Consider the following 144,179-nt stretch of genomic DNA (forward strand, 5'->3'; position numbering starts at 1 on the left):
ATGCTCTTCAAATTGGCTTAAATGTGCTTGCCTTTTGTGTCTCCCTTTATGAAAGTTGTCATAAAAACACGATAATGAGAACATAAATGTAAGAGATTTCATATTTGCTTACTAATAAATCATTCTCAAGTCAACCCTCTTGGACAATATAGCAAATAATCATAAAAAATAAAAATCACAAGGCATGTCCGCACTAAGCATTTTGAGTAGTACGGGAAATTACAGTGTCAATGAACATTTTATCAGGAAACAGATTGATGCCTAAATTTGTGGCAAACGTTTCTGGTTACTCTTCTGCATTAGGTCAGTTCCATCAGGCTCTGATACCAAATCGCCCTTTGTGACTTAATTTCAGATTCTATTGGCTTGATTTCTGGCTTGTTGACACAACCTCCTTGCAAAGTTTAATCCATCTTTTATCTTCGTTTCTATTTTTCCCCCTCAAAATGATAGTTTCCAAGATATTTAGGTGCAGTCAGCAGGAATAAATACATTTCCATTGTGTCATGAACACCTTCATTTGCTGTAGTATGAGTTGAAGTGGAGGCGACTTGAATATGGTGTAGTTTGGAAGTTTTCTTCACTTAAGCACAAGGGCACCCCCATATTGACTATCATGAGCATTTTATTGACTATCATGACATAATCAATTTTATGAAGACTTCTCTGATTTGAAGTCAGAGTGGGACCTTCTAAGGTCTCAGGTGAACCTAAGACTTTTTCCCCATACCACTGCCTTAGTATCTAAAAAAACCTCTTTGTAGATCCTTAAAGTAACAGGATAGATGACTACTTCATGAGCTATGTGCATGACAATGGTTTGTGAGTTTGTTGGAAAGGAAACAGTGTTATGTAGAAAGCCTGCTTGCATTTCTTAAAAGTTAGTCATGGTAGGTTCATTGCATTTCCTTTTATTGATGATTTACTATACTACCAAATCAAGGAAATAGACTGGGCATAAGTTTATTCTGGTGTGGTATTCACGTGGTTAAGCTGGAGGAATTAGGAGTGGATGGTAGTAACAGTGGACAATTCCTGCCACAGACACTAAAATGTACCCTGTAAGCTCTAGGAGCCAAACGACAATTGGGGAGAGAAATCCAGCCAAAGATTGTTAGGCTGAACTTTATAGCACAAAATCAGCCTTTCTCTTGCCTTATTCAATGTGGTTTAAGCATAGAAGGCATACTTATCAAACTTGCCTGTGACACAAATTTGATAGACTGGAATGATGACTTAAAACCAAAAAGACACGATTATTTAAGGGAAAGAGATCAGATTTTTTTGTTGCTTCCCAATCTCCAAATAATCACTGTTGATTCTCTTTGCAAATATCTCCGTCTTCTTACATTTCACATCTATCCTCTAATAGCTTTACCTGCTTTCTCTGTCCACCCTGGGGACTGACCAGGAGAATTCTTTCTTTCCTCTGGTTTATTTCCTTTTATTCTTTCCCCCAAACACATGTCTTTACATCTCTGAAGCTTAGCTTTCCTTTGATGACATTGTATTCCCAGCTGGATCTTTATTTGGCCAGAGTGGTGGGGGTGAGTGGTGAGAGAGCAGGGGGAGGGAGGGAGGAGTAAGGAACCCTCAGGGTCTCTCATATTTTGCCTACAAGTGGAAGTATGTGTGTGTAGAGGGAGAATTTGAAAGTGGGGGGAAGATGGGTCTGTTCCAATATCCAGTGGACCCTGGATACCCCTTTGTTTATCATTTATATCACCTTTCCCATATCTTTGTCCCAGCCTTCGAGGATCCCCTTCCTTTTTCCAGGTGATTGAGGGGCTGACATATTATTTCTCTCTTGTTTTTACAATGGTCCTCAGTGAGGACACATACCTATGTGCAGGACTCACTGACGTCCTTAACATAAAACTTCCCTAATTCTGTGGATCCGGTCTCATCTCTTAGCTCTTCGTCTGGCCATTCATGATGACATGGCCCTCTTCATTTGTAAGGTCGTGTATTCAAAGGTCTCCTTATCTGGCAATATCTTGCTTTTTATACTATCCCACTTTCTGACCCTTGGGCTCTTCAGCTTCTTTGTCCAAACCAATTCGGTTGGCTCATCTTATGACTGCTGGCTGCCCAGTTATCATGGACTAGGAGGACAGTCACCCCATCAAAACCCAGGTATCCACATTTCTTTAATTTCTGCCAAAGATTCCAAACCAATGCCCGCATTTATATCACTTTGGTTTCAGAATCAATGAAGGATAAGGAGATAACTAACACTTTGATCATTTAATATCTGCCAGGCACCGTGATAAACACTTTATCCACAACCAATTTAATCAGCATGACAGCCCTATAAGATACAGATATTATCACCCCGTATTACAGAAATGAAGCCTGAGAAATATGACATAGCCTGTCCTCAAATACAGTGAGGTGTCAGAGCTAAGATTTAAACTCAGCTTTATCCAAAACCAATGCCATTCTTCTATGCAGTGTAGTTTAGTTTTTAAAGTTTTAATTTTTGTAATCGATGTCACACATGCACGTGGTTTCCGCAAGATTTGTTGTTATGAGAATTTTTTTTCCCCTCTTCTTCTCCCTCCAATTCCTCCTCCCGCTGGCGAGACTTCCAGCTTGTAGCTGATTCTTCCGGCGTTTACTTCCATGAGCCCAGTGCTGTGATGGGCTTGCGCTGCAGACACTTTCGTTTTCAGCTTGAGGCGTTGTCTCCTGACTCCCCATCTTCGAAGGTGGAGATGCCGCTTTCCTCCCTTCAGTTCCCGCTATACACACATACACCCTTCTTTATTGTCCCATTTTCTAATAGAGTTGATATCATGTCAAGTTAGGTCAATGAAATTCTTAGCTGAGAAGTGTCTTAGGCCCTGACTTAAATCGTTTTCCTTTGGGAGCTGATTCTTATCAAGATTTTTCATTGGCTGACTTTATATATGATCATCACCAGTCCAGCCCCACAATCTCTGCCAGACATTTAACTGGGGCTTGTCAACGGGGCTTCACTGTAGGATGATCCGATTGCTCCGTTTTGTTCAGAGCGCTCAGTGTAGTTTTAGCGGTTTCCTCTTTTCCTGGTCAGAGTCTCCCAGCTTTTCCCATTCCCTGGCCAGAGGGTAAACGCCTGGTTCTCAGCCTCCTGCGGATTGAGTCTCAGTATCCAGTGCATGCATTCATTTAATCACTTTTCTTTCAGGACGATGTTGTTCTCAGTGATGTCTGGTGCCCTGCAGTCCTCTGCTGCACCTTCTCCAGGAAGTAAGCTCCATTCATCCACCTGGGGGAGCCAGGGAGTGGCTCGTCTATGTAGAACAGCCTTTACAAAAATAACAGTTTTGTTATCATTCATGTGCCATAAAATTCACTCTTTTAAAGTGTACAATTCATTGAATTTTAATATATTTACAGAGTTGCACAACTATTCCAATATCTAATTTTAGAATATTTTCATCGCCCTCCAAGGAAGCTCTGTACCCATGAGTGGTCATCCCTACTTCCCCGCCCCCTCCAGCCCCTGGCAACCACTTATCTACTTACTTTCTGTCTGTCTGTCTCTCTTCTTCTCTCTCCCTCTTTTTTCTTCTTTTTTTGGTTTCTTTTTGCCTCTTCTAGACATTTCACATAAATGGAATCATACAATATGTGGTCTTTTGTAACTGGCTTCTTTCCCTTAGTATAATGTTTTCAAGGTTCATTTATGTTCCTAGCACCTTTCAGTACTTCTTTCCTTTATACCATTTATGGACACATCATGTTCTGTTTTGTCTTTTCATTAGTTGATATTTGAGTTCTTTCCACTTTGGGTTATTATGAATAATGGCCCTATGAATATGTATATACAAGTTTTTGTGTGAACATACGGTTTCATTTTTCTTAGGTATATACCTAAGAGTGGAGTAGCTGGGTCTAGGTTTAACTTTTTGAGGAACTGCCAAACATTTTTCCAAAGTGACTCTGCCATTTTAACATACACCTAGGAGTAAAATTACGGGGTTGTATGGTAATTTTATTTCTAACATGTTGAAGGACTACCAAAGTTTTCCAAAGTGGCTGTGCTACCAACAGTGTATGAGGTTTCCAATTTTCCCACTTCCTTACAATACTTGTCTTTTTTATTTTAGCCATCCTAGTGTTTTATAAAGTAATATCACTGTGTTTTGATTTGCATTTCTCTAATTAGTGATGTTGAGCATCTTTTCATGTGCTTATATATATTGTTTGGAGAAATGTCTACTAAAATCCTTTGTCCATTTAAAAATTGGTTTATTTTTTTTTTCATTGTTGAGTTGTAAGGGTTCCTTATATTTTCTGGATACTGTCTCCTATGAGACTCATGACTTATAAATATTTTCTCCTATACAGTGGGTTGGTTGTCTTTCCATTTTCTCGATGGTGTCCCTTGAAGCACAAAGTTTCTAATTTTGATGAAATCATATTTATCTATCTTTTCTTTGGTGGCTTATGCTTTTGTTATCATATCTAAGAAAAAAAATTGCCTAATCCAATGCCATGAAGATATACTCCTATGTTTTCTTCTGAGTTTTATAATTTTAGCTCTTAAATTTAGGTCAATGATCCACTTTGAGTTAATGTTTGTGTATGATGTAAGGTAGGGGTCCAATTTCATTGTTGGACTGACAGCTTTGGCCTCATTTCAAGTTTTAAACCCATATGTTCAAATGTTTCCTGGACAGCTTCACTTGGCCATGCAATATGTATAAGATCTAACTTTCAAGAGTTTTTTTTCTTCAGTTGCATTATTTATGTGTGTTCTAGTTCAACAAATGACACTATAATTTACCCAGACCCCCAAGTCAGAGACTTGAGCTATTCTGGCACCTGTTCATCTGCTCCCACACCCAAGTAGTGATGCTGTCCAGTGGATTTCACCCCTTAACATCTCTCGTTCTTTTCATTGTATGCTTAATGCTATTGTCTTAATCCAGGTCATCATCTCCTGACTACAGTATTTCAAGTCCTAAGTGGCTTACGCCTTCAGTCTCAAGGTCCTCCTCCAAGCTGCTCCTTTCCTGAAACACCTGCACGGTTATGCTATTGTCTTGTGTAAAGCCTTCCAACTGACCTCTCACCTGCAGGATAAGGTGATGAAATGAAAAGCCCATTGATTGCCACTCAAGGTTTATCAGCATTTGAACCCTGCTTTCTTCTTTAGCCTTATCTTTCACTGGGCACCCCTACTCCACCACTGCTGAGCAACAACGGTTCTCTCTCTATTTTCTTGTATTGCTCTCTCTACCTGGAATCACCTCCTCACTATCTCCCATCCATTCCAATAACAAACACAAACTCGCTTTTAAATATTCAGCTCAGGCAACACCTCCTGGAGGCCTCCCTTGGCTCCCCTAAGGTAGCGTTGAGCACTCTGTCCCTGTGCTTCTAACGTCTTCTGTAGACAAGTCAGTGTACTTTGTTTACTTATTTATTTGCATGTGTTTCTTTCTGCTGTTCTGTGACTTGCTTGAGGGGAGGCACTGTATCTCATTTATCTTTGCATCCCCAGGTCTCAGTTTCAATGCCTAATGTAAAATGAGGGCTTAACAAATCTTTACTGAATTTACACATCTTCTCAAACCCTGATCTAGCTGAGATAATCGATATATGGTTTTTTGAGCCTACTTTTGTTTCTTTCTTTCTTTTTTTTTTTTAGAATACTCAAGGGGCTGTATAATATAATAGTTGAGAGCATGAATTTTGGAGCCAGACTGCCTAAACTTAAATTCTGTCTCAGCCACTCTTTAATTGTGTAAACCTTTTGCAAACTACCTAAATTCTTTGTGCCTCAGTTTCTCCATAGTTACTGTATTGTAAGTGTTGTTGTGATGATGAATCATGTTTTTACCCAAAAAACTGCTTAGAATAGGAACTGGCAAATACTAAGTACTTGGTGATATTAACTATTATTATTAGCATTACTTCAATCAATGTATTTAAACTTCACTTTCTTATTAGGTTACCAAAGCTGATTTTTAGAGGAAATGCATGCCAAATAATATTTCAAGATTATATCACATAATAATCGTCCCCTCAAAACTCCAGAAACAATTACAGTCTAGTTAATTTTTGCTCATCCATTCCTGCTTTGAAAATTTTTCATCTTGTTTTCTATATAGACAAGCAGCGCCGGCCTTAGGTTTTGTTTAGTTTCGCAGTCAGACAAGTTCATTTGATCAAGAGTCTTCCATCCCTCAGGAGGTTGGAAATATTTTCCTGTAACACAGTAATTTTATGACTTACTAAAATTTATCTAGTAAGTACATTAATTGATCTATGCATTTCAAATGGTTGGACTTGTTCTAGTTTTAAATCATCAAAGGAATGACTGATATATAGGCATTTAGTTTCTTTTTCCTTCCACTAAGTGTGGAAGATTCTAGGGTTAGGGTCTCAACTATGTCTGTAAGTGGCTAAATCACAACCTCACATTTCCTTTGCAATACAGTCTCCTGAACATTATTGCATAGTGGCATCACACGATTGGGAAAGCAGTTCCTTTTATGAACGCCATCACACACAAAAACGCACACACACACACTCATGCACACAGTCACAACACATCAGATCAGCAAAAGCTTATTAACAAAATAAAATGGCTTAGGGGTTCTGCAGTGTTGCTCTTTCTAAAATTATTTCCCTCCTTTTGAAACACATTGAATTCATAGTCACTTAAAGGCCGAGGTTAACTTGCCAGTAGCAGGTTTGAGAGATGAGAGCTAATGTCAGGGGACAGATGTTTTCTTTTGCAAATAACACCCTGTTATGTATTGTTCTCCACCACCCACGCCCAAACCGCTACTCGACCTAGGAAACAAATAGCACGAGGAACACAGATAACCTCAGGCTTCAGGTCTGTAATCTGACCGTGGCCATCGGCAGCCAGAAATGAGTTTCTTTCTAATCAGTCTTCCATCAGTCTCCAGTCACTCATATAAAGGAGCCCGGGGAGGGGAGGTTTCGCATTGCTCCTTCTTCAGCACCAGGGTTCTGGACAGTGCCGCGAGACGCCCGCGGCTCGCACGCCGCGTCTCTGTCTCCTCCGGCGCCGCTGCTGCCGCCCCTCTACTGCCCCCTGCTGCAGAGAAAGAAAACTACATCGGGATCCATGCAGCCGGCAATGATGATGTTTTCCAGTAAATACTGGGCAAGGAGAGGCTTTTCTCTGGATTCAGCAGTGCCCGAAGAGCATCAGCAACTTGGCAGCTTAACAGTGAGTACTGAGTAGCTGGCTCTCTTCAGCGGAGAGTTTTCTAGCGTAGCGATCGCCGTATCCTTGCCAGACGGACACCTGTTGTAAACCCACACACCTCAACTCCTTCCTCTTATCTGTCTGCTCTGCCTCCCTCCTGTCCGCCTTCAGCCTTCCTTCTCTCTCCATAAAGTAAAGCCGGTGTGCTGATCGATACGTGCTGAACTTCCTTCCCTTAAAGTTTATAAGTTGAAAATAAAGAGGTTCCTGAACATTAAGAATGAGAGATTGTGTGAACCAGTCTTACATCTATCCAAAGTGTGTAGAATTTTGAAAGGCCATTTATTATGAGTAGGAACAGGGAGAAGAAATTAAATAGATTTCTATGGTTCCTGCAAGATTATTGTGTCTTCTATACCCGCTTCCATCTACAAAGCCTAGTCTTTAAACACAGGAGTAATATTTTCTATTTTTGTCCATAGGTGCTCATTATTGGAATAAAAAAGATCTGATTCCTTTCAAAAGTTTTCCCGTGTTCCTCATTACTAGGGTTTTTTTTTTTCCAGTTTAATTCATGGGGTAATGAAAGCAGTACATCATTTGTTTCAGCATTTAAGGCAGTTTTTGTATTTAAATAATAACGGAATAAAAAAGTAATATTTTGCAGGACTTTAGATCGTGATTTGGGGTTTGGGGCAATAGTCACGTAGTTTAATAAAAAAAGACAGTGAAAAAAATGTATTCAGATTTCTAGTTATTAAAATATTAAATATTTCATTACTGTACTACCAGAGTTTATCAACCAACTACAATTCAGTCTGTATCATAGAAAAATCTGTTTTAATATTGTAGCTCCAAATATGTGCCAGAGGGTTGTATTGTACTGGTATATTACCACTGGCTAAAAATGTTGAAAAGTAAGCAAGGCAAGTTTTGGAGAACTGTTTAAATCAATTTGCAAAAATGAGTCTAAAAATGTAAATAGATTTCCTAACATTTAAATATCATGAATATTTGAATGAGATAGTACATTAAGGCATTCTGGAGCCATAATGAACTGCCAGAAGGAAAACAAAGAAAACTCAGAGTTATGGTTAATGTCTAATAACCCTTTTGTATTAGAAAATGCTACTTAAATATATGGCAGATGTTGAGAGTACTACGACGTTTGAGCTTTTAATGACTAAACACACTGTCAAATGCCAATGCCTGTATAAACGCCTTCTCTCCCTCAAGTCATAAATTACAAAATTATTTATTTCTATGATATATAAATCTAGTGAGTGAGACAATACTAACATGTGAAAATAAAGCCAGTAGAGAAATCAGAGGAAGATAATGGCAAAGCCCTGTATCAAATGTACATTTCTCTGTTTCCTGAGGAAGAAATAGATCGATGTGACAGCACTACGTCACTGTCTGCCAGGGAGAAGTTTCGATGTTTGCCCAATTCTTCATATGCATGTAAATAACCCCCCAATTACATCTTAGTTTGCACAGTCTGTCAAATAAAAGTTTCCAGTTTTTTTTAAGTTATGTATTTCTGACTATGTGATCCGAGTTTCTGGAATCTGTCATTTTTGTTTTTAGCCAGCAGGGCTAATAGTCACTACTTAGTCATGTATTACAGCATCTGAAACGAGCAATGCCGTGTTCATCTTTTCCAGCGTCTCAGATTCTACTCTTGGCTTCTAATGTTGACTTAGTTCTTCCTTCCTTCCTTCCTTCCTTCCTTCCTTCCTTCCTTCCTTCCTTCCTCTTTCTCTCTCTTTCCCTTGTCTTTTTGTGTGTGTGTGGCTGTATTTTAATAGCCACTTTTCAGACACCAACTGCTGACACAGATGGCCTTAGCTGAGTACATCCCTTTGTGCTGAACGTCTCCAGATAGATTCACATTGACAGCGTGGATCTAATTGCAGAACAGAAGATTATCAATTTTAGTGCATGTCCTGACATATATCAGAATGAAATGAATATTTTGTTTTTAAGATTTAATCAGCACAAAAATTACTCTTGTGAAAAATATATGTTTGGTCTTATTCTTGTTATGTTTGGTAATGAAGATAGCTTCCATACGACTTAACTAGGCTAACAGACCAAATTTCATGCTGTAACATAAATCTAGAAAGAAAGGCAGGAATGATTCACACATGAGACTTTATACTTTATGATGGTGAGGTTTTTGTTGCTATTAAAGTGAAGCAAGTCTGAGTCCCCTTTAATTTCAACCACTGGATAGTATCTTTGAGCATTAGAAAGTAGTGTCCTCGAGTACATTACACCAGTATCATGACTGAAAGTTATCAGTGACTTGAAAACTTCTCCTCGAGTTTATATGATTTCTAGGGCTTCCAGCGTATGAATGGGTTATCTGGGGGGGAAGAAAACGCAGCCATAGAAAACTCTGGAATCCTGACTAATATTTGTGTGTCTGTGTTTCTACCTTCTTGAAGCTAAATAAAGCTAACTCTGGCAAAAGTGATGACAAAAAAGGCGCCAAAGGAAACAGCAAAACTGACACTGCTACAGAGAGCGGCAAGACTGCGGTCATATTCTCCCTGAAAAATGAAGTTGGCGGATTGGTCAACGCGCTGAAACTCTTCCAGGTGAATGTCAAATATCACCTCACTTCAGAAGTGCCTATGTGCTGGGTTGCAAACCTGAATCTATTTCTGGGTAACGTGTTGAAAGGTTCAAAGGCATCAAACAAACTTTGTGAGACTTTACGAGTGGAGTTGGTCTGTCAAACAAGCAACTAAGCCAATTCGTGGGAATCAGGTTTTATTAATTCAGAGTCAGCCTATTAGGGATTCCGCAGACTGTTGCCAGGTGAGGAAGTCAGTAATTAAAAAATGTGAGTTTCCCACCTGGAAATGCAAATACAAACAGAGCCAGAGAGACCTTTAAATATCAAGAGACTGCAGCCTGATTCGATTTGTTGGCATTTGAATCACTCACGTGTCCTAGAGCATGTTTATTGCATAAAATGACACACATGAGGCTGGGCACCTGGTATTCCCCGGAGCCTCACTGTTTCATGAACTTAATGTGTCTTTTGTAAAGATGAGTCACTCTGGTTTACAAGCTAGGGCTAGCTCTCTCTTTATCTTACAGAAGTGCAGTAGCCTTTTCAGAGGCTCTTTGAGAGGGAGGACAGAGAAGCCCAGAAAAACAATTGTCTTCTTGCGGGGGTGCCCCTGATGGCTCCCCTGCCCCTCAGCAAGCCCCTCCTTGCCCAGTGCAGTTTTTCTGGGGGCCCTGATGGTGATGAGAGTTGCAAGACAGGGAGCCGAGCTCTGCCAGTGCCTCGGGCTGCTGCGGGGGGAAGATGGTTGGAACTGCAGTCAGAGGGTGCAGACCTGTGTTCTCCTGGCTTGGCTCATCTCTAGCTGCTTCCTAGGCTCAATTTCTTCATTTGTAAAATAGCGATAATAATTCCTGCCTAACGAGGTTGTTGTGATGAAATAATATGGGTGGAAGTGCTTTGTAAAGGGTCCAGAGAGGAGGCATTACTGTGATGCCTCTTCGATGACTGGAGAGGGGGAATTAGCAGCCTGATTTGGCAAATATCTCCTTGTTCTCTTTTGACCTTGAAGAGAGCTCAGGCAGCATAAACCGTGGTAATGGAAATCTGGGGAAATATTTTACATGTAATTGTATCATCCAGTGCTGTCTCCGTACGGTGCCCACAGGCCAATTCAATTAGACAGCTGGGGGCGGTGGAAAAGTCCCGGAAGAAGGAGTCAGTGGCCCTGAGTCTTCGCTCAACCATCAGCTAGTCATGGGGCCTTAGTTACATCACTGAACCCATGTGGACCTCAGCTTCCTTGTCTGAAAATATCGACTCTGCTTCAACCAAAGGATACTAAAAGCCCAAAGTGACACAACGTGTGTGAAGACTCTTGAATTTTGAACTTTAATATTAGTCTCACCTTTACTATCTGCCAATTTAGAAAATATGGCCTTATTGCGAAAGTTAATCAACACAGAAATAGAGCATTTAGTGTCCTGGTCACAGAATTAGTTTCTTTATACAGAGAAGGATGCTGTCTGATTTTACCTTAGTCTGGCGCCGGACAATACCTTGCCTGTGCTGAAAATTCGGAGGGCATCCAGGATTGCATTATGAGTTGCGCTGATGATCAGAGTCTACCGTGGACTGATAGGGAGGGATCTACTTATATGAGGGTGGGTTAGGGTGGAGAGAAGAACTCAGTCTTCCGTTAACTCAGGCCAAAGGAAGACTATATCGCTGGGGAAATTTAAACCTGAGGATTAAGTATTAAATTGCTGTCCTCGAGTAACTTAGTGTAAGATTTTACTTCTGATACGCATCAGGATAGTTGTAGCAACACATCCCTGGATAAGGCCAGCCTGGAGGTTGCTGAAAGAAACCAGTTACCAAATGGTTCCGTTTAGGGCTTCCCCTCTCTTCCCCATCCCCTCCCCCTCCCTCCCCCTCATCTCCCTCTTCCCTCCTCCTTCTCTTCCTCCTTCTTTTTCTCTGTAGAGATCCCTTCTTGGCTACTTTCCTTGTTTCTTTTTTTTTTCCCCTACAATGTGGACCACACTTTGGCCAGTGTTTCCCAAACTTCAGTCATTTTCGCATCACCTTCCCACTTCTGCCTCATCTGTCCGCTATTTGGATTATTAATTAGTTTCCCAAAGATTATCTTATTTTTAAGCTCTATTTCAAAAAGAAATGTTTTAGAACTATGAAATCAGGGGTTTGAGTTTTAGTTAGATTTTTTGGGGAAAATATATAAAGCAAATAAATAAATCTGGGGATTAGAGGACAACATGATAAACTAACCCCCCCCCCCAAATAATCATGTGCACCACCAGTGGGATGTGGACATCCCCGAGAAGTGACAATGTTCATAATTATCATACATTTTTTGGGTCCTTTACATACCTTAATGTCCCCCTTTTAAAAAATGAGATGGGAAAACCTACATGCAGTCACTATTCTTATTAACAGAGATAATGGTTGGCAAGTATTTCCATGTTTTAGTCAACAGAGAGTGAGATGATTGCCTTTTCCTCTTTGGTGGGCGCGTGGCACCTTTTTGCTCATGAGTTGAACAAGAACGGCCCATGGCGTCCCTTTTACCGTGTCCTGAAGGTGAGTTAGAGCTGTTGCTTCTATTTCCACAGGAAAAACATGTCAACATGGTTCACATCGAGTCCAGGAAATCCCGGCGAAGAAGCTCGGAGGTTGAAATTTTCGTGGACTGTGAGTGCGGCAAAACAGAATTCAGCGAGCTCATTCAGTCACTGAAATTTCAAACCACAATCGTGACGCTGAATCCGCCAGAGAACATTTGGACAGAGGAAGAAGGCAAGGCCAGTTTTTGCTTGTCGGGGGATTTTGCAATAAGGCAAATGTTGCAAAGGGGAAAACACAATCTGTGAGCTAATATTTCTGAACCCACGCTGTGTTTTCAACAGAGCTGGAGGATGTGCCCTGGTTCCCCCGGAAGATCTCTGAGTTAGACAGATGCTCTCAAAGAGTCCTCATGTATGGCTCTGAACTGGATGCCGACCACCCAGTAAGTGTCCCGTAAAATCCATTCCTCGTGGCTCTTCAGCTCCTCCCGTCTGCCAGCCAGGGTACCAGTCTGTGCCGTAATGCTTTCCTGTACAGCAACTTACTATTTATTCCCCCTAACTGAGAGCAAACTTCTAAGTGTTGAAGCTTCCCTGCCCATATGTCTGGCTGGAAGCATTTCTACCTAGCATTTATTTATTATGTTTTTAAAGGATTGGGTAGAGGAGGAGAGTATAAACCTTGGAGAATATTTCCGTGGAATTAGACAGCCTGAAATATACTTGCAGATGGTGACCCTTGGAAAAACGATGAGCTGAAATGGATCACCGCTTTGGGAAACCAAGGGGGACTAGGCATTACAGGGCTCAGTGAGAGACTAAAATCCCCCTTGCCGCTTCCCTTGACTGGAGGTAGTTAGGTGTGGAGTAATGTGCTGGACTCCAGTCTCTGTGGGAAGGCAGAGGGTTGGTTATAGAATAAGGCTGTCGTGGAAGACACATCCTTCCCCCCATCTACTCTGAATCTATTTACTACCATCTCTCCTCCACGCCAATAAAATGACCACATGTAAAGAAATATGATATGTAGTGAGCACTTCCCACTGTTCCCTGTCTCCCCCTTCACATCAGTTTTTATTTAACACAAGAGGCCTGGAACTTCTTTATGGTCGGAGTGAAGTACAGTTAATCATCTGGGAGAAGCAAGCAATGTACTCATTCTTTACAAGCCGTTTTTCCCCCCGGCGCCCTTTGCCTAAAAATGGGCAGGTTAAAGGGTGAAACCCAAGTGGACTAGTCATGCTTATAGGAGCCTTTTCTGGTCTGAGGGTAATGGTTTTCAGATACTCATTTTATTTAAATGGAGGAAATCTGATAGTGAGACTACATGCAGAGGTCCTAAGAGTGGCCCCAGGACCAGCCACATCGGCCTCACCTGGGGGCTGGTTCTAGCAAGCACACACTTCAGTTTGAGAACCACTGTTTTAAAGGAAACTGTGACAACTTCGACAAGAGGGAATTTTTCAATGAAATCAGTCATTTGGCATAATATACAAATTCAAGTCAATTCATAGCATACCAAACAAACCTAATTTAATTGTATGACTTTTAAAAAGCTGAAATTGCTCAAAGACAATGTATTACATTTGCCAATATGACCTAAACTTTCAGTATAATTCATAGTAGTTCACATGGAAGGCTCCTGAACTTTAGAAAAATTCTCAAAATTGCCTTTAATTATCATCTATTTGTTTATCTTCTCTTTCCCTGCCTTGGAGGAATCAGAATTAGCACCGAAGCCTGATTTAAGAGATTAGCAAGTAACAGGATAGCCCAGACACCAGCTGTTAATTGGCAGGGTGACCTTGGGCAAGTCCGTGTATTTTTGCAACTCAAATTTTTTATGTAGGAGGTGGAAATAAAATTCTTATTGACCTCAGAGGGGTGTTTGAAGAGCCTAGTTAATCAAACAACTGGAAAGCATTTTGACAAGGGTGAATGCTTAATTCCAGGAGTGGAAATACTGTTTTAAATCATCCAGATCAACGCCTGGACAGTAAAGGATTTCTTGCTAACTTCCTATTTCCAAATGCTCCCCGTAGTCTAATTTGAAAATTACTCAACCTGGAGAAAGGGGGTCAGACATTTTAACGGAACAACCATAGGAACCACTGACCTTGCTGTTAAAAAACACCCAAAAAACCCAATGCCCCGCATCAATTTTCCTGTGCTTAATTTTGATCCATTCCTCCTAATTATACCCACCTTATGAAATCTTACTTTCTATGCAGCCACTTGAAATAATTACTTAGCAATCTCCTACCTCACTCATTTTTTTTTAACCATGCATATTTCTTCCATAAGCATACCCAATATTCATTATGCGAAATTTGATGTTGGTAAGCTGGGTGTTTTGGCTTTTTTTTTTGGTAAGTTATTGTGTGATGAAGATAGAAGATCCCCTGAGGCAGGGATTGTTGTGTTAGGATGACATTCTAGTGCTAGGAAGGCTCAGAAGGGGCTTGGAATGTGGGTCGGGTTGCTGGGCTCCCTAGAAAGGGTTAAATATGTAGGCCAGTCCATCTTAAACTTTAATGGACAAACGAATCACCTGGAGGATCTTTTCAACATGCAGGGAGGTGGGGCTGAGGTTAGCAAGCTCCCAGCTGAGGCCTACCCTAGAGGTCTGGGGAGCACACTTTGAGCAGCCAGAGTCTAGACAGGGAGAATCTTTCAAAGTGTGATTCAAGTTCCCCCCATAAGTGCTGGTTAAAAATGCAGTACCTTGAGGCTCCCCTGAAGCCTACTGAATCAGAACTTCCAGGGAGGGACCCTGGAATCTTCATTTAAAAGGATTTGCAGGAGCCCCCAATGAGCTCTAAAGTTTGAGAACGGACATCTTAGCCCCCTGATTCACGGCAATAGCTTTCCATTCAAGTAATCTGTGGGGAATTAAAAAATATTTGACTGCCAGGGTCTCAGCTCAGAATGCTTGAATCAGAACTTCTGGGAACGTGTCCAGGTTTGGAGTAGGAGTCAGAGCCCCCTGGATGACCCCAGTATTCCAGTGGGGTTGACCTCTTTGGGACGGCTATGCGTGCCAACGTACACACAGCTGAGCACCTTCCGCTGTGGACCGGGTCTCTGCAACCCTTGATATAAACTGAGAGAGGAAGGGTGGTGCACAGCCAATACTTTCTGAGCGCTAGGGTTGCCAATTTACCAAATAAAAATATAGGATGCCGAATTAAATTTGCATTTTATATAATAAGCAGTTTTTTTTTTTTTTTTTAGTGTAAGTTATGCACCACGTATTGCACCGGTGTCCTGTATTTTATCCAGTAACCTTATCCCTGGCTTCAGTTTAGAGCAGATGGCCAAGGCATGCTGTGTCTCTGTGATGGCTGGTGTAGCTACTAGCATCCCTGTTTTGTTTCATCGGTCTGAGGTCCCATCCAGGAAGCTCTGGATCGCCCATAACACTTGCATGATCACCGCCACACTCAGCTGATGAGGCGTGATGAGTAAATCATTCTCGAGGGTGCCTAGAAAAGATGCAGGTGTTTGCTGAGAAGTGGGTGGAGATGCTTCAGGAAGCCCAGCAGATTACGATGCTGCTTCCACGGTGCCTGGTTTGGCAGGAACCAGGGAACACAGGCTGTGTTCTTCACAAAGCTCTTCCCCTTTATTCACAGCCTGCTCGCTTTCTGAGTGGTAAGGATGCTTGAACCCTTCCGTCTTCCCATCCCAGGTCTCTTGTGGTGACTAGTGAGTGTTGAAACCCATACTTTCCAGTGTGACTGTGTCTATCCTTTATAGCATGAGACCTTTTCTTAGGTCACAGACCCATTTATGAATGTGGTAACTATGGTCACAAAATTTTGTATACACACATTTGAAGGCTTCGCAAGCCTGCCTAGGAGCTCCAGTTTAAAAACTCCCAACTCCTAACGGAAGAAAGAAAGCACTAGCTTTGGGGTGGGGGTGCTTCATTTCCGCAGGGCACTCCCTCCCTCCCTCTGCTCATGACCCTCTTGGCATCCCCGAGAGAAAGGCTGTTGGCAACGGAAGTTCTTCATGTCTGTTCGGTACACAGTCCTGTGAAGGATCTCAAGGCCAGTCCTCCTTCAGCCAGAAGAGGGAACAGAAAGGATTTTCTCCAAGTTCGGGTTTCCTCTTGAACAGGCCCCCTTGCATAAGTGTCTGAGTTGACACTGAGTGAGCAGAGGCCGTGCAGATCTCTGTGGGGCTGTCCCAGCCCTCCTCTCAGGGCCCTCTCATCCCAGCAGCCTGGCCCCTGGCCTGGCCCCACTCCTTAGACCGGCCGCCGCTCCCTGCTTTCCCTCTGGGGTTGCAGGGGTTTGCAGCCGTAAGAAGTTAAATGGCAACAATTCCTGCTGGGTTTGCAGCAGTTGCAAGAAATAACCCTGGAAAGCATTGAGTGTCTGAAAGTACCTGAAGGAAAGGAAAATGGAACACCTGTTGACAAGAGGAGAGGTTCTTGGGTAAACCAGGAGGCCTTTCAGAAGGATTCCACTAGACTGAAGAGTGACAGACAGTATGTTTAAATTCCCAAGTGCATGGTGACGGGTAAAACCTTGAGGCTGGCTGAAGACTGGTCAGAATCATAGAACCCAGCCGGGGAGGGAGCTAACCTGCTATCCTGTGCACAAGTCTCTTGTAATCGATTTGTGTTGTGTGGCTATACTCATAACACACAGCAAAACCTCTCTAATTCATCCCATTTGGGGATTTGATGATTATTCTGAAAGATAGGATTTTAATACATGTACATTTATTGGTCAGTTACACAAAGCAATTAAAGTTAGCTTAACTCACTGAATAGCCATGTTAAAGGGACCTGTTTTAATGAACAAATAAGATTAATTTGTAAGTAAGATCAATTACACGTAAATGATACTGGAAAACCAAAGAATATTATTCACAGTAACAACTGGCTTAACTAAGCCAGTCTGCCTACTTTGTGGAAGGATAAACCTGAGTCTGAATTCCCACACATCCCAAAAGAGGGCAGCCTGAATTTAATGAGGTTTCACAGTAAGCACAATTCGCGTCTGCCTTTGTCACGAAGATGGCCATCCAAGGATAAAATTTACATTTGACTTGGACACTCACTAAACATCATAGTGGTTTTCTTTCTTTTTTTCTCACAGCGATTTTTTTTTTGGATTGGAATACTTAATATTTTTATTACTTTTTTATTGAAGTATTACAATGTTGTGCTAATTCGGGGTGTACAGCATAGTGATTTGTGTATATATTCCTTTTCATATTCTTTCTCATTACAGGCCATTATGAGGTATTGAATATTTCCTCACAGCGATTTTCTTTTAGGCTTTCTGCAGCTAATTTTCTGGCACTCTGTTGAATAACTTAATCTCCTTTCTCTTTAAGGGATTTAAAGACAATGTGTATCGACAGAGAAGAAAGTATTTTGTGGATGTCGCCATGGGTTATAAATAGTAAGTACCTGTGTAAATCTTTCTTGTGACTTGTTGCTGGTGAGTTAGGAAAAAACCCACGCTGTGTTAAACAGACCTGTCTTCTCTTCACTTTGACTTTTGCAGAAAGCAGGCATGAACCATTTTAAACACTCACCAACTCTGCAGGCTTTAAATGCCAACACAGATGTTTGACATCCAGGGAATAATTGTAAGATAATGAGAGCCGCGGGCCACATGCCCAGCGCTCCATTTTCACCGGCGCACTCGTGGCTCAGTTAAGGCAAGGAGCCATTTTTTTTTGTTCACTCTGTGGGGCCCAGAAAATGTTTTAATTTGACTTTCGACTCGACTTTTTAGTAACCCCTTCCATGTCCAGCTTCGCCAGTGAAAGTTGAGGATTCAGCAAGAATGGCGAAAGGGCAGCCGAAATAAAACAGAAATGCTTTTGCTTCACAGGGAAAGGGGAGCTCCCTGTACACTGGAGGGTTTATGGTAGAGTTTCATCCCCAGTCCGGGGTCAGGGTGGGGATGAGACTGGAGACCTCAGGACTGGGCCGAGGACCGTGCTGAGTGTATTGTCACCGGCAGCCACGCAGTGCGGAGACCGCAGGCTGTGTCTAGGAAGATGGCGTGGACGCGAGGCCTCGGTTAATTCTGCTCACGCTAGTGAAACTTACAGACCGTCGCAGGGCTGTCGCTATCTGTCCTTTGGTATGTGATCAGCTACATGAATCTTGTCATCAGAGCAAAATGCAAATCTGCACCTGGTAGGAAAGAGGCTTTCTTACCCTAGTTGAGACTGGTGAGAAGGTTGACTGTCCCGTGGGGCAAGTTTCTTGGTGAGAATTTAGGACATTATGTGTGTTATAGAGGGTACCCGTGTGTTTTTCTTCCTTCCTTCCTTCCTTCCTTCCTTCTTTCCTTCCTTCCTTCCTTCCTTCCTTCCTTCCTTCCTTCTTTCGTCCCTTCCTTCCTCCCTCCCTCCTTTCGTCCCTTCCTTCCTCCCTCCCTCCTTCCCTCCCTCTCTTTCTTTCTTTTTGTTTTTAAGGACTCTGACGCACAGGTGCTTAAAGCAAAGTGAGAGGTTTCCCCATCACACCTCTGATTGACAGTCCTTTGCTCGTTTCTAACTTCCCTTGATGCTTTGGCATTCTTCCCTTCCCTTCCTCCTCCCAGGCCCCAGGCATCCTTCATCCTTTCTCCACCACATTTGTAATCAGGACAACCAGGACTCTTTGGCATTCGCTTTTCCATGTGTGTCTATTCCAGTCCCTCCTCCTCTGTTCCAAGCAGCCTCTCGACCCTCTTTAGACCCCCCCACCCCCTCACATCATCAGTGCTCACGGCTTATCTGGGCTCGGGCCAAACCTCACACTCCTTTTGGACCCTCAGCATGACCGATCACTAGCCCTGTCACCCAGTGTTTCCTAATTAAATGCCAAGCGAGGACTGATGGGCCAAATTCCCTTTTTCACATCAGGCCCTGAGAAGTGGTTATGAGCCTGAAGACTGCCTCCCTCTGGTTTGCGGTCGCTCCCTGTGGAATCAGGTCATGTCGGCTTAGATGGGTCCTTACAAGGCGTGTGGGCAGGATGGGCCTTTGGGGCATGACCTGTCCCGGACATGGTAAAAGCTCAGAGCTTGGCAGAGCCTTTTTCTTGAGCTAAAACAGAGAGAGAGAAATGTATTTAATACATACATGCTGTATGTACTGTATTATATACAAAGGGACAACACATGTTTGTGTGTATATATATGTATAAAGGATTGTGTTAGTACAGTGATCAAGGGATTACCTCAAATATTATTTCTTCATTCTTGAGCCCAGAAACTGGACAGACAGGCTGACAGTGTGGTGACACTGGTAGAACTGGTGTATATATATGAGTGGACCAGTTTCAAGGAGCATTGATAAGGATGAGTCTTACGCTTTTAAAGAAAACCTATTTATATGGAGAAGAGAGGAAAAGAGCATGGAGTTAAAATGACAGTGGGGAGGCTCTCAAAGTGGTAACAAGAGTTTGCATTTGCCATTTTCTCTTAGCTCAAGAGTGAAATGGAGGTGTGGTGTCTAGGGAACACGGGAGGCTGGACACAGTGGAGGTTTTACACACAGGAGGGCTGCACGCAGCTGGAGCAGTCCAGGATCTGGTCCGCGTTTGCAGGGGCCTGACTTTTTGTAACTGAATGCCCAAGAGGCTGAGGGAGGCAGGAAACTGCCGAGTCATCATTACACAGGGAGAAACTCCTGTCCCAGGACTCCTACGACTCTCCCAGTTGTCATGATACCAGAGAGGCTGTATTATGTTATCTGATGGATACAGAGTCAGAGGACAGGGTGTTTAACTAAGAGAGTTTGAAATCCAGGGCATTGTATCCCTCTGCCCTGGACGACGCTGATGACATAGAATAACAAAGTGATTAAAACCTGGGGCTTTGGAGTCAGACGATGTGGGGTTCGAGTCCTGGCTTCACTCTTTCTAGCCACTCTATCAAACCTCACTGTGCCTCTCGGGTTCTTTATCTGGAAGTGGGTCTAACAACGGGACCCACCTCTGGGATGTAGTCAGGATTGTGAAAGAGGATGCAGGTGCTGTGCTGAGCACGGAGATGGTCCAGGATTTGTGATCATCAATGTCAGTTATGGTTATTACATCCTCCTCCTCCCTTTCCTCAGGCTGGCTTCAGTTCTCAGGTGATCCACTGTTTCATTCTTTAGCTAGGTTAATGCCACTGTTAATGTGCCATCTTAGCAAATACTGTAGCTCCCTAGGGTCCCTAGTTTCTCATTTAAAGGCTGCTCATGAACTGACACTTTTTGTGCTGCCCAACCTCCCTCTTTATGGAGAGATCTCGTAGGAAGCAATCCTAGACCCATTTGGGTGTGTGGGGAAGCCTCCAATATACTGATGATAGATCGCCAGTTGGCCTTGGGTGCTTCTTGTAAGTGGACAGTGTGAGCCAAGTGCCTGCCAGGAGTGGTTAACCCTGGAAGACACAAATCTAGGACTAGCAGAACCTAGTAGGGAGAAAAGGATTGCTCCTTAGTGCCCCTCGCACCATCACTGCTGTGGCTTCTCTGAGTGTAAATATGAGGATACATAAGACTTAGCCAGTGTGTATGTGTGTGTGTATGCAAGCTCGTGCAACAGTGCTGGTGGGATGGGGCACAGGTGCTCCCAAATCCCAGGTCGGCCTGGGCCATGGTCTCCAGTTCGCCATGCCGTAAGGAAGATTTCCTTTGGGTTTCACAGAAAATAAAGATGCAATTGCTAATTGACATAGGTGTTTTTCTAGAGCTGATGGCTTTCCGACTGAGCAAAGGAAAAAAATGTCAATACAATAATTGCTTAAAACAAACTCGTGATTCAATCTGATTTTCCAAACCAAAGCTTGGAACCACTGGTCTGTGGAGCAGATTATTTGAAATTGGGGTGGTCCTGAAAAATCCGGCATGTGAGGTCTCTTCAAATATAGTTTGTTAATAATAAAATTAGGGACCACTTGGATACTGGGAGAAGACTTTCATTCCCTGTTGATAATTCATTCAGGCTTTATGAGCACTAAGAAGTCAAATATATGGTCAGAAATGTCGATGAAGATGGAGTGCAGATATTTTGGTGGTGGTGTAGCGATAGGCAGGATGGAGACTGAGGTGTCGATAGGTAAGGGGAAGAAGAAGATGTGAAATCCAGAATAATGGATATCGAAACACTTTAAGGAATTTGTGTTGAATACTGTATTTTTCTGTGATAGTCTTGAAGGGATAAAGCAGGGGGAAAAAATCAACCCAAGCAGAGAAAAATAAAAAAAATTCTACTTGACGATGAAAAACAGCAGGCTCAAAGTCCGTGTTACCATGAAACGGGAAGAGGAGAGGGAGTGGGGCCATGTCACATGCTGAGACCCTTGGTAGGTGTCACTCAGGGGAGATGCTGATTGACAGCGCTGCTGAGAAACAGGATTGATTACCCAGAGGTCCTCCACCCGCAGACCTGCCTGAGCACTGGGGAGGCCTAACTGCCTCACCAGTAACAGTAGAGAAACATTCATCAGTGCAAACATCATTCTCCATGGATGACCCGAGAAGGAAGGCAGTGAACGAGGAGGGCGCTGCTTCCAAAATCATCCTTGAGACAGCATGCGGATCACATCCCCATCTTCCGCCACCCAAATAAAAGAAATCCTAGTATAAACAGAAGAAGAAGCACCCCGTGATTAGATGATGGGCAGTGTGTGTAGACGTGCAGTTAGGAGGAAAAGGAGGTGTGGGGGGGGGCAGATGGCGTGTGGAGGAAGAGAAAATCAGGACTGTGATAGCGTGGCGGTTAGGTCTGGCTGAAACAATCCAGTTTTCCATCATATTTTAACCCTGGCATTAGCTTTGCTGTGTGTCTGTGGGTTAAACAATTGCTGTATGGTTGGGGAAGAAGAATCAGTAATACATTTTTTTCCAATCCACTAGAAAGAAGCACGTTTTTCTTTGGGGGCTATTACAGTGATTATTCCTCAGTAGTAGGCATGCATATTTAATTTAATTATGTTTTTGGTGGGGGTAGCGGTAGTTATTTCGATCCATCTTGCTCTCTTGGAAAGAGGCCCCGAGCCCTGACTTTAATTATGCCGCTCTTGTTTGCCTAAATTGATTCTGAATATTACCGTGATGGTGTGTTATGACTGTACTTTCTCCTGGTTGAAATTCAAGTGGTACATGAATTTCATGGTCTTCTCATGGGGCTGCTTCCTCTTTGATTGATTTATTTTTTTTAGTCCATGTAACAGGGAAATGCAAATATCCATAGGTAAGGTAAATAAGGGAGTTTCAACACGCCAGAATTTGCTTAAAGTTGAAAAATCCCCTAATTTGCCAAGAGAACTTATTTGATTTCAAATTCAGGGGTCCAGGTGATTCCTTAACATCTCTTAGCCTCAGTTTTCTCCTCTGTAAAATGGAGATAATAGTATCTCTTCCTCTTGTCTGCTGGAAGTGCTTTAGGGATTAAGCAAAATCAATGGATTGTTGCTACACAATGTACTGTATTATTAGCTTAATCAAAACAATAATGAAAGAATCTAGACCAAAAGCCTGAGGTTCCTCAGACTCCCGACCCACTTGGAGGGTTGCTTTCTCTAGTTTCTTTTTTGATCTGAGAGGCAGTGTGTGCAGTGGTTAAGAGGGCAGAAATTAGAGCTGCACTGCCCGAGGTGAATTCCAGCTTTACTACTTCCCAGCTGAGAGACCTCTGTGAAATATTTGTCTTCTGGGCCTCAGTTTCCTTATCTGTAAAATGGGGTAACTCTCCTACTGCTTATGGGATTGCTGTAAGGATTAAACGAGCTAGTGTATGAACAGCACTTTGGAACTACAGAGGAACTGCTATATAAGTATTTGCTAATATTGTTAACAGTATTTTTCTTACTTGAACTGATCTTTCCTTTTTGTCTACCCTCATGCACCAAATCTTTCTATTACCTTTTGGGGAACACATTTCTTTATTCCCCTCAGCTAAGACTTTCTTTAAGCCCTGACTTCCACCTGATTTTTACACTGCATTAGTTATTCATTTCTGTGTAACAAATGACCCCCAAACTGGGCAGCTTAAAACAACAATTATTTTCTCACAACATTTCTGAGGGGCAGGAATGAAGGAGCAGCTTAGCTGGGTGATTCTGGATCAGGGTCTCTCATGAAGCTGGAGTCAAAGCGTTGACCAAAGCAGCAGTCATCTGAAGGCTTGACTGTGGCTGGAGGATCTGCTTCCAGTATAGTCACCCACATGGCAGTTGGCAGGAGGCCACAGCTTCTTGCAACCTGAGCCTCTGTGCTTTTTATAACCTAGCTTCTGAAGGGACTTTCCATCACTCCTGATATGTTCTATTGGTTTCATAGCGCAACTCTGACACACTGTGGGAGGGGACTACACATAGCCCTGAATACCAGGAGGTGGGGTTCATTCAGAACTGTCTTGGAGGCTGGCTACTACATGCATCTAACTTGTACTCAATTTTATTTCTTTAAGACCCTCCCTAACTGCTTTCCCACAGTGGGTTCCTGCATTATCTGCCAAACTAATTTTTGTGAAAGCAGAGTTAGCAGAACAGGTGGCAGATGTATAGGCTTTGGAGCGAGACAGAATTGGGCTTGAATTCCTGCTCCATCACTTACAAGCTCTGTGGCCTTGAGCGCTGACCCAGCCTCTCTGGGTCTCAGCGCCCTCGTCTTAAAATGGGCACCATGTCTGCCGCATATTGTTCAGAGGATTATCAGTCATTACAGATACCAGTTGGTACTAACTGGTGTTGAATCTCTGCTAGATACAATTATTATTATCCTGTGTTAAGTACCTGATGGTTCCTTGATTCCAGGTAATCATCTGTTAAGCTCACTTACAATGAACATAGGACCTTAAGGAGTGAATGAATTAAAGAATTCCAGGTTCCACAATGGACTGGGATAAAGGAGCTTTTCAAAAACGTATATGTGTGTGTAGATTACAGTTTCATGTAACTCATGCACACAGCTTGAACTTCAATCTGAAAAACTGACCTTCTCCAATGCCTTCCCAGGCCAGTGAGTCTCCAGTAAGGTTAGAGAGGGCAGGTTGGGGCTGGGCTCTGCTGGACTCATCCCTGAATGGCTGATGGTGGTAGAAATGTTCACGGAAGCTGGACCTCTCGGCTGTCATGATTAGGCAGTTTTAGCTTCTTTTTTGTTAAATTCCTGCCATGAGCTGGACACCATGTTAAACATATCGCTTATGTTCTTTCATGTGAGTCTAATGATTCACAATAGATTAGTCATTGTACTCATTTTGAAGACGAGGAAGCTGAGGTTCAGAGACATTAAGAAACATACTAAAGGTGACACAACAGACTCTCACTGAATAAATACCAGTTATTGATGCTCTAATTTCTCTGAAGTTGGGCAGTAAATTGAAGAGTAGAGTTAAAGCAAATCTCTGAAGTCTAGGTTTACTTCCCAGATGACTGCATAGTTTCTGAGGAAGGTCACTGTCAAATGTGGCTCTCTTAGAGAATCTGCATGTCTTTCTTTGCTCAGGAAGCCACATCTTTCTCTTCTTTTTCTTCTTCTCCTTTTTTTTTTTGGTCTGGAAGTGGCTGTAGCCCTACACTGACATAGGCGGCTCACACACAAGTTGAAAGTAACAGTGACAAGAACGAAGGGACTTGGCATTTTAAAAAGTCGTTCTTCTCTTTACAGAATTCTCAGCATATCTGAAATGCACATAGTTCTTGCACGTACTTAATACATTTAAGACTTTATGGAGCCAAGCCTCAAACCAGCCCTGTCTGACTTCAAGACTGCTGTCTCTCCCAGGGCGCTCGGGACATCTGTCCGTCCCTGCCCCACATGGTGGATTCTGCTCTGCTCTCTCAGGCCTGTGCTTTTCTCCTACCCAAAGCCCGACCCTTGTGGGATATATAACAGCTGGAAATAAACACAGCTGAGCTGAGGCCTGAAAAACAATTACCAGGGATTTGTCCCTCTCTGCTTTTTTCTAGCTGCTAGCCTATTTACTTCTTGATTTTTTGATTTACAAAATTGCACCCTTTGTGATTCATTTGCTCCGAGAGTGTAAGTACACAGCTAAACAGAGACTCTAAAACAAAATAGCCCCAAATGGGGACTAGCAGATTTGAAAAGTGCAATCACCCAGCCCAGCAGGCTCATTCAATTTGAGTGAATTTGTGAATATTTCTACTCAGCGCCATCAGAGAGATAGAGAGAGAGAGAGAGAGAGAGAGTGAGAGTGAGAGAGAGTTCTCTCATTCAGCATGGGGTGGTGGTGATTCTAGGTTCCTCTCCCCATCAAAGCAGAGAAGGGCATTTTTGAGCCACCTTCCTTCCTCCCATCCACAGCCCCAAGTACCACGTGTTGTCAAAATGAAACCCTCTGCGGCTGAGATTCAACAATATGCCTTGCATTCTAAGATGCCAAATAGATCCACAATTATGGAATGGATTTGCTTGTAATAACCATATTAGGCTTGGAAGCCAGCATCTCACTTCTCAGGAGGTCTCCTCGCTTTTTCCCTTTCACTAGATGACTCAGCAGGAGTCAGCCACAGGCTTGCAAAGAACAGAAGGGAGGTGGATGATCAGAGACAAAGGCTCCAGATAGATACAGGGTGGCGCTGTTTGCTGCCCTGCCTCTTTCCTCCGGATGCCCCATCCTGCGCCTACTGGGGTTTCCCTGCTCACAGGTAGCTGTGACGATTTGGCTTATGTCTGGGCTGGAGGATTACTGGTGCTGAGTTTTTCCTAGGAGGGATTCGCAATGACTGCAACTTGCAGAAAAATAACGGGTGGCTCCACCTCTCCACCCTTCCAGAAATTTCACTTGACCGTAGCATTTCTCATTTCATGCGAGAAGAGGCATGATTTATGGATGCCACTTAGTTTCAGAATGCAGCTTAAAGGAGTACATTACTAACAGGAGTCGCAAGTGCCACATTACCTGTTTTTAGATAGGAGAATCTTAACTGGAAATACCACAAGTAGAAGGGGGAGGAAGAATGAGAGGGAAAAATTATGCTTTCTTAACAGGGGAGAAGAAAACTTAACTGGGGGAGGGGTTTGCAAGTTTTAATCCTTAGTAACATTTTCCTCATCAGTTTCATTGGCAGATGGTCACCTTAATGAATTGTGGGCTCTGTTGTGAGGTGGGACCAAGCTTTAATTTTTTTCCCCCTTCTCTGCCTTTTGGAGAAGAGGCACCTGAGAAGGCAAATATGTTTTCTCCCCGCCTGAGCTAATTTTATCCCATTCCATTATCTGCCATTGATTTGCTTTCCCAGGTTTTGAATGAAACTGAGATATATGTGGCTGTTTGGGTACTTTGTGATTCCTGCGTAAACACCAGTTGTTGATACTTTAATTTCTTTGAAATGGAGCGGTAAATTGAAAAGTAGAACAAAACCAAATATTTGTCGTACTGGGATCATTTCCCAGATGACTTGAACAGTTTCTGGGGAAGGTCACATTAGGGATTTCAAGAGCCCTTCTCTTGTAGAATTTAAATACTTTTCTTTGCCCCAAAGGCCACACTCTTTTTTCTTTTTCTTTTCTTTTCTTTTTAAACCTGCATAGCTGCTTCCATTTGACACAGGTGGTCTCATCCACAAGCTGAAAACAAGAGCAACAGAAGTGAAGGACATGGGTTTTTGAAGAGCGATTCTGCTCTGTGCAGAATTCTCAGTATATTTGAAATGCACAGTTCCTGTAAGCATTTAAAAGACATCAACCCTTATGGGCAAATCATCTTCATGCCGAATGTTTCTCTCTACCTGAGGTTCAACTCAATGGCTCAGAGGAAGGGAGCCTGAAGTTCTCAAAGACAGACAGAAAAGGAAAACTGATTTAGCAAGGGTTTCTCTGTTTCATTTTCAGGGCTTGGTGGGTTTTTTTAGATGTGCACCAACGCCTCAGTAAGATGGCGTGTGATAATAGCATGGTTCCCACAGCGGTGGGAGACACTAGCACAGGCTGGCCGGGAGCCCTCACTGCCGAGGACAGAAGTTGCACCGCAGTCTAACTCTTCCACGGGGAATGAGGTACGAGTATTGTCACTCTCCACGAACATGAAGGATTAAAATTACTTCCACAAGTACTGTCGGAGAGGTGAATGGATTTACGAAAGAGGGCAGTTTTTCATCTCCAGACCCATTCCCGACCCTGCAGGGAAGTGATGAAATTGTATTCATTTCTGTCCCCCTGGAGGAAGGGAACAAGGTACGTTGAGGAGGTGTTGGGTGCCAGGCTTTGGCCCCCTGTCACTGGCAGCTGACATTTTGTTTGATCCTCTGTGTTGGGCGGTTGTCTGTCTTCCCTCAGTTTCGATGAGGAAACGGAGACCAAACTCAATGCAAGATACATGTTGGGGACTCAGTGCCTTGCACTGAGGTGTGCTGATTAAGAGTGGGGTCTCCGGAGCTGGCCTTTCTGAATCTGAGCACCTGCGATGCCACTTACTGGCTATTTGATCTTGGACAGACTGCTATGTCTATAAGCATCAGTCTCCTCAACCATAAAATGGGGGTACTCAGAGTCCTCAATCACCACATAAGGTAGCATTATGTGACACAATCCATCTCGTGTGCTATTCTATTATTGTTATGGTCACAGTTAAATGGATGGATGGATGGATGGACACTATCATTAGAGCCATGAACTGCAGGGTAACTGCATTCCCTCACCTGCTGCTGAGAGAGGTCGGGGCCCAGCACTCAGCAACGTTTGGTCCCTGTTGATCAAGATGTAAGATATATGGGATTGAACTTGGAGTTCAGGGAGAGCCTGGCCTCGGTCTTTTCATCCCAGTGGCCTGAGATCACTGGCTGCCGTTGACTTTCAGCTCCTGTCTGGATTGCGTTCTCTGAGTCCCCCTTCCTGGTGTGTGTCGAGCAGGCACGTGTCAGTGGAGGTCGGACCCACTGTTGCTATTGTTGATACTTAATTTCATGGTCGTTTTGGCAGAAGGAAATCACTCCTCTAGAAGGCAATGAGGGCTTTCTGCGACGTGGGGAAATGGTGGGAAGCCCTATCCTGGGGTGCACAAGACAAATAAAAACAAATCATTTCCAAGAGTTAAATCTTCCCTCTCCCTCAGGCTCCCTAGGTGCAGTGGTTTATTTTCATTATGTCTCTTATAAAGGCAGCACCAGCATCAACCATGTGAGCGAAACAAGCTAACATTTTTATGTTTGCTACCGTATCTGAAAGTTCCTTAGGGCCCATAGACTCATTTACGAAAATTCATGTGCGCGAAACTCATTTGCAAAAGCAAATAAAATATGTGATCACGAATGCTCTTTACCTGCCTGGCCTAGGGGACTAGCTGAAAATGAGCTCGGGCCCTTGCAGTTTTCTCTCTGGTGCAGTTCAGTGGTCCCAGGCCACCCGGTCTTCTCATCAAACGAGCTCTCGTTCAGCCACTTAATGTCAGATGACTTGAATGGTTTCAAATCTTGGTATACAACTCAAGACTTGGTTGTTAAGTCATTGGGCTGAGTTTTGAGTTTCCTTTTTGAAAAATAGCATTTCATCATTGTGCCTGGGGCTTCAAAAAGATCGTTGAAGCTTCATTCATTAAGATGTCCAGTCAAGGAAACATCTCTGTGCTTAGCTGTTTGGTCTTTCTGTCCCTTTGGGTTTGTATCTGTTGCTCTCTTTCCTGATGAGAATTTTGTCTACAAGTGTGATGGGTGACAGTGCCTGGGAAACGTGAACTGAGAAAATTAGGAAAAAAAAAAAAAAAAACCCTACATGAATAGTAAGCAGTACCTAGGGAAAATTGGAAGTTACCAGAAAACTTATTAACATCTCCCAATCTTTGGAGTTTTGTTTTCCATAACAATAAAAATACACGAGGTTAAGACAAATATCCATCTGCCAGACTCTCTGACAAACGATTTTACTTTTTCTCAAGCTTTAGATGTGGAGCTTGTTTTGGTACAATTGGTAGATTTACTTACTGAACAAACATTATTTATTGAACGCCTATATGTTCCAGGCTTCCTTCTGGGTGGCAGGGATATAAAAATGAACAAAGCAAACAAAAATCCCTGTCTTCAAGGTGTGTACATTGTGATGGGGAGATAGATTTAGCAGAGTCATATTTTTGGATATTTTTCTTTTTTCTCCTGTGTATTACCGATAGTATTTTATCACAAAGTTATTGAGTGTCCTTTATGGTCTGAATTCTAAAGTGTGGTTCTATCAAATTCGAGCGCCTTAGACTTTTCTCATGGACTCTTAAAAATCAGTAGATAAAAATGGCATTTGCTTTCGGGTTAAACTTTAATGGAATTCATCCACTTTACTAAGGCTGTTTTTTTTTTTTTTCCTGGCTGGTAGCAGTATTTTCCCCAGATTCAAAGACTCCACTTCTAGTGGAACATTTATTAACTATATAGCTCTACTCTGGGGACACTTGGCTGCAGGTGATACTCTTCATGGAGGTGGTACCAACCAGCATAGTCCGAGGTCACTGGCTGTGGGTGGGAGTCAGCCAGTACTGATAGAAATTTCTACACATTGATGTGTGATCTCAGGTGTCAGGCATATCATAAACATTGGGTGATAATTAATAGTAAATTTTGTGAATGATGAATGTTTTAAAATTACATTAGATAAAAATCAAGATTATTCTTAGAATAATGTTAGAATAATGTCAGTCTCACTTTTTCATATTCTTCTGTGCTTTCTTGGATGAGGGGAGGAAAAATTGCAGACAGATGGCTCCCTGGAAGTGATGTAGAATCCAGGGTATGTCCATGGAGGAGTGCAGTACACGTGTCATAATTCGGGGAGGAACAGAGACCTCCTACCGTCGTGTTCCAGAGTAATTTTTCTCCGAAGTCTTTGTCCAAACCCATAGAAGAGCCGCTGATTGCTAATGAGTTGCAAAGTTGATGGAGTTTTTACATACCACCTCTTTTCATTTCCCTTCTATACCCTTAGGTGGAAATGTCAATCAAGAGAAAAATGCCTAGGGTAAGGAAGGAAAGAAAAGATGAGGCAGAGAGTTTATGCCAGGGAGAAAAATAGCTCTTGAATAAGTGAGGTATTTCCTGCCCCGAGGAACATGTAATGAAATAAAACGGAAAATGATTTCATTCCTGTTTCTATCAGATTCACCAGTCCCGTTAACCAGTTCTTCGTTTCCCTTCTGCTCTGCTTAGTCCTTGCCACTGAGGAAATCCAGCTGTTTTCAAAGAACACAGTCTGGGTTGTGTTTCAGCCAGTCTTGCCATCCTGATGTAAATCCCATCAATTGCAGGTCCTCACATCCTCCTCCACTGAGCAGGGGAATTACTTCCCAACACTGGAGTTCCTGTAAAGATAACACAGGCAGAGAAACTGCGTCTCACCTGAGGATTTCTAGCAGCGAGGACTCCAGGAGGTAGCCAGCATGGACCAGGATAATCAAATGCTTTCCAATTCCTCAAATTAAAAAAAATCTATAAGAAAAGGAGCTTGCTGTTGGACCTGCTGGAGGAGAAGATCAAATAGTTAAATAAAACAAACGCATTAGTGCTTATTCATCTGGCCATAGAGAGAACTCCTATAATTTCAACCTCAGCGGGGTACACGTCCCTGGATTTCAGTGTAAGAATGTGTTTGTTAAACAGTGTTGCTCTGGTGGGGAGGGTAAGCTCAGTGGTAGAGTGTGTGCTTAGCATGCATGAGGTCCTGGTTTCAATCCCCAGTACCTCCATTAAAAAATATAAACAAATAAACCTAATTACCTTCCCCCTCTTCCCCCCAAAATAGCCTTGCTCTAATAAGCTCAGAACGTACGTAGAATAACTCTGTCCGAACCTGCCCCTATTAGCTCTGTCTACGCACTTTCTCCTTTCTCCTCTCTGCAGAGAATAGGCAGGTTTTTCAGAATCATTGCCCTGCCTCTAGGAAGAGTGGGATTTAACCTAACAGCCTTCAGTATTTCCGAAGAGAGTTCCTAGTCATTTCTGAGTGACGTTTTGCACCAGAAAGCTTTTCCTAGGGTCTAGCTAAATCCCGGCTGTGAACGTTTTAGTCCTTTCCCTGTTCTGTTCGTTGCTGAGCGATGTTTCCCTATCATGCTTAGAAACTCTTTGTTTGCCCTTCTTTGGCAAGAGGGCAGAATCTGCAATGAGGAGAAACTACTGAAAGTTGCATCTGTTTTTCTCCAGTGAGTTAGGAATCTGTGAATGCCAATTTTGGTGGTTGTTAAGAATTCTGGAATCCCAACGAATTCCACATACGTGGAGGGGACTCCCTGGAGACCTAATTACAATATTCACTTGTAATTAGTTTGTCGAGGCGTCTCCTCTTGTTGGGGTTTATACCAACATAAAATGGTCTTATTTCCCCCACTCCCTGCTCTCAACTGTATTCTGTTGAATCCTACTTTCCTGCGGGGAAGCGAGTTCCGTAGCAACATCTAATTTCCTGTCATTTTCAATTATTCGTATAGTCTCATTGGGGTATTTAAGACCTAGTCTTGCTCATTTAAAAAAAAGATTAATCTCAAACTTGATTCAAAGTGTATTCTCCCTCCTCCTCAGTTCTTTGGAGAGAGAGTGTGAGAGTGAGTGTGTGTGTGTGTGTGTGTGTGTGTGTGTGTGCGTGCGCGCGCGCGCGCGTGCGCGCACACGCGTGCGGGCATCACGCATGCGCTCCCACAAGTGCTCTGGTTCTGAGAAACCTTTCCTTCTCTCTTGTAGGACCTCGCTTCTCTGGAGTTGGGGGCTGAGGGGAAGCAGGCAGGAGGCTGAGGGCTTTTTACAGGACTGTTAGAATGTCTGGGGTGGGCTGGCCTCAGGCCACTCTCACCTTTCTGATGGGGTGGTCTCTGTTGGAATGTTCTCTGCATACTGTTATGTGTAGTTTTCTCCAGGAAGGACCATTTCCTCCACCTTCACCCCTGCAGATAATGCTTCCTGCCTTTCCACGGCCTTGTCAGTGCTCACAGCATCATCCTTTCCTCCAGGTGGGGCACATCAGGCTATGGGCAGCCCTCACGCACCTGCCCTTTAGTGCTTCCTCATCAGGGGCGATAGGAGCCCCTGGACTGTTCTTCTGTCTCCTGAAAACTAACCAGAACTGGACAGGGTGGGGCTTCTCCATCTTCCTACCTGGCACACCATATCATGTCCCTTGGAAATTTCTAGATTTCACTGGGCATCAGGCTCCATGTTCTCATGAACCTCAAGTTCCAGAGGACACCTGTCAAGGGTCCCCTGGGTCCCCCATAGCACGCCATACTCCTGGGCTCCTGGACGCTTTCCCAGGGACCACGTCTCTACTGCTCCACTCCGGTGGCAGCGCCAGGGAGGCAGATGGTCCCGCCGCTCAGCAAGTGTCCAGATGGGAATGGTGATGCCAGACCCTACTTCTCACAGGTGCCTGCAGTCCTTATCAATGATTCTTGTGGCTCAAACTGCTCTCCTCCCTTAGGGAAGGAGGAAGAACCTTCCCTTCCCCTCAAACACTGTCCTCCCCCCAAAACCTGCACATCTGACTCCCAGTTAGACTGCGGGTGAGGTTTGGGAGTAGGGTGGGAAGGGTGGTACTAGATGAGTCTGTTGGTGGTAGAGCCATTTCTGTTGCCTCCTGGCAAGCCCTGCAGGGAGATGCTGGCAGCAACTGCTGGGAGCTTTCTCTGGGGTGCAGAGTACTCACGTGACATCAGGTGTGAGCCAGAGCAGAGTTTTAGGATGCTGGGATGTGATGCCTGCTACATCCGTGTTATGACATGTACCCTTAGATGGACATGTAAAGATATGCGGGTGTATGTCCTGGGCCCTAAAAGGATCAGGACACCCCTCTGCATTCTTCTGTACACCGTTCACAAAAAGCCCATAACCCATTATAAGTACAGCGGAGGGTAACACCTTTCAACTTTTCCCGTGACTGCCGTTTTAATTTTTCCAATTTTTCCAAATGCCACATTTCAAAAAAATAAGTGGGTGCCCCTGCACTGCTGGTGCCCCGCGCACTGCCTCCCAGTCTTCCCGAGAAGGTTAAATGAGAGAACAAATATGAAAAGCACTTTATGTGGTCTACAAATACATGCTAGTATCATGATTCCATGATTGTATATGAGATTTCCTACGTGTAAGTACACACACCTACAAGCCTTCCTTTAATTTGGTATGTGAAATGAAGCTGGTGTCTGGAAGAAATTTTTTACTTCATTGGTGTGTATTAATCATTAAGACTATAGCCAGTCTTGAGCCAGACTGACTGGGTTTCAAGCATGGCACCATGATTTTAGGCAAATAGCTTAATTTCCTTGAGCCTTAATGTTCTCGCCTGTAAAATGGGGATCTACCACCTGGAGCTGTTGTGAGAATCAAATGGGTTAAGTTATATAAAAATACTTAACTTTAAAAAAGTTTCTGGCACACAGTAAGTTCTCAGAGATGAGTGATTACTATATACCTGTATTAACTACATAGAAAAATGGGAAATGTCTTATTTTTTCTGTATTTGGGATATTTTTAATAGAAATTAAATGGATAAAACTAGCCTTTACTAGCCTTTTAAAAATTCAACTGCATTTTTACCTTAAATGGTTACCCAGGTTATGGGGGTCAGAGCAGTGTGAGAAATCTCTGGATGTGATCGGAGTCAGACTTAACGTGTTCAGGGAGCCCCAGTGCACTGCACTGGCCGTTAACTCACAGAGCAGGCTAGTGGGCTGCTCAGGCAGGACAGACAAGTGGGAACAAATGAGTCTACACATGACCATTTGTGATGCTGGAGATTCATTATTAAGTAACAGGTAGTTATGGATGGTCCTCAGCTTAACGATGATTCGACTTCATGATGGTGTGAAAGTGGAATGCATTCTGCAGAAACCGCACTTTGAACTCTAATCTTTTTTTTCAAGCTAGTGTGATAGGCTGTCTCATTTTCTCTCATGACACTGCGCAGGGGCAGGAAGCCGCAGCTCCCAGCCAGCCACCCGATTGCCAGGGACAACCAATGGACCTATGATCATTGTATAGGCATACAGCCGTTCTGTTTTTCACTTTCAGTTCAGCAGTCCATAAATTACATGAGCTACTCAACATTATTACAGAATAGACTTTGTTTTAGATGATTTTTGACCAACTGTGAGTGTGCCGAGCACATTTAAGGTAGGCTAGGCTAAGCCATGATGTTCGGGAGGCTAGGTGTATTAAAGGCATTTTCAACTGACGGTAGGTTTACCGGGAGGTAAGCCCACTGTAAGTGGAGGAAGATTTGTGTAAATCTTTTTCCCACCTGAACGCACGCTTGTCTTTTTTCTGCTGCTTCCTGCTGGCTACGTTTGGCTCCCCTTTGAAATGCTGCACATTTGCAGATTGATATTGAACAGAAAAGTTTGACCTAACGATTCTTTTCAAATGGCTTCTCAATATTTCATGTATTGTTTCAGCCTCATTGCTTTCTACCTTCTGACGGCGCTCAGCCCTTATTAGCTCTATTGGCTTCATCAACTCAATTTGATTTCATTGAATTTTCTGGAACCAGAGGCAGACCGTGTATGTTTTTATTTCCTTGCATCCTTTCTATTTTTAATCTTCCCATTTTCAGCTTTCTCCCAAATTCATCACATATGCTAAGTCTTAGCAGTCTTGATCTACTCAGCAAATATTTGAAAGGGTTGTAATTTTTTGTTATCAACAGTCAAATTTAAACAAGGCTAATCTTGTTCTAATTTGGTTTATCATAAGCCCTAGTCTTGGTACTTAGAGAAAACAAATGTTAATTTCTGGGGTTTTATTTTTCAGTGTATGTTATTTCCTTATGCTTTATGTACTACAATTAATTAAAAAAAAAAAAAACTACAGATAATTTGGGGTAGTAGGAACCACATTTGGACCTGAAGCTTAACCAGAAAGCATTCTGGTAAGAGCACATGGAAGTAAGCAGAGGGTTAGGGGGTGGGGATCCGCTTGTGAGCCTGCTCTTGTTACTGCCTTATTTCCCGCTTTTACTCCCTGGGGGGCATTTCTGAAAGCCCCCCACTTCTGTAGCTGCCACAGCCCCGAGGGGCAGCTGCTGCCTGTGCACCAGCTCCTGGGCTGGCTGAGGTGAAGGATGGATTATGTAGACTGCGGGGCAGAGCACCAGCTTTCTGTGTATGTATCATGTGTCTTTGCTGACTGCAGGGGCAGAACTTGTGGCGAGTGGCCGGGGAGGGCAGTGGGGCAGTGCTACATGTAACTGCCGAGCATGTCATGAGAAGTTTTCTGAAACCCCGATTTCACTTTCAGAATACGTATCTTAATCAGAATCCAAGTTGGGATTCTGGCTCCTTAAGCGATAGCTTGCAAAAGCACATGTCCTTGTTTTGCACTTTCTACTGGCCCCACATGGTATCAGGGGCTCTGGTCCCTGCTCATGGTTGCTGGTTGCTGTTAAAAGCATTTTTAAAAAATTGTTTGTTTGAAGTATAATCAGGTTACAATGTTGTGTCAATTTCTGGTGTACAGCATAATATTTCAATCATACATGTATGTTTTTAAACTCACCTTTCTTTCTGTCAGGAAACCTGCAGATTCTACCTGGCCAGCAAGGCTCAGCTTAAGTTGTGCCTCCTCCAGGAAGCTCTCCCTGATTACCCCAGTCTAGGGTCGCCTCTCAATAGCCTAAACCAGGCGCCAGCTCTCTGCTGCCTGTGGGCCCATGGCCTGTTTTTGCAATCCAAATTTTATTAGAATGTAGCTACGCTCATGCATTTACGTATTGCCTATGGCCGTTTTCAAGATCCAGTGGCAGAAGTGAGCTGTTTTGATAGAGACTGAGCCTAAAATATTTACTTTTTGGCCTTCTAGAGAAAAAGTTCGCTGACCTCTCTCCTAAACTTCGAGGGCTTAATGTGTGCACCTCTCAGCATGATGTGCATTAAATGCTCCTATTTTACAGTTTGCAAAATTTTCACTTTTAAATTTAGCATAGTCTTCCAGCATTTTCCAGACATTTTGCTCAACGAACAAATAATCTGAAAATTCCATTTGGCGATTAGGGTGAGTTCCCCACAAGGGACAAAGAGGGACCCACAGCCTATTTTATTTTCAAGAGACAACATCCATTTATTATTGTTGATTGCAGAAAAGGGTCTCAGAGCACAGCTTTGTATCTAAACCAATTCCGTCCAACTCCGAACTCTCCACTTGTTACTGATCTCATCTTCAGAACATAAATCTTGTCAAATGTCCATAAGGCTATGTGAAGCTGTAACTTACATCATTTACACAAAAGTTTAAAGTGACACACATGCAAAACTAAAAGGTTAGCATTTACCATAAGAAGTAACACTTACCGGGATCATCCTTTTGGACACTCAGGCGTCCCGCTTTCCAGGAATCTGATTTGCATAGGTATGAAGATGAGAAAACACTCAACTCAGCGACCCAAAGCTAGATTCATTCATTTCTCTTCTTTCCTGTCTAGTGGTCAGCCCATCCCCAGGGTGGAGTACACGGAGGAAGAAACGAAAACTTGGGGCGTTGTATTCCGCGAGCTCTCCAAACTCTACCCAACTCACGCTTGCCGGGAGTATTTGAAAAACTTCCCTTTGCTGACTAAATTCTGTGGCTACAGGGAAGACAACGTGCCCCAGCTGGAAGACGTCTCAGCTTTTCTGAAAGGTAAGCTTCCCATGGGCTGTCTCTTTCTAGCCGACATCCTTAGGGGCCTTCCCAGGACACACGGGGCAGTAATTGCTCTTTTTCCAAATAAGGAAGAACTCCCTTTGACTTAAGCAGAGGCGCAGTGCACCATCAGTTACCTGGGCCCCTGCAGGAAGCAGAGGGGAGACAGACCCGGCTGTTTGCCTGGCCGAGGCCTTGGTGAGGTCTTTCTGATAGGCTGTTTTATATGGCGAACCCCAAAGGATATTGGCAAGCCCAACTTCGAGCAGCTTTTTTCTGATGCAGGAACGACTCTGCTGGGCCACCTAGGTATGGAATGACCTCAAAGATGACTTTTTATTTGCTTTGTTAAAAGTTAGGGACTGGATGAAGAAATATCATGGATCATGTTGAACGCTGGTGACTTCCCTCTGGGGGAGTCAGTCAGTTAATCAAATCCCTATTTTTAAGTATAAATTGTGTGCCAGGGACTGTTAGAATGACAAGTCTGAGGAGGCCTGAGAACAGGGCTATTTCCATCCAGGTACCAAAAATCCCAGGATGGACTTGTTTTATATGTTCAATTGGTTTTTGTCTTTAAAAATCATTTCTAACCATTCTGAGGTGCTCCCCTAATGAGCTGAGGTTTTCAGGATGGGAGCCTTTACGATACTGGTGTCAGAGAGAAGAAAAACCCTCCTGTTGTAAATTTTCTGGGCCTTCGTAGGCAGCCCTTAATGGGGTTAGCACTATAGGGGGATTCCATAGATTTTATTGCATTCTGCTTATTTTGGTTTTTCCTCTTTCCACAAACCAATAGAAGATGTACTGCTTTAGTGTACCTCTTCAAATTGCGGTAATTAGTATAATTGTTTTCATAATATCACAGAAAACAACAAGATGAGATGAAGGATTGGATGGTATTGACAATAGCAAGCTTTAGTGTGAACTGATTCTGTAATATGTGGTAGGCATCACTTTATTTATTTATCTATATTTTTAGCAGCATCCTTGAGGTATAGTTTACATAATATAAAATCTACCCACTGCAATTGTACAATTGAGTGATACTAGCAAATTTATAGAGTTGTGTAACCATCACCAAAATCCAGTTTTATGACATTTCCATCACTGCAGAAAGTTTTTTTTTTTTGTCCTCTTTATAATCAACCGTTGCTCCCACCCCTAACCCTGGGCAACCACCAATCTGCTTTCTGTCTATAGATTTTCCTTATCTGAACATTTCATGTACACAGAATCATAAAATATGTGGTCTTTTGCATCTGACATCTTCTTTTTAATTTATTTTTTTATTGATGCAACATTAGTTTAGAACATTATATAAGTTCCATGTGTACAATCTGTATTTCTACTTCTGTGCATACTACAGCAAGCTCACCGCCAAAAATGTAATTAGCATCACTTTGGATTACAATCTTCTGCATATTTGAGCTTTCCTATCCTAATTTGGCTTCTGAATTTAAATCCTTAAAATTTTTTTCACCTTTCTTTCCATTTTAATGAACGTGTCTTGTTCCCCTGGAAACCATCATTCGTGACTGTATATTCGTCATCAGAAGCCACAGACGTGATAGCTGTTAACAGTATATTTCATTCAATTGTCAAGAGTTTTAGGACCTTGGTTACTTTGCCTCTGGGACATCCTTTTACATAACAGGAAGCCCTGCTTGGGCCGTCAAGTCCTATTGGGTTAATATTTAGCTGGCTCTTTCTGTTGCCTCTTTAGAAAGGTCTGGCTTTACAGTGAGGCCGGTGGCTGGATACCTGAGTCCTCGAGACTTTCTGGCAGGACTGGCCTACAGAGTGTTCCACTGTACTCAGTACGTCCGCCATGGCTCGGACCCCCTCTACACCCCGGAACCGTGAGTACCCACACTGGAAACGGGGGCTGGGCAGGGACCACCACCCTGGGAAGCGGTCAGAGCTCACTTTACTTGAAAGTAAATTGGGCCCAGGAACCCTAAACTCCACTGAGGTTATCCCTGCGCTTAGGATGCTGTTTTGCCTGGATAGTCTTGTGAGTAATGGGCTGCCAAGGTCCTCACTGGGGAGCAGAGAGCCCGTGGAGGTTCAGGCAGTTAAAGCAGCTGCTGGCAGCGGAAGTGGGCAGGGATTAGAGCCGAGTCCCTGAAGCCCCCTCCTCTTCCCATGAGGACATGAGGCTCATGGACCAGGTAGGTCCCTGCAGGGTCACTACATTGTTTTTTTCGCTCCTTTCAGCTTCCCGGAGAGTGTTTTCAGGGTAAACAAAGGTTACTTACAGGACTCCAGACATTTGGAAAAGAAATGCTTCTTAAAGTGGAGTGAGTGCTCAGAGGAGCGTTGTCAGAGAGAGAAAGGCAATCTCTAAATCTGGCACAGAGAGTGTACAAATGGCCCTATTTACAAATAGCAGGCACTTTGTTAGTTCCCTTTGAATAACTGGCCCTCCTGAGACCTGCACTAGCATGCCAACAGGTATGCAGAGAGAGAGAGAGGGCAAAGAAATGAGATTTTAGCCACAGAAGTCTATAAAATTTGGGGGATAATGTGTTACATTTTTACCAAAGTACTTTCAGCCAATTCATTCAGCAAACATTTATGTGCAATGCTAGCAGGGAGGTGCAGTGGATTCAGAGATGAATAAAATATAGCAGCTGTCTTTTTTTTTTTTTTTATATAAAGCCATTCACATCCTGGCAGGGGAGATAGGAACATAAATAATTATGAAAGAGCGTGGTTAGGGCTGTCATGGGGGTGTGTACAGAGGGTTAGGGGAGCAAAGGGAGGGAGCAGTCCCCAAAGGCTTTTCAGAGAGTGTATAAAATGAGTGGGGGTCTAGAAGAGTGGATAGGAATTTTTTTTTTTTTTTTTTGGATAAATCAAGGTGGGGAGGGAAGGAAAAGCTTTCAAGTCAAAGAAGTCAAAAAAAAAAAAAAAAAAAAAAACCAGAGTAAAGATGTGAGGCACGAAAGCGGCATAAATGAGCAAGGCTTGTTACATGAGAGTGGCCAGAGCACAGGTATGTGTTAGGGGTGAAATGATTCTTCTGTCCACAGTGTAAATAGTCTTTTGTCAAAACAGGACATTTGGGTGTAATTCTGTGGGGAGCAGGGAGCTATCCAAGGTGCTTAAGCATGATCGGGTAATTATGTCTGAGACAAAGATGATGGGGTGGGGGCTGGGGGCTGGGGAAGTGTGAAGAATGAACTAGCTAGAAAGCCAGCAGGGGCTCCCATTCCAGTGAAGGAGTGTAGTTTATAAGGCATTGAACTGGAAAAGGTTAGTGGGATAGGACAAGAGGTCACCTCTGTGCAAAACATCACCAAGGTGGAATTAACAATATTTGGTGACTATCACAAGGATGGGGAGACCAGAGGGTCTCTGAGGCAATGCTAAGGTTTTTAGACTGAGGGGCCTAAGTGGGTAGCCTTTTCTAATAATAATTGAAAACACTGGAGGGAGACTAGGCTTGGAGGGAAGAGGGAAGTAGAGAGGGAGAAAAGAGGATTTGGGTTGGGAGCGTCTTGTCTTGGAGGTGCCCATGGATGGGACCTCCTGAGGTTGAGAAGCCCTTGGTAGTTAGAAATAAGGGCTGAGAGGTCAGGAGTGAACTACAGTTCCTGCTATAGATTTGAGTGTTTTCTTCTTCTGTGTTCCTCTGACAATACAGACAAGAGGAAGCTACGTCAGAGCGAGTTTCCCAGGAAACTTGGGGTTTGCTAACTTGGGGTTGTTTTTCTAGGCTCTTTTTTGGGTGGGTTTTACATCATTCATTTGTTTTTTAGATTATTGTTGTGCTTTTATGAGTTGGTAATAGAAGTACATGATGCAGCATCCAGAGCTTACAGAAGGGCATACTTTTCCAGCCTCTTCTGTTCCCTCAGCACCTACTACATCCTCCCCAGGGGCCACCACTGCTCCCAGTGTCCACCGTATCCTTCCAGAATACACTGTGCAGAGACAATTTTTTATAAAGATCCTTCTACTGCTTATGTATTGCAAAGTCCTAAGTCCCTTCCCAGCCACACGCTGTAGTTTGAAGCTATGAAACATTAGACCAGGGGTGCTGTTTCCCGCCCGAGCACTTTCACAGGCATTGTCTTTGAAATGCAATTCCATTTCCTCAATTGAGAACCAACCAGAAGGCAGCTTCTCCAATTTGTGAAGTTCACCTTGGCTCCTGTGCTTGGTACTTGTCCTCTGTTTCCACATAACCACCTCCAATTGCTGAACTGTTGTCAGGGAGGCAGGGCTAATGAGACAAAGGTGAGCCCTGAAGACTCAGGTAGAAATGAGAGTGAAAGCAGCAAAAATACATTATCTGAAAAAAGAATTTGATTTCCCTTTTCTGTTTGGGTAGAACATATTTTGCTCTCACAGCTCGCAATACGTGCTGGATTTTAAACCTGACTTGTTTCTACAGTTTATGTTTTAAAACTCTGGCTTCTCTAAACTGGCCAGGTAATGGGACTTGAATTTAAAAAGTAGATTGGGTTGGTTTCCTGGGGAGTTTTCTGGCCTGGAGGACAGTAGGGGAATTCCTGGAGAATCAGTGACTCCTGATTTTCCTGGTGGAAAGAGTTGCTTTTCCGTGTGTTTCTACCTGGATTGAAAGGTCACTGATTCTGCTCTAAGTGAGGCCATATTCCTGCTCTGTCTCCCTCTGCCCGAGCACTGCCCCAGGTAGCCATGCCGCTCTTCCTTGCCCCATAGCTACATACTTTGATTAGCTGTGATCGCAAGCAACTTTGTCGCTAATCGAGTATTGAAGTTTGCAAATGATTTCCTTTAAAAAAATCAGTGGGTCAAACCCAAGGTTATTCCAGTAATAGCATCCCTGTCACTCCGTGGAATGAGAGGGAAAGAAGCAATGCTCCAAATTACGTGGGTGTGTGAGCATCGCCCTGTATGTGGATGGTGGCAGAAAAGCAGTATGAGAGGCCCCACCATCTCCTGCTCTCCTCTTTACTCTCTGAGAAGGCTGGTGTGGCTCCTGCGCCCTCTGGCCACCTCATCTTTTAGAACAGGGTTTCTCAACCTTGCACTATTGATATTTTGAGTCAGATAACTCCTCGTTGTGGGAGGCTCTCCTGTGCACTGTAAGGCGTTTAGCAACAGCCCTGGCCTCTACCCGCTAGATGTCAAGAGGACGCTCCCACCCCTGCCAGATGTGATAACCAAAGATGTCACCAGACGTTGCCAAGTGTCCCCGGGGGGGGGGCCATCTCCCCCAGTGAGAGCCACTGTTTGAGAAGATGAAACTTGACAGGTCACGTTAACATCGCTGCTCTGTCTGCCAGTTATTGTACCCCTTCCTTTTAGAAGCAACCTGTAGACTTGGCTTCCTTTCTGAACCAGTGTAGTGTTCCCCTGTTTAGCTTCTATTGGTTCCCTCTTTCCTATTGGGAAAAATGTCTGATCTCATCAAATCATGGGTTCTGCCTCCCTGCCCGTCCAAAGCCTTCTGCTGAAGCCACACTGGACTTCTCACCACCCCCATGAGCCTGCTGCTTCAGGCCTCCATCCTTCTGCACGGGTGGTTCATTTGGCCCGGACTGACTCTTGTGAAATCATTTTAAGTCTCAGGATTAAAGTCCAGTCCAGGCAGAGCAAGACGTTGCTGTAGCACCTTGCCTTACTTCTATTTTAGCGCTTAGGACACTGTGTGGTTTATTTGTTCATGTGTCAGTCTCCTTCATAGGACTGTGATTAACTCAAGGCCAGCTGGCAAAGGGAAAACAGGAACAGGAATATCCAGACTGAGGTTGGAGTGGATCTCCAAACCTGGCTTAGAAAGTGAAAACTGAGTCCAAAGTGGGCTGAAGCCATGAGCGCCACTGCCTCCGGGAGGTGCCAGGTTTGAGACGTACTTAGAGCCCGAGCCTCAGTCTGAGGTCGGGGGAGTGAGGGAGCACAGGGCAAGTCCTGGCTACCCGCTGTGTGGTGTTAGTGCCTCCTCCTGCAGGGCTGCAGCCCCGTACTGGTGAGTGCCCTCCACTCCCTCCCACAGCTTTACTCCGATTTCAGGAACTGATACTGGACACCCCTCCATAGAAGAGGCATTTTAATTTTTATTATCTTTTTTATTGAAGTATCGTTGGTGTATAATTTTATGTCAATTTCTGGTATACAGCATAATGTTTTAGTCCTATATATATGTGGAAATATTCCTTTTCATCTTCTTTTTCATTATAGGTTACTACAAGATACTGAATATAGTTCCCTGTGCTCTACAGTAGAAACTTGTTTATCTATTTCATATACAGTAGTGTGTGTCTGCAAATCTTGAACTCCCAACTTATCCCTCCTCTTTCCCCTATTGGTAACCATATGTTTGTTTTCTATGTCTGAGTCTGTTTCTGTTTTGAAAATAAGTCCATTTGCGTCATTTTTTAAAGATTCCACATGTGAATGACATCATTGGTATTTTTCTTTCTTTCTGGCTTACTTAGTTTAGTCTGACAGTTTCTAGGTCCATCCATGTTGCTGCAAGTGGCATTATTTTATTCTTTTTTATGGCTGAGTAGTATTCCATTGTATATACATTCCACAACTTCTTTTTTTAATTAAAATTTTTTTTTTAAGAATTTTTTTGGGGGGTTAATTAGGTTTATTTATTTTTTTATTTTTAATGGAGGTAGTGGGAATTGAACCCAGGACCTTGTGCATGCTAAGCATGCACTCTACTGCTTGAGCTATACTCTGCTCCCACAACTTCTTTGTAATAAACAATTTTTATATATTTAATGTCTTCAGGCAAAATCATTAACCATTAATGGTGGAATTTTCAGACATGAGCTAAAACCCTGAGGACGGGTCAGTTGGACCAGAATAGTCTTCTCTTCACATCACACCCAGGAGGGGCAACCTATTCTGTTCATCTGTTTTGCTTTGGGGATGAAGATCATTTCAAAAAAAAAAAAAAAAAAAAGGGATTGTTCACTGTGGACCTGAAAGAGAGGAGGGAAAGGAAATGTGAAAGTTGTCCGCACCTCCTCCTTATTAAAATGAGAGAAAGAGAAGGAGAGAGTGAGGGACAGAAAGAAAAAGAGAGAGACCCAAGAGCACTTCACTTGGGGCTGAAAAAACATTTCCCCCTGCTTTGGGTAATAAACCCCGAATATTGTCTTACTCTAAAGGCAGGAAAGCCCATTGCCCTCTCTTAAAAGCAATGTCAGTCTGTGATGTGTTCTAAGTTATACCTGAGCTACTGAAATATGACGTTAAGAAGATACATCTTGCTGAGTATACTTCAATTAAAAAAAGAGACAAAGATACACCACGAGCTTGGAAAGTACAGGTGGAGGTCCTTGCAGACTGTCCTGAAGTGAGTGGGTCCTCCTCCCCGAGGGAGGAGAGTAGATCAGAGACGCAGGAACATCTCTGGATTTGTCTCTAGAAGATTCTTGCTGCAGAGGCGCGGTGGAGATCCAGTTTAGGAAGGAAACCCCTGGCACACTGGGAAGATAAGCGAGTTGGAGGAGCTATCTCTCCCTCACTCTCTAGTCTCGATTGGCCTGGTCTGATCTCTGACGTCAGCCTTCCGGTTTTCCGAAGGTGCTTTGGATTTTCAGCTGTCGTATTTCTCATATTTATCCCACTCCCCCTAGTTTTGCTTTAGTTGGTTTGGCTTTTCTTCTCTGGGCATTTCCTTCTAGGGGATCTGTTGTGTCTATTCTTTGTATTTCCCACAGACCTGTTGAGTGTGTTTTGTGCAAGGTGCATGTTGAATACTTGCTAACTGAATTTGCATGTGCGCGTGTACCCGTGTATACGATTTTCCATTTTATCTGCAGTCCCGAAGGCCAGTGGTAGCTTATAAAGGCAGAGCTCTTTAACAAGAAATACAGTTTAATAAAACCAGATTCTCCTGGGGCCAAATCGCATGCTTTTTCTTCAGAAGCTGTGTGCACAGACTGAAGTCTTGGAAATGAAGGAGGGTAAGGCCAGGAAAACCTATTTTCTAAGGTATTATAATCCAGTCTTGTTCTCTCCAGAACAGGCCGCCACCACCGCCCCTCCCCACTTCCCCCGCCCCAGCTAGATTTCTGGATGGAGAGCAGAGGTGGCCAGACCCCTCATGGTTCTGTACCTTTGGAACATAAAACATCACCCGGGGCAGTGTTGAAATACTTATCAGTAGCACAACCCTCTTACCCACTGTGCGTTGCTCAGGGAGACAAAACCAGGAATTTTCAATATAAACATACAGCCTTCAACATCATTTCTTGGACGTCAAGCCAGTGCAGTATCTGTCTTTCCAGAAGAGCTGTTGCCAAAGTAATAGTGTAGTTGTGCACCAGAAATCCCTTTTGAAAAATGTTTTAATAAGAATGTTTAAAAATATTCTTTCTACTTTATTTTTCCGATGTTACGCTTGATAATGCTAGTAACAAAAATGTCCTTGGTGCAACATAGTATAAGCTTAATCAGTCAGGGAGTTCCAGATTCAGGGCTGCATTGGGATGGTTGATGATTCAGCACGTATGGTTGTGGATCTGTCTTCTGCTCTTTCCTGCTGTGTCACTTTTCAAACCAAAGAGCAAACTTTCACCATTAGGAAATAATTCATGGCACCACTGACTCATCTTGCAGCATTTATTGCCATAATACAACTGAATGCATTTGCGTGAAGGAAAATCTTTCTTGTCACAATTGAACAGTTTAAGGGCAATTAATGTTATTTTAAAATATAACTGTTTTAAAGTTTAAAAAAAGGTTTTTGCAGTCAGGTGATTTTTTCCTTAGAGTTGCTGCTGTGATTCAATTTTACAAGAAAAATCAAAGTGAATTATTTCTGATGTTATTTTTCATGTTTTGAAGTTAAGTAACTGAATTTTATGCTTAACCTTTGCTTGTTAGGACAGAACCCTCTCAAAAACTGGCGATGACATTTATTTCCTTTTCTTGTGGCTCTGACATTCATCCTCATTTGTTAAGTAATCCATATCAGCAGGTGAAGACACAGGCTTTTAAATTTATAAGAAAAGTTGGCTGCCCCCTCTCTCGAACAGATGCCTTTCTCTCGATCTGTAATGAGACGGAAGATAGGCCATTTCTTTCCCAACTTTCCCTCCTTGCTGCCATCTGAGAGATTCTGGGTCTGGAAATTTGTCTGATGTAAGTAAGCCCTGACAGTCATTGGGCTTTACTGAAGTCAAGTCTGAGCAGGGTCTTACTGCAGAGCAGGGGAGATAAGCCAGAACTTTATAGAGTTGAACCTCATTCCTATGAGCTCTTGTGTAGCTTAAAATTACTCTTTCCCACAGATCACCCTGATCCCTGCCAAGCATGGTGCCAAGCTTCCTGCCTGGCCAACTGGCTTCCTCCGCAGGGCTGCCATCATTTTTGCTGTTCCGGACAGCAGAGCAGCATCATACCGGCGATTCTCAGAAAATGGCATGTTCTCAGAAAGCCGATCCCATCTGGCCTCCCTTTCCTGAGCTTTAACCCGGAATTCACACTCCAAGCTTAGCAGCCATCTTCTCCCTCAGAAAATTGGGTTTGACACCCAGGGTCAGTTCAGACGTTAGAGGCTCTAAGACCTGAGAGTATTTTCATCCCTTCCGTCTGCAACATAGGTAATTTCAACAACAATAACAATAGCAGAAGCAATACTACTTTTTTTTTTTTTTTTTTACGTATTAATAGCAATCGTGTAGTTCAGCTTTTGCATGCCGGGTACTACTTTAAGTGTTGTATGTGGATGAATTCACTTAATACTCATAACCCTCAGAGTTGTGAGTTACTATTATTATTCTGGATTTGTGGGTGAGGACATTGAGGCACAGAAATGTTAAGTTAGTTGCTCAAGGTCACACAGCTGGTAAGTGGGGGAGTCAGGATTTGAACTCAGGGAGCTGTGCCAGCGTCTGTGCAGTCATCCACTCTTCTATAGGTAACAGTAACGCTAAACAGGAAAACTCAAAACTTGTATGTGTGCTGAAGTTGAATTGCTTCTTTCTTGGTTTTCTAATTACCAGTTTTGTATAAGATAGTTGAGAGTGACACTTTCTTACTTTAATTTGATGGCCCTGCTTTGCCAGAACCCCAAGGACTGGGTGTGCCTGTTAGATGGTCTGGCTCTGTGCTGTCTCATCCCATGTTTGGTCCAATTACCAGGCCTGGTCAGAGGCCCGCTTTCTTCTTTGATCTTCCCAGGGCCGCGGTTAGCCTGCCCCATTTATCAAGAGGAGGCATCTTTTATTTCAGTGGGAAAAAGAAGGGGCAAGCGCCTCACTGTAGAGCAGTGACGCAGATGGGAGGCTGCTGTCTCCGTGTCCTCGGGCAGAAGGCCCTGAGGACCGTGGGCCCGATGTCCAGGCCCCACTCTCAGCTCTCAGTGTGACTGTTGGCAAACCACTTAACCTCCCTGTGTGAGGGGTGATGAAATACGCTTTGATCTTTGCAGAGGAGAAGTTTTATATAAATACCAAATAGGCTGATACGCCTCGGCACGTCCCAGCGCATCCTCAGTTACAAGGCCACGTTCCCAGACCTGGTCTCCCAGGTGTCCAATCACAATATTGTATCTGGTTTTGTGAGATGCCTCAAAGCAAAAATAATCCCAAAGACTGTAAACTGAGCTTTTTGTCTCAAAAGCTTTGAGCGCTCTTAACAATAGACATCCTATAGAAAAAACCCTACACACAACCCTATACAGTATTTAAAACCTGTGCATTTTGAAACCAAATATGTACCTAAGTGCCTGCTAGAGCCCTGTTGTTCTCTTAGGCTGTTAACAGGAATGACTCAAGATAATGCTTTCAGCTGGGTGAATGTGTACATGTGTATGTGTGTGTGTATACACACACACACACATACACACATATACATATATTTTAACAAATTCAAAGCACAATTCCTTTTTTCCCACTGACTCACTCCCACAAGCGTTGCCTTCCCTGTGCGGTGCCTGTAATCCAGCATCGGCATTCATAAGCACCCACCCCCGAATCACAGTTTGTATCCCCTGGGTGCTGCGTTGTCAGGGAGAAGCTCATGTAGATACCTTCAGGTGTGAAAAATGGAGATGACCGGGAAAAAAATTTTTTTAAGGAATATTTGCCTTTTAAATGACAAGTTCAGAAGAAGTTCAGAGTGACTGAATTTTAGGCAAGGAAGAAGTCACCAATGGTTGTGCGTCTTCACTGCTGTGTAGAGAATGACATTGGTTGACAGGTACAGATGCCACCACGAGAGAGGAGGGAAAAGGCTCTGACGTTCCCCACGCCTGGTCTGTCTGTCTGGTGTCATTCCGTCATGTCTGTGAGGTCAGCAGGTTTTTTTTTTTTTTTTTTTTTTTTTAACCAATGGCAATCCTAGAGTTCAAAGAAGTCAGGGCATTTCCCAATGGTCATACAACTAGAAGACAGCAAAACCAAGATCTAGTCCAGAGCCCTGATGCTACACTGGAAATTAGGAAAACCACGCTTGGGATTCACTTGGGTTTACCTCTGTCTGGTGCAAGAGGGCCCCACCACCTCTGCTTTATTCTGTTGAGTTCACAAAGCAGTTATTAAACATCTGTTGTGTGTCAGGATTGTCTAAGCACCAGGAACCCAAAGAGGAACATGGCATGGCCTCCGTTCTAGAGAAACTTACTGCTGCTTGTTTAAGTGATAAAATATCTTCCAAAAGGGCAACGCTTCATGAAGTCCAATAGACTTAGTGTCAGTATGATTTACTGTGTGATGATATATTACTTGTTTGGAACTTGTATTTCCAATGCATGATCTTATGATGTTGTTTAAGAACTCCATGAGATAGTGTAATTGAAAAATTGTGCTCTACACTGGAGTTTGACACAACATTGTAAAATGACTATAACTCAATTAAAAAAATGTTTAAAAAAAGAAAAAAGAACTCCTGTACCAAGTGGCTACCACGTTGGACGACGCAGATACAAAATATGTCCATCACTGCAGGAAGCCCTGTTGCACGGCACTGCTCTAAGTGCCTTGATTACACAGGAACGTGGGACACGGACTTAGGTCTGACTCCAGACTACATACTTAGAACCATTATGTTACATTGCTTCCTCAAGATCTAGTGAGAATTTAGTGGTTGTGGGGCAGACAGGGAAAGAGCTAAAAATCTCCTGTTTCTTTAAGAAATAAGAACTGTCTGAGATGATGAGGAACTAGGGACCCGAGGACAGTTTCCCATGTAGCCCTTTACTGATACTTGTGAGAACTGGAAACCGTTTCTTTCCCTGGATCAGGAAAGTTAGTACTTGCTGTTTGCCCTCTGATGGAACCATGAGGTGACTTTTGCTAAGAGTTATTCTAGGATTATGTCTTACTTGCTTTTAAGCCTCAGGTCCTAACATAGCACTTGTACTTAATGGGTACACAATCAGTGCTTCTTAAACTAAATTTCAAAAAAAATAACGGTCATGTCTTCTGCTGGTCTCAAAAGAATTGCAGCGAGGAAGAGTAACACTGGTGGCCTTCCTTATGATCCCCAGGGGGAAAAAGGGAAGGTTTCCACCAGGGTAGGGTCCAGGTGCACGGCTTCATAAAAAGAGGGCCACACAGGTATTTCTCTATACTCTTACAGGGACATAAGAGGGAGTGATCATAAGAGCTGCCTACAGTCTTACCTGGGCCAGATTTTACAGTATGCTATTTTCAATCTAAAGAAACTCTGTATATGGCTCCAAAGCGAGCACTCAAAAAAAAAAAAAAAACCCAAAACTTCCCTCAATACCAAATTAATTCCCATTATTGCATCCTTAGTGCAGTGAGAACAAACCAAGTCACCCCCTTTTCAATGTGTCCTGATGTGTCATCCCAGATAACTTGCACTTACCCATAAAATGTTGCATAAAAGCTGGAAACCTACCCCCCTACACACAAAAAAACCCCAAACCCTATTTTGGCTCCCAGCTCACCCTCCTGCTTCTTTTCATCAATGCAAACTCCCCACCCCGCCCCCGCCCCACCTTCCTTGCCTTCTCTTCTTGGTTTAGCTGAAGTGTTGGCTTCTGTGTCACGCAGAACAAACAAAATCCATGGAAATCGGGCTTCAAAGACCGATGTGCTGATTTGGGATGGGAGGCAAACGTTGAGTTCACACTCATTGCTTCTCAAAAGCTTTAATTTACAGCAAAAATAAAAAAGTTGTTCAACACGAAGCACGAGGCATCAGCTTTGAAGACTGATAAAGGGGGAAGAATGCCAGACTCATTCTGAATTTGAACTTAACCACTGGCACCCTTCTTTCCCAGCAGCAAAGTGATCACCACATTCTCAGAATGATTTAAGAATTCTCTGGAGGCATTTTGCCCAGGTCCCTTTGTAAGCTTTAGAATCCTCCTAAACAGGGCTTATCAGAGAAGATTCCAATTTAGAGCAGCCAAAGTGTAGTGTCTGATACCAGCTCTAGCTTTTCTATTTTTTTCTTCTTCTTCTTCTTTTTTTTTTTTTCAGAAGGAGACATGATGTTTTGCAGTGCTAACCGTTTTGAAAGGTCCTACATTTCCAGCGAACAGAGCGCTTTTGTGAAAAGGGCTCTGAAAAGCACTATTCAGGCGAAAATGCATCAAAGGGATGAGTTAAAAAGAGAAAAAGTTTGCCGATGTGGAGATTGGAGGCTGCATGTGCTGACAGGTGCAATTATGGCTAAATAATTGAATCTTTTAAGAGAGATCTGGTGAGATAAGGCGATGGTTGTGAACTCACACTGGAAACCTGTTCATAATTAGATGCTCAGGGGTCCAGCTGTGGATGACACAGCCTGCGTGCGGATCGCGAGCTTCTTTACATGCAGGACTTAATGGCTATTGCACTTTGTGAAACAGTGTGAAATAGCGTGATTCCAGCCCAACAGAATTTAATTGGTAACAAAGTTTGAAGAGAAGGCTCAGCCTTCTCCCTCAGACTCCCGATAGCCTGAAACCTCTTTCAGCCCCCGAGTCATTGTCAGCCCAGCCTTTAAGTCCTCCCGTCTCATAGAAACTAAAGATAATGTCAACTTTTCAGAATTAATTCATCACTTTAATTAGCAACATGAAACATCTTTCTTTGCTGTTTGAAGAGTGTCCAGGGACTTCGGTTTCCTTTGTCTACACCATATGCCTTAGCCAGAGACACTGGGATGAGAACAATCCGGCGTTTATTTCTGAGAATGTTCCACAAAAGTTAATAATCTTGTTTCTGGACCTGAAATACAGGTGCTCAGAGCCTAGGCTCAGTGAGACGTGGGGTTACTGTGCATACTGCATCTCCACTCGCTCAGGGATCTGAACAGTGGGTCCTTCTCAGCGTCTCTGCCAGGTGACCGAGCAGCGAAGAGGGTGCAAACCAGCGAAGTACAGCGTGATCACTTCCACTTAGAAATCCCTGACGTCCCATTAGGAATTCTGTTAGACTTCTTGCTTCAGGCTTTCACTCTTAATGAGACAATATAACTTATTCTGCTATATTGTATGATTTTTTTCTTTCAAATTTATAATTTCTTCTCTCCTGTGTATGGTCAGATTACCTTGTCGTTGTAATGCTAATAAAGGTTTTATGTTGGTAAGTTGCAGGTTTCTGATAATGACACTTTAACTTAAAACCCAGGCGATAGTTCCTTTTCTACCACAAAGAATTGATTCCTTAATGTTTTTGGATCTCTGGTATTTTCCTTCTTCTTTCCTTTTTAACTGACAACTTTTTACTTTCTTGTCTACCTATAAGCATTTGGACTCCACTAAAAGCTAGGGAGGTAGAACACTGTCTCCTTCAAGTATTTAACAAGCTCAAAAGTAAATCCAGTTTTGCACCAAGAATCCAACACCACAGTAGCCATGACACATCTCATTCTCACTTTATAAAGCACCCAGCACAGTGCCTGGCCCATAGCATTCAAGACGATGTGTTGGCCACTAGAGTTGTTATTTTAGTTTCTGCTTACTTTGTTTATTCGTACTATGAGCTAAGACTCACCATCTTTCGTATTTCCCTGGAGTTTGACACCTAGTCTGATTTTGGAATTATTGTTGTCATGTTTTCTGTCTGGATCCGTAGAGGTGCTTTAGTATGTAGGCTGCAGTGGGGATGTTCCGATTTATCCATGATGGGCCCCTCGAGTCCAATATCAGTGCCGACTGCATGAGCTTTAAAAAAAAACTGGTCGCAGAAGAGTCTACAGGGTCCATTCTCAGCAGAGAAGTATCAGACCTTGAATGGAACTGGATGCATGTGGCGGAGTCATGAAAGTTCACCCACCGTTCATTATTCCTCAGTACATGGATGTCCGTCTGATGTAGTTTTAGTGGCATTAAACACGGGCAGCTCAAAATTCCATCATCGCATTTAGCTTTAGTTGTAAGTACTAGTTGCTTGAAGCCTGCTAGGAGAGCTCGAGCATCCTCCGATACGACAGTGGGTCTCCACCCCGGCTGTGTCTTACGATTTCTCTGGGAGCTTCTAAAACAATACAGATGCTCAGGTCCATCGTCGACAGTCCTGATTGGTTGTCTGTAGCACCCAGTCACTGACATTTTTTAAAAGGCTCCTCAGGTAATCTGGAGGGTTAAGGACTGAGTGGTGGGAAAGGAGACTTGGGACGCACTGACTACACTTTCACTTGTGCTAAGCAGCTTGGTTAAACTCTCTCCCCACAACTGAGGCTGTGCGCCACACACCCCCTTCTCATTTACTCCACCAGCAGAGTGAAAAACACATAGCTTTGAGTCAGAGGAATTTGATCTCAAATCTTGTCTCTGTCTCTTTTGGTGGTGGCGGGGGTGTAATTGGGTTTGTCTATTTATTTACTTACTTATTAATGGAGGCACTGGGGATTGAACCCAGGACCTCATGCATGCTAAGCACACACTCTACCACTGAGCTATACCCCCACCCGTCTCTGTGTCTTACTAACAGTGTGTCCTTGGAAAAGATGCTTAAATGTACTGAACTTTAGTTTCCCCATTTATCAAGTGGGGATAATAAAGAGTTCTTGTAAGCAAAGATGAAATTACTAAAAGGGATTTGAAAACATTTAGCACAGTGCCCAGCACACAATAGGAGCTTGGTGACTGTTAGCTTTCTTTTTTTTCTCCTTCTGTATTTAATTTCTCCAGAGGTGAAATGAGAGGCTCTGGTAACTTTTAAATTCCCCTTATGCCCTAAAATCCAATGGGTCTGATTCTCCACCTTAAGCAATGTGATTGGAGAGTAACCATTACGTAATCTTTCCCACAAATTCAGTTTCAGCGGAAAAGAGGAGGCTATTGGCCCACAGTTGATGGGGAATGAACTTGGAGTTTCTTTTAGTATCATGTCCACACATTCTCTTTTGGTCACCTTTTCAATGTGATGTATCTGTGAAGTGGCTGTCCAGGGTTGGCCATGTGGTGTGAGTTGTGGAAACAAGATTTTTTGACTGAGCAACACCCTCTGTTTTGTGTTGGCGTCCACTTTCTACCCTTGCTTCAACTATATGACCATGCAGCTTACTTTATACTTGTCCTAACGGTGGCAGTACCTGGCTTTTATGTTACTGCATCTCTTTGATATGCTTCAGAGGAGCCCAGGTGAAACCAGGAAACATCTTTCAATTACCACCTGGCTAATTAGTTGTCAAGAAGATAAAATATTCCTGCCTCTTGACCCATTCCCAGAGAGTGATAGGGGAACTCATTCCAACATAGCCCGGTATCAGGAAATAGTTTGTGATTCACGGCAGTGATTCAGGAGGGCGTCTGCCTTGCTTCATTGTGACACATACCTGCCTTTGCCTGGTCATCTGGCTCCAAGAGGAAACTCAGGCAAATGAGAGAATATAAACTTCTGTTCTTACCTAGTTCGGGCTAGTCAAAGCAGAGGACTGGGAGGGTCTTCCAGTGTGCAGGCTCCAGGGGACTGCTGGTGTCATGGGCAGAAACATTGTGTTATGGACAGAAACATTGTCTATGGGAAGAGCTAGTTCGTGATGGAGCTAGTTATGTGACTCTCTGATGTTTCCCAGGGCCTGCAAAGTGTAACATGAGATGCAGTGTAATTTAAGAATTGAGAACAAGAGGTTAGAAATCATGATAAACTGGATTCAAATTTTGGCTTTTATCACTGTCTATAGCAAGAGTCAGCAAACATTTTCAGTGAAGGGCCAGCTAGTAAATATTTTAGGCTTTGCAAGCCATGTGGTCTCAGTCATAGCTACTCAACTCTGCCGTTTTAGCCAAAAGGAGCTGTAGACAACACATCGGTGAATGTGCATGGCTGTGTTCCGATAAAACTTTATTTGCAGACACGGGCAGGAGGCCGGATGTGGCCTGCAGCTGTGGTTTGCCCACCCCTGATCTGTAGAATGTTGCACTAATAAGTTATTTTAATTCTCTAAGTTTCTCTTGAGTATGAAAAGAGGTAATGTGGGTAGTAAAACACTTACCACATGCTTGGCATATAAGCCCTTGAAAACAGCAGTCGCTATTCTTTTGTTAAAAATAATGTATATCATATGATTCAAGGTGCCATTGAGTGTAAGATGCCTCTGGATTTCAGAGATGCTAACATGTGATTAAAAAGTCAGCATTGGTGAAATTTGGTAGCAGTAATTAATTATAGTAACCAGGTTATATTTCGAATTTTAAGTCTCGTTCTGCGGGTCATAGTTGCACGCGTGTGACATTTCTCTGTGATGTTTTTCTTGTCAGGGACACATGTCATGAACTCCTGGGACACGTGCCACTACTTGCAGATCCTAAATTTGCTCAGTTTTCACAAGAAATAGGCCTGGCGTCTCTGGGAGCATCAGATGAAGATGTTCAGAAACTAGCCACGGTGAGTTCCTTTTCAACCTAAAAAACCGTTCTCTTTCGGTCCACTTGTAAGGTGAGGAACGCATTCGAGTCAGTGAGTGTAACTGAGAAGGCAGACATTCTGGAGGCGACTTGACTTTTCTCACATTGTGTTCCTTTGAAGCACCATGTGTTCTTGGCTTATTAACTGTCACAATCTTTGTATTTTATCCTTCTTGTTCAGGGATTGGCTGGATAGTAAATCTTTTAGGCTTGCAGGTCGTGAGGGTTCTGTCATAACTACTTAGCTCAGCCAGCGTGGTGCAGAAGCAGCGACAGACAATACATCATTAAGCGTGGCCGTGTTCCAATAAAACTTTATTTATAAAAGCTGGCGGTGGGCTGGATTTGGTCTGTATGCTGCAATTTGCTGACTCTTGTTCTGGTTCGATGTTTATTTCCTAGAAACATTAGTACTAGTAAGAGTGTGTATTTATGGTAAAGTAGGGGTTGTATTTGGGATTATCTTTGACTAGTCAACATGGATGTGGTCAGACATAATTTGAATAGCAAGGATCTTCTCAAATTAAGTGGTATGAAAGGAAATGCGTAATGTTGGTGGCTGCCTTTAATCTACTGAAGAACTATATCTAGTCAGCTCAAATGCCTTATCTTAGTCCCATTTCAAAGAACCCAGAGTAAGTAAGAGCAAGTTTAGCAAACTCACCTACAGGGGCCAGTCTGTGAGCCTTAATGAGCAAAGCTATTAGCAGAAGAAAAAAGAGACTCTTAAATTGTGTGTGTTTGACCCAGATGCACACCGATGGCGTATTAGTCATGCGGGAATATTCTTTCTTCCCACCAAGAAATAAGTTTTCTCTGAGATTTCTTAAGACACAAAACCCTTTCAGTATATCTTCTGTTTTCTACTTTTGACAGAAATACAGGAATTGAGAAATATTTTTCTACTAAAAGAGAAATAGCGGTGTAAAAGCCATGCTGTTGTCGTCAGTAAGGTGATGTGTAGGGGTCAGTGGGGACCACGGTGAACACAGGCAAGCATCCTCACACCTCCTCTACAGCAGACAGTGGCAGGATGGGAATGTAGGCCTTTGTGTTGCTGGGTCTCCAAAATTTTGAGACAGCCTGGAAATCTAGTTGTTTTTTTTTTTTTTTTAATAAAATTTAATGATTTGAAAATTTCAGCTCATAAAAAAATCTACTTATGAGCTGAGGAAAATATATTTGTAGGATCGTAACTTCCAATTTGTCACCAGCGCCCTAGGGGTGGTGTCTCATGTAGACTGGCCGTCTATTACTGTGTAACAAATAACTCTAAAATTTAGTGGCTTAGAACAACGCACATTTATTAGCTCACGGTTTCTGTGTTTGGAGATTCAGAAGCAGCTTAGCTGAGTGGTTCTGGCTCAGGGGCTGTCTTGAGGTTGCCATTAAGATGTGGGCGGGGCCTGTAAGATGTCTGCAAATTTGGAATCTTCTCTGACTTTCTCCAGAGTGAGCAGAGAGAGAGATACTGAGGGGAGGAAGTTGTAATGCCTTTTGTGACCTGATGATACTCTCTGATCACGTCCGCTGTATTCTCGTCATTAGAAAGGACTCACTCCAGCCCACACTCAAGGGAAGGAGAATTAGTCTCCACCACTGGGAGAAAGCAGCGTCAAAGTGTTTGTAGACGTATTTTAAAACCACCACACGAGAAGTTCTGTTATTTGATTCTCACATCTTAGCCTTGGCTTTAAACTCCATGTTTTGGAACTTTTCTGTGCCTTTCAAGTTTCCTTTGAAATTTTCTGGTTTCAGCCTTTGACCCCTGACAGCTTGTACTCTTTTTTTTTTTAATTTATTTTTTACTTGAAGTACAGTCAATTACAGTGTATCAATTTCTGGTGTACAGCACAATGTCCCAGTCATGTAGATATGTACATATATTTGTTTTCATTTTTTTTTTCACTAAAGGTTATTACAAGATATTGAACATAGTTCCCTGTGTTCTACAGAAGAAACTTTTTTAAAATCTGTAGTGGCTTTTGTAAATTTGTAAATCTCAAACTCCCAAATTTATCCTTTCCCACCTACTTTCCCGGTAACCCTAAGATTGTTTATTATGTCTGAGAGTTTGTTTCTGTTTTGTAGATGAGTTCATAGTGTTCTTTTTGTTTGTTTGTTTAGATTCCATATATGAGTGATATCATATGGTATTTCTCTTTCTCTTTCTGGCTTACTTCTCTTAGAATGATGGATCTCTAGTTCCATCCATGTTGCTGCAAATGACATTATTTTATTCTTTTTTATGACTGAGTAGTATTCCATTGTATAAATATACCACAACTTCTTTGTTCAGTCATCTGACAGCTTATATTCTTGATCAGAGATGAATATATTACTTAGTTGTCATACTCTGAACAGCTACAGACTGGGATTCAACTCTGCCAGGCTGTGTGAGTGTGTGAGTGTGTGACTGTGTGACTGTGTGACTGTGTGTGTCCCAAGAGAGGAGGAGAAGGAATAAGGTAGGACTTCATGGATGTGAATGTAGGTGGGTCCCAGTGAGTGATCTTTATTTCTTTCTGAAAAGCAATGACAAGAAAGCAGTTTCATTGTCCCTTATTTTTACACACCATTAATGATGATTAATTAATTCATCACTCACACTAACATTTACAAAGAATATGACAGGGGGTCCTCACTTTTCAGAAATTCATAGCTTATATAGATAAAACTAAGATTTGTCAGAAGAGAGAAACTTGGTGCTGAGTCTAGAAAGATGAGAACTCGGCCAGGTGGTGGGGCTGTGGGAGAGGGTTGGGAGAGGGGCAGGTTCAGCCCAGGGCAGGAGATCTCTCTGGTTTGGGGGCTGCACAGGGAGGGCCTGCTCGTTAGTTCAGAGGGACCTGTGGAGCCAAGGGTGGCCTTTTGTGTTCACGTTCTGTTGTTCCCATAAACAAATTAAGCATGGCTTAAAACAATGCAGATTTGTTGTCTTATAGTTTCATCAAGTCAGACATCTGGCACAGTTCTCACTGGGCTAAACTTAAGGTGTCAGCAGGGGTGTGTTCCTCTCTGGGGCTCTGGGGAAGAATCCCTTCCCTTGCTTTTCCAGCTGCTCAAGGCTGCCTGTGTTCCTTGTCTTGTGGTCCCCTTCCTCCGTCTTCAGAGCCAGCAACATTGCATCCCTCTGACCTTCCTTCTGTTGTCATGTCTCTCTCTCACTGATAATAGCTGGGAAAGGTCTCTTGCTTTTAAGGACTTGGGTGATTAGATTGGGTCCCCCTGGATAATTCACAATACTCTCCCCACCTCAAGGGCCATACCCTTAGTCATATCTACCAAAATAACATATTCAAAAGTTCTGGAGATTAGGGCGAGGGCATCTTTAGGGCGCCATTATTCTTTGTTCCTATTTTTGCACTTGCAAGAAAAAATTAGTACTTGACCTTGAGACCTGTTTTACTAGGGCCAATAAATTTCCTAGGATGTAAGTTTCCTTTTGGAACTTACACTCTTTAGCATGATTCCAACATCCTTGGCCATGGATTGCCCTAGCTCCAGCATCCAAAACCATTTCCATCTCTGAGAGATCATTAGATCATCAGTCATATTTCTCTCTCTCTCTTCCTCTTCTTTCATTGTTCTTTCCCTAGAATGTACCTGCTTGTCTGCAAAAGCCAATTTAAGTCAACAGATACTCTTTAAGTGGCTAAAGAATCTTAGTACCATGAAGTAGGAATAGGGAAAAGACAGGGAGGCAGTACTTGCTTCAAGGGACTCATGATCTAGTACATAAAAATTTGGAAAACTCAGGGTCAGTGTTAGTTTTTATTCATATACACAAGCAGATACTTAGAGGTGAATTTAAGGGGAGTCTTCTAAGTGTGTGTGGGTTCTGAGTCCAGTGTCAGAGACTGTGACTCAGAATGGAGCAGGGGCCAGCAGAGAGGCTCTTCTCTGACTGGAAATAACTGGTGACAGGTTGGGGAGCATCACGTGCCTCCCGAGGGAGCCCACACATCTGGAACCTCGCAGTGGCTTTGACAGTTACAAAAACCAGAGTGTAAACTTGCAAATGACTGTAACGCAAAAGACTTGGGGCCTCTTCTCAATGCGATGGACAGTTTGGGCAGCTTCCTCACCATGGTTTTCCCTGGTCTGCTCATTTCTTTCCTGATATGGCATGAGCCCCCACCTCAACTCTCTTTGTTTTTCTGTCTCTCACAAACCTTGTAGTTCTAATTCTTTCCAGTTTTAGGGACTGCCCACTTACTTTGAAAGAAGAAATTTGGGAAGCTTTTTCCGTGTGATGTGGAGAATATAGAGGAAGGTAGACTCGAGGTGTGGGAGGCTAGGGAGATATTTTTTTCTCTGAAATGATGCTCTAACTGCCATTGACTTCTAGAACCACATCCCATCCCGCAGTTAAAAACAGAGTGAATGGAAAACTGCTGGAAGATAGTCTTGAGAGAAAACACAGATTCCAGTCAGGCAATTTCAAAGTAAACCTGGGAATAAGTGACCTACGGGATGACATGCATATGAATGACCCTCAAGCCATGTACTTGTTACAACAACCTGAATCCTGGTGAGATACCAAGCGACACTCGGAGGGTTGGAGAACTCAGGTTAATTACACCAGCGGGGCCAGAGGAGTTAATGCTTTAAGCTCTGGACCCTGTCTGTAGGTTTACACAGGCTTTTATATAGTTTTAGGTTTTCATTTTTTCCCCCCACAATATGCAAATTAGGTGTTAGAAATGGACCAATCAGGAGCGAGCTAGGTTTGCACATATGCAAATGAGGTGTTAGAAATGGACCAATAGAATCTTAGGGGTAAGTTTCATTTTCCTAGAAGCAAGCCATTTTACAGAAGCACAAAAGTGAGATAATGTCACCAGGCCAGGGAACCGGATGGCGCCGGTGGGAAAGTAGTGGCCCTGCCTGTGGGTCCTGCTGGTCTTTTCATGGGGCTCCCCACCTTAATGACCCAGTTACAAGGACTAAGAGATTGAAGTAAGGCCTGGCTGGGAGGCGTAGAAAGCCCAGTGGTGGGGAGAGAGTGGGGTTGGTTGAGGCCTCAGCTGTCCTGATGAAAAATGGAGGCATTATTAGCTGATTTCCTCTACGTTGTTCCCATTAAGTCCCCTGAAAAAGTACTAGAATAAAATGAGATGAGATGTACCAAAGGAGAAAAATCCATAGAGAGGACAGATGGAAAACCACAGAAAGCACTATTTATACAGAACAATGAGACAGCCCGTATCATTCTTTTACTCTAGGTGAGATTTATATTATTAATGACTCTGTTTATATAGTGCCTGGTTTTCCTGGTTTAGTGAATTTAAGCACTTACGAAGAAGAGAGTCGTGCCTTGGGAAAGTAGACACTTAATAACTTTCTGTGATGTGCTGCAGACAAATCCATCTAAGGGAGAAAACAGCCTCCCCTAGACGTGCTGGGTGCCGCCAAACTCTTGTTTTGTCCAAAGCTGCTTTTGAACTTGTGGCTCTGATGTTGGAGGCACTAGTCTCTTGCCTATAGCTGCTGCCTCTTCTTGCTGCATTTCTGCATGGTATTTATTTTGACATTTTAATAATGCTCATTTTTTGAGAATGGAGCTATCTTCGCTGTTTTATGTGGGCAATGGTTTCTACTCCCTGAGACCCATTTAAACGGAACTCTTTTGTATCTGAAGGAATTGATGATGGTGCTTGGCGAATGTATTTGAAGTGCATTGTTTTCCACGTAAATAATTTGCCCTCTGGTGGATAATGAATAAGGCGACTGGATTTGGCAGCCACACGCTTTTCATCCTCATCATAGCTGTCCGGGGTCTGTGCATGATAGATATGCAAAAATAATCCCAGTGAGGGCTGCTTAGCATGTGCTGTAATTGTCAGACCAGCCACTTACCCCTGTCATGCTGGCTTTGGTGGGTTTGGTAGATTAGTGTCCTCTTTAAGGACAGTAAACTTAAATGCCGTCAGGGACTAGACAGGTAGCAGACATGTGCAAAAGAGCCTGATGGAGGATAATAAGGAAAATTTGAGCCTGTGGAGAACTGGAGAATATGCATTGTATCTAAAGGCCTTCAAATTCAAAAATTAAAACAAAACAAAATGTTCTTTGGCTACAAATCATGTCTGCACGTTGAAACAGAACCACAGGCTCTTAGTTGTCAACCCTCGTATTTAAAGTTGGATTGTACATTAGACCAGGTAGCATGTTGAGGGACCAGGCCGTTGCTAGATTTATCTTTACATCATATTGGACGTTCTCAGTTACTGCTTGCTGGACACTGACTATTTTTCCCAAGAAAAGACAGCGATTACTGTGTTCACTTGAAATATCTTACTGCTATTGAGAGGTGACTGGTTTTGAATTAGAACTTTAAACAGTTATGAGCATGACTGTCATACATGTGTGCTGAGTATGTGTCAGAGATTTATTTAACTCCTTCATGAGGGGAAAGCAGGATGGTAAATCTAGCTCAGAGGAGGATTCGAGAGACCGAGAAGATACAGTCACTGAAAGAAAGAATCCTGGAACAAGGTGCACAAGACTTTATGTTCTACAAGGCAAACCCTGTGACCTTAACGTTATCTTTTCTACCTGGCAGAAATCATTTGCATGTCGCCTGGACAAAGATGACTTGCAGCTCATCAGTCTTCACAGAATTAACACCTAACTTCACAGCATCTGAGCCTCAATCAATAGTAAATAGGAAGTCAGACAAAGGATCTATTCCCTAGATCAGTGCTTTTCCAATGGTAATGTGTATAAAATAACGTAGGCATCCTGTTATAAGGCAGATTCTGTTCAGGTAGGTCTGGAAGGAAGCCTTGACATTACTGACAAGATCCCAGGTCATGCTGATGCTTCTTGTCCAAGAGAAGCAGGTGACCTGTTAGACAGGTTGGCCTTTCAGACAGTGCTTGAGTCTGTCTTTCAAAAGACACCAGGTGATCCCTTAGCCTTATTTACATATTCAATACTTTTTCTAAGAATTTGGTTAACAGGGTATTGCCAGATCAATGTGGTGTGCTGTGACACTGTTACCGAGTCCAAACTCCTACTGCTCGCTGCACGATAAGCCAGTAAATCGGGAGACAAGGTGCTGGGGCAAGGAATAATGACTTTATCGGAAAGCCGACAGACCAAGAGGATGGCAGACTAATACCCTGGAGAACCATCTTCCCCAAGTCAGAATTCAGGCTCCTTTTATACTAAAAAGGGGAGACGGTGGTGTAGTTGGCTGTTGCAAAGTTCCTGGTGTCGGAATCCTTTGTTCTCACAGCTGTCCACATGGGTCAGGCCACGATGTCCCTGTAAACCTCCACCAAGGCAAATGTTATTTTCTGTTCTGCAACTTTTTATCTTCCTAGGAATGGGAAAATGTTATACCCTTGAAGGTCAGAACGTTGAGAATGGGCTGTCCTGTCTATTTCAGGCTGTAGGCAGCATTCTTTTACAAAAGGTGCAGAACCATTAGGACTAAGTCCAGGAAACAGAGCACAGGGTTAGAGCCAAAGGACAGGTCTAATATGGAGTCAGATTTGTTCTTCCCTATTACAACGTGAGTTTATTTAGCACTTATTTGGGGCCTGAAAATGGACCCTTGCGTCTTTGAGCGCCAGGTCATTTGCTGTTTTGACGCCTCTCCCCAAACAGTGCAACGCCTCCTGCGATGCAGGTGGCGTCAGTTTGGTCCATTCATTTCTTACATCATAAAGGCATTTGAAACAGACAAAGCTGTGCATCACTTGTTGGATAAAGCAGTCAGCAGGAACACACCACAGATGTTTCCCAAGCAGAATAAATCGGCCTCTGGCCCAGTTGGAATTTTCGCTCTACAGAGAGTTTTAGTTAGGTCCTGTATTCAGTTCAACCAGGAAACATGTTTACCTTCACGTCCTGATGAAGGGCTTCTGTCACTGGGTCTTGGTAAAGCTGATGAGAGAAGAGTCTTGGCCAAGGGGGATAAAGGGCCAGTCTTTCCCAGGATGTGTTCCCAGGACGTTGAGGCTCATGAAATGTTACTATGGGGTCTCTGATAGAATGGAATATTCTCTCCTAGAATATTTGGGAAACACTGGGTTACATAAACAGCTTCGTTTTTAAAGACTTTTCCAGGCCTTTACTAAGACAATGTGCAGAGCGTATCTCCACAAGTGGTAAAAAAAATAATTTTTCCAAACTGACCGTGTTTCTTCCATTTCAGATGCCGTCGGTTGTAGAAAATACCCTTAATTTAGTGGCTTTTATTTTTCAGGGGGGAAAAGACGGCAAAAATTTTGACGTTGGCTGTAGGAAGCTCCATTTTAGAAATGTTAAAATGTGAAAAAGGGAACTTGAAAATTAAGAAAGTACGTTATATGGTTGCAAAAGTCTCTTTTTATGGGACACATATTAGCATCCCAAGCTATTAATATTCCAAGGAGCACAGTGTGGGAGATACAAATCTAGAATGTTTTTGAAAAGGTGAAATTCACTGTAAGCAGAGACCTGATCACCAGCTAATTTCTTTTTTTTTTTTTTTTTTGGTAGGAAAGGGTTGTCAAAAATTAATATTATAGGGTTCTGTTTGTAGTTTATCAAAACAAATAATTTATTTGTCCCAAATAAAAAGTTTGCATTGTTTGGGGCTTTGGATGGCCATAAATCAAGTGTGTTTGAATTTCCAGGTATAAGCAGGACTTTCTCATGCTGTGAGCAGTAATGAACTGTACAGTCAGCCTTAAACTAATAATTGACTATAATTCACATTAGAAGTGTAATTGTAAGACTAACCTTAGTTGGCTACATTTGCTAATTAATTTTTTCCTGCTTGTGGAAGAATTAGCTTGTTTCCCTGGTCTCTCATGACTTTGCTTACCTGTCTGGGGTGGGGAACTTACCGGCTTTTAAAAGACATGCCCAGCTCTACTTCTTTCTGCAGAGGGATGACATTAAAAATGACCATTTTAGTATCTCTACAGAAAGCTGGAAATAAGCCCCAGGCTTATTTATTCCATGTAGAGTCTTTGAACTAGTGGGGCTGTTTGGATCATTTGATACAAAGCTGACAAAAGGCTGGAAGGAATTCCGTCTTACGCATTTTTAATTGAGATGTTTGGATGGATGATTAGTTTGTGTGTTATTTCTAAGAGTAACTTAATTAAAAGTTAATAATATCTATTCCAACTCATTACTTTCCCTTTTATGTCTTCTGCGAATATAGGACAGTTGTCTCGCCTTGCATGGAGCACTATATTTCTTTAACCAGCCCCATAGGCTTCAGTCCTGTCCTCTGTCATTGTTTTCATCAGCCCCTCCTTAGGTTTTTTTCTGCCTGGATGCTCCAAGGCCACACTCCCTTCTGACTATACTCTCTTCTGAGAACTTTGATACTGGAGCTCAGATTACTTGGCTCTGTCTGTATATGTTTCATTTACAAATTCATTGTTGCCGTGGTAGGTGTTTGTCATCTGTTTATCTTATGATGAGACCACTGCTGCTATCTGAAATTTAAAAAATTAGCTGTATGTTGCTCACTCTGTTTAGACACAAATCTATTTGCAGTCTGGAATACTTGTGCATTTTTGCAACTCAAATCTTCATCATTTGTAACTATTTCCTAGGGTCCTCAGGGAACCATCATACAATTGCAGATGAGGAAAAAAAAAAACCTCAATAACCTATCTTAGATATTGGGAAATGCAAAAAAATAGAGCTGCTTTGGTACCCATTCATTCTCTGTTCTTGTGCTAAGCTCTGTACCGACTTAATTTTACTGCACAGTAGCACCACAAGTCCGCAGCTGGAGTCTCTCAGCACTTGATAAAGATGGAATTCGGGATGTGTGGATGGGCAGTAGGTGGTGTGGTGTGATGTGGGGTGAAGGGTCTGAACCTGAAGTGGGTTTGAGTGCCCGCTTTGCTTTTTCTAGCTTTATTGAGATATAATTGACTTACGACACTGGTGAGTTTAAGGTGTACAGTGTGTTGATTTGATACACTTATCTGTTGCAGAATGATCACCACCATAGTTTTAGCTAACACCTGCATCACTTCACATAATTACCATTTCTCTTTTGTGATGAGAACAGTTAAGATCTACTCTCTTAGCAACTTTCAAGTATATTATACAATATTATTAACTATAACCATCATGCTGTACATTAGCTCCCCAGAACATATTCGTCTTATAACTGGAGGTTTCCATCCTTTGACCAACATTTCCCCTCATCCCCATCTTCAGGTAACCACCATTCTAATTTGTGTTTCTATGAATTCAGCTTTTTTTAGATTCCACATAAAGTGATATAATAGTATTTGTCTGTCTGACAGTTGTTAACTCAGTATAATATTCTCAAGGTCCATCCATTGTAGCAAATGGCAGGACTTCTTTCTTTCTCATAGCTGAATACTATTCTGTTTTATATAGTTATATATATATATATATACACACACACACACACACACACAAACATACCACATTTTTATCCATCCATCCATTGACGGACACTTAGGTTGTTTTCTTATTTTGGCTATTTTGAATAAAGCTGCAATAAACCTGGGAGTGCAGATATCTCTTGGAAATCTTATTTTCATTCCTTTGTTTCTATAACCAGAAGTGGAACTGCTGGATCACAGGGTAGCTCTATATTTAATTTTTTGTGGAACCTCCATCCTGTTTTCCACAGTGGCTGCACCAGTTTACAGTCCTACCAACAGTGCACGAGGGTTCTTTTCTCTCCACATCCTTTCCAACACCTGTGATCTCTGGTCTTTTTGAGGACACGAGTGCCGGCTTTGTTACTTCTTAACCTTCTACTCAGGGACAAATTGCATTCCCTATTTGTGCCTCAAATATCTTCTCTGAAGTGGAGATGTTCGTCTACCCCTTGATGCTGGATGAGGAGCAAATGGAATGAAATATTGTGATGTAGGCTGTGCAGTTACCTACATCATCCCCATGTTTGACACCACTTGATCTCATCCTTACCCCCCCAAACCCTAACTGCACCAGAGGAGTTAGTCATATTATTGACTAATTTCACGCCCCTAAATTCTCGAGTTCTTCATCCAGAGCTAACGCCTCCCTGTGATTCAGAAGCCCTGACATTGAGTCCTACTTACTTTCTCTTCTCAAAGTAAGCTAGAATGCATTCTTCAAGCACAGAAGATTTGTGCAGTCATTTTAATTTCCATAAAGAAGGAATTTTCTGGTTTAACTACAATAAAGTCAGCTTTCAAAATCTTAGACTTGTATTAACAGAAATATTTGTGTTGTAATTCCATGTCTAGCAAAAGCAGAGAGAAGATGGTTGGGATTTTTTTTTTTTTATGAGCTAGAATAGTGGAGATAATGTTATATCGAACTATAGGAATTTAATTACCTCATTCTACAAATGTAGTTTTCAAATAAAGGAGTCAAAAGGATTTCCAAAGCTATTCTTCTGAACTGTGATATAAAAACCCAGAACACATTTAGTAGATGTAAAATGTATTACTGTACATTACGAGCCACAATGAATGGGAGCATAATGAGAAACACGACATGGGATGGAACACACAGCGATTAAAAATCTCTTTGCTCCCTTTGTAGATGTACTGCAGTTTGCTTCGAGTTTTATATGCTTGTCACGGTCAGGATGGGCATTTCTGGACTGTTTCTGATGGGTGGATTTCATACTGGGAAGAGGTTTCCCAGAAAATGGAAATGCTGTCATGGGAGGGCTTTGGTCTAGAGAAGGTGTAAGGAAGAAATGCTGAGAGGACTGGGAGGACTGAATCGCCTGGGGGGCCACATCAGTCTGAAAGCCTGTCCTTTCTAGCGTCCACACAAAATCCTGAAAATTGTGAAGAGAGTAAATCCTAAGAGTTCTCATCACAGAAACACTTTTTTCTCCCGCTTTTTCTATACGAGATAATAGATGCTCACTAAACTCCTTGCGGTAACCATTCCTCAGTGTACGTACATCAAACCATTATGCTGTGCACCTTAAATTCATGCAGTCAGGGGTGTCGATTATATCTCAGTAAAACCGGGAAAAAGTCCCCATTCCCTCGGCAGTGGAGGGAAGGCAGGGTGATTTAGGGCTTCCGTTACGAGAAGTCTTTGCAAAAACCTTCGTTTCTCTTCCTTATTACAAAAGTGACATACATTCATTGTAGAAAAAAATTTTTTAAAATGAATAAGCAAGGAAAAGAATGTAAAGATCATTTGTAACAACACAGCCGTGATAACCAGCGTTAGCATTTTGGTGTATAGCCTCCTAGTTTTTCTGAAAAGTCATTTTACCACGTCAAATAAAAACATAGTAAAAGGGAGTCCTGGCTCTGGAAGAAGGAGCAGTAGGAATGTTCATCCATTTATCGGACACTTGTGCCGTCAGGAGAGACTATCTTTTACATCAACAGAAGGAAGAAGAAATTGGAAGCACTCTAGACTTACGGACTTACAACTTTTCACTCAGGTTAAGTTGCAAAGTGTTTTAGGAAACATCAGATGTAGCTAATGAGTTTCGTTTGCTTTTCCTTTTTTTTTTGGAGAAAAAAATGAGCGGATAGCACTTTTTAAAATTGAAAAAAACTTGGTTTTCCTATGTATTTCCATCTTTGGTCTTCAAATTTTGCATTGTTCTTGTCCCCATTAGTGAGTGCTGCTTTAATCAATGTTCACCCCTCCTGCTGTTCTTTTTTTGAGTAAGATCATAAACGCCCTTTCCCACAGCACTTGATCTCAGGTAATCATACCAGTAGGGAGGAAAAGGGAAAGCTGGGATGAAATATAGTGAACCCTACTATATATACGACACCATGTGGTTTTCCTTAAGCCTGTGCACTTTAGGGACCGACTAGCAAGGCAGTATGTCTTGGGTGTCCAGAGTGCAGGCTTTAGGGTCAGATTACCTGGATTCGCAGCCGGGTCCATCACTTACCGGCTGGGCAGCCTTGGATAAGTTAGTTAACCTCTCAGTGCCCTAGTTTCTTCATCTTTAAAATGAGAAGGATAATGCTATCCAGCCTTGTAGAACTGTTGAGGATTCATGAGATAATACATTGTAATTCTGCTCAGCCCAGTGCTAAGTGTTCAGTAAAAACCGGCTAGTGTGTTTGACATGACCTCATTCTTAAGTATCTAGGTGACCATGCTGGTAAGACTCAACTGCAGGAGAGGCCCCTGGAGAGAATTTCTGCTCTTAGTGTGCCCTTGGTTAATTCTCTGACTTTCAACAACTCAGGTTTTCCTTTCAGAAATGCAGACTGTGCAGTTTCTATTACAAAGGGGTTTTCGCTGGAGACAGCAGGCTGCTTTGCAACATGAAGTGTTTTAACCATAAATGATCAAGGTAAGGCCTCCCCTAAATGATGTCAAACTTCTCCCTGGAGGGGGAGGAGGCCTCCCCTGAGTGAACGTGGAGTGAGGCAAGTTGCAGGAAGCAGGTGGGGAAAACAAATGTACAGATACTGTCTGTGCTTTTCAAGCAGGTGAGGAGTAATGCTGTTCGTTGGTACAGGCAACACTCCCTTAGGAACCCCAGAAAGCCGTAAATTTGGGGTTTCAAATCTTGGCTGCTCCTCCTTCTGAGAATTTAAGCCAGGTATTCACAGTTTGGCTGTAAAATGGTTGCATTAACATAAAAGTATGCAAAGAAACTACTGGAAGAATTCCCAAAGATGTTGCTTGCTCAAGTTCTGAGGCATTTTGGATGTGTCTCCATGTATATACGCAGACGTCCTATGAACTAGCAAGGCTTAAAAGTTCTCTGAAATAAAACAAGGGGAGATACTTTAATATGACATACTTTAGAAACATGTAAATGTATAGCTCTCACAAAACTTTTTTGGGGCTGTTCACCTTTTTGTCTCTCAGATATAATTAAGAAGAGTTCTTCCAAGGTAAAAGTCAAGGTTATCGTCAGCTTGAAAAGAGCCATTGGATTCTGCTTCTTTGCAAAGAAGTTTAGCAAAGGCATGACCTTGTTGGATTCCTACTACCGATCTTTTCCAGAGCTCTGAAAGCGTTCAGTGAATATTTACTGAGCATCCACTATGTGGGAGGCATCGGGAATTCAACTGTGAGACAGGTGGACATGGTTCCGCTTCTTGGGGACTTACAGTCTAGTGAAGGCTGCAGATAAGCAGTTAAGTATAACTTGAGTGCAGAGATAGGGAAAGGAGGGTGTTTAGGTCAGTTTCGGGGAGAGGAATCAAAGGTGGTTCCTAGGGCAAGACTTTCTCAGCAGTCAAATTGGTAATTTTTAATTTGCTATCATATATATGCTTGCTGAGAGAATAGATGCAAATACTTCAGGAAACCTTTGTATCCCAATGGGCTGTCTTCATGTTGCAAAGCTCTTCCCGCTGGGATTCAGGAACTGCTGACCTGTGATGAAGCCCACGCCTCTCAGGAAGGGGAGTCTGTAGAATCAGAGCCGTCTTGCATTGATTTAGCATTTGGCATGTATGTATTCATTAGAGTCCCGCAGTGGCCCTGGAGGATGGGCAGGACTCATTACCCCCAAGCACACTCCCTGCTATCCGCATGGTGCTATATACACAATTGGTGCCCAGTAAACACTTGGCAAGGAAAGGAATCCCCATTTTAGAGATGCATAAAGGGAGGCTCAGACAAGTGAAATGACTTGTCTGAGGTCGTACAGTAAAATAAGGGCAGAGGCTGGGCATCTGGGTTTTCTGTGTCCTGATCTGGTGCACCAGACCACTTCTCAGGAGTTCAGGATGTCAGGGCAAGGTGTAAAAGCAGGCGAGGCAGCAGAGACAGACACTTGGGGAGTCCCGGAGGCAAGTTATTGCTACAAAGCTAGATTTAGGGTTTTTAAATCATGTTGTCCTGGGGGTTCCGGCTAATGTCTGTGGAAGAAAAAAAAATTATATATTTAGCTCATGTCTTGCTTAAATGTAAAGAATGGCCAGCACATCCACATCAGAGGTTCTCATGTAAAGGCCCAGACTCCCAGTTTCTCCTGAAAAGACCAGCCTCTCTAACAGTCTGCCTTTACCTGAGACGCACTTGGCCAGAGCTGAGTTGCTGTTCCCATTAGATGGGACATATGATACTGAATTGGGAAGTGAAATTTCATCTTCAGATATCTGCCTTTCCCCCTTTACTGACTAGGAGACTCTGCTGGTGAGGAGAAGGGAGACGGAACAGAGAGGCTGGCATTCCAGGCAGCAGCAAACACCCAGTTTCTCTTGGTAGCCAGAGCCGGAACCAGTTTGGCAAAATAGCTTGTCATGAAGCACCAAAATATTTCAGATCGTACCATTCTTTACTGTCTCACAAATTCTTGCTGTCCTTTACCAGGTCTATTTTATGCCTGTCAGATAATGCATCTGTATCCAATGTAGGCAGATTGCTGTAGTTTAAAGCAATACAACGCAGTATTTAGTTTTGTGCTTTTTAATATGACTTTTTAACATAAACAGGATGTGTTTCATTTCCAACCCAGTTTATCGATCCCAGTCTCAGCTCTCCTGAGCTGGGCTAGTGGCAGTGCTGTTTTTCACTGGCAAGACTCGGAAGACTTGGCTTCCTGTCATGGCTAGTTTCTAGTGTGACAGACCTGTGATGTGCCATGTGACTGGTCCAGGGGCCACAAGGGAGACTGAAGGCATCTCCCCCAGGGCAAGCCAGGGAAGGATGACTGTAGGCAAGCTAGACAGGCCCCCATCTCTCCCAGCACACACCCAGCTCAATTATCAAGAAAGTGGCATAAATATCAAGTCCTAGGTCCTGCAGCGCTCAGTCACCGAGAACAGAGGTGGGCAGTGTGATCCGGTACAAAAACAGGGATGTTGGGGGTCAGGCACAATTGGTTCCAATCCAACACTTTCGCCCCTAAACTTTCCTAAGTTATTTGATCTAAGTCACAGTTTCCCCATCTGTAAAATGGGGTGTGTGTGTGTGCGCGTAGCACTGACATGTAGGAAGAATTCAGTAAATGTTAGTTATTCATTTTATTTTCTCCATCTTACAGACAAGGAACCTGAGACTCAGAAAGGCTAACTTTCCTAAGGTCAAAAAAGAGGCGAACCTGCCCTTGAACCTTGGCCTTTCGCTCCAAGGCCGATGCTCTAATCCACCATGTTACGTTACCTTCACAGTTTCTGCCTCTGGCGGCTGTTGTGATCACGCTGTGAGGGGTTTCGCTCGGTGGCAGAGTGGAGGCTTCAGGCACTGGCAGTGATTATTAGTAAAGCCAGGGCAGCTCAACTGAGCTGAAATTCCATCTAGAGTTTCAATTACCTACAGGCCCCCATTGTGACAGGGACCCCAATTCATAGGGAAATCTTTTCAACCTCATTTGCACGTACAGATGGTGAGTGTCGGCTCTGGGTGTGAGAGATGATGATGGTACTGGTGATGGTTAGTGACTGGAAAAGAAACATGACTTCATGAACAAAAACCTAATACAGAGGACAGCTCAGTGCAATGGAGCGGCGAGAGTGGCTCGCCCTACTAAATGCACCTTTCTCTCCAGTTTTCAGACGTATAATCATTTCCCAAGAGTTTTGGTCTTGCCTGGAAAGAAATAGCCGAGAAAGTGCCGGCTTTTTAGTCCTGATGTCTGGGAGGGTGTTGCTTTCCGTAGTGCAGGAATAAAAATAAAACGGCCCTCTAAAGGCGGTGGTGACTACCCGCGGCTCACTTGGGAGTCGGTAAAAACCTCGTTTTTCATACGCGCCTTGGAGAGCTGACCTTTAAAATCACCACATCTGGGGAGAATGTGTGATTTGATGCAGAACGTTTTAGGGCAGGCCACGCGATGAACGGCTGAGAGAGTCCTCATCAGTTTTCTTCTCCTTCAAGGTGCTCAGCATTGCTTAGGTTATAAAAGTCAGTTCTTGGGCACTGCCAAACCTACAGCATTTGCTTAAGTAGCTCTTCTGTGCAAAGCAGATGAAACTTCTATATAAATGGAACGCTGATCCATGCACCTGGTACGAAAATGATGGGTGTGTGTGTGTGTGTGTGTGTGAGTCCTCAGAGTGAAGTTTAGCCATTTCAAGGTAGCTAGTTGTAAAGTAAGTTCAGCAAAGGGTCGTTTGTAAATAGATGGGATTTCTGTAAAAGAAGAGCCACACTTGTGAATCGCTTGGTCAGGGCGTCGGTGCGCTGAGACTCATGCACAACATCTAGGGTCCTGGGAAAAAAACTGAATATAAAACAAGCCTTTGATTTGTGAAACCCAAATACCGGCAGGTTCAGGAGGCATTAGAAAGTAGCCTGTTTGTGCTCCTAGTATCCTTTTGAAAGAGCCACAGACTTTTGTGGCAAACAGAATCGGACGGCTGGTCATCGCATAAGTTCATCTCCAGGAGGCAGCAGCATCTCTCACGTGCTGTGGTCTGATGCAGGAAGGTCCAGGCAGGGCTGCTCATTCTGAACCATCTGGGCTGTGGGGCACTTCAGGGGCTGCATGGATCACAGCCCCACTCCTCCCACCCTGGCCAAGCGCAGTGGGCATTTTTCTTGGATGGTGCAATCTTCAGAAACGGCAAACTGAAAACCATCCCCCTCCCCCGACACGATCGGATGAGGATCCAGATGTCAGAATCCCTGGGTGTTCAGGGTTGCTAATGGAGGCCAGGAGCCACGAAACCACAAGATTGCTGAGCCTCTGCCCGAGAGACCTGCCCATCAGACGTCATCCCGGCTCCCGAGGGCCCGCAGGGAGGCTGGCTCGTCCCTTCCTCGCGGGCTCCGAGGCCCACGGGCTGGTGTCACGTGGGACATAGACAGAGGTCAAGGGACCAGTCTGCCTCTGAAGCTGAAAGTAAAACATGATTTGATGGCCACAGTGGAGGGATTTTCATCTTTTCAAAAAGTCTATAATATTGGAAGCTGTGCTGAGGGTAGGAGTTACTGATCTGGAAGATTGGCATGGAATCTTCCAGATGGGCCCACTGGGAAATCCTTTCTTGCTTAGCCATTTCTCCCCTTCCTTCCATATCTGCAGAGTCCCTGCTCCCTGTCATGTAGGGTGTCAGAGACCAGCCTTGAAGCAACAGCATCAAGTCAGACCCTGTCCTGGACCTCAGGGTATGGTGGAGGGAACAGGCAAGAAGACTGGAAGTTTCTGTCTGGATCCGTACGTGCTACACTGAGGGTAGAGGAGGACCCCCTGACCTGGCGGGCTGGCAGGCTGGCAGGAATTAGGCCGAGGGGCTGAGCTGTGACCGGAGCATCCTGGGCAGGGGACAGCCGTGTGCAAAGGCTGGACGGGAAACTGGAGAGCCCGCTGGTCTGCAGCACGCAGAGTCCCTTGAGGGGTGGGCAATCGGGACGAAAGGGCTGAAAGATGAGGCTGGAGGAGGCAGGGGTGAGGTCCCGGCGGGTCTTTTCTGCCATGTGAAGATGTCTGGACCTGCACTCTGGGATGGTGGGGTCTGTGAAAGCCTGTAACTAGGCCACCACATGGCCGTTGTGACCTGACGTCGAGCCCTGGGGACGGAGTGTCTTGGAGTGGGTTTTGTTGGCGTTTTCGGGCTGGACCAACAGCTTGGGCAGCACTGATGTTTAGTGGAGGCTTGTCGTTCCTGTTAGTCCATGAGCAGGAGGCAGAGGGTGAGATGCTTCTTTTTTATTTTTCTAATTAAAAAGTACCATTCAAGCCTGGTATAAAAACTAGTAAGTGTTAAATGATAATAAGTCAGGTGGCCTCCTTCGAAGTTGGAAAGGCTCTCAGATATGCTGAAGAAGGGGCAGTAAAACTGAAATGGCCAGAGGTCACGTAGACAAATCATCCATTTGTACTTGAAAGCCGCCAAAAAGATACAGGAAAGGGTAGTTAAGAAACACACAGGAAAGCCCCGACTGAAACAGTGCTGCTAAAAATCGCCTGTGTCAATGGATTCTTCAAAAACGTTTTCTGCTGATGCTTTTTTTTTTCCCTACGGATGTGCCTCTTACATTTAATGATTAATTTTCCACAAGGTTTACCATAATGTTTCCTCAGAGCTTAGGTTTTTACATTTTAATTCATTCCAGGGCTGTTCTTAACCTAGGACAATGTATTGCTGTTTTCACAATTCAGGGTCATTGGTTTTTTCCTGGCTGACAAGACGTTACTCAGATCCCAACTGTCTTCTTTTTCTCGACTTGTTTTTGTCTGTCTTGGTGGGAGGAGAACCACTGGTGAACTAGGCGGTCTCTGCCGGGGCAAGTGGAGCCTGTGGTCTGGTACATTCCATAATCTGACTTACCTCTATCTTCCTATGATTCGCATTTTGGGCTCCCATCAATCACCCCACTCCCCCAGCCCCTCAGCGGTACCCTTCCCAGTAATGGCCTCTCTTCCCGGGACTCGTCTAAGATCCCATTTATCCTTCAAAGTCTGACACAAGCTTCAGATCCCTGTCTTCGGAGACAGGCAAGCACACTGCAATTTTAAGACAGAAGTTTGTGGTGGGATAAAATGATAGCATTATTATTATATTCGTCCTGTCTCCCCATGCGTATTGTCTCTTTCTCAAGCATAGGGACCATATCTTCAGCTACTTTTATAATCTCAACTAGAGCTCAGAGCGGTAGGATTTAACAAATATAAATTTTAAAAAAATGTATTAAGTTGTGATCTGCCGAGAGCTACAGTGATTTTCATTTAGAGGCTCATAGTAAAATAGGAGTGTGCGGATAGCTAAGTGTAGCTGCGCCTGCAAGGCATCTGGACAGCGATACCTAGGATCTAGGCGGTGACTGGCCCCCAGTTCTGTGAGCACATGGCAGGTGGCTTCCTTTTGCCAAGGGGTGGCTTTGAGACATGGTGTGAACAGCCGGTGGTAACGGAGCGGCTGAAGCCCCCAGACTGCAGGAGACCAATGTCTTCCAGCTCTAAGTTTCCAGCATTTCTTACACTTGTATTTTACACGGGACTAGCCCTGGGTAAACCAATGAAGCAGGAGGAATCCCCCTCTGCTATCTTTTGAGGCCCAGCCCCAGAGAGTGTGTCCCTAGTCAGGAACCCTCGCTCTGCAAACAAAGTCTGGGGGTAATCACTGCAAATTTGGTTTTATGTGCGACTCTTGGGAGTGCTGGCAGTTTAAATGGTCAAAGAAACAATGAGCAAATTGCTGTCTGGTGGGAAGTCTCCTACCTTGTGACAATTAAGTGGTGATTGGGAGGCTTTTTGGGGGCAGTGAGACCTCCGTGGCTTAAGCAAGGCAGCCTCCGTTGTCACTGTTGTCTCCGGATGTGGATTGTTTCTATCCCAAAGCTTCCTGCTTAGCTCTCAAGCCTCATTCCTGTTCCAGTCCTGTTATCATTTGCAGTTTCAAGGTTAAGGGAATTTTGGCCAAAGGTGAGAAGGTACTTGCTGCCTGTAAACTGAAATTTGATGCAGCTAAAACTCAGCTGGGGCTGAGTGATAGAGGGGTGAGTGGGTGGGAACCTTGGACCCACTTCACGTTCTCAACATTTTTTCAGTTGTATTCTTTGACATGCTAGTTGTTCGATAGAAAGATGTAAGAGAAAGCAAGGCTGTGAGACCCAGGGCCCTTTCTCTGTGTTGTTGTCTGCATTTTTATCTGCATCTATGGGAGGTGCAGACCCTTGGTGTCGGGACATCTTTGCGTGGCATTCTTCCTTTCTGGGACTGAGCCTTTCGTTGTGACATGGGTACCAAACAGAGGAGACGTTCATTACACTTGTGTGGGGCAGGGTCCTGAAGGCCCCAGCTTCATAAGTATTGGGAGTTTATTTTCTAGATCATGACGAAGTGGTGGTGAGGGGCGGGGGGTGGGTATAGCTCAGTGGTACAGCGTGTGCTTAGCATGCACGAGGTCCTGGGTTGAATCCCCAGTACCTCCATTAAAAATAAATAAGTAAATGAACGTAGTTACCTCCACCCCCTCAAACAAAAAGTTGAAAAGAGATTGAAAAACGTGTACATCTCTTTAGTTGGAGTACGTGACTTAGCAAGAGCTTCAGGCACCTAACACCAGACATAAGAAGGATGTCTAGCCTGTCCTTTATAACTCAGCAGGGACCAGGTGGATTTTGTTGGTGTGCTCAGTGGCCCTGGACTGAGTTCCTTCCTGCACGCACTTGCTGCGCGTTTGGCTAGACCAGAACCGGCGCAGAGTGGTGTACTATCAGCAGTGACCTGAAGATGGCAGCATTGGGCGACCTATCTCATTTTCCTACGCGCCCACCTGCTAGCTCATCCTGGCTCTGCCCCACCGCCCTGTTTGGATTTCGCATTGTCACTCAGACCTTCTTCTGCTTAATGACTGTTTGTATGTAAATGACTCTGCTTTCCTCTCAGAAAAGAGGTCCGATCTATCATTTCCTGTTTTGGTTTTCAGTGAATGATTACATGTAATTATATTCAAATAAAATATTTATAAATAATTACATATAATTAGTGGTATGTAAAACTTGGAATTCATGAGCTCAGCTTTGATGAAAGGTACCCTTCAATTTGAGAGGTGTTAGTCTTTGGATTATTGTCCGTTTCTGTTTAAAAGACCTTAGTGGCCCAAGACTGCTGTTTTCTTTTACGGGAGTTCTTAAAAGGTTTAGGGTTTTTTTTTGTTTTGTTTTTTGGGTTTTTTTTTTTTTTTTTTTTGGATAATAGGTAAGATATTTATTTGGTAAATCTGTAGGGAGTATATTACAGATTCACATCTGGAGAGTGCTATGAGGAAAACAAATTTTATTTTCTTAAAATTTCAAGGAGCAATTAGTTACCCTTGAATTCTGCAGGGTCTCCAAGGGGTCATTCAGTCCAGCTTTAAGCAGGCTTTGCATTTATTTATTTGTGGCTTGGACAGTGTTTTACTAAAGCAGAGTGCACATGTGCACAATCACTGAGAACTTTACCCTCAGTTAAATGGCAAGGTTTACAGCTTCTACACTATTATCTTTTTTACTTAATTTAACATTATTTTGTTTGATTTTATTTGTAGGCTTTGGATTTAAAACCAGACAGAAGTCACGTGCAGTTGCCCCCTGCCCCCCACTAATGATCACACCCAGGATCTTTTTGCATTTTGAGTTCTCCACTGGCATTAAAAACAGAATGAGAAAAATTATCCCGAGCAAGTCCATAATTCAAATTTTGCCAACACCTGAGGTTCGGGAACATTTTACCATTTCTCTCTAACTGTGAGCCACACCTGGAGCTGCAAATGGAAAGCTGTCTGGAGGCAAAAGGTCTAATTTTCTGGGAAGAGGCGGCTGTAGAAACATCCTCTAGGCTCATTCCTCAGTTGAGGACAGCGGGGAACCAGAGGGAAAGGCAGACAGGCAAAGAGCAGATGGAGCTGTGTAGGGTCAGAGTCTCTGGAAGGATTCCCAGGTGAGGGATGGGGCCAGAGAGCGTTCTAAGCAACGGGAAGGAAGCACCCGGTGGCTCTCTCCTCTGAGGTTGCTCTGATTCTAGAAGCACAAGGACCAAGGATACACTGATGGATTTAGCTTGGAATCTTTAGTTGAGTTGACGCAGACCTTTACATTCCTGCCTCAAACCAGGACAGGATGCCAGATCTACGTGAAGACCGCATGTGTGGTTCCCAGATTTTTTCAGGGGCTCTCTCAGCTGGCTTTGATTTGTATCATAACCAGAGCCATGCATTATGTATTAATTACGCACATCATAGGCTGACCTACATGCTCCTGTAGCTGGCTCCATATCTGCACTATTCTGGAGGCTTTTGAACATGACAGCACGTTTTTTTTTTCACAAACTCTTCTATATTCAACATTAAGGCTGCAAGGATTCCACATCCTGTGCTATATAAATGCAATACAAATGAAAGAAATCAGCCGGAGACACACTAAGAAGATGCCACGAGATTCTAGTTTTCCTGACTTAGACTATAATTTCCCCATTTTTTGGTGGCAAGGGAAATTGTGCATCAGTTAGTCTTTTACCTGGAAACCTTAAAAAGTGACAGATGTTGAGCTCCTAAAACGCTGATCTCTAGATCTCTTAAGTGTCACCATCTAGACTGGTCCCGGGTAAATCACTTCCTCTCCTTAAACCTGCGTTTTCATTTTGGTAAAATAAGAGACTGAGCTTCCAGGCCGCTTGTTGTATGACTGTATGATCACCTCGTTCCATCGTGCCCACAATTGTGCAAAATTTTTTGGAGGACAGGCTTGAGGGCTGTATTTTAACTCTTCTTTCTTTTCTGTAACTGAAGTATATGTGACTTATAATATGATGTTAGTTTCCGGCGTAGCACGTAGTGATTCGATGTTTCTGTGCATTACAAAATGATCACCATGATAAGTCTGGTTATGGTCTGTCTGCATACAGACTTGTTACAATGCTATTGACCGTATTCCCTGTGCTGCACATTACATCCTCTTAAACACACATTCACGTCCCTTATTTTGGTTCTTCTCCTGAGGCCTCTGTGATCCTGATTTCTCCCAACCCCCTGCTACCCCAGCCCAAGTCACAGTCTAAGTCGCTCACTACCCTTGTCTCTTGGCTACCACCACCTTCGAATGGGTCTGTCTGCTCCCACTCTTCATCCCCTACAGTCTGCTCGTTACCCAGCACCAGTGTGATCTTTCGAAAATAAAGTCAGAACCCATCTCCCTCCTGCCCAAAACCTTCCAATGGCTCCCCATTGCCCTAGGAAATACAAGTCTGTCCCTGCCCCTGGGCCTTTGCATTTGCTTTTTCCTTTGCTGGGAACACTCTTTGCTCTAGAACTTGACACAAGTGGCTTTTCTATTTCTTTAACAAAAGACTGATTTTCAAGCAGGTTGCAGCTTAAATATCACTCTGACAGAGAGACCTTCCCCAACCCCTCCATCTAAAACAGCCATTTTGTCTGCTTGATAGCTAACATGTCACACGATTTTCTTATGTGTACAGCAGATTTCACCTGGAATTATCCTATATTGCTGATTTTTGCTGTTGTTATTGTTGTTGGCTGTCCCATCCCAGTAGCATGCTGGGTGGGACGGGAACTTCATTGCCTTGTTCTCTGTTAGGGCAGGGTCAGGTGTATAGTAGGTTTGTAGGAGTGTTTGTAGAAAAAGTGAATGAATGAATGAATGTCGTAGGCCAGAAAACTAAGCCCAGAGAGGTTGTGGTCACATAGTTAATTGGAAGCAGGGATGAGACTGGAACTCAGCCTCAGTGTGTTTCTATCCTCCAAGTCCTGTAGCCACACAACAAACCTAACTTAGAAGTAATTCATTTGCTATTTATCTATTCACCAAATATTTATTGAGTTCTTACGATGTTTCTGACACTATCCTTTATCAGTTGTTCTCAGCCAGGAGTGATGTCGCCCCTCTGGGGACATTTTTCAATGTCTGGAGACATTATTGGCGGTTAAAACTGGGGTGGGGGTTGCTCCTGGCATCTAGTGGACCGAGGCCAGGGATACTGCTAAACATCCTGTAATGTACAGGACACCCCCACCCCAGCCAGGAGTTATCCAGCCTAACGTGTCGGTACTGCTGAGACTGGGAAACTGTTCCAGATGGACAGACAGGGATACTGCCCTCATGGAGATGACAGTCTAGTCGGGGGGGACAGATGACAAATAGCACATGCCACACATAAAGTAGAGACTATGTCAAAACAGTGGTGTGATGGGAAAGACAGACAAGTCAGAACAGAGTAAAGAGGAGTGCTGGCGGGGGCTCTGGATGGTGACGACAGTGGGAAGGGCTGTAATTTTAGCCTCTTTGGGACATGAATTGGGAAAGGAAATTTGGCCTCTGGAGGTTCAGCTCCGTGACCTGAAATGGCCAGTCCTTTGGGTCCAGACCACTGTAGATCACTGACCACTTAACTTCAGAGAGCATCCTCACATTTAAAAAAGCATAAAACCCTCCAGAACCAGGCAACATCTGAGCCTCCAAATAAAAATAGAGCAAACTGCCACAGGCTAGAAATAATTCTTCTTTTCTGTCCCCTTTCAGGGGTGTTTAAATTCTCTTCTTTCTCAACACCTTCATTGCTACATCATCAGTAATGCAGGACAGTGTTAATTTGATGTAATTTTTTTTTCAAATTGAACCCATGCCCTTGTGCATGCTAGGCATGTGCCCTACTACTGAACTGTACCCTCCTCCAATTTGGTGTCATTTTTATTGCTTATTGTCAGTTTCTCATTTTCCTCTCAGAGCACAGATAGTATGCTTTCAGCCCCTCTCAAAAGCATGGTGAGTTTTTTGGTTGTACAGAGATTTCTCTCTGTCTAGGCTGATTTCCTAGGAACCCAATAGAAGCAATTGTAGATTTTAATATCTTGGGGAAGCTGGTAAAACTCAGGCAAATGAAATGGTCTTACTATATGTATTTATATCTGCATGTAATTATATATATATGTAGGTGCATACAGAGATATACATTCAAAATTTTGCTAAGGAAATGGTAATTTGGTAGGCATATACTTGCTTTCTTGATCTCTCTTTCTTTCTTCAGCACACATTGGCACATAGTAGGAACTCAACAAATGTTTGTTGAGTGAATAAACAAACGGCAAAAAATCCGTTTGGTATTACTGAATTCCAAGCCATTTTCCCACATTTACATGGACTTATTTATGTTACTGAACCACGGCTTAGTAAATATAGTAGCATATTCTTATGGTGTTATCACTGTGACATATTCATTTGTTTCTAAATCTGTGCTTTTTAAAAATTTTGAAAATCATTGCAGGGGATAAGATTTGATGCATAGGGTTTCAGAATCCAGGAAGCATCAGACTCTTAGTAGTTAATACTTTTCCCATATACCTGTAACCTAGGGAGGGATTATTAAGCAAAAGAATAATGACAGTAAATGTTCTTGATTCAAATGTATTTAAACTGACAGTGCTGAAGAAATTATGCACGGTGCACCATTTTATTTCAAGTGTCACTTTATCCTACAGAAGAACTTGTTGCCCAGTTCACTGGATGTGTGTCCTTTTTTTTTTTCTTTTGTTCTCAGTGCTATTTCTTCACGATTGAGTTTGGCCTTTGCAAGCAAGAAGGGCAGCTGCGGGCATACGGAGCCGGCCTGCTCTCCTCCATTGGAGAATTGAAGGTATGATGCTGTGAACGAAAATATCCTTCCCGGGCAGACTGGTTCAAGGTCATGGAAAGTATTGATTTGTCTGTCAGAGCCTTTCTACTCGCAGAGGCCCCATAAATATTTAGTGCAGAGGATCTGGCACCTCCTGTGTGAGTGCTGACCTGACTTTTTGCACTTCCGAAAATGGGTCCTGCCTTTGCTGGGTGTGGGGTGTGACTCAGACGGATGAGCAGCCGTGTGCACAGATCAGCAGGGATGACGAATGTATGCTCCAGTGCTGGGGGACAAATGACTGGCCTACATGTAGCACCGAGGAGCGGGCACTGAGCTCGCCCTGAGCTACTGATGGAAATTCCCTCGTGAGGGTGGCTTGGCTACTCTCTTTTCTGTCACCCTCATGGCACCCTTGGGTTCCCCAGCGTCTCCTTCCCAAAGGGGAATTTGAGGTTATTTTAGCTTCTTCAAAAATTAATGTAAATTAAAACATTTATGGGCATATGCAATTAAAAAAAAACCCACCTAAAGAAACATGTGGTCAGACACGTATCTAATACATGTAGCGATGCCTAAGCGATGATAATTTTTTTTGCCTTAAAATACAGTAAAATGATCATTTTTTTCAGAAATATTGGTATCAGGGGCATTCTGATCATTTAAATATTCTGGTTACTTAAGAATGACTATCTATACCATTGGGGGATGGCAAATTCTGATGAATTTAGAATGCATTGTGATGTATGATCTGGAAATGGTCCTGAAAATAATTTAACCTTTCTTTGACTATTCAGACTAAGATCGAGATTATAGACTATCCTAGGTTTTTATTTTGAGGATTGATTATCCTTACGTAAGATAACTGGATATATATGATTATTGGATGTTTGGATGTTTGTACTTTTGAAGGGTGCGGTTGAACTGTAGTTGCATTGAGTCCACTCACTTTATGGCATCATTCCTTCATTCATTCATTCTGCAGACGTTTGGCTGAGCACCTACTACGTGCATGTACTGTGCCAGGCAGTGAGGGTACAAAGACAAATAATAATGGTGAAGAACAAGAATACAAAGAAGATAACAGGGAGGGAGGGTGTAGCTCAGTGGTAGAGCACATGTTTAGCATGCGTGAGGTCCTGGGTTCAATCCCCAGTACCTCCATTATATAAATAAATAAACAAACAAACAAACCTAATTATCCCGCCTCCCCCCAAAATAGAACAGTTGCTAAATAAACATTAAACAAGAAAAAAAAGAAGATAACTTCCTCAAGGGATACTTAAATAGACCTTAGTGTTTTCAGTGCTTTAAACATAGTCACCCACTTAATTCTCGTAACAACCCAACGGGATAAGTAACATCATTCTCACAGATGAGAAAACTGAGGCATAAAGACATTAAGGATCTTGTTCCAGGTCACACAGCTGATGAGTGTCGGAGGTGGTCCCAAGTCCAGGCTCCAGGATCTGAGCCTGGACCATTAGAGTATTGCCTGGGGTCCCTGTTTTCAAGGTGCTTACACTCTAGTGCAGGAGGTAAACCAGCAAGATGATACATAATCACAGTGTGAGTTGTGCCTGGGACGTTTTGGACCACACCTGGGAAGGCTTCCTGACGAGGGTCCTGCCGTGCACGCTGATTTTGGGGGAGTGGGAAGGATGGATAAGGGGAGGGTGAGGTGTGGAATCAGTCCGCAGACAGCAGTGTGCGCCCGCCACTCAAAGCCTGGCCTATTATGGGAGCTGTCCGAGGTCCTGCCTGCCTTGGAATAGATGATAATGTTTGATATAACAAAAACCCAATGTAATGTGGTACAGTTTTTTTTCTTCCCCCAGTAAGTTCTACACAACAAAAAAGTTCATTTGGGATTCATCTCAGTGCCCTGGCCAAAGCCCACAGCAATAGCATGATGTAAGACTCATGCCTTCTGGAGAGTGTTTCTTGATTTCCCTGAAAAAAGAATTAGGCAGAAAATTCTCCTGAGCTACATCTATTTACATTCTCCTCAGAGGGCTTATAAACTACACCAGAAACAAAAGAAGCAAAATCTCTCTCATGGTCCCAACTTCCGACAGGGTCCTCTGGTCTGGCTAATGAGGCATGTGTAGGCAGCAGTGGGGTGAATCTGTTGTTTTTGTTCCTGTTGGTGCGGACCGAGTCATCTGGAAATGGAAATCAGCCAGAAACGTGGACACTGAAGGGCATTGTCTGCCGTGAGTCTTCTCGTTCTGGTCCATCAACTCTGGTCATTAGCATTCTTCCATTCCCAAATTTCAACACTCCAGCATCCCCACGATTGCTCCTTTGGACCATTTTTACAACTCAGAAATTATTTCTATAAGAAATGTCTTCTGATTGTTCACAGAGAATACAGAACATGAGACCTTTCCTTAGCAGCCCTCCCCTCAGCCCATCCCTGCCCCACTCGGTGTGAGCGTCCAGAACCCTCTCACTGTGCTCATGAAGACGTCTGTCCGACATTTATTTGAATGAACAAAGGCTAGTCCTGGGCCCAGGTGGGATGACATTATTAACAGCATTATAATAATTCCTGTGCAGACGCACTTACAGTTTTGAACGCAGTCACCTTTTGCGGTAAAACATTTCTGCTGTTCCAGCTGCAGCCCATACGCTAGGTCCCTGGTAAGTTGTTGGAGGTTTTGATGTAGTCTTTATAACTTTTACATAACTATCCACAATTCCTCCACTTTCCTTGAATGGAACACGTTTTAAAATGTGTGCTTTAAGAGGCTAAATTTTCCAGGATGTAAATGTCACACTTCACAGCTGGCCAGGTACTTCCGAGTGGTGTATCTGTAGTTCGGAGGATAACTTTCATTTTTCCCTCTAGTTTTTTGGGACAGTAATGGCTTATTTTTGGACAATGCTTTTTTTTTTTTTAATCTTTGAAGACAGAAATGAAATAAATATAGAAATGATTGTAAAAGCTAATGTAAATCTGATGACTATAAAAACTTTTCTTAATCTCAGCAATGATTGCTCTCTCATTCGAATTATTTGTTCTGTGATGTACTTTCAGGAATCCCCAAAGTGTATTTGGGAAGGGCCTTTTCATATCTTCATCACTGTGGGAAGCGGTTAATAATGAGTTAGATCACCTGGAAAACTGCCTTTTAGAAAAGGTTGAAAATAGGATAATTGCTTGCTGTTCACCCATGCTCTGGCATGTGTTTCCTTTTGCATCTTTTCTATCTCAGAGTTGCCCTAAATATATAAGTTTCTCATTTAAAAAATTAGTATTCACTCATTCACTTATTTTATTCAGCGAACTCAAAATTGAGTCTCAGATTTCAAGGAACTTGAAGTCTCTGGAAGAGAAGAGCTAAGAAAGTGATGATTATAGGTCTTGTTGAATCTCATTCTCTCTGAGAAGCAACAGTGAAGTTGGTTCACATTAGGTGGTAAGGAACTGATTGCCAATTGATGAATGGGCTGAGTCTTATCTCAAAAAGTTAATCCATCTCAAAAGCAAAAGGCAATTTCCCCTTCTTTTTCATGGGTAAGAGTGAAGTCTAGTTCTTTGTTTCCTTAAGGGCAGAGATTAGATTTTTTTCTGTAAATGGCTTTAGCACCTACCCCACAGGAGTCAACGGAATATTGCATACGAACACATCAGTTCTGCTTTTCAGTTTTGACGAAGCTGATGGTTTTAAACATTTTAACTGCTATTATTATTTTGGTTTTAGTTTTAGGATACCCTTGCACAGTGAACTTATTGCATTGCTTTTATATAGCTGTTCATCAGCATTCATAGGACAGCTTTATATTTATTGCAGTTGTTCATATTGACTACCACTTGCCGCAACTCTGCGAGGAGGTCAGAATCACTGCCGGGTGGCAGAGAAGAGGCCCGAGGCGTCCGTGGGTTCCCTGAGGTCGTCCAGTAGGTCAGCGGGGTGGCCGGAGCTGGGACTCAGAGAGCATCTGAACTCTCATGCCTTTACCATGTATACGGGTGGCTCGCCCCTCCCTTCCTCTGTCCTTTGCTTTCCTGAAGCAGCGCTGTTAGTCACGACCAAGCAAGTACAGGACTCCAGGAACTGGAGAGGGTCTTTGGTTTCTATGGAGGGGTTACTTGAAGAGGGAGTTTGTTCCCTCCCCTCTGCGGCTGATTCAAACTGCTGAAGCTTTCAACATCACTGATAAAATAAAATGCAGTGCCATCCTCAGCCGGTTTGGCAAGAGGGACGTCGCTACCCCGCTGTGTTTGGTTAGCAGGGAGAGCATTTGAGGGAGGTTCAAAAATGTTACATACCTACGTACATATACAAATCTGTATGTTTGTTGTTCGAAAGTGGGAAGAGATGATTGTAGTGTGAGTGGTGAGGTGTTTGCCAATTTTTACTCAGAGTCTAGGGTCCAGACTACCTAGACTTCACACTTAAGCTTTTTTCCCAACTGTAACCAGTCCTAATATAGAGGGTGAGGATCACAAGTTTATATCTAGAAGAGTTGAGATCATAACTCTGTGTTATTGCAAAGGCAGGTGGCTGGGAGGAAGGAAGATTTTAAACTGATGAGCTCAGGGTGGGTGCTGTTGCGGTCCAGGACCCAGCAGCCCCAGAGCTAGGACCACGTTCCTTTCTCTGTGGGCTCCGAGGAGCTGCACTGATGTCGGAAGGTACAGGTGCCTCTGTACCCCAAGCGTCATCTGGAGGCTGAAGTGGCAATGACAGCGAGATTTATGGAGCACTTCCCACCGGCCAGGCACTTTGAATGAGTTAACCCCGTTTAATTCTTCCCACCTTCCTAAGTTATAGATACTGTACGTATCCCCATTTTCCAGATGCACACTGGAATAGGCTTACAGAGATGAAATAACTTGCCCCCAGTCATGTAGGAACTAATTGGGTTCTGGCAAATTGCTGATGTTGAAAAGACTTTTTTTTTATATAAAAGGCTGGACTGGTAAGTAAGTTGTAATTTGTGCACTAAAGCTTATTAATTGGTAACGGCTGTCTCGGTTGGAAAGAGTGGGAAGGGCTGCTCTGGTCAGTTGGTGCTGGCTGGGCTGGAGGTGGGGGATGGTGGTGAGAGGGCTGTGTATTTGCAGGCCCTGTGATAGCTGTATGGCAAGAGGAGCTTTAGAATTCTTGTGGATAAGATCTTTTCAGTTGATCAAAGAGGAAACTGCATCCTAATGTGGGGAATTTTCACTCTTTTGGTCAGCTACCTTAAGAATCCAGGTCTCCCGGCTCCAGGTCCCATGTTCTTGTCTTTCACACTATGGGTAAATCCAAAACAGCCCTCTTAGAGGGCATTTAGATTGGAGGAGGTGATTCTCAAATGTTCCTGCACTTTTAAAATGGCTTGAGAGTAAAAGACTGTCAGCCAGATTCTCTGAGCATTAAGAAGCCTCTCTCTGCGGGAAATTGGATGAATTCTTGCAGACTTCAGGATATCAGGCCGTTCACACTTTGGGAAGGATTCCACAGAGTTCCCTGGAGGCATCAGGCAGTTTGACTCTATGTTTACAGAGAATCAACTCTGGACGTAGAAGAGAGGGCATCGCAGCTGCTTCCTGAAACCAAAGTGGCTTAGAGAGATGTGGATCGGACTTGAGAAGCAAACTGGGCAGCTCTACTGCGCAGTGGGCTTTGGAATCAATGGAGACACGAATGTTATTTTATAGCCCTTGTGCCACGCCTTAGTGTTCAGAAACAGGGGACCTTAGGGGCTGCCTGGATGCTCCTGGTAGTCATCACACAGGAGAGCTCCCCCGCAGTAAATGAGAGCACTTACAGGTATGATCGCTACCTCATTTGTTGGCCTCACTCAGTGGCTGCTCCCCCGACTCTGGGCTCTTTGCATTCTCCGGGCGAATCTTTGGGTACCATTATCATCCTCATATTTGTAACAACCAAGGAACAGAACTGGTCCCATACTCCATGGATGGAGGGGACCCCAGCAGGTAACCAGCATGTTGGACACATCAGGATCCTGAAGATAGACTGCACTGTTGAAAGCTTAGAAAATCAGCTTCCAGTTTTCCCTTTGATTATTACATTAGGCAAGTGTGAGATTACACTGCCTAATGGTCTTTGCCTCAAATTATATGCTGTGAATCCACTGACTTTTCTTGAAGTCTGGGGCAGAGCACCTTGCCCTCTGGGAGTTTCCTTGGTCTGCTGTCTCCCCCTTTACCTGTTAAAATGACAAAATGAGCTCATCCTAGTATTTAGTACATTTTTCTAAAACAATACTGATTTCAGCCTCCGTTACTGGGTGCACACCTTCCAGAGACATCCTCTACCCATGGTGACTGCTGAGGCTGCTAATGTCTTATCACAGCGTTGCAGACCAAAGTGGATATGTTTCATCCTCTTCTGTGCTTGTCCTTGACCCAGTGAAGTCTTTGGTGCAGCAGGGAAGCCCTGAGGGACCCATGGCTTAAATATGCATATAGCCCGTTCCACTACCCCTCTGCCCAGGGCCCTGAATGCGGGGATGAGAGCGTGCAAACCTCAAGGACGCTGAGTCAGCCACTGTCCTCCTTTTCACGGGTCCTGATGGATAAAGGGGCAGTTAGAGCCCCGTACTAAATAAAACGCACCAAGAGCACATGGCTGCAAAGAAAGCCACTTGTAATTCTAAAAAGCGTGGCGAGCCAATAGGAGCCTGATTCTTTGCGGGGGAGGCGACGGCTCTCATCAAAATGCATTTTGTTTCTTGAAACTGTGAAGTTGTTTTAAGAATGTGGACAGAATTATTAGTCACATGGAACCCCAAGTCCCCTGCACTGCATTGAATCTAGCACAAATGCATCTGCTGGTGTTGTGATATTCTGCTTATAATGAAGTTGTTCTGTGGGCCAAAAAAAAAAGTTCACTCTGAGAAGCCCTCTGCATTCCCTTACTCACACGTGCTTTGATCTGGACAACGGAACTTTGCAGGAAATCAACTCACCCACGGGACAGGACCCTGTGCTCTCCTCTCTCGCCCGTCAGTCCTTGGGTTCACAGCTGTATTTTCAGACTTAGGAAACCACCACCTCCTTCGTGGAGACTGCAGATCATTCCACGCATTCTGAAACTGTTGGGGGAATGCACAAAGAATACTGAATAGGAAAGGTTTTTCAGTGTTTCTCCAGGAAACCTTAGCAGTCAGAGATGTGAAGAGTGCTTTGGGTGGAATCCAGAGGCTGGAAGAGAGTGTCTTCCGAAGTCACCTGGCCCAAACCTCTCATTTACACTTGAGGAAACAGAGGCCCAAGGAGGTGAAATCATTTGCCAAGGTTATCCAGTTATCAGAACACCTGGACCGGACCCCGAGTTTTCTAACTCAGTTGAAGGCCGTTTCTGCTACCCCTTCCTCTCTCTGCCTCGCTCTCCCAACGGATTTACTCTTTAAATGAAGAAAGAGAGACTCTAGTTCACAGCTGCCTGAGTCTGAGTCACTTTGGACGCCTTTAACCTGCAGAGTTTGGGGATTCATCCAGATTTACCAAATAAAATTGAGGTCTGACTGTCTGCATGTTTCACAAACTCCTCAGTGATTCTTAGGCATATTCTGTGTGCACACCACCATCCAGGGGCTATAAATAGGCAGGTGGCACGTGGCAGGAACGAGCGCTAATTTTTAGCATCACTGAGTTTATCTGGAGGGAACAGTCATCCACGGTTCCTTGCTGTTTGCAGTGCCAGTCATGGAGTGATCTGAACAGGGCTAATGATAGTTCAAAGAGTAATTACATTAGTTTTCCTGTTTCCCTAATACCTGCTCCGGGCATAACTATAACTATTAATATTAGCTCTTTTTTTCCCACCTGGCAATATTTATCTGCTGTATATTGCTCTACTGTGCTTGGTGAAAGGTAAATGAACGCTTTGCAGGTACCCTCTTATGCAGGCCCACTCCAGCCTCTGTTGATACACAGTACCTGGCCTCAAAATGTCTCGTAGTGAGTTCACAAATAGTTCGGTCAGAGTCCCAATTACCTCTCCACGCAGGTAATTATTACTTCTGCCGTTTGAGGGAAATTTCAGTCCGTTGCTCATATTTAGGACCCTATTTATGCTTTCCTGCTTCTATTCGTAGCGGAGATTTAAAATTCCATTTCTGTGGGGATACAGCTGTGAAGTGTCCTTCAGCATGAATTTGGCTGATAATAAATAACATAATACTGTAATCTCATTTTTTCCTCCTCTGCAGCTAACAGACTTAAAAACAAACAAACAAACAAACAAACAAACAAAACCCCTTAACAGTCAATTTACCCTGCATACGGGAGAGTTCCTTATTTCATGGTAGATTAGTAACCGAGCAGTTCCATCAAACGACGGAGCTGTGTTGTAGCCGTGTGACATCGTGACACACTGGAAGCCTCATTGTGGGGTTTAACGGGTTTTGCGGTGTGTTTTGCAGCATGCGCTTTCTGACCAGGCGTGTGTGAAAGCCTTTGACCCAAAGACCACTTGCTTACAGGAATGCCTTATCACCACCTTCCAGGAAGCCTACTTTGTTTCAGAAAGTTTTGAAGAAGCCAAAGAAAAGATGAGGTAACTGTATTTTCCTTCCATCCAGAGAAAATAACTTTAAACATTTTTTTTTTTTTCTGGCTCTGTTCCTTCCTTCTCTCCAGCTCTTGAACCAAAATGGCTTGATTGCATATCTTTCTGGTAATTTTGCAGGGACTTTGCAAAGTCAATTACCCGTCCCTTCTCAGTCTACTTCAATCCCTACACCCAGAGCATTGAAATTCTGAAAGACACCAGGAGTATTGAAAACGTGGTGCAGGACCTCCGCAGCGATTTGAACACAGTGTGTGATGCCTTGAACAAAATGAACCAGTATCTGGGGATCTGATGCCTGGGACCAGTGTCGTTGCCAGTGTGATCTTCTGGGGGCTTAGCAGCATTTCAGTCAATGTCATTTAATGCCAATAGCTTTCTGTGTCATGGCTGGGGTAGTAAGCGTGCAATTCTGTATATTTCTACCTACTTGTAACTTACTGTGTCAGTGTGTGAAAAGACACCATAAAAAACTTGATGACAGATAACTACTCATTGTATGAAAGATCGTAATACATTTAAATGTCTTAAGTAGATTTGACATTCTTGCTCAGTGTCCTCAACCAAACCGCAGCTATTTAAAATTGGTAACAAATAGCCCTCTTATGATTCTAGCGTGTGACCTTTTCTTTTTCAGAGCTGAGCCTTTCTTCTGTGTTCATTAGATAAAATGAAAATAGCAGTGAAACTGTTTCTATTTTCGCTCGTATCAGTGTTCTCACAGCATTATTTGAGATAAACCCAGAATTGTATGAAACTTCCCATCACATTAACAAAAGATTCAGTATTCTGTTTCAAAAATTGGAAGTAGTGAACACTTTAGGGGGAATGGCTTTTAGGTTGATTATTTATACAATGTGAAAAAAAAAAAAGCTTTTAGAAGTAGAATATGTAAGTTGTACTGGCTTTATAGAAACTGAGTTGTGGCATGCTTCCCAAAGTATTTTGGAAGAAAACACTTACAGAAAGGACATTAAGAACGACTGAACAGTGGGGAATAAATCTTGGGACTATGAATTTTATGCTGGAATAAAGTGAATTATCATGCTGAGGTGTTTAACCCATTTCTCCTGGAGAACAATAATATCATAGAGCTTTCAGTGATTTCAGTGATACAGAAATTGAGGCTCAGAGAGGTTAAGTAATTTGTCCAAAGTAGCACAGTTTGTCGTGCGCCAACATTGACAGCCCATTGCATCTCATTTTTGGATTGCTAAGACGTTCAGTGTGGTGTATGCATGCATTTATGTGTAGTCAGAGAAGGGAAACTAATGCTTTTCAAACCTAACCACAAAACTATCACTAAATAGGACTTGATGTTTCCTCTCACAGCCCCAGACCAAGCTGGCTCTCTGGGAGTCTTGTCTACTTGCCCAAAGTTTGAGCAAGTTTAGGCAAACAGTAGTGATACACCACGAATTTCTGGTCATCTCTGCCCTAAGAGGCAGAGTGATTTAATCAGGTGATTAAGTGAACAAATAAAAAATTGCAGAATGAGTGAATGAATTTTAGCATCTTCTGATTCCCTCAACAAATGCAACCACTGTTCTTCTAACTCTGCTTTGGCAGCACAGAATACTGGGGTGGAGGAAGGAGTGGGCAAGAAAAAGCAGAGAAGGATAAGATGACGAAATGACTTTTAAGTGAGCAATTCTAAAATATTTCCTTGAGCAATTTCCAAGGGTGTTCTTTAAATAAGAAATTACATATCATTTCGAACTAATTCATACTCTTGTATGGCCAGTTTGACTTGTACTCTTGTACGAGTCAAAAATTTTAGACTAAATATATTCAGGAAGAACATGAGACGGAGTTAAAATATTCATCAGAGAGAGGTAAAATTACAACGAATAATCAGAGGTTTGAATGTTAGTCATCTTAACTACTGAGGATCTTTCATTTCTGAAGGATTCTCAGGATGAGTTTTTGAGAAGGGATTTGGTGGACAGAATGAGAGTCATGTACTTTAAATGCTATTTTAGGTGAAAGATTTAGTGCCTTGGAAAATTATTGGTGGTTGAGAAATGATGAGCGAGCTGAACCCGATAAAAGGATCTAGAATGATCAATTAGTTGTAAATGTCAATTGTTTTATAAATCTATATATCCATCGTTTCTTATATCTGGCTTTGCTCGATGTAGATGACCCCAAGTAATTGGTTACTTACAAATACTAACTAATCTAGAATAATAACCCAGAACAACGAATCCAGAAATTTCCAATAAATAACAAGAGACTAAGAACAATAATTTAGAAATTGCCAGACCTAGTTGCTGAATTTTCTCAAAGGAGAAAATTGGCTAAGAACCTCTTAACATCTGCTTTCTGTGTTGTTCCCATGATTTGGTGTTGCTTTAGACATGACTAAAAAAACCTGTAAGTAGCCATCAAACTTTTCCCTTCTAGCCTTGATAGAAGGGGAGCGTCTTAGCTAAATGTACTGAAGGAAAAACTATATTTAATTGTAGACAGATTCCCTCAACAAAATTAATGTTTGAGCGATCTTCGGATTGGTTACAGCGGCATCTTCACTTTTCTTACATGTGCAAAAATCTATGTTGTTTCAAAAATAGAAGAGTTGCAAAGTGAATAGGCTTTTCTGCAGAGCTTATTTAGAGATCATACAAGGAGGAGGAATTACTTGATTCTTTTTAGATTTATTCTCCATTTGGAATAGCAGTAAGCATGGTTTTCACCATGTGAAACAATGGAATCATGGTTTTCGTTTGTTGTGAATGTTTAACATGCAAATGCCATTACGACGAATAGTGGGGAAAGTCCTGTAAAATTTAATAGCCAGCATAGGAAGAAGTGTTGGCAGATGGAAACGGAAGTAGCGCAACAAAATAGTCACAGCCAGCTTCTCGTCATATCCGATACCTGCTCAGTGTAACCATTTGTCTCAATTATGCCTCCTGACTTAAAGCTAAATTAAATAGATCCAAGGGCAATTATAAATTTAAAGACACTTGCTCACTGTCATCATGCTGTGAATCACTACTTTATTTTGGCTTTGCTGCTGTCTTCTGTAATCAGCTAATCAGAAATCAACCCCAGGTTCCTAGCAAGACCAGGTTTCTTACGGATCATACTTTGCAAAAAAAAAAAACAGCCACATTAGTCCAGTTTTTTTTTTTTTTCTTGAAGCATTTTTTTGTCTGTTTTGAGTTAGGGTCAGGCGTCCAGTGTATTCAGTTTATTTGGCATAATAAATTGTTTATAAATTGCATCTTTTAAGAGTAGGGAACTCTGTCCCAAGGTGATTAAACGATTTTTTTTTTTTTTTTACATTAGTGGTAAGGGTTGTGAAACTTGGGTGTCTGGCTTAGTCTCATTTATTTACTGTGTAATTTAGAAATGATGCTTTATGGGGATGATGTATCTGTCTTGCTTGCACATGGTAAATGGGCCTGAGCCTAATGAATGTAATGTATTGCAACATTTACCCACACGAAAAGTTCTAAAATGAAAAACAGTGTGCTTTAACGTGGAAGCAAATGGAAATACAAAGTTTCATTTTCAAATGGAGTCATGGCTCACATCATCTCATTTTCTTCATTTGAGGAAGAAAACATTAACACAAGATGTAGTTGTCCTCCAATTCATTTGATCTAATTTTCAACTTCTAGAAAATCAAGCTGCTGATGCTCACTCTCATGAACCTTGTCGTACTTATAATGAAAAAGAAAGCAGCCCATGGTTTTCTTGTGTATCTGAGGTTTGTTTGTTTGTTTGCTTTTTCCTCCCTTCAATTTCCAAAGACATTCTCTTATTTGGGGAGATGATTCTTATGCAGATTGCCATGTTCTGGGAAGAGGCAAAGGAATTAATAGTGACATACTGCTTCTTCTAGTATTTGCATGTTTTCAAAATAAACCAGTTCTGAAATATGGAATGGTGATTCTTTATGATATGACTTGAGGTCTCAAAACATTCATTCAATGGCTTAAATCATATCTGGGGCTGTATCAGGCACGGTTCTAGGCACTGAGGACATAGTGGTGAATAAGGCAGAGGAGGTTGATGCCCACTTCGAACTTACATTCTAGTAGAGATGCTATCAAGTCCAAACTCATTCTGCTCACTTCACGACAGGCCAATAAATCGGGAAATGAGGTTTTGGGGCAAGAAATAATGACTTTATTCGGAAAGCCAGCAGACCAAGAAGATGGCAGACTAACGTCCTGGAGAACCGTCTTCCCCAAGTCAGAATTCAGGCTCCTTTTATACTAAAATGGGGGTGTGGGTAGTGGTTGGTTGATTGCAGACTTCTTAGTGTCTGAATCCTTTGTTCTTGCAGCTGTCCACGTAGGTCAGGTCATGGTGTCCCTGTAAACCTTCAACAAGACAAATGTTATTTTCTATTCTGCAACTTTTTGTTTTTATATGAATAGGAAAGAGTTAGTACCCTTGAAGGTCAGAGCCTTGAGAATAGGCTGTCCTGTCTGTTTCAGGCTGTAGGCAACATTCTTTTACAAAAGATGCAGAACCGGCAGGACTAAGCCCAGGAAACAGAGCACAGGGTTAGAGCCAAAGGAACAGGTCTAATGTGGAGTCAGATTTGTTCTTTTCTATTACAGAGAGAGACACAGGCAAAGAACCAGATCGTGTGAGATTGTAGCAAATTTTATGAAGAAAATAGTTGGGAGAATATGATTAAGAGCAGTGGAGAGGAGGGTGTAAGGTTGTCAGGAAAAGCCTGTCTGAACAGATGGCATTTGATGGAGAACCATGGGATGAGAAGAAGCCAGGCATGAAGAGGGCAATGGAAAGGATGTTTCTGGAAAAGGGTGGCAGCAAGACCAAAGGGTCTGCGGCAGAAATCGATGTGTTTGAGTAAGACAGATTGCCAGTGGACTGGAGTAGAAAGATAAGATGGCAGCATGCGAGGCAACAGTGAGATACTACAAGGTTCCACAGGGGTCAAGTGCACTCTAAATGCAGCGGAGTCACTGGGGGACTGTAGACAAGACCTGATTTACATTCTTAAGAGGTTACCCAAGCTGCTGTGTGGAAACGAGTTGTAGGGCGATTGGAGGGTGGGGTGAAACCAATTAGGAGACCATTGCAATACTGGGGATCTACAGAGTCAATATCTTACTGGATCATGGTGGACATTATTATTATTTATAAAATTTTTTTGAAGAGTGATTAATTTTTTTTGGAGAGGGGAGGTAATTTGGCTTATTTACTTATTTATTTTTAATGGATGTACTGGGGATTGAACCCAGGACCTCCTGCATGCTAAACATGCACTCTACCACTTGAGCTAAACACCCCCCGCTCCCGCCATGGTGGACATTATTAAATACAGTTTTAATTAGACTCACAGACATAGAGAACAAACTTATGGTTACTGGGGGTAAAAAGGGTGGGAAGGGATAAATTGGGAATTTGGAATTTGCACCTCTTGTGGAGTGATGGGAATGTTAGCTATCTTGATTGTGGTGGTGGTTTCAGGGTGTATCCATCTGTCAAAATTCATTAAATTGTACATCTGAAATACGTGTAGTTTACTGTACAGGAACCATACCACAATAAAGGTGTTAAAAAATACACATGTTAGTTTTAGCAGTGAAAAATGTTCTCCTTATATGGTTTGAAACATTCAGAAAAGGCAAGAATCTTGTCAGCATTTTAATTCCGTTCATATGATCATTCACTGTCTTTCACTCCCTATGTTTTTTTCAGCTTTATTGAGGTATAATTGACAAATAAAACTGTAAGATTTTTAAACTGTAAAAAAAAAAGTTGTAATTAAATAGTTAAGAAGGTGAGTTAGAACTGCCAGAGGAAACACCGGGGGAAGCTGGAATAAGCAGTATCTGAATTGATTACCATTTGGCTGGAGAAGCAGACAGCCAGTGATACTGTGTTAAACTTGCCCTGGACAGCTTTTAAGGATAAAAAGCCAGGCCAGAAAGCAAATGCAAAAATTTTTCTTGTGATTCACAGATACTCACTGCATAAGCAAAATGGAGTGTGGAGAGTGGGGCATTATTGGTGAATGTTGGTGGTGCTGACATGCAGGGTAATTGAGGACAAAAAAGCTCCCTTATCTCCAAGCAAACTGAATAGTTGGGTTCACTGTCCCTCTGGCCATGTCTGTAGGATTCAGCCATAAAAATGGAAGTGAATCAGTGAAGTCTATTTCCTCTCTTCTTGCTGCCGTCCATCTCCCCAGATGTATATTTTAGGTACCCCAGAAAGGTTCATTTGCTATGATTTCTTCCTCCCTCCAAGAAGGATGGGTCTGGTGCAGCAGCTGGAAGTGTTTGTCCTTCTTTGAGAGGATCATAGTGAAGCTGATGTTCAACCCAAGGGCATCTGTTGTTATGGTGCCTGCAAACGGCATTCTCATAATCCAGTCTGGGTACAGTTTTTATAATTGAACAACAGAAATATCTGACAGATGTGGGCATGGTAATTTGAAAGCTAGTGGCACAAAGAAATCAAGTTCATTTTCTGTTAAAATCAGATCTTATAAAAGATGCAAAGCCAGCCCTCCTTTAATAGGCTGAGCTAGAGAATATTAATCATAGGAAGGTGGTAGGAATTTCCTGGTGTCTCCTTCACTCCAGATCCCTTGCAGTCTTCTGACTTTTTAGCTTGCAAATTTTCGTGAAACTAGCAAGATGCTGATTCAGTAGGTCTATTATCCCCAAAGGTTTGCAAACCACTGAACACATCTAATGTACAGCTTGCCCAGTTTTAGCGAGCAGCTAACTTTACAGACGTTAATGAGGCCGATTATTGGCAAGTGAATTTGAAGTGAAGAGCATGTGAGGTTTGCCACTATAGTAGTTATTTGTTTATCGGGGTTGATTAAGGCAAACTTCCTTTTGATCGTTACATTGGATTGATCACCGCACGTGGCATTATGAAAGAATGAGGTCCCCCCAATCAGACAGTTACTTGGAAGGAAAAAATCTCTGCCTTGCAAGGGCGGAACACGTTCCCCTATTCATTTCAGTGTGGAAGCCTAGCCATTAAGTTGGAATAGGTCCTAATTAGCCTCCTTACAAACCTCTAAAACTTTTTGGTCTTTCCTGTTGAACAGAACTTAAAAGAAGCCTAAATCCCTCCCTTGCCCGCATATCGTCAGTATCAAAGAAAATAACTTGCAAGGTAATACTTACTGCTGAAGATGAGTGCAGACAGAGCAATCCTGATTTGAAGTGGCATTGGAAAGTATAATTTGATTCACCCAGCCAAGTGATTACTGCAAGTACAGATCATCAGCACGGCCCACTCCTGCACATTTGAATTGGTGATCAGCTGACAGCTAATTGCCAGGCTGAGTCGGCCTCTTGAGCTCCTGCCTGGGAACAGAGGGAAAAGTCACCATGACTCCTACCTAGCGTGGACGGAGGTAGCTGTTGGATGTTGGAACTATGCCTTGGAGGGTGGTTGTCACTCCGCTCACGCTGCCAGCTCTTGTTGGCCCAGCATCCATACATTTTTTTTTGTCCAGTAGCTGCACCCCCTCTTTTCTTTTGTGAACACTCTCCTACTCTCAGTCCATGTCCGGGCTGTGGCTGACGCCACCTCCTAGTTCCAGGGCTTGGGCTTCTGACCAAGGCTTCAGTGAGCTATTTTATCCCCCTCCTGCCAAAACTCGGCCTCTGTACCCCACTTACCAAATTGAGACTCAAGGACAGAGTTTTGGATGAAGTAGAAAAGGCAGATTTATTTTTTTGCCAGGCAGAGGAGGTCACCGGTGGCTTAATGCCTCTAAGAGTGTGAGCCTCCTGGGGAGAGAAGGTAGGGAGGTTTCATAGTAAGAGTTCAAGGGGTGACACTGATTTCCATAGAGATCACATACAGGGTAACAACTTGTTACAAAGTTGTCCTTGTTTTTTTAGATACAATGGCCTTGTTTCTTCTGCTGAGTATATGATGTTCCCTCTGGCTTGGGGACTCTTCTAATATCCTTGTGCCTAGAACAAAGGTGCTTAGGAAAGGGGCCTGGGGAAAAGTGCTCTAGAGAAAAACTTGTGCAGTTTAAAGTTAGACTCCTGGGCATATATCCAGAGGGAACTCTAATTTGAAAAGATACATGGACCCCAATGTTCATAGCAGTTTACAATAGCCAAGACATGGAAAGAACCTAAATTTCGATTGACAGATGACTGGATAAAGAAGTTGTGGTATTTTTATACACTAGAATACTACTCAGCCATAAAAAATATTAAAATGATGCCATTTGCAGCAACATGGACGGACCTGGAGATCATCATTCTAAGTGAAATAAGTAGAAAGAGAAAGAAAAATACCATATGCTATCACTCATGTAGAATATAAAAAAGAGACAGAAATGAACTTATTTACAAAACAGAAACAGACTCACAAGACATAGAAAACAAACTTATGGCTACCAGGGGAGAAATGGGGTGGGAAGGGATAAATTGGGAGTTCGAGATTTGCAGATTCTAACTACTATATATAAAATAAGTAAGTGTCTTCTATATAGCATAGGGAACCATCTTCAATATCTTGTAGTAACTTATGGTGAAAAAGAATATGAAAATTAATATACGTACGTACATGTATGACTGAAACATGATGCTGTACACCAGAAATTGACACAACATTGTAAATTGCCTTTACTTCAATTTAAAAAAAAAGTCAGATTGATATATAAAATGCTTCTGGCACTTTAGGCAGGCTGAGGCCTGAGACCTCTTGCTGTGGTATTTGTACAGGCTGGGACAACAGACTACAAAGAAACCATAAGGGGTTAACAATAATTGCAGACACGCGCAGTTGGGGTGAGTCATGAACAGTAAGATGCACGAACACCCACCTGCTGTCTCTGAGGTGTTGTGAGCACAACGAGGGGGACGGGCAGGTCACCTGAGCTCCCCCCTCTTTCTAGCACAATCATGGTCAGCAAAAGCATGAGAAAAGCCATTTGAACTATTACACAGTTAAGCAGTTAACAAATACCATACGGTCACTGATGACAAGAGGGTCCTGCTCGCTTACACCCCTGCCCTAAACGACTGATGTAGGGCTGGGCCATGCTCTGAGATGGGTCAATGGAGGTCAAACCCTGGACTTCCCTGGAGCTACTGGGAAAGGGGTGGGCTGCTCTCTTCTGTGACTGGAAAGTGGTGGCATGTGAATCTAGAACTTCCGGGGGCGGCCGTGTAGGGAACGGAGGGCCAAGAGTAAGAGATGGGACAATGATCTTAATTGTCGTCAAACTCGTGGATTGAGCTGTACCTGAAGCTGAGTGTATCTTTGGACTTTTATTGGCCCCTCCTCCCCTGCTGATACTTTTCCTCCACTGTCACTGGCACCAAAAAAGTGCTGATACCCAGGACAAAAGCACAAGGGGAGAGGCAGGGGATTTTGTATTTGCGTTGTTCACATTTTTCCTCCTGGTGTTGGAAGTTGCACCTTCCTGAAGAAGCACTGTTCATGTCCTTTGAGCTTGGTCTGTGCCACAGAGATGGGGGGCGCCTGGACTCTCCATCCTCCGCTAGTGCTGGTGACGGTGTGACTTCTTCCCCTGAGCTGTGCCCAGCAACACTGCTGGGCAGAAGTGTTCCTGTGGGTTCCAGGTGACGACCTGAAATTCAGTCTCTGGGCCACCCATTGGTCCGTGGGAAAAGAATACCGAGACAGATTAAACTTAAGGCAACCAGATAAAACTTTTTCTGGTCCAGCTTTTTACTGTAACTAGCATTAGGAGGATATGGGTTTCAGTAGAATTGGGCACTTTTAAACTACAAGTCTCTCTCAGAGTACAGAAAAGAGAATGTGGGCTTTGAAATTAGGTAAACAATTTTACAAATTCTTTTTTTCTGCCGACAAACTGGATGATCTCTATAGACTTACTGACATTTTCAGGGCTTTCGTTTTATTTTCTGTAAAATGGGATTGAACACACCTCATTTACATAATTATCATGAAACTTAAATTTTATACATATGCCTAACCATAAAAATTACTTACCAAATGGTAATTTTTTTCTCTTCTTGTTTTTTAAATCTAAATGCCCTTAAATGTCTCCCACTTTCCCCACCCTTTTAAATGATAAAATCATCGTACTTTAATGGCCCAGAGAAGTGCTTTACCAGTGTTATGGGCCATTGTTCTTATTTCTGTGACTTTTCATACTTTTATTTGACCAGATTTTAGTAGAACTGACTGAATCTCATTGAGATGTGAATCTGTAGGCTTATGGTCATTTGCATGATGGCCTTAAATCATTACCTGGAAAGTCAAAAGCAATGGATACTAACCGATTCAGTAACCTCAGAGATGTTTTGCATTTCTCTCTGGACATCAAAATTTATATCTATGAAATGGGAATAAAAAATATAAAAACCTGTTCAAATTAATGAAACAGTATAAAGGCTGGAACTTTCTGGAAGAACGACACTGAGCAAATTGAACTATTATTCATAGTTCACTGAGTTGTGGCAAGTTGACTCAGAGCCATTCCACAACTGTCCATCTCAGAAAAGCTGAAGTGGAAGGCAAAGTGGTTGGTGGGTCTATGTTCCAGGCACCAGTCCAGCTACTAAAAGGCAAGCCCCACCAACCCACTCCACGTAAGAGGTTCGGCATCCCCGAGACTCCATTTCAGAGAGCAGTTGAGCTTAAGGTTGTCTCTGATGAAAATAAAATCCTGGTCAAAGGGAACAAATTACATCCATCATATAAATGCATTTTATTTGCAGAGCAGGAAAAGGAAATGCTAAGTGAAAATAGGAAATTGGAATATTATGTGTTGGGCGAGCAGTTCCTTTCATCCCTGCGGCTAATGGACTGAACAGAAAGTGAACAATTTGTTTCATGTGATAATTCACTAACTAACTGACAGGGTTTCCATTTCTGAGCCCCGTTCCACATTCAGCTGCTTGTTTTGTAGTGTACTCGTACAATCGTCTGCCTATCTATTGCATCCCATAAACAGGATGGCTGAAATGTATGTGAGGAATAGCCATAACTGCTTAAATCCTTCCTGTTAAAGGAAGGAGTGAGGGGAAGGCAATGTGGAGTGTCTCTTACTTGCCTTAAAATGACCATCTGTTTTCTTTGTGACGTCCTCTTCTCTGGAGAATTCGCTTTTGTAGAGAGATTCTAATATGGGGAGGGGAACAGTAGCTGGATTCAGTTTCACTTTGAGCTTCATTCTTGCCTCCTTTTTGGTCTTTGTTGTAAATTAAACAGCTCTGAATGGAGTGCTGGTTCTAACGACCAGCCTAGGCACGGAGCTGCTACCCTCGTGTCCTGCCTCTGCATGAAGCTCTAGGTTAGGTGTGAGGAGAACTCACATGTGACAACCACTCTCATTTCAGTAAGGAAAATAGTCAAAGGGCGATCAACTATTAGCTTTATTTTCCATCTGTAAACATTACTTTGTTGACTTTTATTTTTGTATTGTTTGTATAATTTGGGTTCACTTGGGAGCTTCATTCCAAAGGTCTCATGGAACCCAAGGCAGAGATGTAGCAGACTTTCCAAAGAGACTAGGGCTGGTGACTGGAAAGACCTCCGAAGTTTCTGCCTTCACCTCTGCACGTCTGTTTCATTCCACTCTCTGGGACTCTGTTTTATTCTTCCTTTTTCTCTGCAGGTGGGATTTTTCTACTTACCCATCTGCGTGGTGGAATATGGTGACTCTAAAACTTTTCAGTTTTACATGTGATGGTTTTAGCCAAAGACCGACTCACTGCCTCTGAACTCGGATTTCAAATTCTTGGGAAAGAGTGTCTGATGGATCCAGTGTGGGTCAGCTGTTTGCTCCTGGTCAGTCGACTGTGGTCAGAGAGGAAGAGTAGGGTGGTTTAAATGTGGCTGCAGATACCCTGTTCTGTCGGTGAGAGGCAGTTCTGGGAGGAAACAGGCCAGGCAGGAATCCGAATGGTAGTCCGGATGACAACTGTTGAGCCATCTAGAACATCACTGTGCCTGATGGAGCTTGTCCTTGGATCCTAAATGGCCAGACTTGGGGTGGGCCCCCACCCACTCTGTTTCATTTTTATCACTCTTACTTGGACTTGTCTGCCCATCTGAACATCCCAGTTTGTGGAGTGCATGAAGTGCACTCATGCTAGTGGTAAACATCACTTTTGGTCAGTCCATTCTCCCCATCTCTCTGCTCCGGAACTGACATCATCTCACACACAGGCTGGAGAGGCCCTTGGGGGTCTCGTACAGGGAAGTGGTGGGCAGAGAGGAGGAGAGGCAGCGGGAACAGAGGCAGAGCGTCAAGGGAGAAAGAAGGATCAGGAATGTGTGGTTTCAGGGGCGAAAGAAGAAGAGCTTTAAAGGTTGAGGAGCTGTGGACTCCAAAGGGCTGAGCTTCCAGCCCCGTCCACCCCCCAGTCCTCCAGGCATGGATGGAGCTCTTGTGCCCTAGACTTAATCACGGGTAAAGCCAGACAGGTTCCACGCACATGGACCGTATGTTGCTACTGGTATCCCTGCCTCATTCTGAGAGTGGTCTTTCTCTTTCTTTGGTAAGTTTCTTTCTTTGATAAAAGCGAAGTAAATTTTATTGTGGCCCAGTTTCTGCCAAGATACCATCTGAAGGGCCGGCTGACACAGTGCATCGAATGCCCTTTGACTACTGAGATGACACATGTGTGAGAGGTTGTGATACCTACGATGGGAAAATTTGGATCTGCTCCCTTTTTTCTGTCTCAAACTTTTCCAGGATTTCTTTTTATCTTGGCATATTGTGACCTGTGATGATTTGTGGTAAAACTCAGAAAAATAAGGGCAGAGGGTCAAGAACCTAAGAGGTCTATGCAGTGTCAAATGCCTCCTTCAGTAGTAGAAAGAAGCTGACAGCTTCACTAATGCGTCAAAGTGTAAGCCTTTATTTTCACTAAAAATGTTGTCTTTGAATGAACGCACTCGATTTTGAACGATACAGCTTCCCTCTCTTTCTTTTGAGATGTGTAATGTATTTTTAATATGAAATAGCGTTTCACCAGCTACTCATAGTTTATCACTTAGAATTACCTATCTCACTCCAGGGAAAATTAGATAACTGCACATGATTATTAATTAGCTTGTTTTGTCGGGATTAATTTAATATCCATTATTTTTTAGTACAATTACTGTACCTAAAATGAAATCAAAGAGAACATAATGGTGGATTCGTCTGAACATGACATTACCACTCCCTATTTTTCAAAGGCACACGTGCAAAAAAAATTAAAAGTGTCTCTCTTTTATTTTATAGACTAATTCTCCTGGTTCTTCTTCCTGAGTCAGGTTGAAAGCTTAAAAAACAGTCAGTATTCTTCAAATGCAGATAGATCTAGCAGACTTAGAGATTTTCTCTCCTTTATGTAATGACTTATGTTTGTTGAATGTATTCACTTAACATATTTATTGTAGTAGTTATTGAAATATTTCCATACATATGGAAAACAGTCTGAGTTTCCTCAAAAAATTAGAAATAGAACTACCATATGATCTAGCAGTCCTGCTTCTGGGACTTTTATAGTCAAAAGAATTGAAATCAGGATATCAAAGGGATATTTGCACCCCTATGTTCGTTGCAGCATTATTCACAATAGCCAAGGTATGGAAACAAACTAAATGTCCACTGATGGATGAGTGGATAAAGCAAATGTGGCGTATGCATGCAATGGAGTATTCTTCAGCATTAAAAAAGGAAGGAGATCTTGCCATATGCAACAATAGGGTTGAACCTGGAGGACTATGGTAAGTGAAACCATTGGCAGAAAGACAAATACTACATGATTGCACTTATATGAGGTATCTAAAATAATCAAAGTTACAGAAGCAGAGAGCAGAATGACAGTTGCCAGGGGCTGGAGGGGGAGGGGGAAATAGGAAGTAGGTCAGTGGGTTTAAGGTTTCAGTTATGTGAAGTGAACAACTTCTAAAAATCTGCTGTATAACACACTGCCTGTATTTAACAACATTGTATTGTGCACTTAAAAATTTAAGAGAGTAGATCTCAAATTAAGTGTTCTTACCAGAAAGAAAAAAACCCCAAACAAAGGGGCATGAGGAAGCTTTTGGAGGTGACAGGTATCTTTATTACCATGATTGTGGTGATGGTTTCATAGGTATTTGCCTGTGTACAAGCTCATCAAATTGTATAGATGACTGGATAAAGAAGAGGTGGTATATTTATACAATGGAGTACTATTCAGCCATAAAAACCGACAACATAACGCCATTTGCAGCAACATGGATGCTCCTGGAGAATGTCATTCTAAGTGAATTAAGCCAGAAAGAGAAAGAAAAATACCATATGAGATTGCTCATATGTGGAATCTAAAAAAAAAAAAAAAAGAAACAAAACATAAATACAAAACAGAAACAGACTCATAGACATAGAATATAAACTTGTGGTTGCCAAGGTGGCAGGGGGTGGGAAGGGACAGACTGGGATTTCAAAATGTAGAACAGATAAACAAGATTATACTGTATAGCACAGGGAAATATATATAAGATCTTATGTTAGCTCACAGAGAAAAAAATGTGACAATGAATATATATGTATGTTCATGTATAACTAAAAAATTGTGCTCTACATTGGAATTTGACACAACATTGTAAAATGATGATAACTCAATAAAAAATGTTTAAAAAATTATATATATTAAGTACGTGCAGGTTTTTTTGTATCTCGATTATACCTCCATGAAGTTGTTAAAAAATAAAAATAAATAGGAAAAAAGATGGATTGGATTATATGATTTGTAATACTACTTCCAGTTACAAAATTCATTTAACATATGACTCTGTGATATGGACCAAGATCTATAGGGCAGATTTCCCCCAGATTTTACAAAACCTATCTACCCCTCTCTCATGTGGTTACTCAAGGTCTTCAGAACTGATTAATCTGCCAGAACGTGTATCGAACACTTCTCAGGGTCCTGCCACTGTATCATATCAGTCCTTTCCCTTCTGCATCTCAGTCACTAGGTGCAGCTCCCTCTAATCACTGTCAGGAGACCCTTCCGCAGCCCGGTTTGAGCCTCAGAGGCAGACAGGTGTTCTTTCATCTCAGTCTCTTTTAAAGTTTTGCTTTCTTATCTACCCGAGTCCACAAGCAGCTCTCTCATGTTAATAGCACATTCTTTTTCTATCGCTGCTATAACCTACCATCACAAGCTCAGTGGCTAAAACACCACAATCTTCTTGTCTTCGGTCCTCTGGGTTGGAAGTCTGACAGCACTCTCGCTGAGCTAAAAGCGAGGTGCCCACAGGGCTGCGTCCTGTCTGGGCTCTAGGGGAGCACCTCCTCCTGTGCTTTCTCCAGCTTCCAGAGACGGCGGCATTTGTGGCTTGTTGCCCCTTCGTCTCTCTTCAGAGCCAACAACAGCAGGTTGAAGCCTTACATGACGTCACTCTGACCACGCTTCTGTGATCACACCTGCCTCTCTGACCCTCCCACTGTTAATGGCCATCGTGAACATGTTCGGTCCACCTGGATAATCCAGGTTAATCTCCATATTCTGAGGCCAGCTGGTTATCAGCCTTCATTCCATCTGCAGCCTTAGTTCTCTGTTATGGAACCTAAAATATTCGCATATTCTGCAAATTAAAACAAGGGCATATTTTGGAGGGCACTGTTAATTTTTATGAAGAATTTTAATTAATAATTAACTTATTTTGGGGGTAATTAGGTTAATTAATTAATTAACTCATTTATTTTAATGGTGGTACTGGGGATGGAACTCAGGACCTCATGCATGCTAAGCACGTGCTCTACCATCGAGCTTATCTTTGAAGTAGGAGACAAACTAGAAGTTGCATGACTTACTTTGACTCATATAACCAAAGTATCATCGTAGGTAAAAACTTTAAATGATGGTAGTAAGACTAGAATTTCAGTTCATCCTCACTGAGGAATGAGGACAAACTTTAGCTAAATATGGCCAAGAGGAATGCTTTTGGCTCCAGTTTCCTCTCCTGTGCCATCCAAATATTGCAAGTCCTTTTCTGTGTGTCTCCTGATGTTCTTGTCCCACATTAAAAGGCTGCTTCCTTTGAACAGGACATTTCTTACTATTTGCAGCAAATTTTCAGTTTCCTTCTGCTTCTTAGAACAAAGAGTTCATCTTCGTCTTCAAAAGAGACTGCTTCCCGCTTCTACCATGCCGACTACTTCTCATCTGGTCCCGACTCCCTGAGCAATGGTCGCCCTGTTTTTAGGGTCCTCGGCAAAGTCTCTCTCTGTTTGGTGAATTGCCTGGTTATGACAGTTTCATCTCACATTCTGGATTCAGGCAGAAATTCTGGGTCAACCTCTACAGCAGCATAATCACTGTTCTCTGTCCTCTGTCAGATGGTTATAGATCCTTCTGGACCACAGCAGGTCAGTTTAATTATTTACCTGCTTCATAACCACATTCATGCAGCCTACCCTAGTGAATGATGAATGCAAAGTTACAACATAATTTATTACATCAAAACTCTTATTCTGATATGTAGGGAATCAAAGGGAAACTTCAATGCAAAGAGTCTCATTTATTCAGGAATTCAGGAACAGCCTGCCTTAAAGGCAAGCATGTGGCCTCAATGCTTTTGTAACATTGTTCCCATTTTAATAATGATAAGAGTGCAAAAATAACGAAAATCAGTCACTGCCCAGTTCAACCAGGCCGTTTTTTTTTTCTGCGTTTATAAAAGGCTTACTTTAGGAATGAATCATTTGATCTCTCTGGTTTGATTGTCTAAATTACAGTCTAGTTTAAAGTAACATCAGAAGCCCTTTAATCTAATGACGTCAAGGCTGTAGTTAAAATGGGTAATTGAAGAAGTTGGTTGAAGCAGGGAATTATTTTGAAAAGACCTGCCTTAGAGATTTTACTTACCTTAAGAACAGATAAATTGAGACTCATTCACCAATACTTTGGTGTAGACCCACTGTCTTCATTTTGAGTACAGGTGGCCGGGTTGGAGTCCTGCATCGTCTTCCTTACACCAGCCACACTTGTAATTCATGGTGAGTTCTGGTTCGACTTCTTTAAGTGGAGCAGTAACTTAGGACGTGGGCACAGCCACCCGGGTGCTGGCATCCTCTACGTTTTTACGGCTTTTCAAAAATCATATGTTTTAGTGACTCACCTTTATAAAATCTTTCTCAAGCATTCACCATGGTTTTCGAAGAAGCCGCGACTCTCTTTTTGCATTCACATATCACTGCCTTCCATGATAGTTCATTAAATCAGGCAATTATGCAGTTACAAAAACAAGTTTAAGAAACATAAACAGGGTTGGGAACAAACAACTGAGTCTTGGCAAGCATCCAGCTCAACTGACGGGAGTAGAACTGAGTGAGTGGATTTCCTGAGTGGTCTCTGCTCTGGGTTTCAACAGAAAAAGCTTTATAGGGAGATGGGGAGGGGGGCTGCGGGGAATCTGGTAAATTGGTTCAGTGCAGGTGAGTGAGGCGAGTTCTACGTCCTTCTGAGACCCCTGTGAAATGTCTTGGAGCGAAATTTAAATGCTACTCACTATGCGTTCGGTTAAGGTATGAAATAAATATTTTGCAGAAACCCAAAACCTTTTAATTTGAGTTTCTGGAAGATTTTACCTTGTCTAAAACACTCATCTTTTTGTTTTTTAATTTCTTTTTATAGTTGATTTCTAACACTCATCTTGACATAATTCTTCGCAGTTTTGGAGCCCAGATAAGTGTCTGGTCTTCCACCTGCCTGCAGCTCTTCTTTCTCAAATCACATCCCAACTTTGTGGTTGTCAATAACCGCAACGTCGCAATCAGCTCTGTTGGAAACAGCCACATCCTGTCACCACCACTAGTGCTTTGCAGCTTCCTTCAGTAACCTCAACCCTACAAGTCCTTCAGCCCAGTTTGCCTACCTTCCCTGAGCTGCTTCTTGTACACATCTCTTCTTCTGCAGCTTAAATTCCACGGGCAATCATTATCACTCCCTTGCATACACCCTCAACTCCCCTGATGCACTCTCTTTGTTTGGGAACACCCCAACCCTGGATAAAGCTAGGTCTCATCCTACTCTGTATCTACACCCATGTAACAGAGCGTGGTTGCAGACAGACACACAGCTGCGTGACTGGTCTCCCTGTAAATGTGTGATCGCCCCCCTCAAGTGGGCGTTATGCAGCCAGGTCTTACGTAGTCCACTTACGTTCCCGCTCTCCCAGCTGGTTCTTTCACACTTCCCCCTCTCTCTTTAAACTCTCGTACCTCCTACTCCATCTTCTCTCTTAGCCAACCTTGCTTCCTATTCCACTGAGAAAATACAAGCAATTAAAAGAGACTTGCCATAAGCTCCCACCCAGAACTGCCCCTCTTCTAGCTAGTGTTAGTTCCTACATGTGCTGTCTTCACCAAGTTTTCCTCTTCTGCTGATGCCTGTCATCAGTATGTGCAAAAAAAAAAAAAAAAAAAAAGCCATTTCCCCTCCTATTAAAAAAAAGCTCCTCTTTGAATCTCATTTCTCTCACCATACTTCCCATTTATTTCTCTGCTTCTCTACGTAGCAAATCAGTCTATACCTACTAAGCCTCTCCTTTCCTCCCACTCTCTTGACCTCATTCCAGTCAAGCTTTTCCCCCAGCATGCCACCAAAATCTAGCAAAGTCACCAGAACTTCACACAGCAGGACCTAATGATAATGTTTCCGTCTTCATCTTACTTCACTGATCAGTCCAGCATTGGGTGCAAAGATCGCTTCCTCTGCATCTGGATCACTTTATTCCCCAGCCTTCCAGGCACCCTCCTCTTCTGGGCTATCTCCTATTCCACTGATGGCCCCGACTCGGTCTCCTTTGTTGGGTCTTCCTTATTTCTTCAACCCCTTCACACTGAAGTATTCCAAGGCTTAGATTTCATCTCTTCTTTACCTACACTCACTTCCTTGGAGACCTTAACTAATTTAATGGCTTTAAATACTATCTCGACACCTATGGCTCTTACATTTCTATTTTAGCCTAAAGCTCTTCCCCAGTATGTACAACTTCTATTCAATTTCCAGTTTAAAGTCGAATGAGAAACTCAAACTTCATATGCCGAAGACTAAGATCTTGATTTTCTTCCCCAAACTTGCTTCTCCCGCAGATGTCCTTATTTTAGTAAATATAACTCTATCCATTAAGTGGTTCAGTGTATCAGTTAGCTATTGCTTCATAACAAACCATCCTACTCTCAAAGACTTAAAACAAGAATCCTTTGTCATTATTCATCTGTCTAAAAGTTGATTTGTAGTTAGCTGATCTAGACCGGCCATGCCAGGCACCTCTGCTTTGGGCTTCAGAGCTAAGGCAGCTCTGCTTCCCTCTGCAGTTCTGTTGGTCACCTGAGAAGCTCTGCTCCACTTCTTCCTTATCTTCCTGGAACAAGCAGGATAGGCAGCAAATATTCTTCTCATGCTGATGGCAGAGGTGTAAGTGGGCAGGAAGCAATGTGTAAGGTGTCTTAAGGCCTAGGCTCAGAGCCAGCAGCAGTCACTTCCACCCTCATGTCTCTGGCCAAAGTTAAGTCTGTGATTGAGCCCTTTGGTCAAGTCGTGGGAAAATAGACACTGCCCACAATGAGATCTTGAGAAGGACAGGGTTGAATGAAGAATTAGGGTCAGTAATTCAACATTCAGCCAAAATCCTCTGTGTCATCCTTGACTCCTCATCCTCACACTAGCTCCCACCATCTAATCCGTAAATCCTGTTGACTCTGCCTTGAAAATACATGCCAAGTCTGATTACTTCTCATCACCATCACTGCTACCACTCAGGTCCCAACCACCATCGTGTCTTATTCGGGGAACCACATCTCCTTCTATCCTGTCTCCCTGATGCTGGCCCTTTCTCTTAATGGTCCTCTTCAACATAAAAACCGGAGTGATCTTTTAAAAAATATGTCAGATCTTGTCATTCTTTTCAAATCCTTCCAAATGCTTCCCAACTCTGAGAAAAAGCCTGAGTGCTTATGATGGTCTAAAAGAATGTACACAATTTTGCTCCTGTCCTCTTACCTCTGTGATATCATCTTGACTTCCTCCTGCCTCAGGTAGCTCCAGAAATAATGCACTCCTTGATGTTTCTTGAAAATATCAACTGCACCTCTGCCTCAGGGCCTTTGCACTTGCTGTTCCCGCTGTCTGAAACGCTTTTGCTCTAGATATCAACACTCTAGACATCAACATGAATTGCACTCTTACATCGTACAGGTCTTTGTACAAATTCTCCCTTCTCAGAAAAGCCTTAATTATTCAGTTTTCTCCAACCCCCTAACCTCTCCCCAAATCTTGCCACCCCCAGTACTTTCCCATCATCCTTTCCTGCCTTGTTTCTCCGTAGTCCTTATCACCCTCAAACATACGTATAATTTATTTATTTATTGTCTTTACTGGAATGAAAGCTCTATTCTTAAAGCCTTCTAGCTAAAGTTCTTCCCCGTCTTGTTCACTGTTGTACCTTCAATGCCTAGAAGAATACTTGGTGCATAGTAAAGCTTCAATAAATATTTTTGTTTGGAATGAAGGAATAATTGAATGAATTTTACTATTTCATCAATATTTAGTTCATAACTGGTGGAAAGATCATTCCTTTGTTTAATTGTGAATAATTACCGGTAAATATCTCAGGGATGTTTAACTTTCAAAATACTGTTGATTATTTATAGTTTCCTGAAGTCAGCTATGGATTTAGAAATTATTTTGTCAAAAAAAATTTATAATTTGGATGTTGACTAATTATTATTAAAGTACATAGGAGAGAAAGTGTTCATTGAAATGATTTCTTTCAACTGAGCTCCATTTCCATCTTTCTTCTTCTTCTTCTTTAATCCATAGTGTTTACTCTGGACAGCACAAAATCTTTATTATTTGCGCTTTTTCTTTTGCAAAATGACTAGTTTTGCAATTTCAGCAAAAATGGCCTCAGTTGGGGAAATAAATAAGTTGAATTCTCCTTTAGGTTTTGAGATGATTAAAACCGAGAATAGGTAGGAAGTTTCTTTCATATGTTATTTCTTCAGCTTTATAATTTTACGTTCAAGCTAGTTTATTTTTCTAAGTCCTCCCTTTTCTTTTCCCTCCTCTGAGGGCAAAGTAAATCGCTTCACCTTGCAGAAATGAGCCAGCAGCATCCTGTAAAATCTTAGAGGAAGCTTATCCATTGTCATTAATTTCGGAAGATTCATGGATCCCTGTAAAAGATATAAATGTCAGTGCTTGGAAGCTGATGATGATGATTTTTTACTTTTCTTCCCTTTCCTATGCAAGGGGTAGGTGGGCATATTTCCTTAGTATTAATGATAGAGACACACGATCAGAGGTAGTCATTCTTCCCCGGCTCTAATGGGAGGGAGTGACTGCTCAGCCAAAAAATAGAGCCTGGTCTGCAGTAAGAATTATGTGTGTCTGGATGAAAGGAATTGGTTTGGGTCTCCTGGCATATATCAATAAGTTTAGTTTCCTTTGTATATCTTACAAAGTTCCTTTCATTTCTTTTACTTTATGAAAGGTGATTGAAGTAGAGGTTTAAAGGAACTAAATATATGGCTGCAATTCCCTGCAACTATGATGTTTCCTTCCATATGTCAGGCTGAAGACAATTATCAATAAAACGTATAGAATTATTATTTGGCACTGACACTTACCACTTATCACACACATTTATAAAGGCACAGGGGAAGCTGGGTTAGGTTTTCCAACTCTTTACAAATAGCTCTCTTGATCTTTGATTGTTTTAATTCATTTAAAAACGGTTTTTAAACTCGTATTTTTTAAACTTCAATTTTGTATAGAGAAAAAAATCTCTATCCTATTTCTTCATATTTCACATTCCTGTGGAAGTTTGTTTTTTTTTTTTTTTTTGAGGTGGGGTAGGGATGGATAATCTTATTTTTCTCCCTGAAATAATCAAATGACAGTTTTTCTGAATATTTTAAAATATTTATTATTTAATTATTTTATTTTGATGGGGTGGAGGGCAGGTAATTAGGTTTATTTATTTTTAGAGGAAATACTGGGGATTGAACCCGGGACCTTGAACCACATGAACTATATCCTACCCTGCCCCCGCCTCCTACCCCTGGTTGTTTTACTGTGCGTGAGAAAATGGAACTTAAATGTTTCAACTGAATTGCTGAACCATTTTTACCTGCTGGTATACATTAAGAAAAATACTTCTCATTCATTATTTGCTCTCTTTCCTGAAATCAAAAGCATTAGATCAGTGAGTCTGTGAGAAAGACTAGTTGCTTTAGCACTCTCCTATGGAAACCTTTTCCATGGACTCCTAGTATCTTGGGGTGTTTTCTTCGGGGCCCGAGGGATCCTTTACCCCACGTCTCTTCCAGAGAGGAAGTAGGAGACTCTACCTTAAAGAAACAAATAGGAAGGAAAAAAAAAAATGAATGGACATATCGCCCTAGACATACTTTGCAGACATTTCCCAAGTTAATTTCTCCTGGAGGAAGGGCAGTAATTAGGCATTCACTTTGGAAGGTCAGAGTCTTATTTTTAGGCATTTAAAATGGGAATGTTAATAAGAACACAATTAGAGTAAACAGTCTACAACTCATGTGAGAATCATCAAAGCTATGAACGAGAGGAGGCATTTAAATGATAAACATACTTGCTGAAATTGTGTTGGAAAGGGAGAAAAAAGAGATTAGACTGAGAATATGCTGTGGGATTTTAATCAGATCTTTGCTCTTTTTTATACATGCCCCTCAACCTGCCTCCCCAAGTATCAGGCAAGCTGGGGTCTTCTCGGGTCTAGAGTGGTGGGAGCGTGACACTTCAGAGACAGGGTAGGGAACACACTTGCCCTCTCAGTTCCCACCATGTGACAGTCTACTGGCCCAGTTGACCTCTTGCTGGAGCCACACGCCACATGTACTGATGCACCAGGAGGGAAAGAAAGCATGAGAAGGGTGGTTTGGGGGGGTTGGGGGGGACATGGGTAGGAGGTGGGGGCTTTGGGTAGAGAGGTGCTGGTAAGACTCTCTATTTCTCTGGAAATCTACAAAAAGGGACTGGTTGGACTTCAGGACACTGTTCTTAAAACTTAAAAGGACTAGAATTGGCTTTACTGTTAGAAAAAGACTTTTAAGTTTCTGCATTTGGAGCTTGTCAAGGAAAACATTCAGTTCATCAACAGCTATTCACTGAGGCGTATTTTGTTTTAATGTTCAGAGTTTTCACATCTGCGATCATGTGGCTACACCAGGACGTGGAGGGCACATGGAACTTCTTGTTCTGCACAATTTAAACTGCTTATGTCTGAAGGGGAGGCGGGGGGACCCAGCCTGAAGAGCCAGATAGCACCTGGCTGATGGAGACTGTGGCCTCTGTAGTCAGATTGCTTGCCTTTAAGCCCCAGTTCTCTTGCTCACAAGCTTAGTAAGTTATCTAACCACTCTGTACCTCAGTTTCCTCATCTGTGATATGGGGACAATGATGGTATCTTCCTCACAGAGTTGCAGTCAAGTGTGGAGGCTGAGAATAAGAATGAGACTACTTTGCATTTAATGTGAGATGTGACTGAACGGTACAAGATTAAAGTGACTCATTAAAAAGTGCTACAACAGCAATGAATTTTATTCTCCCCCTAGATTTAGGTGTAAGAAATTTCTCTTGCTTCTCTAAATCTAATGTAATCTGATCTGAGTCTATTATCTCATTCTGTTGGCTGAGCTGAAAATAATGGCTCACTAGTTACTGGAGTTTTCTCTGTCTTTAGATTGGGCAAAGGTGCTGGTGAGGCTGGGATAGGTGGAAGGTGAATCCTACAGAGAGAATATTCGGGGATGATTCTCGTCTTTGGTTCAAATAGATCTGCCCAAGCGCACATCACTCCTTGATGGGAAGAGGTTCTATTGATTTTTATCCCCAGATTTACTGAGGTAAAATGGACAAATAAAACTGTACATATTTGAAGTGTATAACATGATGCTTTGATATATTTAGTGAAATGATTATCACTCTCAAGTAAATTAACACAGCCATCACCTCACATAGTTACCTTTTGTTTTTTAGGTTTTTTTGGTGGTATGAAGCTGTAAGTTCTAATCTCTTTGAAATTTCAGGTATACAATACAGCATTTTTACAAAAAGGAGATGTAATTGATACATATTATTATATTAGGTTCAGGCATACAACATAATGACTCAATATTACATATGTATTGTGAAATGATCACCACAATAATTCAAGTTAACATCCAACACTACACATAGTTACAATTTTTTTCCTTGTGATGAGAACTTTTAAGATCTACTCTCTAAGCAACTTTCAAATATACATGACAGTATTATTGACTGTAGTCACCGTACTGGATGTTAGATCTTCAGAACTTACTTATCTTAGAACTGAAAGTTTGTACCCTTTGATCTACATCTCATTTCCCCACCTCCAGCCCCTGGGAATTTCCATTCTATTCTCTGTTTCTAAGAGTTCTAGTTTTGTTTTTTTTTTTTTGAAGAGTTCACATATCAGTGATACCGCTCAGTATTTGTCTTTCTCTGCTGCTTTTGTTACAAGCTGGAGCCTGGGTCTTTGTGAGCCTGGGTGCCTGGGCACCAACTGTCCAGTCTCCCTACATACACCAAGCCCTCATGCCTTTCAGGGGTCCTGACACCTCCTCATTTTGTGGAACCTTGCTGTAGAACCCACAGATCTCAGTTCCTTTCCTAGTATTGGGAGACGCTCTCCCTCCAAGTATTCACCTTATTTCCTTTTCTTGCCTTGCAGATGTAGTATAACTTCCTACATGAGTTTAGACTTTTAGGGACCAAGAAAAAAAAAAAGACATCCAGGAAGATGCATAATCTTTGGGTACCTTCTGCTTGGGTCTTGCAACAGGAGCTCCGCTAAGGAGAAAACATCAAGACCTGGTGGTCATCTTGTAACAGGGAGGGAAAATTATAGGAAAAGGAAAACACATGAATCTCACCATCCCAGTTTCAACATTGTTTCCAGAGCGTGGAACCTGGGAGTTTCGTTTCTCTGGAGTTCCTCATAGAGTTCTTTCACACTCGTAAGAATCCTCTTCTCAGTCGGTCACTGAAATCCAAAAGTCACGTTAAATGACAGTCACTGCAGTTTTAGTCATTTCAGACCTATTTTATGGCCCGTGAATTATCTTTCATCCGCAAATACGGCATGATTCTGCCCGCAACAGAGTTCTCAGTGGGTGGAAGTGCAATGCACATCCCAGGGACCCAGACACCCCACGGTAACATCAATCAATATTTGGTCCGAGTGTAAAATAGATGTTTGTTTCCTAATGTTGGGGGAGGTCACAGAGAGGACGTGACTGCTGTTTGACCGCTGTCTGGACCGGGGCAGTTGGAGGCTCCTGAGCCTCACCCTTTCCTTGGAATTGACACTCTGCCCAACAGTCCACGGCCGGAGCTGTTCCAAGGGTGCAGCCCTGAGCGAGTCCGGTGATGTTGGGATCATCTGAACTCAACACGTGACTGAACCCAGTCAAAGCGTCTATATAAACTTTTAGAATTCTGGCGGGCCGGTGTGGAGATTCCCAAGACAAGCCTCGTAAGTAAGTTTTCTTGCTTATTAAGCCTTATAAGTAAGTTCTCTTGCTTAGAAAACCTGCCACTTACCAGTCCGGAGTGGTCTCTTTCTTCGGTCTCTCCTTGCCCTCCGTGTACAGGGGCACATTTACAAGCCAATACACAGAACTGAAATGAGCCAATTACCTTTACTTCTGTAAAATACTGTGTACCAGGTTTTAAAAAACAACAACAACAACAACAACAAAAAACAAAATGAAGTAAAATGGTGAGCCAGGATTTGGCCATCCATGGCCCTGGGATAGTGATGTGACCTTGAAGGAACACCTGGCAACGTGCCACCTGCCACCACAGGCTCACCGATCACTTCCTCTGTTTTCCTTACTATCCGCCTCCCGCAACCCCCTCTCAGTCTGTTCTTTTCCTTATTATTTACTCTTTCTATCTCTCCATTTTCTCTGCCTCTTTTCTCTGTACTTTCCCCAATTTCCTGTTATAGAATTGTTAGTCCCCAGATCCACTGGAGACAATCAGGACCAAAGAGATTGTTAATTTTTACATGGAGACATTTTCTTGCCTTTCATCTGATGAACAGCTTTATTTTCTTGTTAAGAGAATATCGCATATGTATCATATGATGTCCTTTTTTTTTTTCCTATCCCAGATATCTAAACTGTAATTTAGGGAACCAACATAATCTCAGTAAACACCTTTCCTCGAGTTCTCAGCGGAGAAATTAAGGTCAGTTTTCTCTACATCATAACAAGGGTTTAGGTTTCTAAACAGATACTCCCTCGGATCTTTTTTAAGACCAAGGAGTTGTACTGCGGTCAGGACTTTAATTGTGAAAGTCCAAAGATTTTTGTTTCCATTAGGAAGCCACCCCCCAAAAATGCTGTTACTATTTCTGCAATAGCATTTTTTTCTGGAGGTGGTTATTGTCAGTTACTTTCGAGGGAATGAAAAATAATGTATCAGTGAAGATCAGAGTCCAAATAGTTCAACTCAACAAACTACAAAGAAGGAAAAGTCGTTTCTGTCCTCCAGAACAAGATTCAGCGAACTCTGGCCTGTGGGCCCAGCTTGGCTCACTGCCTGTAAATAAAGTTTTATTGGGACACAGCCATGTTCATTTTTTTCCCATATTGGCTGTGGCTGCTTTTGTGCTACAGTGGCAGCGTGGAATGGTTGTGGCAGAGGTGGCAGGGGTCAAAAAGCCTCAAATGTTTGCTATCTGGCCCTTTACAGAAAATGTTTACCGACCCCGCTCTCAAAGCTAACATTTAGTGTGGGGACTGGTGTGGAGAGTGGCCAAGGAGACAGACTCGTTTTTGCTGACCTTTCTTATATGTTCTGCTGGATGAAGTGGCAAAGTCTGCTGTGTTTCCATTGTATCCAGTATATCCTTCTTTTGTAGCCCTTGTCACTGTGGAATTGCAGTTACTTTTAAATAGCTGTCTTCCTTACTGTTAGACTGTGTTTTATTCAGCACACACTCATTGAGGTTCTACTTTGTGCCAGGCATTGTTCTAGGCATGGAAGGTATGGCAAGAAGTAACAACAATGACAAAATATTGTCTGTCTGTCTGTCTGTCTCTCTCCATGGAGTTCACAGTCTCGATCTGGGGTTGCAAATCCAAATGACTTCAGAGACCAGGCGGGTAATGTGAGTGACGTAGCTCAGGTGTCTTCACCCACTTGGGCTGCTGTAATAAAACACCATAGACTTGGTGGCTTGTGAATAAGAAACATTTATTTCTCACAGTTCTGGAGGCTGGGAGGTCCAAGATCAAGGTGCTGGCAGATTTGGTGTCCAGTGGGAGCCAGCACCTCATTGACAGCTGTCTTCTTATTGTAACCTCACTTGGCTGAAGGGGCAGGCAAGCTCTCTGGAACCCCTTTTAAGGGCGCTAAAAATCCCATTCATGAGGGACACACCCTCATGACCTAGTCCCAAATGTCCCAACTCCTAGTATTTTCCTTGGGGCTTAGGATTTCAACATACAAATCTTAGAGGGACACAAACATTAAGACCATAGCACCAGGTATGAGACACGGATTCACTTTCTTTGATGTTTCTTTAAATGTTTAGAAATAGTTTTCACTGCTGCAGTTTGTGCTGTTTCCTGATTTTCTTGAAACATGAGCTCCTCTTGGCTCATCCTTCCCTTTCCCAATTTTGATAGAGACACATTTGAGATCTATTTCTCTCCTATGAGAAAGACAACCATATATACTGATAAACGGAGACGAACAGTTGTCTTCAGCATCAAGGAGGCAATAGGAAGTGAGGGGGACTGTGGCACCACGGAGGGAAATACCTCTTCAAAGGAGAGACCAGCTTCTCAACTCCAGGGCATTACACCTCCTCCTGCACCTTCTGTTCCTCTTCTTTTTAAGAATGAGAGATAAGCTGATCTGGATTTTATGTGAACTCCTAATCTTTAAATGTTGGCACCATTAAAGAAATATCATACCAACTCAATATATGTGCCAGTTAAATTTGTTTACAGTCCCCCGTCACTTTGTATTGTTTGTGAAAGAACTGTGGAAGGTCCTTGGGAATAAGTAGCTTGTTTTATAATCATAACAATATACTCAATGATCCCTTAATTGTTATCATCATTTCAATTTTTACAGATAAAAATGAGGTTCATTGACACAACATTGTAAGATGATTATAAATCAATAAAAAGTTAAAAAAAAGAAAAAACTTTCCTAAAAAAAAATGAGGTTCAGATAAAAGTAACTTGTTTGAGATTCTGAAAATGTCTTCCTCTTCCCCCAAGAAAATAATACTGCAAAACACAAGACTTTTGTGAAAATGTAAGGAGGTAACATTGGCAAAAGTTTTTTGTAAGCTGTAATACGTTGCATAGATGTTCATTTATAAAGCGATAACTTGATTTAAAAAAAAAGTCCATATTCTCTGTACGTGTCGGGGAAAGAGAGTCACTTGTTTTCTTGGAGATGGACTCTGATGGGGCCCTTCCCAGAAGGCTGGGACTTTTGTGACTTGGAGAAAGAAGGTGTTTCAGGCAGAGGGGTCTGCCTGGATCAAGGCCAGAGTGTTCTTTCCTCAGCTGTTTCTGGGAAGCCCACAGGAGCGTTGGTTTTTGAGAAATGCTGGCCTAGATACATATGTAGTGTTGGAGTCCATTTAGGGAACTGAGTGTAATTATGTGATTGAAACATGGTTTGGTGTACTGGGCACATGTTTGAAGAGAGGGGAAATTGCCAAACTGGAGAGGATCTGAGGGCCAGGCTGGATATTTTGAACTTTTCTCTGCCAAACATAGGATCATCGGAGGTTTGGGGCAGTCAAGAGATATGCTCGTATCTGAGATAAAGGAGGAATAAACTTTGTGAGTAGCAGGCCTGGTGGGTAGCTATGGGGAACTGACCAGAGTCTTGGGAGCAAGCTCGTCCATCTAGGAATTCATTCAACAGGTACAAATGAAGGTGAAGATGGGGAAAAGTGCTCTGTAATCTCTCGTCTGTGATAAAGGTGGATTTGTTTACGCTGCGTGCGCTTTCGAGGAAAATAGTCAGGAGGTGTTTGGATCTAGGCTGAAGATTGCTTCTGCAGATCCCGAAGGAGTCTTCTATTCCTGAATTTGATCCTTTTGTTACCAGACATTTACAGGAGAAAAGCGAAAGCTCTGGGCAGGGTGGTAAATGTTAGTTTTGGTTTAGAAAAATTGATCTATGTGAAGACAAGTCCACCCCGATGGTGCCACTCGATGTTCTGATGTTCTTGAAATCCGGAGCAGTAGGTTTGTGTGCTGGGGCTGCGCGGGGTGCTAGCCTCAGCTGTTGGTGGGAAATTCTTAAACTCCTCTCCCAGATACCTTTTTAAAGTAATTCATCTTTGCTTGGTTCACTTGCTTCAGAATATTACCCAGTTTAGCAATTTACACGGACTTACTTTCTTGCCATCATTTCTGCGTTGTTTGGATTGTTTCAGTTGTGGATGTTTTTCATGTGTCCTTTCCCCTGTAGGATTCTTTAAGCTAACAGATCATAACTCATCTGCTTCTGTGGAAAGTTGGTTTTCCAGGCCTGCGAGAGACAGGGTCTTGGATACAAAACATTCAAGAGACTGTCTCCATGATGTGTCATTCCAACGTTTAGATCAGCATTCTGCATCCAGAGATGTTTAAAATGGAGATGTCTGGTAACTCTTTGCAAGGCTCTGATTCCTGCTTTAGTTTGTAAATAGCCATTTCAGGAGAAAACCAGGGGGAAAAATATCCTGAGTGGAAGGCGTTTATGCAAACAGATTCAGATAAGCCTTATTCATTAGCCTCGGCGGTTTGTGCTAGTCAATGATCGCTAGCACACTGCACTTTGGGAGGTTACTTATTAAGTGGTATAAATGTCCCTTCAAAGACATTTTTGCGATTTCATTTAAAAGGCAGTGAATTAGCTCTGGACATCTGCCATCTATAACCTCTATCTAGTGGAACTGCCCTTCTATGTAACATATTTGATTTTAGTGCTGGGAAAATTTCCCCATCAAATAACATCTTGTTTCTCTAGCAGAGGGGAAAGACTGAAGACAAAAACAATGTCAGGAGTGATAATACAATTTACCTATTATTTTTGGACACACATTGTTCTAAATTTATTTTGAAAGAATCAAGTAAATACATATTTAGATCAGGATATATATAATATATATACACAGTGACACATTATTTTAAAACAACTCAAACTTTATGGGATGGAGGATGAGAGTTCAAATTCTAGAGACAGAGAGAGAGACCTGGGTTCTGTCCGATCTCAGTGACCTGTTAGGTGTGACTTGGGTAAATGACTCAACCTCTATGAGCCTTAATTTCCTTAGTGCAAAAGGAAGATCATAGCAGTGATTCTATATGGTGTTTTTGATGGTTAAATATATGATCCTTGGAGAGCACTTTGTAGAGTATATGACATAGAATAAGTCCTTAATAAATGATAGGTATAATCATTATTGAATCAAATTCTTCTAGGAATTAATCTAGTCCTTGTTTTTAAGTTTGGTGTATAATTTTAGAATACATCCTTTTAGACAGTACTTTGTGGGGTTTGAAATGAGAATGATCAGTTTAGCATTCAGGTTTTATCATTTACTTAACTGTGTGATTATGGACAGGTCATTCCTGCATTCATCTATTTGTGCATTTATCCAGGGTAATTTAGTGCTATTATATGCCGGGTTTTAGGTACTGGGGGATAAAGAGGTGAAGAAGAAAGGCAAGGCCTTTATCCATATGATGCTTACATTTTAATAAGACATGATAGACAAACAAAAATATAACAAAATAATAAAATGGAATACTTTGTGATGGTGTTGTAAAGAAAGTAAAAACTGGCCATTTTGTTGGCAGGTAATTGGAAGAGTCAGGTCTGAAAAGATGTATTTCATTTAAGACTTAAATCCCAAAGCCTCCAAACATGCAGGGATTTGTGCGAAGAACATTATAGAGAGAACTGATAAGGAGGGCCTTGTACGCCATGGTAGAGTTTGGATATAATTTTAAGAATTATATGAAGTCATTGGAAACTTTTAATTAGGAGAAACGCATGTTGTGATTTTTATTATTTAATCTATGGGGGGCTCTTTTTCTTACGTGTAAAAAGTGGCCAGTCCTGGTAGATACCTGACAGGATGCCAGAGGATTAAAAGAATAGGGCAAAGAAAGCATTAAGCGCTGGCATATATAAACCATAAAATAAAGGTTTGCCATTGTTATTTTTGTGTAATTGATGCTTTTATTACACCTGCTTCGGACTGAATTGTGTCCTCTCCCAAATTCACATGTTGAAGTGTTAGCCCCTCAGCGTGACTGTGTTTTGAGATGGGGGTTTAGGGGGTAATTGAGGTTAAATGAGGTCATAAGGGTGGGGCCCTTATCTGATAGGGCTGGTCCTCTTATAAGACTAGGAAGAGAGACAGACGTTTATTGGTGATGAGTTAGGATGGAGTAAACTCCACTCTTACTTGCTTTTTCATGTGAGAATTAGCAAGCATTTGGGGAGACACACTGGCCAGGGATAGCGGTATTGTCCATGGACATGAAAGAGGAACAACGTTTACTTTAGCTAATAGTCCGAGCACATGAACTAAGCAGTCACGATTTCTAGGTTCCTTAGCTCTGCAGCAATGTGTTACAAGTCTGGCTGCATATGTGACAATGACTGGGAGAATTTTTAAAATCGCAGATTCTTGGATTCTACCTCCAGAGATTTTGATTTAGTAGTGCAGGGCTGGAGCCCTGTAATATGTATTTTTGGCACAATATCTTGAATGCTCTGCCAACTATGAAAAGTACTGATTTTAGACTATTTCCTAGTGACCTAACATGATGTCATAAAATCAAACACATCAGACTTTTCTCTATGGAACACCAGGCCCTAGGAGATTCTGATTCTTTAAACTTAGAGTTTATGTTTTTTAAAAAGTTTATTTATTTTATTTATTTATTTTTTAATGAAGCTCTGATGTATGAAACATGCTTTTAAGTAAGAAGCTGCGCAGTATAATGGTTTTGTACATGTCCTCTAGAGACAGAATTTATAGGCAGAAATCCCAGTGACACCACTTACTGGCTATGCAATTTTGGATAAATTATCTTCCTCATTTTATTCATCTGTAAATGGGATGATGATGATAATGCCCCTAATCCTAGAACAAATCTTATTAAAACCAACATAGCAAGAAATATAAAATCTGCATAATCTCATTAACTATGAAATAAGTTGAATCAGTAATTAAAAACTCTCCCACAAATTAAACTCCAGCTTGGGTGACTTTACTAGTTTATTCCAGAAAATAATAAGAAATACTGTCACTCTTACCCAAACTCTTTCAAATAAAAGAAAAGGAGAGAATACTTTCCATTTGTTTTATGAAGTGAGTGAAACCATAATAGATCCTGAAAAGCATATTCCAAACAAAAAAAAAAAAAAGAGAGAGAGATATTATTGGTTACTCTCAGTCATTGTACAAAAGAGTTAACGTAGCAGACCTGAGATGCTGTCCTTAGAAAGGCCGGCTTGCAAGGTTGGCTCTTGGCTGGCATCTGGATTTCCAGAGTATTTCCACCCTTTCCCAAGCTGATGGGTGACTCACAGGCCCTGTACTGTTTGTACAAACAACGTGGTTTATGTTTTCCTTCTCGAAATCTGGAATTTTAGTATGTGCTAGGCAGAGAGTACCTATAAAAACCCAGATAGAAACCCTGGGCACTGAATCTCCAAGGAGCTTCCCTGGTGGACAACACTTTCACATGGTCACAGTTAGTGCTGGAGGAGTTAAGCACGTCTTGTCTGACGCCGCTGGGAAAGGACTCTTGGAAACTTGCTCCTGGTTTCCTCCACACTTAGCTCTTTGCACTTTCTTCCTTTGTTGAATTTTCGCTGTAACCTTTTGCTGTAATAATTCAATGTGACTAAATGCTGGAAACTGTGAGTCCTTCTGATGAGTCATAAAACCTGCAGGTACCCTTGGAGACCCCCCTACAGATTCATGCATTATAGATACTAACCAATTCAATAAGTTATGGAAAAGTAATAAGGGATATAAGAATTATTTGCATATGATCAAGTGTGTAGAATTAAAAAAAATAAGTTTAGCGAGGTTGCGAGGTGTATCATCAAAATTTTTCAAATTGACCACGTTTCTATATAACAGTAACAGAGTATAGGAAAATCCAGTGGCATCAAATAGAATTAAGGAACCTAGAGTAAATCTCATAGATGTGTAAAACTCTTTACAGAAAAAGATAAAATATTATTGAGAGAAATTAAAGAAGACCTAAATATTTTGATGAGTCTGCAATATTCATGGATTGGAAGACTCAGTATAATAAATATGAAAACTCTTTTCAAATCGATTTATAGAGTCAATGGAATATCAATTATAATTAAAATTCTTTTTTAGTAGGACGTAATAAGATGATTTTAAAATTTATATGGAAATGCCAAGGACCAAAAATAGCCAAGACGTCTTTGAAAGACAAGATGACTCATTTTATTCAATACTTGTCACAAATAAAGACTAAAGCTATGTAAAAATATTTTAATGTAAATATATTTTTGCATACATGTATGTATATATACGTATATATTTTTATTTGTGACAACAATTTCATTACAGTGCTAGTAATGATAGTCTTCTCAGTTAACAGGCTGAGTCAGTTGTTTATCCCTCTGGAAAACAATATCCTGGATCTCACAGGAATCCTTCCAGTTGAGTTATAGGCATGAATATGAGAAAGTAAAACAATGAACAATAAAACTTCTAGAAGAGGTCTATTCAATGGCAGTTTCTAGGGGGGAGGGTATAGCTCAAGTGACAGAGCTGCATGCTTAGCATGCGCCAGGTCCTAGGTTCAATCCCCAGTACCTCCTCTAAAAATAAATAAATAAACCTAACTACTTCCCTTCCCCCCAATAAAGGTAGGAAAAAAAAAAGCAAAATTCTAAAACAAAAGGACCTCCTGTGATGACAGAAATATTCTACGACTGTGCTGTCCGTTATAGTAGCCACTAGACACGTGTGCCCTTTGAACCATTGAAATGTTGCTAGTGTTCATGAGAAACTGAAGTCTTATTTCTTAAAAAATTTAGTTGATATAAATGTAAATGCCACATGTAGCAAGTGTCTACGGTAATGCACAGTACAGTTCTTGAGTATATGATGGGAGATTGTCTTTTTTTATAACTTTGAGATAAGGAAAGATTTCTTAAACAGGACAGCAAAATGAGCAACTACACTTGATCTTAGCCAAAAGGCCAAGAAGCGATATAAAATTCGCAACTAAAAAGGGAAATATCATAAATTGGACTACATTAAATTAATAATTTTTGTTCATCAAAAGACACTAGCGAGATGATGGAAAGTGAAAGCACAGAGAGGGAGAAGGTATTTTCACTATGGAAAACCGTCTGTCTTGTTCAGAGAACGTAAAGGATTCCTATAAAGAAGAGAAAGAGAACAAACAGGGAGGTAATGTTAGAAGTATTTGCAGGAGACTTGCTCAGGTACATTGAAAGGAGGGCATGTGAATGAGCAGTGAACATGTAGAAAGGTGCTTAACGCGATTAATAATCAGAGAAATACAAATTCAACCAGGAGAGAATGGTACTCATATTAAAATTCAAAGCACTTAAAAAAAAATCAAGGGTCGGTGATGACATGGAGCGACAGGAATCCTCACACGCTGCTGGTAGGCGTGCACATTAGTTCAGCCACTTTGAAAAACAGTTTGGTATTTGTCAGCTAAAGTTGAAGATCTGAATACCCTATAAATGAGCATCGTCCCAACAGCAACCCAAGCAAGCCCATGTGCTGTAAATGACATGCCTGTAAATGACATGCCAAAGGAGCTTCAAAGTCGTATTGTTAATTACAGCTCAAGCCAGGAAAAACCCCCAAATAACCATTAGGAGTAGAATGAATATATGAAATACAGTAGGTTCGTACCTACTGCACAATGGAATTTTTAATAAAAATAAAAATGAATGAACCACAGTCACACAGATAAACATGGATTAATTTTAGAAAGTTGAGCAAAAGAAGGCGGACTCAGGAGACTATGCAGTGTCTTATTCTGCTTATATGAAATTCAGAAACAGGCAAAACTGACCTGTGGGTTACAAGTTGGGATAGTAGTTGTCCTGGTTGAGGAGTGAAGAGCAGCGATGGGAACGGGGCGTGAGGGAGACTTCTGGAGGGCTGGTGTTTTATTTCACGACCTGGTAGTTGGTTATGTGGGCACGTGTGCTTTGTGATAATACATTGAGCTATGCACGTGTGTTTTGTGCACTTTTCTGAATATATGTCTTACCTCCATAAAAATGCAAATTAATGAACACATTAGATAATAAAAAGGAGGTTACAAATTATACTAAAGATAGAGATTGAGATCGCTTATCTCACATGTCTAAAGAACATGCCTTCTTTTCCAAAATAATAAGTAATACTATATCCTTGTGTTAATATCCGTGTCCATGTCTGTGTCCGTGTTTGGTCCAGGTTTTGGCTGACAGTGCAGGACCCACAGGTGGGCTAGCTCAGCTGCGCAGGGGAGAACAGGCCTGGCTTTCACACAGCGAGCACTGTGAGCAGGTCGGCAGGTGGGGAGCTGGTATCTGGGAGGCCTGGCAGTGGTCTGCGGACAGATGTCCTGGCTGGTGGCTCAGGGCTCTCAAACTGGCAGCAGGCAGGCAGTCAGTGTCCAAGCAGGCAGGTGGTCAACGCGGGAGGACTTCTAGCAGGTAGCACTGAGCATGCCGTGGTAATAGGGCTCGGGGGTGGCCTCTCTGTCACGAGAGGGATGGGAGGGAAAAGATGCAATTAAAGTCCCAGAGGAATATGGTACAAGGCAGGAAATCAGGAGGCGATCCAGTTCTGAAAAAGAGGATTCAACGTGGAGGTTCGATCCTAAGTCTCAGAGCCTGGAGCTATTTCAAGGCTAGGAGAGAGAACTTGGCTGATACACAATTTATAAGTACCTAGGAAAAAAAATAATAGAAACATCAAATGTTAGCACCAGAAGGGATCTTACAGCTCACCAAGTTCAACTCCTTCATTTCATAGGAAAGGCGACTAGTATTATTGAACACCACCCGTTAATTTCTTTTTATGAACGAATCCCTCTGATCCTCGTAACCACCCTGTGAATTAAATAGTATTACTTTTATTTCACACATGGGTCAGAGAAGTTAAGTAACTTCTGTGTCCGACAGCACCATCAGTGCTATTTCCACTTCATCACACAGCGAGTTACGGCAGAGTGGGGTCTAAAATTCAGCCCTCTTGACTTGTAGGCTTCTCCGATTTCCAATATGGCAGAAATGACTATAATTTTGTTTCCATTGATTGATTGAAAAGCAGAGAATTTAAATTTCAATACCTCTCCTATCTCACTTGAGCTGAAAACATGGGTTGATTGATAATTTACACTGGAAGCACTGGTTTCCTGTATTTGAGGATTGTTGAAAATTGGACTTGTGCCCCAGATGGCATCAAATACAGAGGGATGCTTCAGTGGAACAAATTGTATCTTCGGGTTCTGGTTGGATTTTCCATGTTCAGCCTTAGGACAGGAAAAGCAGAGCAGGTAAAGAAAAAAGAAAAAAAAAAAAAGGACAAAATTAAATTGGGAACTTCTAGCCAACTGTTCTGAAGCTCTTTTTGGATGAGAGGTGAGCTGATGGACTGGGGAGAGGCTAATGACACCCTTGCAGCCAACGATTACAGACCTATTAGCCCTGCGGCAGAAGTGGGGGAGACAATGGAAGCGCTCTGCTGGGACAGAGGAGGAGAAATCTCCAAAGCCACCTGAAAAGCGAAATAATTACAGAGAGTCACCTGAAATTTAGCCAGAAACATAGCATGGACGAGTCGCTTAATACCTTTATTCATTCTGTCTGAATCACAGATAAAAGCTTTTTGTCTACCTACCTTGTGGAGACAAAAGAGTACGTGTAATTTTTGTTGCAAGATTCTTTCCACTCTTTCACATAGAATCCTTATCTAAAGACAATGTACTATTATTCCCATTTCTTTCTGCTTTGTGTCTAGGGAGACTTTGAAAGATGCCACAAAAGGATCGGGTGGGTCAGGGATACAATGTACCCCATCCTTCAAGAGCTTGAAATCTGTAGGTCACAGACCATTTTCTCCCACAGTGGCTACATTTAGGAATGGAAATGAATGCACATCAGTATGTATATAATATCTAGAGATGTCACTGCATTGTTATATTGTGTTAAGCACCCTTGCATTAGTCCTGAGTTTTCTTGTTCTCTATGTCATGCTGTATCCTTTCTCCCCCTTCCTGCCTATGCACCTCCTTTCCTTCCTTCCTTCCTTCCTTCCTTCCTTCCTTCCTTCCTTCCTTCCTTCCTTCCTTTCTTCCTTCCTTCCTTCCTTCTTCCCTTCCTCCCTTCCTTCCTTCCTTCCTTCCTTCCTTCCTTCCTTCCTTCCTTCCTTCCTTCGTCTTAGGCATTTATTGGCTGAGCTGAGAAGTAAAAATTTTTATCACAGAGGTTTTCTTTTTCTATGTGGTGTCAAATATCCGAATGGTCTTAAACATCTGGGGACTTGGAAGAGTCCAATTGGTGTATGATTGAAAAACATGCAGACATTCCATTTCAATCCAGTTTTGAAGCAGGTGTCATAAACAAACAAAATGCCCCAGGGATAAGAAACAGGTGGTTCTCTCAGTCCACATTTCATTTTCTCTTGTGGTGAAATATACATACATAGAGAAAACTATTCATGACTATTACGTGACGAAGAGACTGTGCATGCTTGATGATGAACTACTGGTACCCAGACTCGGGACTGGGGACATGATGGGGTGGTGGGAACTGGAGTTGTTACTCACCATGTGGAAACCTGGGTCCAGTTTAGACATATTTTTCAAAATTTCAAGAAAATTCAGAAATTCTCACTTTTAATGTGCAACATCCTCTTTTTCAAATAATATAATGAATTAAAAAATGTTTGGAAGCACTCTTTAGGGCAGACAAAACATGTCTGTGCATCAAATTCTGTTCACGGATTTCCGCCTATGGTGTTTGAGGTAAGATCTTGGTGAGAAATTTGGACTTTGATAGCGTGCAATGGAACATTATTGAATAGTTTTTAAAAATTTTTATTGAAGTAGAGTTGATTTACAATGTTGTGTTAGTGGCTGGTGTACAGCACAGTAATTCAGTTATAAATGTGTGTGTATGTATATATATATATAATAGGTTTAATAACAGTGATATAATCTAATTTACTTTTCTAAAGAGCCTCCTGGCCACTGTGTGGAGTGGCTTCTAGGTGGGCAGGAGTAAAAGAAGGTCATGGCTTTTGTCCAAGTGAGAGATGGTGGGTCTTGCTATGTGGAGGTAGCAATGGAAGTAGAAGAATTTGAATTACAAGCAGCAAGGAAAAAGCAGAACTGAGGATGCCACATAGATTTGGGGCTGAAGCAGGGTCGATGGTAGTGCCACCCACTGAGATGGTGAAGGGGGTGGGGATTAAGTTCCAGGTAGAATCAGAACTCTATTTTGGATAAGCTCTTTCTCTAATTTCTTACATTGAATGCTTAGTTTTCTTATTATTTCTTTTCCCATTGATAGCATCTCTACTTGACCCTGTGAAGATGGACATTCTTATTTTTTGGTGGTTTTCCTTCAATGATCTATCATATTTTTTATTTGCTTTCTGATCCAAACTTGTTCAGGAGAATATTTTAAAATATGTAAGTGGTTTTGGCTTTGTTGTCAACTTCTTTTATTGCACTGTGGTTAGAAAAGGGAGTCTGTTCAAAACCTGCTTTTATAAACTGAGATTTTCCTTAAAATGTCCTATAAAATTGGTTCTTTTGGAAAAAAAAGTACATATTTTATCTCAATTTTATTTAACTAAGGCTTCAACATCTCAGAAGGCCAATTAGAGTTTCTTCCCCAGATCTACTTCAAGAACAAATTATTGTTCTATTTAAACTAATGGTTGATTTGCTCTGTCAGTGAAAACGCCTAATATGAAATTAATCTCATGAGGTTAGGACATACCATTTTTCACATAGGAGTTTTCAGTGCAGTGAACATTTGCTACAGAGCCATTTACCGCAGACCTGACTTTGACCAAGGGGGTTTCGTTTTGGACCTTGTCCAAAGAGGTTTGACCTCTCCTAAGGGCTGAAGAGTTAGTCTCCAGGACACGCTCCCAGCCCAGGACTCCGTTCCCAGCCCTGCTCAGTCTGCTGGTTCCAGGACGTGCTGCTCCTTCCGACACAGATGCTTCTAAGTGTGCGCTTGTTTTGATTCCCTCAGATGCTCGCATCTCCTCTTGCTTTCACAGACCCTCATTTCTGCGAGTTTTTTAATAGCATCCCCAAAGTATTGAATCTCCTGCTCATACACTCCTTGGAACGTCCCTTTCTAGAGAAATATTTTGCAGCTGCTCTGCAATAGAGAAGCCTTATTTCTGCCACTTTTAATCGGCTCCTTTGGCCTCTTTTCTCTTCTTTTCAGTAAGCAGATGAGCAGAGAAAACTCTGGCCAAGCTCCTGTTTCTCATTGTGTTCACCTGTTTTTTTTTTTTTTTTTTTTCAGTTTTCTTTTCTCCTAGTTTCCTATATGAAACTACTTGGGAAAGTCTAAGGTGTTTATTTCATAAGCACAGGTGATATTTTTATACTCATTGTAATAAGATAGTCAACAAGAAGCCTGTTTGTTTTTTTTTCTTATACTCTTTTGGATTTCAGCTTACACGTTTGTCTATTCTCTTTGTGAATAGTTGAACCCAATTTTCAATAGAAAGAAAATACTGAGAAGCGTCTAATGAAATGCATTCTAGCCACAAGCTCATGTAGGAAGAGATTCTGTCTTATGCAGTTTCTGAAATATCACCCAAGTGAAGCTTGTGCTAAAGGTGAGGCAAGGTAGCGAATTCAATTCAAATCCTTTCCCAAATGGTAGCCAGTATTTCTAGCGTATACTGAAAATAAAGTAGTCTACCACTTACTAAGTAGGCTTGAGTATATTATTATCAGAAAAAAAATTATATGGGATTTAAATGCCAGCTCAGGAAGAGAGCTAGCTTTCTGGGCTAGCTTTCTTGCCTCCTCTGGTCCCCATTTAAGTTGCAGCTTGCTTCTGAAAGAAGCAATCAGCAGTGGTTTACGATGCTAGACATTTCTATGATGCACACTCACTGAAAATCATTGATGTTTCTGCTTTAACTAGATTTAGCTACTTTGAGTTGAAAGCAGTGCGCTGCCTGAAATCCCATTTTACTAAACCCGCCAGTGAGTAAAACCACAGAGTCCTTCAGGAAAATTCTACTGCACAGTTAGAGGAAGCTGTTAATTACAGCTACAATCAGCTCTGAAGCTCTACCTTAAAGGTACAGGGCCTCCGCCTGCTCCAGCTGGTCTTTATAGCCAGCCCATGTGGTGCCATTCGTGTCTTATCTGTGGCTTAGCCTCTTCTGATGTATTTCCTGGGATCCCAGGATTTTTGTGTCCCTGCAAAAGCACTTTGCGACCAAGGCCACGAATCTCTCAGATCATCTTTTTTTTTTTTTTTTTCCATTTGTGGGATTCTAAGCTTTTCCCATTTGCCCTCCCCTTTAGCAAAACTGCTAATACTTTAAAAAAAAATGTATATAAACCAGCCGTATACTCGATTATTTGTAGAACTGGCCCCTTTGCACAGAATGTGTTACCTTGGGAACCAATACAAATTGTAGGCTTATGGATTGTAAAGATTTTTTTTTTTTTACCTTAATGAAAATTTAATTTGTTATGAATGGTTCATCATAACATATGCCAAGAGGAGCGTGCCAGAAATAACAATCTGAAGGAACACACGGGATCTAACGCTTCCATACTTTCCCAAGACTAAAAGAGATCATTGAAACAACACATGTCAGATGCTATTACTGTCATATTGTTGAGGCCATCTGTTAAAAACCAAGATCAGGACCTGCTGTGTTCATTGAATTTGCGGTTCTGGAAAGGACAATGTCAAATGAAATTAAGTTGATTCTGTTAAGAGGAGAGTACCTGAGGGATTAAAACGTCTTTTTTTTTTTCCCCCAGAAAGATAAGCTCATGTTCTTTGTGTAGCTGTCCATAGAAATACAGCAGCCTTTGAAAAAAGACACTCAAACTTGCTTCATAGTCTATTCAGTTTTTGTAACACAAAATTGCAACAGTCGTTTGTACATTTATATACATATTTGGATGTATGCACGTAAAGATGCAGAATATGGATACATATCTGATAAATTGCACTGAGAAGATATAGAGACTTTTCAGAATAGAACTGGGATGACTGTAAAAGAGTATCTGGTAGTTTCTAAATGAAGAAAAAAAGTGCTGTTTCCTTTGATATTCTGATGAGGCCTGAAAGTGGAATTTGAGTGGATTTAATGAGATGCTTCCTCACTTTTCCGCCATTCTTGCTTTTGTATTGAAATAGCAAGCTGGTTTTATTAAACAATAACTATGTGGACCTCCCCATCTCCTGGAATGTTTCTTTGGGCAGTATTTCAAGAGTCCCTGCTAGCATCCCATTTGTCTGTATTCTATGCTTTTCTTTCATTCTTCCCCAAAACACCCTCCCCTCATACAAATAGTGAAAGAATGAAAATTCTCTTTCTCATTCTGTTTCTTAACTCTGGTCAGGCTCTGTGGCTGGGACTCTTTAGCAAAAGTGTAGTTGATGCATTAAATATTAATCAGTCGCTAAATGCAGCACAGATAATCCTTCCACCTTCATTTCTTCATCTGTGAATATTTGGAATGGATTTAATGGTCATTCATGCCCTTTTTATATGTGGAAACCCATTATCCTAGGAACAGTGGAGTTTTGCATATGTCTATAAATTGCTGTAACATGACCTGTTTAAATTTTGTCGTAGCAGATGATGTAGAGCGAATGATATATAGTAAAACTGCCAAGAAAATACAAGACTTAGAACAATAATATTTGACAAATTTTTACTCACGGAAGATGAGGACATAACTTTCTGAATAGTTCTCTAAGTTTTCTTCTTTTTAAAAAAAATCTTAAAAATCCGTGTTTCACCAAAAATTTATGTCTATCTATCAATCTATCAAATTTCTTTCAAGGTCATTAAATGGCTTAGATGCATGAGGCTCGTTTCTCACTTATTTTCTGTGCATGAGGGTCAAGGCTGTTCCCGTGTTATAACAAGCCTAGGGAATGGTTCCCAGTGTTCCCTTGCATGGCATGTGGGTGTGAGGGGCAAAGAAGTGAGCTGGGGGACCAAGATTAAGTGTCTGTGGACCCAGATGGTTAGGACCACATGGCAGCCCAAAAGCATAGGGGTAGCTGTGGGGGTGGGGGGAGGAGGTTCACTGGGAGGGTTTGGAGTGCAGTGTTGTTGCTAGAAGCTATCATGTATCATTTTCTTTCCTAGGGCTTCCAAAAGAGGGAGCACAGACACTAAGGACTCTATTTAAATGGAAAATAGTATCTGAGTAGTTGCCTGATGGTCCTGTCTGAGAGCTAGGTTGGGAAACTTAAAAGCAGATCCCCAATTCCTTCTCACCTGATAGCTGACCTGCGTGGCAGACGCAGTCTGACTCACCCAGCCACACACTGGGAATTGACGTGTCTGACTTCACTTCAGTGATCTTGTCCTGTGTGCGGTGGATCCAGGGTCTGGCTCAGCCTCTGACTCAGCTGTATCATTTTATTCCTTAGCTGGGCTCTGGAGGATGGCGTGGGGGTGGAATTCAGCTAATAAGGGCGTGGACAGTGGTGGAAGCAGAAGTTACCCCTGTGGGCAGAGTCGAAACCCAAGGAGAAAGGCAGAAATGCCCCCAGCCCCAGCAGTTCGTACATGAACAGGAAAGATGACGAATTTGGTTGACTGCTCACTTTCTTGGCTCTACTTGCAGCTCTCAGGGAGCCTGTTGCCTGTTTTCCAGACTGTTTTTAGGATTTGTCTTGATGGGAGTGCACTTGTTTAGGAATAGATATTGGGGATCAAAATGCTTTAGGCTTTGGGTTTTATGGTCTAATAAAGAGGAATCTGCTTATGTGCTTGTATGCTTAGGCCACTCAAGATGGCTATTTTCTTGCTCCGCTCGACCCTGCTTGACCAGTCCCTGCTTTACCTGCACCCTACTCACACGACTGGATAATCCTCTTAATCATAGGGCTTAATCAGTGACTGCCTACGTGCTTACCCCCTGCCCCAGCTGCTGGTTTCCTTGGTAACTGATGAGCCAACCTGACGTCAGTTCCCTTTATAAATGGTAGCCTCCTTCTCGCCCCCGAGAAGAGTGCTACCCTGTCCTATGTGCCTGACACAGTGGGGTGTTGCTCCAGGGCTTTGCTTCTGACATGTGAGTTTCTCTGTCCAATAAACCACTGATGTCTCTCTCACTGTCTCTGGACTCTTTCTTCAGCCTTGCGGCTGATAATCGTAAGGTTGGCAGGCCGACGGTGCATCCTAACAGTGCTTGATTGGAATTTCCTTGGAACTTATTTTATTCTAGTGACATGATAAGATCCTGATTCATTATGACTCTTCGTCGATTGAGAAATGGTCCCTACCTCCCTGGGAAAATTTCAACTAGCTTCTACATATATTTGATTAGATCCAATAAAACATTATTGTCTTCCATCTGCAAGGCTCTGTAGGGTACACGAAATTAATTTTGTTGCTTTCAAGGATCTTACAGTTTGGTTTAAAAAATGTTAATACTGTACTGATTCTAAGATTTTTAACATTTCTAACACTGGGAGTCTTCTTAGAGTTGATGGCATGACATAGTTAATTAGCAGCATTTCCATTTTCTTATTACGAGTCTTATGGTTAAATGTGTTGAGATTCAGTGAAATATGGTTAGTCTGAGAAATGTGGGCAAGTTTGAGGGTACCTGCCATTACATGTGATAAGCACCTGTTGTGTGTGATTGTGGGTGATGAAATAGAAATCTGTAGTTCCGGCTGTTGAGTCCAGTTTTCACCTGCCTCTCATTGTGTGAACATTTCACCAGCTGAAAGTAATTCTAGGATTTAAAGTTACATCACTCTTACAAGATGCAAACCAATGACCTTACTTGGCACTCAGTAAACAGATTCATATCTCTTGCGACTCTGGAGGGAACGCCAGGTTTTCTAGAGTTACGGAAGGATAACTTGAAAGACTTCAACCGTATGACAACTTTCTAAGAGATTTTTCAAAGGTAAATCTGACTATATACATTTTTTTCCATTGTAACTAAAAGACTATGTAAGATGTGTCTTCATTTTATACAACAAGGCAGGATATGGGGTTTTTGGCACTGGTATAAAGATCATATGATGTCCAAATTATTTCCATGCCTTTTGCATTTGGAAAACATTGAATGCCTATCATGGGCAAGGTGCCCACACAGTCTGAGAGAGCATAATAGAGAGAGGCCAAGATACATCACTCTGAATTTTGCCTCCAGGGACTTCTATGATATGATATATATGTGATATTATGTGATAAAACATAATGTAATATAGCAAAGTATATACAGATATTTGACTGAGCAAATACTGTAATTGTTGGTTTTATTAAATGAGTTAGTATTTTAAAATGTGTTTACAGGAGTGTCTAGGACATGGTAAGCTTTTCTACATGAAAATATTTGTTGAAAGAAAGACATACACAAAGAAAGGAAGCATCAACTATATTATAGGATAGGTGATCTAAGAATGGTACCCCCAGAATGCTGTGGAAATTCAGATATGTTCCAGTTAGAGGTGATCATAGAACCAAGGGAATTGTTGAGCCAAGCTTGTAAAGAACAGTAGAATTTCTAGTGGAGGGAGAGGAAAGAAGACAATCCTGATCCAAAGAATGTCAGAAGAAGAGTCCTTGTGCACTAGCTTGTCTTGTTACACCAGAGTAGGTTTATTTGCTGCAGGTAGGAACCAGGGGAGAGAGAGAGGCTGAAGGCACAGGAGCCGGAGGGGAAGAGGTAAGAGGTGATGAGATCCAGAGTGCAGGTAGAGGGGTTAGTCTTGTTTTTTTAATTAAAATATAGTTGATTTACAACATTGTGTTAATATCTGGTGTACAGCAAAGTGATTCAGTTATACATATCTATATAAACACACATTCCTTTTCATCATAGGTTACAACAAGATATTGAGTATAGTTCCTGCTGCTATACAGTAGAAACTTGTTATTTATATATTTTATATATAATAGTTACTATCTGCAAATCTAGAACTCCCCACTTATCCCTTTTCACTTCCTTTCCCCCAGTAACTGTAAGTTTGTTTTCTGTGTCTGTGAGTCTGTTTCTGTTTTGTAAATAAGTTCATTTGTGTCTTTTTTTTTAGATTCCACAGATAAGTAATATCATAAGGTATTTTTCTTTCTATTTCTCTTTCTGACTTGCTTCACTTAGAGTGATGATCTCCAGGTCCATCCATGTTGCTGCAAATGGCATTATTTTATTCTTTTTATGGCTGAGTAGTATTCCATTGTATAAATATACCACAACTTCTTTATCCAGTCATGTGTCAATGGACATTTAGGTTTCCATGTTTTGGCTGTTGTAAATAGTGCTGCTTTGAACATTGGGGTGCGTGTATCTTTTTGAATTAAGGTTTCCTCTGGGTATATGCCCAGGAGTGGGATTGCTGGATTATATGGTGAGTCTATTTTTAGTGTTTTAAGGAATCTCCATACTGTTTGCCATAATGGCTACACCAAACTACATTCCTACAACAGTATAGGAGGGCTGCCTTTTCTCCACACCCTCTCCAGCATTTATCATTTGTGGACTTTTTAATGATGGCCATTCTGATTGGTGCGAGGTGATACCTCATTGAAGTTTTGCTTGACATTTCTCTGATAATTAGTGAAATTAAGTATTTTTTATGTGCCTATTGGCCATTTGTATGTCTTTGGAGAAATGTCTGTTTAGGTCTTCTGCCCATTTTTAAAAATTTAGTTGTTTGTTTGTTTGTTTGTTTTGTTACTGAGTTGTATGAGCTGTTTGTATATTCTGGAAATTAAGCCCTTGTCGGCTGCATCATTTGCAAATATTTTCTCCCAGTCTGTAGGTTGTCTTTTTGTTTTGTTTATGGTTTCCTTTGCTGTGAAAAAGCTTACAGGTTTAATTAGGTCCTTATTTGTTTATTTTTGCTTTTATTTCTATTGCCTTGGGAGACTGACCTAAGAGAACACTGGTATGATTTATGTCAGAGAATGTTTTGCCTATGTTTTCTTCTAGGGTTTTATGGTGTCATGCCTTATGTTTAAGTCGTTAAGCCATTCTGAGTTAATTTTTGTGTGTGGCATGAGGGTGTGTTCTAACTTCATTGATTTACATGTGGCTGTCCAGCTTTCAGCAGGGTTAGTCTTAGGTAAGAAAAGTGACATCTATTCCTCTAAGATAAAAAAAGGAGAGGCAGATGAATTAATTTTGAGGGGTACAGAGTCTGTGGCTGCTGGCTTCTGTTTTCTCTTTGAAATAAGAAGGAGATAAGATTCTCTGATTTGGAAGGGAATGGTGTGTGCAGTGGGGGTGGGGTGGGTGAGGACTGATTAGTGATGAAGCCTTGGAATAGCCACTCAGGGAAGGGGAGAGAAAATAGAACAAGAACAAGAATAAAAAAATACTGCCCAGCAACACTGAAAGTCCACGTGAGATTGGAAACCATAACATTATAGCCAACTGTGCAGTGGTGTGATTCCCTGAGCGGTCCTTAGCCACAGAGGTGGAGGAGGGGAAAAGAGGTCAGACTGCAGGGTAGCTCCAGGGCTGGGCTGTCTGGTAAGCTGCAGCTCAGTAGGGAATTGAGACAAGTCAAGAGGGTGTCCAAAAGAGAAGAAGGAAACTGGGGGGTCAAGAACTGGAAGGCTTAAAGCTGATCACTAAATTTGGTGGGAATGAGGGCTGTGTGGAAGTCTGGGAGGCTCTGTTTGTAGAACAGAGTATCAGACTCTTGCGTGCTTAGGGGGAGTCACATCCGAGCAGCGGAAAAGGAGCTGTTGGATAATCACACTGATACTGAATTATCTCATCTTCCAGGGTTGGATCTTGAGATCTTGAGAAGTGATGGGGAAGTCCATAGATGATATTAGCAAGAAAGGCTAAAAGGGGCTATAGGGAAATCAAACATGTCTTGAAGAAGCAAAGGCACATTAAAAAAAACAAAAACAAAACTGAAGATGGAAAGAGCAAAGTTCTGCAAGAAACAGTGAGAGAATGGAGAGTGATATCCAAATATTTTAGCCTTGAAGTTCATGTACTGTGGGAGAGTGAGCATTTGAGAGATATATAAAGAAAGCAATATTTTTAAGGGAGAGACATGCCTTGAAGGTCAGATAGGTAGCAGCTTAGCATTCCAGATGATGGAATCAGACAAACCTGAGTCAAATCGAGATGATAGAGCTGTGTGACCCTGGGCAGCATAACTTTGCTAAGTCTCAATGTTCTCACCTGTAAAGTGGGAGTAATAATAGTACCTGGGTTACTGCGTGGATTAAATGTTATGATGTTTCTCTTCTACATCACAGATCTCTTATCCTCGGTTCTTCTTCTTCTTCTTCTTTTTTTTTTTTTCTTATTTCCCTGGGCTTTTAATGTTGGATCAGACCTTGTTCTGCTTTGTTTTCTCCCCTCCTCCCCTGCCGGGCTCAGACAGCCTAATGGTTTTAAATACCATCCATCTGCTGATGACTCCTAAATTTTTATCTTTAACACAGACCTTTCTCCCAGACTCCAGACCCATGTAACCACTGGCTTATTAGACATCTCCACCAAGTGTGACACATCCAGAACAGAAAGCCTGAACTTCCCCCTCACACTTGCTCACCTACAGACTTCCCCATCTCACTGATGGCCACTCTCTCCAGGTGCTAAAACCAAAACCTTTGAAGTCATCCTCGTTTCTCTCTCCCAAGCCCCACATCCACTTGCCTGTGCCTACAAAGACTCTCCGGGATGCAGCCGCTTGTCGTGGCTTCTGCTGCTACCCTCCCTGCTCTGAATTCATCTCCTACTCCATTTCTAGCAGTGTCCTCTACGGTCTTTTCTCAGAAGCCTGAGCTTGCTAGAGAGAAGTTTAAAATGTTAAGTCAGGTCACAGTGCTGTCTGGTGGACTCATCTCTCTGAAAACTGACATCCTTACAAAGGTCTGCAAGGCTGTCCACAATCTGCCCTCCCCTCCCCTCTCTGGCCTCATCCCCTACTGCTCTACCCATTCCCTCCCTGCCACAGTCGAAGGTCTCCTTGTCCCTTGTACTGGTCACCTATGCTCTCACTCTACAGCCTTGTGCTCATAATTTCTCTGCTTGGAATGCTCTTCCACCAGGTGTGTCCTTGGCTAACTTCCTTACCTTTAAATCTTTGTTCACATCTTACCAGGAGCGATGCACCGTGTACCAGTCTCCCTGTGGCATCTCCTCATCTCCTAACCCTGCCCTACTTTTTATTATCACCTCCTTACCTACCATTTAATTTACTTACTATGTTTATTCTTTATTGCTCATCTCCCTGTGCAATGAAAACTCCATATGAGCATGGTCTTTATCTGCTTTCGTCATTAAACGGTACTAAGAACCTAATAGGGCGCTTGGCAAGTGGTGGGTTCTCAGTAAATATTCGTTCAATGACTGAAAGAATGAATAAATGAATGTTTGACTATAAAGCCCTTTCTATGTACTGGACATTATCCTAAGTACCCCATTAATGCTACCTGTCATTTTTTTAACATTTTTTTATTGATTTATAGTCATTTTACAATGTTGTGTCAAATTCTAATATGGAGCACAATTTTTCAGTCATACATGAACATATGTATATTTATTGTCACATTTTTTTCTCTGTGAGCTACCATAAGATCTTGTATATATTTCCCTGTGCTATACAGTATAATCTTTTTTATCTATTCTACAATTTTGAAATCCCAGTCTATCTCTTCCCACCCCCCGCCCCCTTGGCAACCACAAGTTTATATTCTATGTCTGTGAGTCTATTTCTGTTTTGTATTTATGCTTTTTTTTTTTTTTAGATTCCACATATGAGCAATCTCATGGTATTTTTCTTTCTCTTTCTGGCTTACTTCACTTAGAATGACATTCTCCAGGAGCATCCATGTTGCTGCAAATGGCATTACGCAGTCAGTTTTTATGGCTGAGTAGTATTCCATTGTATAAATATACCACATCTCTATCCAGTCATCTGTTGGTGGACATTTATGCTGTTTCCATCTCTTGGCTATTGTAAATAGTGCTGCTATGAACGTTGGGGTGCAGGTGTCATCCGAAAGTAGGGTTCCTTCTGGATATATGCCCAGGAGCGGGATTCCTGGGTTAATGCTACCTGTCATTATTGTCATTATTTTTAAGTTGGGGGAGAGGAATGAAGAATACATTCTAGAAAGGTTTAAAAAAAAAAAAAAGAAGCCTAACGAGGAAGACTGTTAGGTTGACATAGTCTGGCAAGTGGATTTTGACCTTAGAATAAACCCTAGCAGGCTAGTGGTTCCTCTGGAAGAGCTGTCTGGAAGAAGTCACCTTTGGGGAAGCATAGTTAAGAAATAATTTACCCAGGGATAATTACCACTAGCCAGAATGTGTCTTTTCCCACCCTGACTCACCCAATGGAGACTACTTTCAAGTCATCATCTTTGTTAAATTTTATTAATCTTTTGGCACAAAGCACAACGGTACACTTTACTGGAGGACGCTCTTCACCAGTGAGGTTTTAAAACTCTTGGGGGAGCATTTGAATAAGAATAGAATTTGATAGCAGGATTGATTTCGGAGTGGTTGTTCACATTTCCCTTACTTTTTCTTTTTTTAAAAAAATGTGTCTTGAATGTTTGGGCAATTAGTGAGCTTAAGAGAGAACTGCAAAATTTTAGTTTGGAGAAGATGGGATTTTCTGATTACTTTGAGTGAGTTTTTATGCCTTTTGAATGTTGATGCTTTGTTCTTGTGCTGCCCATTCATTTAAATATTGAAATGGCTTATTGCTATGTTGGACCTGGGAGTTTGATGGTACACCCAGGGATCGAGGCACGTGTTTTTTTTTCCCCTTAAATTAACCTTTTATGTGACTGACATCATTTATATTCATCATAGACAATGTTGGAAATGCAGAAAAGATTCAAAGAAGAAAAATTAGCTCTTACTTCATCACCAGAGATAACCACTGTTAGCCTATTGGTATGTGGTGTGTGTTCTATCTTATGTCATTTCAAGAGGCAGATATATTTCCCTTAGGATTTGTTCATTAGGTGTCAAAACCACCTTACTGTCTCAAGGTAGTGATTGCTAACCCTTTCTTGCATTATCGACTCTTCTGAGAATCTAATAAAAGCTATAGATTCCCTTCCCTTAAATCTCTATATGGTCATGCACACACATTTTGCATATTATCAGGGGTTTTATGGATAATCTGAATCCTATGATAGTCTGTAGATTCTAGATTAAAATCCTTGAGGCATAAGCCCCTTTAAAAATTTTTAAGATCTGATAACTGATGAAAAATTAAAAGGTTTTCCTATACTGCTCACACTTGTTCAGATATGGTGAATTCGTATCTGTTGCTTTTATCTGCCCAGCACCCATTTAAGTCCTTTTTTCTGGTCACATTGCTCCATCACCTGGTTACAAGGAGGGACATATGACCCAGGTTGCAGCAAGAAGAATACGTAACTTGAGAAGAGCTAAAGCATGAGAGAAAATTAAGCAGAGACTGACATTTTACCAAATATGTAAGACTCTGTGCATCTGAATGTTTCTTTTCCAGTGTCATTACTTTGGGGGATTTCATTTCAATTATATTGTGATGAAGCAGGTCACGCCATCAGAACTTCTGGTTGAAAGTTTCAGAAAACCCCATCCAAATAAATTAAGTAAAAAAGGAATGTATTGGTCCATGTAACTGGAAACTTTAGGGGAGAGCTCTGTCTTCAAATACAGATGAACAAAGAACCTCAAATAATGTCATCAGGGTTTTATTTGTCTCCTTGTCCCTTGGGCCCTGCTTCCTTTGTGTTGGCTCCATTCTCAGGCAGGGTTTTCCTGTGTTATGGCAAAAGTGACCTGTAGCATCTTTTCAGGCTAAAATCCATTGGAAGCAGAGAGCATCATTTCTGGTAGCTCCTAGGTAACTTCTGAGACAGACTGCACGCCCATAGTGAAGCTGTCTGTGAGGCCAAGGGCTTTTGTGGCTTGTGGCTTTTGCTTTAGTTCTGGGGCATGTGCTCCTCCGTGGAATGTTAATTTTATCCAATATGCGTGAACTAAAAGTGAGGGAGGCGATGGAATCAAATAGGCTGTTGTTGGAAGAAGGACAAAAGGAAACCGCAGATAGTCATTCTACAGTCAGTATGACTCTTCTAAAGTCACATTTAGGCTCAAAACGTCTACCTTCACCGGATTTGACACTGAATAACTGTTAACAACAACGATAATAATTTACCACCATCAGAGGTTTTCAAAAGCATGTGTTTCAGATTGTAAAATCATTCCAAGGGAGGCAGAGGTCATACCTACAGAAATATAGTTTACTCATATGAGTTATTTCCTAATTTAAGTAAAATAGAAGGAATAAGAAGTAAGACAAATAAACTGGAAAACAGCAGGTAAGCAAGTGTCGACTTGTAGCCTGCATTCTTAAGGGCCATCTCTTAAAAAGAGGTTATGAAATTCTCAAGGGGTGTCTGCAACATTGAATTATAGACAAAATGGCCAACCTGGTAAATATATTACTACATTTTGAAAAACGTACTAAAATATGAATTCTTGTGAGTGCTCCTATGGGCTTAAAATTATATGCAGTCTGTGTTACTTGGGGTCTATATAGTTTCCATTTGGCTGATTTTTGTTTGTTGATCTAGCAATTTCTGAGATGAATGTGTTAAAATCTTCACCTATAATTGTTGATTTAGCTATTTATCTTTCCTAATTTTTCAGTGATTTAAAAATATGTACATTTCAGGGCTATATATGTATGTATGTGTATATATATATGTGTGTGTGTGTGTGTGTGTGTATATATATATATTCATGATTGTTGTATCTTCTTGATATAATGACTTTCTTTTTCCCCAATGCATGATGTTCCTCTTTTTCCCTTAGACATTTTTCACCCTGTATAACCTGCTTTATGTTATTTCTTATTTTCCTGGTATATTTTTCCCTTCTATTATTATCACTATTTTGTATACTTTCTGTACTTGATTTTCTCCCCCTTTAATATTTATTCACCCTGGGCTTGTCTGTCTTTTGATTGGTGAGTTTGATCCATTTATCTTTATTGTAATTCCTTTTATTAAGACTTATTTCTGTCAGATTATTTTTTGTTTTCTTACCATTTTCCCCTCCTTTTATATATATTCCATTAGGTAGGTGAAAAAATGTTTTCTTCTATTTTGAAAATATACATTTTATTTTTATATTTGTGGTGTTTACTCCCAACTTAGTAAGATTTATAATTGTGCTCATTTTTCTGTATCAAGTACTTTGAAAACTTATTAATAGCTATGTTTTTCTACTGAACAAGACAAGAACGTGAGTACATTCTAATTTCTCTCATTTTCCTCTGGTATCTTCCCTCAAACTTCATTAAACTATTATTATTGTTCAGAATTTTCATTCTAGGTTTTCATACATATACATTTCTGGTTACTGCTTATTAGATGAAAATAAATTTAAGTTTTGCCTCATCCTTACTTCTCACACCTTACTGCCTTCCCCTGAATTCATTACTTACTTACTATGTTGGAGTCTATTTTTCAAGAATTCTTCTGAACAAAGTCTTTGTATGTAAAATTTTGTGACCTCTTAAGCCTGTGAATATCTTTAGATCATCATTACATTTATTTTAAAATTTTTAAAATTGAAGCATAGTCGATTTACAGCGTTGTATTAATTTCTGGTGTATAGCATAGAGATTCATATATATATATATATACACATATATATATTCCTTTTCACATTCTTTTTCATTATAGGCCATTACAAGGTATTAAATACAGTTCCCTGTGCTGCATTCCTGGTGGGAACTTATTGTTTATCTGTTTTATATGTAGCAGTTAGTATGTACAAATCCCAAACTCCTAATTGATCCCTCTCCAACCTTTCCTTTTTTAACCTTAAGTTTGTTTTCTATGTCTGTGAGTCTGTCTCTGTTTTGTAAATAAGTGTATTTGTGTCTTCTTGTTTTTTCTTAGATTCCACATATAAATGATATCATATGGTATTTTTCTTTCTCTTTCTCGCTTACTTCACTTAGTATGACGATCTCCATGTCCATCTATGTTGCTGCAAATGGTATTATTTTATTCTTTTTTATGGCTGAGTAGTATCCCATTGTATGTATGTATGTGTATATATACGTGAAACCTTGATTAGCAATTTCCGGTTTCCCCCTCTCCCCAGTCCCTGGTAACCACCATTCTACTCTCTGATTGTGGAGTTTAATTGTTTAAGATGCCCTGTATAAGTGGAATAATGCAGTATTTGTCCTTCTGTGACTGGCTCATTTTTCTTAGCATAATGTCTTCCAGGTTCACCTGTGTTGCTGCATGTTGCAGGAATTCCTTCTCTTTTAAGGCTGAAGAAACTCCATTGTAGGTGTGTACCACATTTCCATTATCCGTTCATCCACTGATAGACGTTTAGGTTGTTTCCATACCTTGGCTGTTACATGTAGTGCGACAGTGAACACTGGGGTGCTAATATCTCTTCAAGGTCCTGATTTCAATTCTCTTGGATAAATAAACACCCAGAAATGAGATTATTAAAATACCCAGTAGTTCCATTTTTAATATCTTGAGGAATCTTCACACTGTCTTGCAAGGCAGCTGCACCATTTTGCATTCTCATCAACTGTGTAACTCTCCTATTTTATTTTATTTTACTTTTTTTTTTTTATCACATCTTAGGTGCTGAACATAAATATGCTGTTAAAGGAATTATAGGGGATAAAAGAGCGTTTCTGGGTTGCCAGGAATAGTGAAAATGCTATTTGAAGTGGGTTACCTCTTGGCTTTAACTCAAATCCTCTTTCCTCAGGTAAGCTTTCAAACCTTTCTTGATCATCTTGAAATATCTTTTCCCTCTGAGGAGAAATTTCTCAAGGACACACCAGCACTAAGGGAAGGGCTAGATGCTTTTGTCATCATTTCTGTCTTTTGGATCCAATTTGTTTTCCATTGAAAAAGCAAAACTTTCTCCTGATACAGCTGAGAAAACCTTTTAGCGTGGGCTGCCTCTAACAGTTCACTTGTCACCTTGGCCAGGCTGCTGCCAACACCCACGGACCCTCGTCATTGCTATTCTCAGCAGTGCACGTCCTACTTTTATTTAAATAGCATAAAGATTGGAGCTGAAAAAGAGAACAATATCCAATCTGGCATTTGAAGCAGGTGTTATAAACATAGACTGTAGAGGTTGTAGCAAGGGGTGAGGTTGGTGGTCCTCAATGAGAGAGGAGATCAGAAGCATGGCATAGTTGAATGTGAGAAGGTATTTTGGAGATCACAGGTCTAAACCCATCACCTTAGAGGTAAGGAAATTGAGATCCATCTTGGTGAAAGGACTTGGTTAAATTGCACCAGGCTGGTGACTAGAACTCAGCTCTTCTGACTCCTGGGGAAATGCTTCATATCATATCCAACTATGTTGCCTGTGTACTTCAGACTTGGAAGTCAATGATAGCCTATTGGGAGGGTATTTTTCTGTAGATCTGGATTTTGCAAGCCAGAAAAAAACTTAGTTGATGACATGGAGAAATTTACTAAGACTTGTTTTCCTATATTTAATGTGATGGTTAATTTCATGTGTTAACTTGGCTGGGCATTGTGCCAGATATGTGGCCAAGCATTATTCTGGTGTTTGTGTGAGGGTGTTATGGAGCTTAACATTTAAATAGGTAAACTCTGAGTAAAGCAGATTGCCCTTCATAACGTGGGTGGGCCTCGTCCAATCAGTTGAAGGTCCAAATAAAACGAAAGACTGACCTCTGCCCAGTAAGACAGAATTTTGTCAGCAGACAGCCTTCAGACTTGAACTGCAATATTGGCTCCTCATGGGTCTCCAATGTGAAAGCTC

The 144,179-nt window shown here is 42.0% G+C and overlaps 1 protein-coding gene across 1 annotated transcript; it reads left to right on the forward strand.

Annotated features, from left to right (window-relative positions):
- The first annotated feature begins 7,096 nt into the window (after window positions 1-7,096).
- Window positions 7,097-90,430, forward strand: TPH2 (tryptophan hydroxylase 2). Its single transcript, XM_010988215.3, has 11 exons — window positions 7,097-7,201; window positions 9,634-9,786; window positions 12,338-12,521; window positions 12,632-12,732; window positions 17,645-17,712; window positions 36,650-36,846; window positions 38,576-38,711; window positions 54,476-54,602; window positions 80,493-80,588; window positions 88,956-89,089; window positions 89,222-90,430. The coding sequence occupies exons 1-11, from the start codon at window positions 7,097-7,099 to the stop codon at window positions 89,394-89,396; spliced, it is 1,476 nt and encodes a 491-aa protein (XP_010986517.2). The 3' UTR covers window positions 89,397-90,430.
- Window positions 90,431-144,179: the final 53,749 nt, after the last annotated feature.

This window comes from Camelus dromedarius, chromosome 11 (assembly GCF_036321535.1).
Source record: "Camelus dromedarius isolate mCamDro1 chromosome 11, mCamDro1.pat, whole genome shotgun sequence".
Taxonomy (NCBI): Eukaryota; Metazoa; Chordata; class Mammalia; order Artiodactyla; family Camelidae; genus Camelus; species Camelus dromedarius.

Excerpts from the sequence above, each read along its gene's own strand:
- TPH2 (XM_010988215.3), top strand. The coding sequence starts at position 7,097 with ATGCAGCCGGCAATGATGATGTTTTCCAGTAAATACTGGGCAAGGAGA. Across the intron at positions 38,712-54,475 it reads CCCCTCTACACCCCGGAACC|GGACACATGTCATGAACTCC; the intron begins GTGAGTACCCAC and ends TTTTCTTGTCAG. Across the intron at positions 89,090-89,221 it reads GAAGCCAAAGAAAAGATGAG|GGACTTTGCAAAGTCAATTA; the intron begins GTAACTGTATTT and ends GTAATTTTGCAG.